This window comes from Myiozetetes cayanensis, unplaced genomic scaffold, assembly GCF_022539395.1.
Source record: "Myiozetetes cayanensis isolate MyiCay16 unplaced genomic scaffold, myiCay2020 scf1, whole genome shotgun sequence".
NCBI classification, from domain to species: domain Eukaryota; kingdom Metazoa; phylum Chordata; class Aves; order Passeriformes; family Tyrannidae; genus Myiozetetes; species Myiozetetes cayanensis.
This window is the reverse complement of record NW_026086604.1, coordinates 78483024-78627202: the sequence shown is the minus strand read 5'-3', so window position 1 is coordinate 78627202 and position 144179 is coordinate 78483024. Positions and strand designations below refer to the sequence as shown.

The window sequence follows — 144179 nt, the reverse complement described above, 5'->3', positions numbered from 1 at the left end:
TCCCAGACAGACCCTTGCAATAGATGCTTGCCACAGATCTCCAGGTACAATAAAAACAATTAACAACTACTCACTGATCCTGAACATCAAATCTATTATTTAGCCATCTAGTTCTCTACTGATTCAAAACAAAAATCCCAACTTTGATAGAAGAGGATTTGGGAAACAGGTTGCTTTTCAGCTATCCATGGGTGGAGACCATTCTATGCTGTTTACCTTGACTTTAGTAAAGCTTTCAAAGCTATATCATGCTCTGCATTTAGGGAATTTTGAAGTTAACTAATTAGAAATTCAACCTTTTCAAGCAATACTTCTTAATCTCTTTGAAAACAAAACTTCAAAGCATGGTGGTACTGTATGTACTTCGGTGGCACCTCAGTTTAGGAGCAAATATCTCATCAGAGAATGTCAAGATTCTTATTTAAAATGCAGCAATGAGTAAGAACAGTGTTTGTAGCAGTTACTAAATTTCCTATAATTTTTTGATTTCAAATACTTGAAGTTTAGTGACTTTAAGTGACAAAACCTTATTCACTCTCTTTTTGCCTATGCGTTGAGTTATGATGCAATTTTTAAGATTGGAACACCCTGCAATTCTTCAAATGTATAATCTACACTGTACAGAGGAAAACAGAGAGGGTTTTTTATAGTGACTTTCATTTACCTGTTCTCCAAGATGGGGATTTTTTTCCTGTCCTCTTTAAACTCATTCAAAATATATCTTACGTACTAAAAATGTGCAAATCAGTGGATTCATTAAAAGGGTCCATTTGTGTAGTAATATCACATATGAGCTGTCTGGACTCTATCTGGTTTTAGTCTTCCCTGCTTAGCAATATTATTTCACCTCTCATGTTACAGGGCTTGATCACATTTGTCTCACAAACTTCTCTTATCTTTTCACAGTTTCCCTTGGCTTATGATGATCTTTTTTTCCCTGGCAACTTATGTCATTGCCCATTCAGCTCATACCTGGTCTCTTTTTTTTGATCCGTATTCCATTATTCAGTCACAACCGTAGTGTGTTTGAAAACTTTTATGGATGGTTACAATACTTTCTTCCATTTCTCACAAGCCTGCACTCAACATCATTTATTTTTATCTCCTCATGTTTTTTTATGGCAACATATTTCAATTTTGTCCTTACTCTTCTATGATTGGTCTTTTTTCATTCGTTTGCTCCAGTGCTGGTGCATTCAGCTACAGGAAATATAGTTTTCCTGGCATCACTGACAGCCTATGTCCCAGCAGACACACAATACTGAGACACAGGAGCCAAGGAGAACAGACGTGTATATTGAAACTGTTGGTTGTGGTAATACCTCAGATATATTTCCTCCACCTCTTAAAGAAAATATTATGCCCCTGAAGGAAGAAGGTGATCCAGAAACCATAGACAACTGGTCAACAGAAGGCCAGACTATTTATCAAATGGTTAAAGTGGGACAGGTTAATTGTGTTTCAGAACTGCTTTCTTATCTGGACTGGTTTTACAGGAATATCTAAATGACTACTCTGATAACATTTACCTGAGAGATGAGTCTCCCCTGGAAGGTAACTCTTAGTTCTGGAGAAATGTTTGCATGACTATATTAGTGTGAAGTTATGCTGCTCTTAACCCTGGGAAGACATGGCATAATCAAACCTTACTTTGTTTCTTACACTTTGAGAAGATTTATTTAGAAGATGTGAGTCAGCTTAAATATTTTACATGGTGACATACTGATAGCAACATATGCCACTGTGACCGTAAAGATTGTTTATTAACATATTTTTTTCATTCAAGTATTAGCAAGACTAACCTGCTGGTTGCAGCATGTTTAGAGTATAGTATTATGAGTACCTGTGAGCTTGAAACACTGGTAATATCTAATATCCTCTTCAACCTTGAAGCAAGTAGTTTTATGAACATTGAATCAAATTCATATCATAGAATATGCTGAGTTGGTAGTGACCCACCAGGATCATTGAGTCCAACCCCTGGCCCTGCACGGAACATCCCAAGAATCATACCATGTGTCTGAAAACGTTGTCCAAATGCCCCTTGAACTCAGAGAGGCTTGGTGCTGTCACCACTTCCCTGAGGAGCCTGGGAAGTGCCTAGCCACCCTCTGCATAAAAACCATTTTCCTGATACCCAACCTAAACTTCCCCTGACTCAGCTTCATACCATTTCCTTGAGTGCTGTCACTTGTCAGGAGAGTGAAGAGATTGGTACCTGCCTCTTCTCTTCACCTCCTGAGGATGTTGAAGACTGCAGTGAGGTCTCCCTTCAGTTTCTTCTTTTCCAGGTTGAACAGACCGAGTGACCTCAGTCACTCCTCATACAGCCTCCCCTCCAGACTCTTCACCATCCTCGTGGTCCTCTTTTGGATGCTCTCTAATAGTTTAATGTGGTTTTTTTATATTGTCATCCCCAATGTTAGATCACTTTAGTCTCTGAGTTGCAAGCCCCGGTTGAAGCTTTTTCTGTCACCGAGGTGAGCAGAAACATTAATTCTAACAGATGTCAAAAATATTTATAAAACATTGAATCTTTGGCTATATCAGCTGAACTGTCTCTCTACTTAATTTCCTCAAGGATTCACACATCCAAAATTTTTTTCCTTCAAAGATATGATCTGGTGCTCCACTCATTTTGTGACACTTAATTACAAAATAATTTAAAGTTTCCTAAATGCTTATGCTTATAGTTTTTTTCCTTCCGACTTGAATTCATGACATTAAGAACAACAATATTTTAGAAGCAAAAGAAAACAAACAAAAGAACAAAAGAACCTTATCTCTTAAAAATTAATTTTAATTTTTTTAATTTATTTGGGATCTTGTTTGTTTGTTACATGAGGTCTGTGTACTGGATCTGCTTGGAACAGAAAACTTTCTTCAGGATCTCTAATGGTCCTGTGTTTTAGATGTGTGGAAAACAGTGTTGATAACATACCTGTGTTTTAATTATTGCAAAACAGTATTTGCACAGCATCAAGACCTTCTCTGTTTATCACTAGCCTCCCCTAGGAAGTAGGTTGTGGATCAGAAAGAGTTTAGGAGGAGAAACAGCTGGAACAGTGAACCAAAACTGATCAGAGTGTTATACCATACCATATAATATCATGCTCACTAATAAAATTTTGGGGAGAGGGGGAGATTCAAGGTAGCTATTACTCAGAGACTGGTTGGCATCAGTCAGCCAGTAAGAGGTGGTTTGTAGTTCTGTTTGCATCACTTTCTGAGTTTTGGATTTTTTTTTTTTTAATTCGCTTATTAAAATGTTTTTATCTCAGCCCATGAGTTTTTCTTACATTTGCCCTTCAATTCTTTCCCCCATCATTCTGGGAGTCGGGAGTGAACAATGGTCTGGTAGGTGCTTAGTTGCTAGCTGGGATCAATCCCCCACACTCTGGGACCCAACAAGTTCTGTTTCTGTAAGATAAGATGTATACGCAAAACAGAAGATGTTATCATTCCACATCCAGATATTTTTAGATGCAGTTAGCTTGACTTGTTCAGGATAATTTTGAATGTAGCTTATTTTTCAGATATAGTATTTTTTTTTTGTAGTCATAGAGAATATTTTTGTGTTATTCCTAATGTATCTACGTATCTATGTTGTCACAAAAATTGTAGTCTTGATCTCCCACGTACCATAGCATTTCCTGTGAACAGGAATTACAATTCAATATCTTGTAGCCTTTTTAAAAGTACTCCATCTATAGAAAATGAGCCAATATATCTAAGTCTTTATTATGAACTTCTTTTAAACTTCTGGAGAATGGAATTAATATTCAAAGATAAGACTAGACTTGAAGCAAGAGATGTTTTATAGCTTTAGGGTCATTTGAAATGGAAATGAGAAATATTTATTTTCTAGCCAGAGAAGGGTGTCTCATGAGGACATATGTATTTATAAGTGTTCTTAACTTTAGAGTTTTGAAATGTCATGAAAGTAATGGCTCTCATAAGCTTCCCACTGGTGGAGAAAATAAGCCTTTTTTTATGTATTCACATGGGATCTAGCTGTTAGGTAGAGTTGAAGTCAGGAACAATTTTCCACAGCTAATTTTTAATCTTGATTTGAGTTCAAATTCTCTCTCAGAAGTTTCACATCCCTGAGCACAGTGCCATACTGAAATTAGTGACAAGTCACATCACAGAGCTTTCAAAATGAGGCTTAAAAAAATCTCGCAGAACAGTCAAAACACTTTTTGAATGTTTTCCAAGGCTATTGATTACACAAAAGGTGACAGACCCTTCAGATCAACTAAATTTTGTAAGATATTTTGGCCTTTGCTGCAACAATAAAAACAGAAGTTACATGTTAATCTTGCCCATCTTTCTTACCAATGGAATACCCATTTGATCTAAATGTAGGCTGGTTTATTTCTCTGTAAACTTAATATTCCAATAAATCATATTTGTCTCCAGACTAGGTTCGTCCCTGTTTTAATTTTTATTTACTTGGCTGATTTTTGGTGTAATTTGCACAAATTTTGGCAATTCGGTGACTCATCCTGTCTACTTAGCACCATAGTTCAGAGATGTTTCATAGGAAGAGGAATTTTCTTCAAACTCATACTTTAACATTTAACAACCTCAGATATGAAAGAATACATTTGATTGTTTATCATGAAAATATGTAGCCTTATTAATTGAACAATAACTGAGATTCCACTCACAATTTGTTTTCCTTTATTCAGAGATCTTGTTGATACCACTTAACAGAGAAATAATGTTTGTCTAAATGAGAAGTATTACAGAATAAACCACTGTTTTTATCAGCACCAGACTTTTAGTGTGATATTCAAAAGCCTTGCCTTGTGAAAGAGGACATTTTCATAATAACAAAAACAGGGTAAAGGAGGCATCTTATGCTGAAGGGACTATAACAGAAGCTTCACCTGGTAGTAGGTGTTATAAGTTTCAGAAAGGACTGGTCCTCCTGAAGATAGCCAGAGAAGTGCCTGAAAATAGTCCTCAGTGGCATCTAAAATTCAAAAGATGAAATGGTGCAGCAGTAACAAGCCAGTGCACAGGAAAAGTTCCCAATAATGAAAAGAAATGCATACTGCAATGGAGTGATACAACCTGTGCAACGTAGTGTCACATGTTAGGGCTGTTCTTCGCTTCTTATTCCAGGAACTAAAATCCCTGGGGTTTTGATTCTGAACGGGCTGGCTATCATGAAGGTCCACAAAGGCTATTGGTGACTATAGTCACCAAGTTTCTGCAGAAAAAGAATCTTTTGTTTGTGTTGACAGTGTATAATTGATCATGGTACTTAACTGTCACAGGTCTGAAACAACATCACAGGAGGCTGTGCCTAACTGGTATAAAGTACTTAAAAACTTGTATACCACAGAGCTCGCATTCCAGTCATAAAAAAAAAAAGAATATGAGAAGAATAAGGTAAAAATTATGGATAAGTGCTGCTCTTGCAGTCAGTAATTTTGAAACATTAAGAGCCTAAATACTGTCAAATTTCCTGGGGAAATTTTTGACAAAGGGTTTTGACAAGTGACAATGAAATACACGTACTAAAGTTAGAGGACTAGCATTACAAATAATATTGAAGCTGTTTATTTCAATGTTTAGGAAAATAACAATGGGGTAGAGAATATTGAATACTGGTAGAGAATAAAGAATGGTAAGTAGAGTGACAAATTGCGATAGATGCCCTTAAAAGTAATGCTTTTTTAGACAAGATATAGCAAGGTAAGTCAGAGGAAGAAGTTGAATACAAGGAAGTATTTCATCATGGCTAGGCTTTGCAAATGAAGATTTGAGAAGGGCTCTACCCACCCTTGCTATAAGCATGCTGGTGGCTATAAAAGCCAATGCAAGATAGACAAGTCCAGTTGCAGAAGGCACAGCAGAAAGACTCCCCAGGTGATACCGACGAGACGCGATTTTTTCTGCATTGTCTTTTCTCCTTGAGCGTGATCCTGCGTGTGTTCTCAAAAGCAGCAGAAGCGTTATGGATGCTGTGTCTCCAGGCCTCCCTGGGTAGACCAATGGTGGTGATCAATATGGCCAAGGCTGAGGGATTGTTTCACACAGTCCTTGTATCTCCTCTTCGGGGCTCCTCTCTTGCGGCAGCCAGTGGCAAGTTCCCCATGTAGCACGATCTTAGGGAGGCGGTAGTCCTGCATCCTGGAGACGTGCCCTGCCCAGCGCAGCTGTGTTCTCAGCAGCATGGCCTCAATGCTCGTGACTGCTGCCTGTTCAAGGACAGATGTGTTGGTCACATAATCCATCCAGTGGATGTTTAGGATTGTACGGAGGTAGCACTGATGGAAGCATTCTAATAGACGCAAGTGGTGGCGGTAAATGACCCATGATTCAGATCCAAGGAAGTATTTATGGCTTTGATAAATAAACTTTGTAGCAGGATTTTGTATGAATCCCAGAAAAAAACATTATTTGTTTATTTATCAAGTCTAGGTGGTATAATGTTGCAGTACCTGAGACAGGACCTCAGCTTTCAGCTATCAAAGGATATGTCTTAGAGATAACATATGGAAAAAAATTGAAAGATTAGTAACTTTCTGAATTAACGATGATACTCAGAGGGAACTGAATGTCATTTAGGATGATGATGTCAACAGGAAAACAGAATATTCTTGGTAAATAAGAGAAGTTCAGGGTAACCTTCTGGATAAAAAGGAATGTGAGAAGAAAACCTTCAAAATATAATGCATCCACTGATTTTAATGGTGGAAGAGCAAATTAAGTATAGATGGTTATAAGAAGAGCAAAACGGAATTGTCATGAGAGAGATCAGGGGAAGAAAGAGGATGAGACAGAAGAAAATTAAAGTATTAGAGGGAAAAAAAGATGGGTAGAAATGGATGGATGAATCAGGTGCTAGCATTGCAGCAAGAGATAAATGCATAAGCTCATAAACAAACAAACCAAAAAAAGGGGGGAAAAAACCCCATGAAACGTGACTCATCTAATGAATTAACATTTTTTAAGTGAAAATCTTTCCCGAAACACCTTCCAATTAATTCTATACAAATACTTTACAAATAAACCCCTATTCACCTCTATTCAGTTTTGAAGTCTTATAAAATTTTCCACCTCATGATCTTTGAAATTGTGTGATGGGCATTGCTGCCCGTTAAATCACTTTCCACAGTAAGAAAACACTTCTTTTACGACTCTGTCTGCATGGGCAACCAAACCCTTACTTTTAAGATCGTTTTAATAGAGTGACATTGCTGCTGAACAGAGGTAAAGTGAAAATGCTGGAGGGCAAAGTGCAGGTACAACAGGACTTTAATTACGTTTCTCACCAAGGTATACTTCAGCTTTCACTGAATTGAAGAGAAGACTGCTACTGCTTATGGAGGAATTGAATCAAAAATGCATGACAAGAAAGTTCCATGAGATTTCTTTGTCTTTTCCTCTTTTTAATAGAGAGGGCAAAATCATAATTTTTCTTTTAAGGTTCTATTAAGGTTTGAACTTATTTTCACATATTTTATGAAGAAAAAATAAAATGAAAAATTAATTGTTTTGTTTTCTTTGCTTTGTCAATTTTTTCCTTCCTAGACTAAAAAAAAGCAAAAGGAAAACAGTTTAGAAGAGTCTTCAGAAAAGTGATACTTAGATGCCATTTTTAAAAAATGTTTCCCTCTCCTGTATATATTTCTCTTTCTCCAGCAAGTATTTTTATATTGCCTGATAAGAAATTGGTTTAAATAGTTGAAGTACTTTCCTTACATGCAAAAAAACATGCATGCTTTAACCTCTCTGCCCTCCTTTTGGGTTAAGGTAAATGACAATTCCTCTATTCTCTGTCTTTTACTGTTTCCTGAAACAGCCTCTGTAGGTAATCAGATATAAATGAGAGCAAGCTTCTCAATAAAATAGTGTTAATCAAAGAAGGAACAGTTACTTGGTAATGTCAGAACTGGTGGTCAGAAAATTTGCCATTTAGGTAGATATACTTGGACTACTCCTTTTTGTCAAGCCATGATGATCAAGAATTATATCAAATGCTATCTTTCAATATTATTTCCTTATGACCTTTTTTCAGGCAGAAATGCCCTCTGGGCTTATAACTAGATCAATGGAAACTGATTTCTAAACAAACATATCCATAAATAAAATATATGAGTACTGAAGATGCGCGTGGTCCAAAGCAATTAATATGAGGATTTTTGGAAATCATCAAGATAAACTATTTAAATTGAACTTTCTTGCTTATTCTTTAACTATATAAGCACATTCTCCTTGCAAGCTACAGATACCACTATAGAAGAGAAGTCAGTTGGAAAAGCAAGTAGCCAATTTGCTGCAGTCACTTCTTTTAGCTCAAAAGTAGAAAAAAAAAATCACAAAGCTACTAAATATGGGGAGACCCATACTCTGTAGGATGAACTGAACATAATTGCAGAAGCCTAGGTTTCTCAAATAAAACAAACTAAAAATCCTTGATTTCTCTCCATCAGGTTTTCTATTGTCTCCATCATTCTTTCTATAGTTCGCAATAAATTTTTTTTTACAAAACCTCCACTACTTTCTTTAAATAGTTTTCAAATTAGAATAAGCTATAATGTGAAGAATTGTTGTATCTTTATTGTAACCCTGCTTGCCTTGCATGCAGTTGCTATGTGGCTTCACTACAGGGTTGAACTATTGTGAGGACAAGACAAGGTAGCTTGTAATTTTCACGTGGATAAACATGTCAAAGTCTTCACCTTAAAGAGTTTAACTTGCACTAGTGACTCATATTCAAGCAACGAGAACCTTTCCTTTCACTGATTTATTTTTCTTATATCCTGATTCCTTTGAACTAAAAAAGGAATGCAAAACTGTTTATTTTAGTTACATGAAAGTCAGATTAGTTTTTAGATAAGAGCTTTAGCCCCATCTGAAAGAGAAGTATTTCTGTGTCACCCATTTCTTGACATTTATTATACTTCCAACCTATGTTTATCTCCTTCTTTCAAAAAAATTGGTGTCATTTACTGTCACCTAAATAATTGGCTTTGCTTAAATAACAGCCAAAAATTAGCTGAAAATACTACTATAAAACAAGGGACAGGTTGTCAGTTTTGTCCCTTAGTCACAGTTGAATTTGAAGAGCACTCAAGTTGAAGAAGAAATGAGGAGGACAAGGGAAACGTAGGTTAAGATAGTAACAATTACAATGCAGCCTGGGATTACCAAGTAATTTCTAAGCAAGCAAGAAATTTTTTCCCCCTACTATATATAAAATAATTTGGCATGGAGTAGTAATTTTTAAAGCCTTTTTGTTATGTGACAGTAAAGTCTTAAACCCTGGCAGTACAGATAATAATAATGCCCCATAGTTATTTAAATAAATAGGATTCCTTCTCTAATCATCTTGACCTGAGACAATTAATAGCTGTAAACCTTTCTAATTGCTTCCTAGAATGGGATTACTTTCACCTGACTGAGTAAACTGACATTTTAAATTCCTTTTTACACTATAACAGGATGTGTTCTGTTCAATGCTGCATTTCTAATGTCCCAGTGTCTGGAAGAAGGATATTTTGAATTTCATTCAAAATATCGAGACAGGTGTTTAAGAAGATATCCCAAACTCAAAGAAAACACAACAAAAGCTAGCATTTAACTTTCAATAAGGAAAAAGAGGCAAGGAAACATGTCAAGTTCTGCAATCCTTAATAAACAATACCATAATAGCTACTTAAACTTGCATCAAATACATCTACCTGGTATGCAAACCTTGTCCCAAGGTAATTTTATTTCTTTAGAGTTATATTTTGTATGAAAAAGTCACAGGCTGACTGCAGGGATTGTCTCTGCTGAATGAAAATGCATTGCACATATTCTAAACAATGCAACTCAATTATAATAATGAAACTGCCCTTGAAATTTAGAATTTGGTCTGGTTACTCAAATATGCAAAGATAATAATTTTTACTACTAAATTCATACTGAAGAAGGGATGGATCTTACTGAAGATTTTGAAATATAAGGTGGAGAAAAAAACTAAGGATATCAGTTTGGCAAGGATACACACAACTTTGTACAAGTGAGTCATCTCACAAAGTCAAAGGAACAGTTTATCTTAGAAGCCTAACATTTGAGATTAAAAATGTTAGTCATGTGTAATTTAACCAGCTTTTGTCTTACAGTTCCTCATCCAAAAAATTATTTCTGAAGGAGCTTTTGTAGAAGCTGTAACTTCTTCCATTGAAATCCATCAGCTACATGACTGACTGCAGAGAAAGAAACAGAAGGAATGAAAAGACATACCTTAGGGAAAAAAAAAAAAGGTTCACTTCAGATGAAAAAAGGGGTATACTTAATATATTCCTGAATCCAGAGAGTGTGTACTGTGGCAACATGTGATCCACATATTCAAAGAGTGTTAAAATGAGTTTAAAGCACTGATCAGTAATCTGGGATTCACATGAAAGAAACACCAATATATCCTTAAAAATTAAACATTATTACAGTAGAGAGAGGTGAAAGCTTGGCTCCGTAGCAATCATTATATGATTTATTATGAACTCCAACAAATGTAGAATTCCAATCAGAGAGTCTAAATGTCCTTCATAAGATTTTCATAATTAAAAGTGATCTTAAAAAAAATTAAATTCATTATTACTTTAAAATATATAATCAAGGCCACTAAACACATTTTTTAAAAATTATACAATATTAAATACAATTAGGAGTAATGAAAAAGTTTGTCAGGTCCCTTCTTGAGATATTCATTACAGTTTTTCCTCTCTAGCATTATAGTAATAAGTTTTTACAGTTTAGAGTCAAATTAAATATTTTAACATCAGTTTTTATTTTTTTATTATAAATCTTAGCACTACATTTTCTGAATATGTAGTACTTGGTCTTATGATAATTATGTTAGCATAATCATTTCTTCTCTGGAAGTATAAATATGCACTTCTAACTTTTCCAAATTTCTTTAAGAACCTCCCATTAAAAATAATTTAATCATAGACAAATACAGATCAAAAGCATTCTGGAAGAAAACGTAGTTATAAAATATTTATGACAATTTATGGATTTGTATTATGGAACTTTAAACTAAACTGAATATTAAAAAAAAAAAAAAAAAAAAAAAAAACCAACCAACCAAAAAAAAAAAAAAAAAACCAACAAAAAAACCACACAAAAACCCAGCTACTTTTGCTTTACTTGTATTATGTGGATCTTTTGTTTAATTTAGAATAATGGGAAAATTGAAGGCATGCTGTCCAAATTGAAATGTCTCTACATCAGATTTAGATTTCCAAGTATATCTGTTAGTTCAAGGCTGAAAATTCTATTGTACTGCACTAGAAATACTCACAAGGTTTTTCTTCAAACAATGTAGATTGCACATTTTTGCTTTCACAAGGTGATTTACATTGTAACCAGAGGTAGCAGGGGAAAACCTCCTTCTGTTATCTAAAATTTGGGGTGTCAAATCCAATTTATGTTGAATGCAAAGAGAATTTCTTCTACAGACACAGTCAGTTTTGTGTGTTCAGCAATGCCAACCTAGTCATGAGCAACTGAATTGTGAAGTGGATGGAATTTTCCATGAAGAAAACATCAGCTGATTTGCAAATTGATACAGGGCAGCTGGGATAGTGAAATGGTTGCTGAAGGCAGTGTCACAGATGCTCAAGAGGTTCAGAAGAGTAAAAATGGTTTGCCAGTGAGATGGGAACATACATGCATCTAGTGGATTAATCAGAGCTCTATTGCCAGTAGAGACCCATATTCTTATTCCACGATTCATCTGTCAAAGACACTGGTAAACAGTGGCTTGTGGGTATGTCACACCAGAGGGAAGAGCATCATCACTGCAAAGGCATCATGGCACTTGATAGTGTGTTAGGGAACATAACATCTTCATAAAAAGATATTTCTATATTTTTACACTTGTGAAGAGGTTAACCATTGATTTGTTTAGCTCACATAACCCAAACTTTTGAACACTGTGAGGGTAAATGGTTCATATTAGTTTTGCATGACATAAAAAATTTACTTCGAATCAAAAGTAATTTCCACAGAATGTATATGCTTTCTGGGTTTTTATTTTAGTTTTCATTTAAAGAAATTAGAAATGAAGGAAACAAAAAGGAGTTTCAGAAAAATAGCAGAAATTTTATGTTAAATCATTTTCAAATTTGAATTTAAAGGAAAATGATTTTTGTTTGGCTTGTCACTTAAATTTACCATCAAAATAAAAAAAATACATTTTTTTTTCATGGTGTTGTTTTTCACTCAAAAAAGTACTTATTTGAATATCTTTATGGTAGAAAAGCATAGTATAAGTTCTCCAACCTAAATTAAATAAACTCCCATACTTTTACTCATGATTTGGAAACCCCACTGTCTAATGCATATGCTTTACATGCAGCTCTTGTGGACTTGTGTAACTGATGCACGACACATACCATTCAGACAAGCAGTTCACCACACAACAGTAGTTTGACTGTGTCTGGAAGGACTTGCAACTACTATACACATACTGTACTTCTGATCTATTCATAAAGAATAAGACTGAAGCATCCAAGCAAGCTGTAGCAGACATGACTACACCAGCTGGCATCAGGATGCCAAGAAGCCATGGACAAGGGACTAAACATCTTGAATTTTGCGTATTTTCAATGGCCTGAAACACAAACAATCATTGATACATGGTTGTCTGTATGCAATTGTCCTGATGTAACCATAAAATAAAACATGCATCAACTTAATTTATTTCAGAAAGCGAAACCTGTCAAAGAGGTATGAGGAAGGATTTAGTGCAGGAATGTGACCACAGATGGAAAGGAGTAGGGCGCAACACTGGTATTTCAAGGAATCTGGAGCTGTTCTGCATATTGCACTCACAGTGCACATCAAAGCATTAGAGAAAGTTTCCAACTTTGGGGAGTTCATTTATTTTTCACCTTATAATCCATGGTGATGCTACAAGGTGGTAATGTGCTTAGGTGATAAAGCATTAACTGGTGAGTATTCAAGAAAGAACTGAGTGTTGAGTTCCCTCTTTAAAGTTTAATGTGTAGGCATCAAGTTTTCCCTAGTTCATAAATAAATTAACGGTTCTTGAATTAACTGCTTTTTTTGCCCAGTGTGAAAATTGGCCTCTTCTGGCAGGTCTCTGCTCATTCTGTTTGCTGTATTTGCATTGTGATCTTGTTGAGTTATTTGGTTTCCTTCCTTTCTTTAAACAGGTTTGCATCCTTGAGTGGTGTTCTCCTGAAAGCCAAATAGCCAAATCATGTAGTATACATCACCATATATCCTCAGACAGCTCCCCAGATGCTGTTTCAATCATGCCACCTAATTTACTGAAGTATTAGAAGACTGAAAAAACATCACAGGAAAACAACCAATCCCCTCATACACACATCCTAAACCCTCTGAAATTTCTCACTGAGAGATCTGAAAGCATGATGTGCTTACTCACCACACAGAACATTGCTCAATCTATCTTCACTAGCATCCATTATTTTCTCTTTTGAATCTCATGCTGAGTTAAAGGCTCCTTTGTGTGTAAAAAGGCAATAATTAATAACATATTTGTATGTGAGAAGAGAGTTTTATTATTATCTTAAACAAGCAATTAGATGGAAAGTAATGATAATGACACACTGACAACACTAGTACGCATAAAAAGAAGGAGTTAATCTTTCAGTGTCAAAGAAAAACCTGTTATTTTAATACCTTGTCCAGTACACTTAAACAATATCACTATCATGATGTGTAGTTTATGTTCAATTTTAAGCATATTCTAATAGTTCATATTCATTTAGTATGAACATACTTATTCTTTTTCCATGCTACTTTGAAAAATATTCTATAATATCATGCCATACATCAATTTCAAAATGTTGAAAGGATAACTTAATTTATAGCCTGAAGCTATACAAACTTGATCTTATCAGTACAGCTGTCAAGAAATAATTTACCTGTCCTTTGAGAATTTTGACCTATCAAAATTTTTCCATTTAAAATGAGACCGGAAAAGTCAAAATCCCTAAAACAAAATAGCGAGGCCTGACTAATCCTTCAGTCCATATCCAGCTTAATCACACATATTGTGCTTTGCATGGGAAACAACAGCAAAAAAATCACACCACTGACTGGTTGCTTTAAAATGCCTCTTTTTTTTTTTTTTTTTTTTTTAACTTTGGTAATTTTCATTTAAACCATTAACCCCCAAAATTAGATACATTAGTTAGCACAGTTAGACTCTGGTCTATTTATAAGATCCCCAAATCTACACAGAAAAGAGCCATGGAAAACTGATTTTTCCTCAATAAAGCCATGGAAAACTGATTGTTCCTCAATAAGTTTATGACAATTATGGATCTGTCTGTGTGCTTAAAGGTAACTGTTAAACTTGAGAAACATAACACACATGCACACAAGACCTAAAATCAGAAAATTAGTAATTCTTGTTTAATTATTAAAAATCTGCAGTGACTCTACAGTTTTTTGAAGCCCAACTCATATCTTTGGATTTGTACTTCTAAAAATAAACTCATTATGAAAATGATGGGAGAAGTAATACTATATATTCAGCACATGATTAGCAAACACTAATCATGGTAATACTAAATCCTAAACAAACATTTTTTAAGTGTGTTTTATACAAACAAACTCCTGTTATTTTCTAAAAATTGTGGACATCTGTTGGTAGTTATTTGCGTGTTTACACTGTGCTTATTATTTACACTTTGTGCATTAAAAGTCTGATTATTAAAAATGAATTAGTGAAATCAAATCTTCTGGCAACAGAGGAACACAACAGAATGAAATGGAAACTGTCAGAATAAAGCAAATCTGCCCTGAAGCCCTATTAATCTGAGGCTTTATAATTGCCTGCTGCTTGTGCTAAGATGTCAACAACTGAAGTGTTGTAGGTTTGGGATATTTTTAATCTCTAAATGCAACAACCATCAGTCAGAAGAGAAATTACGTTTGACTAAATGAGTGTGGCTCTCCTTTGGGGTAAAGGGAATGTGTCAGAATTATCACACAGTGAGGCTGGCATAGCGTCTGGGCTAGATTAATTTATCTTGGAGGTCTTTAATGTCTCCAGAACAGTAGTTCACACAGACCACATGCTTTTTCTGACACGTTGAGCGACTTCCCAGGAGACCTTGTTTTGCTCCACAGTACCATAAACAGTTTTAGGCAGTTTGACACAGACTGAATTTCAGCAGTGGTCTGATTTCCCTAGGATTTATATTCTCCTTAATGCCAACAACAGTATTTATCCTTGGGGAAAGTTGCATATAGATAGATTTTTTTTTTTTCATTTTTCATTAGGATTATGAATGAAACTGTGGTTACAACCAATAATAATACATAGTTTAAAACTAATCAGTGACATGTAGAATATTATCAAATTCTTTTCTTACTCTCACTGCATCCCTCACTTGAAAGGGGAGTAAATTCAATTTAATCTTTTAAGAAGCTTGGCAGAAGGTATATAAACTGAAAGACAACAAGACAAATAATTTAGAACTTATAAAAGAGAAAGGAGTCTTGAAAACAATCCCAGAGGGTAGTTTTGAAAGAATAAAACTTACACTAGAGAAAATCTAGCAGCCACTGGTAAGCTAGTCCCTGCATTGATTCTGGCCACAGGTCTGAGGAATAAAAGATCATTGCATCTTCCCTGACATGAAGGACCCTTTGCATTAGGTTTGCAACTTAGAGAGAATTAATTTTGCAATACAAGCTCTTCAGAGTCATGCATAGGAAATTCTTTTAATTCAGACCCCCCTTTTTAACAGTACTCCAAAGCGTTTTGTACATGTAAAATACATATTTGCAAGCTAAAGAGCAGCAGAGTGGTGGTGCTTAGGGCTTAGGCACTGGAGAAAAGTGTGAAGGTCCCCTTAAACCTTATCAGATGGAGAAGGAAAAGAGCAGTGCAGTAACAAGAGAGCAAATGTTGAGGCAGGATCACACCAAGGATCTGGTTTGAAGGGACCAACAAAAGGGTGGTTGCTCTTTTTAATCTTTCCAGCAGAGCCCATATCGGTGCCTGAGAAGAATTGTGAGTGGTGATATGGTAAGATCAGATCAGTGTTTCCTATTTGTTATCTATTTGATCAGCTATGAGGGCCTCTAATATGCAGATTTCCTTATTACAGTGCCATCAGCTCTCTGCTTGACTTGACTTGAGAGGATAGAAGAGAATTCACTGTATTAACACCATATACACTAAAGAGATAAGTTTATCCTCAAAGCAATTCAGTAATTTTTATGCATATAATGAAGACAGTTTCTTGGTAGCAACTAGACAAAATTGTCATTGAAGGTTTAAAATTTGAGTAATAATAAATCTGACACAAGTCTTAATATTTTAACTTGCCGCTACATATTTCTACAATCGAAATTACAGGCTCAATACTCAAAAATAACTGAGGTTATTGGAAATGGTTGTAATCTTATTAAAAAGAGATATAAACTATTTGCTAACAAAACTGAGAAAAAGTGTTACTGGCAAAATAATTATTGCAACACATTACTTGGGGCTTGTATTGCTTATTCCCATACTTTAACTCTTTAAAGAATGGTGGTTTGCTTTGGTTTGTGTTGTTTAATTTTTTACTTTTATTTTTCTTACTGCTACAGCTCATGTAGCTTTAAGTTTCCTTCTTTATTTGTTCCAAAACAAAATTTTAAAAGTGGTTTGCACAACAACTAAGATCAGAAACAGTAACACTTACTTTTTTCAACTCATCGTTTCAGAGTAATGTCTTTGGACATGTTCTGCTTTAATTCCAGTAACTGGCTTCACGAGTTTTGATCTTCAATAGTGCAAATTCTTCTGACCACTCTTTTAATTAAATAATAAATAATTTTCTTAAGACAGAGGACTTCAAAAAGAAAGAAATGGGAAACTGGCAGGATATGAATATATTCATGTGAATGCTGTGATTTGCAACTGGACAAAATGTGCAAGCAGATGGAGCTCTGTTATCATACTTTAGCTTCCTGAACAATGTGTGTAAGAGTCATTTGGCCACTGAATGCAGTGGTTAGAGCTGAGAAATACTGAATGTCTCCTGACAAGATGGAAGACAGTTCAACATTACCAAAGGTATGCTACATTTTTGCAGATGGTAGTCTAATGGCGTATTACCTTTAGAGGAAAAAATCCTCATCTAGGCACAGGTGGTACCTTGAACTGTACTGGAGAAAGATACACTTGTCCCCTCTCCCATCCTCAAACAACAGCAACAACAACAAAAACAAACTAGTAAACAAAAATTAGGAAAAAAGCACAATAAAAACCTCAACACCACCACCACCAAAACAAACAAACCCACCCTAAACAACCTCCCAAAAAATCCCACAAACAAACAGAAAAATCCAAAACATATCCATGTCAAAAACTGCTGCTGCTCAGTACATTGCTGAAGTTCTTACTATTGTGTCAGAGAGCAGAATCTGCATATTCTCTACCCACTAACCATGGCAATATGGTGACAATTAAATTTTCACAGGTTCCACTAAAGTGGTTTGAAATCAGCATTAACAGGAGAAGACCCAGCACACAGAGGGAAATGTCCTAAGGTACTTTATGACTGAGAAGAGTAGTCTCAGCCTGTTCCAGTGCTTGACAACCATTTCCATGATTGAGTTTAATATCTAGTCTAAACTTTCACTCCATAATGTAAAATTAGTATCTTACCACATACTTTCAAAAAACTTAGCATAATATGTTGTCAAGTTCTTCAAAAGCCCTCTATTCTCCACAAAAATAGAAATAAGTAATAGCAAAGACTGAGTGTCACGACATAGTGCTGGGGACCCAAACACAATTTATAAAACCAGCTACACCTAAACCATCTGTAGTCTGTCTGATAAAGTAACCCGAATATTTTGCTGTTTGGGGGGACTCAGAAACAAAGTACTCTAATACTCCATTTCATCCTAAGAGGATGCCTATTCATTCTGGGACAATATTTTGAATCTTGAGTTGTTCTGTACCTCTTAGAATAATGCATTTTGAGCGCTGTATATTGTTTTTCATAACATGCAAATATATTTTGAACTTTGAATAAATTCTGAATCTGAATAATTTCTGGATGCTTTATTAGAAAAGAAGATAACCAGATGATCGGGCCTCACATTTAGATGCATTTATCTAATGCATTTTCCTCTCATCCGTCTCTTCTTTTTATTCTTATTGTGAGCTATGGTGCCTTCTGGTTTTGTTTTCTCCCCCCATCTCCACACATAATTTAACGCGCTTAGAAAATAGTAGAAAACAGTTACTGATTTGAGGTCATGTAAAGGCAATAGGTAAATAAAAAATATAGCATTTTCATGTTAACCGCAATACGTTCAAGTGTTGCTGTGTGCATACTTACAGAATATGGTTATAGGGTTTCCATTAACCTCCTGGTGATATCCAGGATTTTAATATAACCTAGACAGTATTCCCTCTGATAGTTGTAAATAACTTACACAGCCCCCACAAGGGGCTCTCCTTTGAAAATTATGCTGCTGTGACTAGAGTAATATTTATCAAAAATGCATGTATTTTAGAGAAAACTGATTACATGAGACTTGAAGCCACATAATTTTTCTCATTAAGATAATTCACATTAAAACAATCACAGTTTTATAAAAATAAAGGCCAGGAAAACAAGCGCTGTGTAGTTTATAATCCCAATAAACAGGGTATAGGGTTTTCATAATAAAAGAGTTGGTATATAATCATCAGAGCACAATATTAGTTCTCTTTCTTCTCTCCTCCTATAAGAGAGTATTACTGCTATTAGAGTTGACTGAGACAGAATTTTTTAAAGTATTTGAGAGTGGTTTTTTTATTTTCAAACCAAAATTAAAGGCAAAAAAGCTAATAATTGAAAGAAAAAACAAGAGGAATAAACATGATATTGTTGTTGTTTGCCTGTTTTTCTACTTTAAAATATTTTAATTAGAAAAATCTGAATCATATTCTAAGTCATGCACAACTAGTAGGATCTATGAATCATTAAATGTAACTGGTGTGACCAGGTCAAACCATTTGATAGCATTGCTTAATCTCACAGTATTGCTGTGTGATCTAGATAGATACCTTCTTATAATTCAGCAGTATGACAAAGCCAAGCTCTGAGATAACAGTGACCGTCATATTTTTTAACAAATAATAACATGCCAAAATCTTCTTTCTTGCATTCTTTTTTGGTTGCCCTTTCATTCTTTCCTTCCAATCATTATGACTAGGAACATACTTAAATAAGAAGTTGGGGGAAAATATGAATCTTGAATAATTGGCATAATGAATTATAGACATTTCAGAACTCTGCAACTGGAGGACAGGATTCATCTCACCTATCAGGAGCTGTTGGAAGTTAAGCAACCAGCTGAGTTCCTCAGCAGGGTTCCCTCCATAGACAGCAGAGAGAAAGAAAAAAAAAATCCAGATGAGGTTGCTTAGCAACTTCAATTTTCTTCAAATATCTTAGACAGATATCTTAAAATGGGATGAATCTTCCTCTGGAGACCTCTTTCTCCTTACAATCATATACATGAAATAACTTGAAGTGGCTGCCTAACTTCTAGACCAGTAAAAGAGATGAAATTAATTCCATCTCAAGATCCAATTACAGCACAATTAGAGATTCTGGTTGTGCTCCAAGGACTGTAGTGGAAGGAAACTTGAATATTGCCACACAGAAGGTAGAGAAGTTCATCCAAATAACACGACGTAAAAAGAATAGATATTTCCCAAATTGGTGGAGTACAACGAAGGCACGTGCTGAGAAAATTATGCATTTATGCATTGTTTTACATCCATAAGCAGAGAGCAACATGGGAGAGGTCTGGGAATATTCTGCACCAACAGGGCTAGGATGGCTGTTAATAGACTTATTTATGCATGCACATTTATACCAGTTTAAAAAGAGTGAGAGCTAATTCATTCAGTTTTGGGTTCATGCTTTACCTTTTTTATATCAAGGAGCAAAACATCATCTGACAGAGCTTTGTTTAATTTAAAAAAAAAAAGATGATATTTCTGCTACTTCCTTTATTCTGAATCAGCTTCATCTCCAATATTAGAGGAAAACCACTCTCCTCCCAAGATTTTTTCAAAAACTCTTCACAACTGTCGTATGTCACACACTGTAAGCAAAGAATTCAGTCATCAAGCTTATGAAGAAATGACAGCTGAATGGTTAGCAGTTTACCTTGTTTAATTTTAGAATGCACATACAAAACTCCTAAGGACTCTAGCTGTGGAATTAAGAATGGAAATTTCACATGGAGTTAAGGTACTTTCTAGCTGTTCCTTAGCAAATCACAAATACCACAGTATTTACTCTTATTTTCAGAAATTTTCATTGTATCTGTAGTTAGCAGGTGACATTTACACTGCAGAGTACTTTACTTGTGTTTCTCCTGAGCCACAAGTATTTCTGTTGTGCCCTGAATTTTTGTGTGTATGTGTATAAACCTGAATGAGAGTGGGAGCAGTCTCAGATCAATGTGTCTGATCTAAGATAAGTGCTTTGCTGTGGCCCACTAAATTCATGTTTCTATAACATGAGTAAGGGTGAGTAATGCCTGCCCATGGAAGTGGCACAGTTTCTAAAAGGTATTATATGTTTTGTTTATCTGCTTATTTTCTCTAGAAGGTACTTAAACACTATTGTAGATTTGGTCTTCTGCTCTTTAAGCAGTATACGTAGAGGTTCACCCTGTGTTGGAACATATGCTGTGTTGGACTAGCCAGGAGTCTTGCATATTTTTATTGATATTTAAGAAGCCCTATTTTATTAATGTTTGGAGGTCAGGATGATTTTTGAGTTTGAGTAAAAAGTGGATTCAGGTTATCCAGATCAAATTATTGCCTTATTTCTTGTACCAATAGAATATGTAAGTTCATTATTTCACCACTGCAAATTAAGCTAATTTTCTTCACAAATGCATCTTGTAAAAGTGTATTGATATTACAATTATTTGGATAGTTACTGCAGAGAGGTCAGTAAGGTTTCCATTCAATGTGATTTTTCAAATTTCTGGGAAATGGGAGGCTTTATCCCCAAGCAAAATAGTTTCAAAACATTTGCAGACTAAGATGCAAATGAAAGCTATTAGGATTAGGTCAATCAAAACAATGCATTTAAATAATTTTATAAAGTTGCATTTCATGTAGGAATCATATGTTCATAATTTTGTCCGCAAAAGAATTGATAAAGGAAAAAAACAAGAAGCAACCAACATTTGTCAATACTTTCAGTGAACCAGTATTTTCAAGAAAAAATCTGTGTTAAAGATTGTTAGCAGTTCTAGAAAATCATGCAAAAAATGTTTATATAAGAATAAAAAATAAAGTTCTAAGGAAGTCAGTTAATAAAACAGTTGTGACTTGAAACTCAACTTGGCACGCACACTTTCATGCAGATGACTTTATACTTTCTCTTCAAGTGTCAGTACTATCCATCCAATATTTGTCGTTAGATACTGCACTTTACTTTTTGTGTATGCAATAAATCATACTTCTATGACCATTTTGATAAATTGATTGAAAATCTGAACACTTCAATTTTTATACATAGTAACATTGATTACTATGTACTTTCAAAATCTTAACAAGCTTTGAACTGATTAAAGGCATGAAAATCATTAAGGCCTTGCTGCTGTAAAATCTGGTTTGATGTTTTAAAACTTCAGTTCAGCAGAACCTAACCCAGATTTATCTTATTGTAATATTTCAAAACAGTATATCTGCAGACTGATGAAAGAAAGCAAGATAACAGTGATAAATACCATTGATTTATGGATGACAAAAAAATAATTAAAAATAAATCAATAAATTTGAAACTACTAGGGTTTTCTAAAAATGTGTTTCTACATATTTAACCCATAAAATCAAGTTAAATATGATACTGAATTCAAATTTTGAATCTTGACTTACAAAGATAGATAAGCTTTCTTATTGAAATAAATGGAGAATAGGTACATGTATGTAAATACGCATATGCATGTGTGTGTATGCATATAACTCCAATCAATTTACACCAACTATCTAAATAAATAACCGGGTTTTTACCAAACCAGGAAAAATTTAAATTTAGGGATTTAATTTACTTTAAAAATGCTGTATACAGACTAAGCTATGAAACAGATTATTAAATATATCCTTAACTAAATATTTTACTACTGTATTTCTCAAACCAGATAGACAAATAAGTCTGGAGATGTTTGCCTAACTCAATGGTCTGTGTTACACTGGATTGCTTTATGAGTGTGTTTTAGCTTTGCTTTATTTTAAACAGCTCAAAGTTTAGCAATGTCTAATTGTTCTTATCACATTTTGGTCATGATATATGTTCCTTCCCATATACATGTTTTCCCTCCTCTCATGTCTTTTTCTGGGAACTTGGAGCCATATAAAGAAATATAATTCTCCTTCAAACAAGACAGAGTGGTTGTTTCTTGCACAATTGTATCAAGGGAAGAGGTTCAGAAGTGGGAAAGAAATACGAGATTTCTTATTCTCTCTCTTATGACCTATCCTCTGTATAGGATATACATAGGCTGGGGCCAGCCAAAATTTAGTGCTTGCCAGGTTTGATTTAGCAATTCTTGGGAGGAAAGGGTTAAACCAGAAGAATGGCAAGGAGGATGGTAGATTCACTCAAATGACCTTGCAGCTGGGCTTACCAAGGCCTGGACAACAACAGTGTGGGAAACCCCCTATATTACGCCTACTTCTGTTTATCCTCTCTGTCTGTTCTGAGAAGTAGAATTTCTGTGTAGAGATAACGTAGGTGTTTTGAGAAACTTGGAGGCACTCTCACGGATATTCTTGAGCTTCCTGTTTTGGGAGAAAGAAGATCAAAGCTCAGAGATCATGAAAAAACACAGAGAAGATGACAGCATAGTGGTGAACTACACGTGTGGGCCCTTGATAAATGGGTTCAAACAGGGGACCCACCTCCCTCCAGGATGAACTGAGCCTAACAATGTTTGTGTTCCTGCATGTGCGTCTGTGCCCAGGTCTTGCTTCGTGATCCTCCAGTTAGTGAGATAATGAAATAAATTTACTTTATGCATTTCAGCAGTGGATTTGTGGTTGTTCTGGTTGCCTGCCTGTGGCTACTCACACAATGATGGTCCAACAATCTTTCAAAGTTATGCACTTTATCATATTCTTTGACAAATGGATCATATAAAGTCTTTCATATAAAGAGAGAAGAAAGCTAAGAGAAAAGCTGCAAAAGAAGCTAATGGCAATCTTTTGAAATGATTGACTAAGTGAAAATACAGATGTGTTTCAGATTAGTTTTTCAACTAGTGATAATTATTTGATCCAGTTTCTTTATGTATCAGAATCTGATACATAAAGATGGCTCTGATGAAAATGAGCAGAGTTGAAGTTACCCAGCTGTTAGCTTTGTTCATGTGTATCTCAGGGAGCTTTTCTTATTTATATGTTTCTTGATTGTTCCATTCTGTTCAGCACTGTTCTTTTTTGGCATCACACAGGGTCTCTTATTTAAGACAGATTAAATACATATTTAAGATTTCTAACAATGGAAAAAACTCATATTGAAGTGGTATAATGAAGAGAAGTTGTTACTACTAAACCCCAGACTAAAATTTCCTTACAGACCCTAGGAAATTTGTGGGAACATAGATTTGTGAAAATTCAGGTCTGCCTTGGCTTGTCAGAAGCATGGGAAAAAATCACATAAGATATCAGTTCCACTGGAAGATTTCTAGATATCATCTGTTGAATACATATAGGTAGAAAAACCTAGGGATAAAAATAGATTATTCCTTTCCCTTTCTGAAGTTTTATTTGCTTTTAGTTTTGCTTAAACATGTTAAGTGCAAACATGTCAGGAAAAGAAAAACCGATGGGAAACAGTGATTGAACTCAGAATGATTTAACATGGCAGCCAGCCCAACTCTGTGCACTGCTGAGTGATCTTAGCCTCTGTGAAACACGGAAATGTTTGGAATTTCAACGAAGAGTGGGTATGTAATCACTGCTTCCCATGGATGCTAGCAGACAAATCTTTATGAATGTAAAAAAAGAAAGATGAATAAGGTTGAAAAGAGAAGAGACCCGATTCCAAAAGAGACTTCATTAAATATAAAACTGAAATATAGCCTGTCTTGCAATAAAAGCAATCCTGCCTTATCCTTTTGGTGCACTTTCTGCTTTTCCATATCTTTCCACTGCCCACTCTTTCTCAGAAGGAGCATTTTGTATTCCTCCCCTATATGGAGTAGCCTTCTGCGTGTTAGAGCACAGGCTTAGATTTCCACCCATCTCTCCCTGTTTGCTGTCACACCTACGCTTTTTCCTTTTTTGGCCTACTTTTGATGTCTATTCCATTTACAGTGTATGTTACAAAACTTTTAACCCCCATCATGCAACACTGTTTGCATTAGAAATGTTTTGGCTTTGTTTTTTGGGTTTTTTTGTGAATGTACGTAATTTTAATTTCTTTCCCTATAGTAGTCACTGTGCCATATTTACAATAAAATGAAAAGTACATGTTAGAGAGCAGGCATTACACTGTCTAATATAAATAAAGTTGCTTATTTTACTACAAATTTGTAGATGGCATTAACAAAAATGGGGCCACTCCCATTTACCTGAATGTCCTAAGACTGTTATGAACAGATCTATGACAGTCTTTAATCAGGGCTCCATTCCTCAGATACCACCGAATAAGCTCAAGAAAGTATTGTGAAAAGATACTTTGTCCACCTCTCATGTTTCTGGTATTCCTCTGTACCTGGATAATTTCCTATTATTGATTAGAGTAGCCGCAACGTTCCCAAAAAGAAGCCAAAAGAGTGAAAAAAGCCAATACAATGAAAAAGTAGAGCCATTACTCATGCCTTCTTATCATCCAGACATCTTCCTATTAAGAAAATATCTTCTTAGGATCCACAAGATTTAAGGCTACACTGGGGCCTTAGGACATCAGAGATATACACTTGTCTGTAACTTTTCCTTTTGCTCTCCCATGTAAATACTGAGACAAAAATTATGCAAAGTATTTTTTTTCAGTAGTTTCCACTGCTAAAGTGGACCAACTTTGGGATGAAACTATGAATGAAAACTTTACTTTTTGTGTTTTACCTGAAGTACATTAATTGATTTTGTTCTGGGTCTAGATTTTGTTTTCTGATTTTAGAAATATCAGACCAAATTCTGCAGTCCGTTATGGATATACAAATATTGTTTTCATGGATGTGTAGCATTCACAGAGAAGATCTAGTTCATTCAGAGTCAAATTTAACTGCCACTTAAATCAATGGAAAGGCTCTGACTTATATCTATGTGAACTGTATTAATCCCTTAATAATTTCAGATGGGATCTAATGGTGAATTGGTTCTCGCTAAGAACCGTATAGGGTGAATATGAGTCTGTTGAGCTCATAAATGTTACTATTAAAGCAATAATAACAGCCTAAAAAAAAAAAAATAATTTATTTAGGTTTCCCACTTGTCTATTTGATGTAAACCTTCCTTTTGTCACAGTACAGTTTCTCTGCCAGAATAAACTGGTATCTTCTTTCACTCCAGCTACTGAAAGCACAGCCCTAATAACATTTCAAAACTACAAAGTAGCCTCATGATTCATCTAAGAGGAAATTTTGGTACTAAATTAATCCTGCTACAAGACCAGAGAACTACACTTTGAAACATTTCATGTTATTCTATGGTGCCCACAATGGACTTTTGATGAAAACTATCTTCAGGGTTTGTCAGCACAGAAAGTGACATCAGTTTGTTCCTAAAAATCCCATTTCAAATTTTTATCTTATCTTGTTGAATGAAATAGTCATTAGTAGCTGGAAACCCACAAAAAATGAACAAAGAGATGCATATATATACACATAAGTATATAAAAATCCAGAATTTACAATACTTATAATACAGTTCTCTCGTTTAGTAAGACATGTTATGCTTCACTTGAAAATACTAGTTCAAGCAAACCACAATATTCTGTGATATCAAACATCTGGTGTCATAGTACAGAGCAGTGATTACTTGTACCCAAACAGGCTGCACTAGAAAGCAGGAAACTCATTACTGTTGCTAGTAAAACTGTGTATTTCAGACAATGACTTGAACAATATTAGTCACAATTCCCAAAACACCTCTTGTAACTTTGTATTATGTCCACTTTCAGGTACAGTGACAAGCCCATCATTATCAATATCCGTAAGTGACGCTACAGCTGTAAACATATTGAGTGCAGGGAGAAATCTCACATACTTTGCTTTCTTTCACCTTAAAATCATTTGTCACTGTAGTAGTGTTACAGGATAATTTTGGATTCTCCAATGTGTATTGCACACAAATGGCACTGTATTGCTAGTATAGATATTAAAGAAAATTTTTCTTCACATAATTCACAGGTTATGGGTATGCCTTTACCCCTATTATTAAAACAGACCAAACTCAGGTGGTAGCATGAGTCTCTGTATTTAAGCCTCAGTTAATAAGAGGATTCTTAACAAAGCCCTCCTCTCTAAACCCTCCCACTGCATTCAGTTACAAATCACTGTTTGGCTGGCAAAGCCGTCGCCCCGTCCCCCCCAGCCCCAAACCCTCTCACGCTGAGCACTGCGGCTCTATCAGCAGCAACATCTCTGTTAGGGGCAGCAACACCTCTCCCTGTGAGGGACGGTTCTTATTAATCAGGGGCACTGAATGGAAACCAATCAGATAGAGAGTCCCTTTTGCTTCTGCTCGCTGACTGCCTGACTTAAAAGTGATGCTGGGAGAGAGGGAGCCCTAGAGAGATGCAAGTGCATTCAGCGCTGGAGATACGGTAAAATGCAGAAGGGAGGAAGCAGGTAGAGAAGCAGCACTGAACGGACAAAGCTAGGCTCACAGTGACAGACTGGGTGAGTAGATTAACTTTCTTTAGCACGGGAATTCCTGACAGCAAAAGAGCAGATACTTTCTTTAGAAGTGCCTTAAGGATGTCTTACAGGCACTTTTTAGGTGAGGGGCGTGGGGTATGGAAGGGCAGTATCAGCGGAACACTTTGGGGATATTTCTCTTATACAACTCAGAAACAAAAACACACTAAATTGCTGAAATCTAAACATCTGTTGCTGTATATATGACAACTGATATGCACATTAGGAAACTAGCAATTCATATGCTTTTTGGCAATACTATTTGATATTACTCAGTTTTTACTGCCATATGACAGTAACAATATAACCTAACTTTTGTGCAGGATGCTTTTTCACCTGTCCAGATAGAAGCTATCATCTTTTTCTTTCTTTCACATTTGTTTTTCTGGTAAACATCTAATAAAAACAAACCCAGCTAAGAAGGATGAAAAAATAGAGATCTTTACTACTGCTAAGAATGACTGCTTTAATTTGTTTTTCTTTAGTGGGAGTAGCAAAATTAGTGGGGGTTTTTTATATGTGTTAAGGGGAGAAGTGGCAACTCAGGGTTCAGAAATACTGAGAACTGAGGGACATGTACCTTTAGATATCCATAACGGTAAGTCAAAGTCAGTAGGCTTAAAGTGCAAGGATGCATTCCAGAAGCGCTTCCAAACAACCTTGTCAGCCCAATATATATAATCAGAGATTCACACAAGAAAGCAAAACAGAAAATATAAAAGGTCACACTGACCACTTGATTCTGAAGTAACCAGCAGAAAACAATTACCCAATGAATGACATTTTGCCTTTTCTTCTCACATGCAAGAAACACACTGTCATATCCATTGAATTTCACTCTATAAGCTTCAAAGGCAGAATGATTCATATGAATTAAAAGGAAATTTATATCCTTTGCTGTTGTAAGGCAATGTGCATACAGTGGCTACTTACCTTGTCATACAGTTAAGTCACAGGTCAGAAAATAGAATGATATTTTCTTAAGATAATTTCCATTTTTAGTAGACAAATTTACAGCCAATGTGCAAGTCTTACCCTTATTAAAGTCAGTGATAAAACTTGTATTTTACTGAAATCACAGCAAGATTATGTTTCATTGCTGAATGCTACACTAGCTACTTATGGTAAGGGTAAATACGGATAAAAACATAAGTATAATACTTGCAATAGTTTCAGTGATGCAATCAAAAGGTTTGTTTAATAAATAATATTGGTTGTAGTGATAGGAATTGCTAATGACAGATATTTAAAAATTGTTGTTTCCAAGTCATTCTTCCTATTTGAAATGTTAATTTCTATTCCAAAAATTGAGAGGAATTATTAAATATTTATAAGCCTTGTGTTATAATTTTTCTATGACTTTTAAGAACTCTATTTTAAGAACTATGTTAGATTAAAAAAAAAGGCATTTTACTATCTGTATGTCAATTTGACAGGTAAAATACATTGCCCTGTCATTTGTACTTCACTACGTAATAACGTAAATTCAAGACAGAATGAAATATGTTTATAACTAAGGTGATTTTCTAGTAAAAAACATAAAACTTTTACAAAGTCACATTATACAGTCAAATATCTATGAAAGAAATAATTCTTGTTTTGTTTTGTTTTTTTTAAGTTAGATAAACAAGATTAATTTTAAACGGAGAAATGTAACTGTATTATTATTACTAATATATACGAATCTGGTACCTAAAATTGTTGACAAGTCTTTTTAAACTTGATGGAGTGATTTCAGCAATCAAAGCTTTTTCATGTTTATCTTGTGAATATAGTAGAATATTTCATTTCAGAAGTTGTCTTACAGCCATTATTGTGGAAAATTATGTTTTATATGCAACCAGTACATCTCACCTAAACATGAAAAGCAGTTTGGTGATGCAGTTTGTAGAGAAAATGTGGAGAAAAACAGCTCTGCCATATGTTTTCAACAGCTCCACAGCAAAAATGCTTCAAGCTTTCAGCATTTTCAGGCTTTTCAGCAGAAGTGACCATTCTGAAAAGACTGTCCTTCCCACCAGACAGAAGCCCATGTGCAGGGATCTGTGTTCTACCCTCACCTAGCTGTTGCTTCACAAGGATGTTGATCTCAGCAGTGGTTGCATGGTACTGGCAGAGACGCCCTCTCATCATGGGATCAGCCAATAAGGATGATTTCATTCCCCAAATTATCCACCAGAAAAAAATGTAATAAATCCACTAGTTTAAATGTCATCACTCACAATGCTGCAGAAAGAACTGTGCAACTTAGTTCTGCCACTCACTTATGCCCTGGCATCAGGACATGGTTTCTGAATCTGTACAATATGGGTTGCAAGGAATCTACTGGCAGAAACGTTTGAAAAGTAGAGACAGAAAGTAACAGGACAGATAATTTCCTCTGAAGACAAGTTTGTTTGGGAGACAAAACAAGGTAGACTAATGTCTCCTGTTGAATGATGATAACAGGACACATATGAAGGAACATCCATTACCTCAGAATTTTCATTTATTGTAGGATGGCATAAACACACAGATTCTTGCAACTGTTTTCTGAGAGAAACAGAAGCACAGAACTGTTCTCCTTTTATTCCTTCTTTCCCATTTTTTCCCAATTTTGCAAACTGTTCTACAGTCACAGGAAGACCTTACTGAAAATCAGAATTCAGTCATGACCACGGATTAAAAATTCTCCCAATTTCTGCACAAATCTTATGCTTATAAGAAAACTGGAGTATACAGACTGGGATATAAGAAATAAGACACTATAGATACATAATGTTACGTGTTTCTTCTATGAAGTCAGAGCTATTTAACTGCAGAAGGCAATTGGAGCAAAAGCCTAGATAAAAATGCATCTCCCACTCATATCAGAATGTCTTCTGAATTTCTAAGGCTTGCAGCAGGTGTTACATGCAAATGTTATCTGCAGAAGCACTAATATTTGAACATGAATAGAGATGCCTGAGTGAAAGCTAACTGCATTCCACATGTCAGTGGAAGGGTTTATGAAAAGTCATTTGTAGGAATAAATCCAAAATTTTGCTAAAAGGGATGGGAGGAGAGGGAAAACAAAGCAAAGGGAAATGAACAAAAATAATTTTTATAACAGCAGTCATCATTATTTTAATAACTTTCTCCTTTTGTCTTTTAAACACATACAAAATTGCTGAATGGCAAAAGGCGAGTTATTTTCCTGACTTTCAGTGACTGATCATGATAAAAATACCCCAGTGGCATCGAGGACTACTTGCCAAGCATGACTGAACAGGAGAGGCATATCTTAAGCAGATCATACTATGTGTTTGCAGTGCAAAATCCCAGCAAAACTGAGCCTTGGATACTTCTAGGAAAATGTTGTTACTAACTTCAGGAAAACTGAAAACCACTGAATGTATACTGCATCTCAAAAGAAAGCTCTAAAATGAGTTAGTTTTGGAAAGAAAATATTTTTTAATGCATAGTGTGTATAGTTATTATAGAAAATATAGGAAATTAAGTATGCTAATTATAATCTCTGTTCCTCAATCTCAGAAAGATAACAAAAGGACATGAATGGCACTGTCTTCATCCCATACACAGATATTATTGCACGGAGAGTTGACTTGGTCTCAGTTATGGAGTAGCTCTGTGTCAGAATCAGGGATAGAATAGGGCCTCCATTTCCACAGTCCTTCAGTTTCTCTGTATGAATACATCAATATTCACATGTGCCTTGAACACTTAAATTTGATACCGGAAACAACCACGAATGTTTCTCTGGAAATATATTTCTGCCACTGCAAAACGGAATGCTTAAAGTGATGACCAATGTATTCCATTGATAGTAAAATGCAAAATTCTATGATTAAATTTCGCAATTTTTAATAGTAAGAATAATAGCAACATGAAGACAACATCATTTTAGATCCTGTTTCCCTATCTCATACAAATGTAGCTTTCATATTAGTTAACTCCTGATATGAAAATGCAAATGTTAGAGAGGTTTATGTCAGTAAAAATTTTCTATGTGCTGGACAATATCTAAGTTTCTTTGTCCTCACAAACCCTATTTGAGGGAAATAATCCCCAACTTCATGGAAATTCTTCCTGGAAGGATATTACAGTTTTAGGCCATGCATGTTGATACTTAGAGATTCCATTTTCCAAAAAACATTAACAGCATTTTCCCATTGTATATGAGTACATTGAGAAAGAGCTCCTAAACCATTTGGCGAAATTCAAAACATAGTCTTTGTAAATTACACTCAAGAAAAGACTCTGTGTAATAGAGAAAACTAGGAATAATGTTTTTATGTTTGGGGGTGGAAACAGTAGGCCTTTCCATCCTTTTAGACAAACTACACAACAACTTTCATAGGGAGCTTGTCTCAATTTACATTTTTTAATAGTTCAGTTGAAGTCAATTAATAATGCATACAAGCCTATTGGCAATACATACAAGAATAATTAGGTTTAGCCATTACTTTCAAAAAATTATGACCTATTATATTGATAATCAGTAGGATAGAATTTGACATTTATATTTTGGCACCTCTTAAAAAAGAATTCAATAAAACATCAAGTTGTAAAAGAGTGTTCAATAAAGGAAATTTAAAAAATATAATGATCTAACAACCTCAGCTAAAGATCTTACCAAAGTAATTGTTCTTTATTTCCTCTGTATTCCATCATTCCATATTTGCTCCTAAGGAGATGATGAAGAGGTAAAGTGAAAATGCTGTGTGTTGGGGATAAAGGAGAAATTTATCCCATTACTTCTGTTTGAAAGAACAAGTAGTTAACAGTAGAAATTAAAATTAGCATTTTGAAATCCAGCAGTTATAAGTTCTCTATGATTGAAAAGTATCAGTAAACTATTCATATTTGATTATAACAAATAAAAATAGCCCCAGTTTATGAACAGAACTTTTATGTATTTTATATATACATATGTATTTATACTTATATGTATATACATACATGTTTAGAGACGTAAACCCAAGCATAACCTATGCAAATTCTAAGAAGAATGATAAAATATTTTACAATAAGAATATATTAAAATGTGTTTGTTTAAGTTTGCAATGCTGTTTTCTGATTGATTTTACCTGCTTATTTTGTTGTTTATCACAATACTTTTACATGGTTTGAATTATTCTTTTTTTTTTTTTTTTTAATAATAATAGATTTAAATATCAAACTTTGCAGTAAGAAGATACTGCAAAAAAGTTCTTTCTTCTGATTTTTAAGACATAGATACCGGTTGTGGGTAATCTCCTGGAACTCATTTTGCCTGTGTAGTAAAAGAAAAAAACCCAGGAAAACATACTTATTTCGAAAGGAAATTCTTGTAGTAGTTTAAACTATTCGTCAGGAGAGCTATCTGTACTTGTGCCACATTCCGGAACCCATATTCAGGATGACTAACATTTTGCAATAAGACTAGTCCCACTGAAGCCAGTGAAATTGCTTCTGTGCATTTCCCTTACCCAGAGTAAAAATGAGTGCTGAATCTGTGTTCTTATAATGATTCCATCTGATGAAAATTTCCATTTCCCTCAGAGTAAACATAAAATTATTATGTTACAAAAAATATTTTCCCATTTCCTGAAAGATTTGCAATAATCCTTACATTTGCTTCCCAAATGTAAAAGGTAATTTCACTTTTAATGAGAATTCAGACTTGCTAAAGAAATGGAAATATACTTAAAAATAATGTAGACTCTTCATTCCTTTCTCTTAATAGCATTCCATGGATTACCAGAAATTAAACCATATATTGCTCTTAGTGGTTTTGAATTTTTGTTATACATGACTTCTGTCCTTACCAGAAAGACAGTTTTCTGGATTGTATTTATACCTTTTCTAGGGGTAAGATAATAAGTAAAACTCCTTGTATCCTAAATAAAATTAATGGATCTCTTCAATTTCCTTCATGGCGATAGAACTACTTTATCTGTAACACTGAAGATATTGTTCTTTGCTTAGCAGTAGTAGTACTAGCAGTAGTAGTAGTAGTACTAGCAGTAGTAGTGGTAGTATTAGCATCAAGGCTGAGAACTCATGTATCACTTGAAGTAATGATTTCATAATGTTTTAAAAGCATTTGTCACATTTTGATAAAATCCAAGCTTCTTGTGTGCCTGCACTTCCAGTTATTGTCCTTCGAAATCTACCTGTGATGGTAAACCATCCCTGCAGCAAACAAAAGGACTTTCAAATCAGAAAAGTATCTAATGTATTTAATGTACTTCTAACATTTTAAGGCAATTAAAGATAAGAAACTCTCAAAGATGTTGGTACAGTTGCTCTCAGCTACAAGTGGCCAAAACAACCTACTGGTTGAGAACCTTTCCCTGGAGCTTTCATTAGGAAAGGAGGAAATAACAGCTGTGAAGTCAAAAGGGGGAGTAAATTAGGAAGTGGCTAGACTGTATCACTGATTGATAATTTTGTCCAAAAAAAAAAAAGGAAATTAAAATTAAAATACAAGATGTTCATCCATACTGAAAGGTTAAATTTAATAGATAATGCTTTAGGAATATACCTAGTGTTGCACATTCAGAAATGTAACTCTTAGCACTGCTGGAATGAAAGATTTATCATTTCTGACAATGGTACTCATTATAATAATTTATTTACCATTTGAATTTGTACCCATGCAACTGATATTTACATTTCAGAGCAAACTTTCATAACAGATTCATACATTGTAGATCCACAAAAAATGAACTTTTCAAATACATAAAGGCCCCCATAATTTTTTTTCTGTCCCAAATGTGTTGAGACTCTAGTTCATACCACTCCCAAAACTAGAAGCCTACAGGTTGAATAGATTTTTAACTACTTTAAGGATTATTTTTGCAAAGCACTTATTTGATTAAATAGTGAACTGCACTGTTTTACACAGACATAGGCCCATAGTTACCTTGATTACTCAAGACATACACTCAGTAACGTCTAGTAATATACAAATGATGATTTCAAATAAATAGGAAAGATTTCCTCAAAAATTGCATATGACAACAAATGATTCCTATAGATTGTGTATGGATCTGTGTGCGTAACACACTAGGACTAGTATATATCCATAGTTTGAGTTTTGATTCGAACTAAAATGTATCTTAAGTATTAACCATAACCAGTACAGGATTAAAGTTCCTGGCATCATGACAAAAAGTGGATCTCAATTTCTACTTGAAAAGTATTTCACTACTTTTTAAATGGCAGATGAACTACATAAACTTAGGAGAAAGTGATACTTTTTTAAAAGTGCAGATAGTTAGAAACAGTAGCACTGTATGTCACTGAGAACTTTCGTAAGGTCTATGTGTGGTGGTCCCAAACAATACAAAGTCATACTTTGCATTTACATGCATTGAGTAACCCAGTGTAGTACATGCTGAGAGCTATTAGAAAAAACCTTGCCAATCTGGTACAAAGCATCACTAGTTCTCAAAAGGAAGGGAGGAAGGAAGGAAAGGTTCCTCTCCAAGAAGAGTAGATTAACAAAGCTGAAGGAGCTTAAAGATTTATATAAACAAGGATAAGATTCTGGTTTATTTGAGATAATTTAAGACACAATAGTGTGGGTAGCTACAATAAAAATAGGACCAAAATGAATACTGTAGTTTATCTATACCCTTTCTGTGCAAATAGCATCAGAATCAATAATTTGTACAGACTGAGAGCTGAAATCTGGAAAAAAAATGCTTTAAGGGACATAAATAGGGGGACATTGCAGTAGAATGGAAAATAAATGAGTCACATTAATTTTCTGCTTCCTCCACCTCTAGTTAATTGGCATTAATTAAATTTCATGCTAGGCAGCCTGTGAGTTTAGTAGGTAATTAAAAAAACCCTGAAATTTCATTGCTTGTGGTGAAAACATACATGTATTAGTGTATACATGCATCTATATCAGTATCTGTGTCACTACTGATATAATTTTAGAGGTAGAGATGACATAAAGAGATTTAGAGATCCAGGTACATCCATACATGTATCTACATATATCTATGTAAATATAGCTCTACCTTTATATATATATATATCTATATTCATATAGATTTTTAAATTTTTGTTTTCTTTTTTATTTGCACAGCATCTGTGTCATGAAAGTATACATGTACTTGCACTGTAAGGTCTCCAGTGGTATACTCAGTTCTAGACAGCAACAGGTAAGGTAAGATACCTACATGCTCTGAGTTGAGAAGGATTCTGCAGATCATTTCAAGTTCCTATTCACATAAAACCCAGGGTGGTAAATACCAGAGGAAAACACAGCAAAACATCTGTTCGGTCTACATTATCAATCCAGAATCATAGAACGGTTTGGGTTGGAAGGGAGATTTAAAGGACATCTAGTTCAACCCCTCTGTCATGGGCAGGGACACCTTGCACTAGATCAGGTTGCTCTAAGCCTCATCCAACCTGGTCTTTTTTGTATACTTTCAGTAACAGAACTTCCACAACTTCTCTGGGCAACCTGTTCCAGTGTTTCAATACCTTTGCTGTAAAATACTTCTTCCTTATGTCCAACCTAAACCTTTCCCTGTTTCAGTTTAAAGTCACTGTGTCACCACTGTATCTACCAGTGCCCCCAAGTCCTTCTCAGTGGAGTTGCTCTCAATCTTTTCATCCCACAGTCTTTAGTAATATTGAGAATTGCCCAAACCAAGCTGCAGGACCTTGGAATTGGTCTTGTTGAACTTCATGAGATTGACTCAGGCACACTCCTCAAGTCTGTCAAGTTCCCTCTGGACTGTGTCCCTTCCCTCAAGTATATCAACTACACCACTCATCTTGGTCTCATCTGAAAACTTTCTGAGTGTGCACTTAAACTCACTGTATATATAGTTAATAAAGACATAAAATAGTATTGGTCCCATTAGAGAACCTGGAGGAACACCACTCATTACTAGTTTCCACTTGAACATTGAGACACTGACATTAAAGTTTTGGATGAGGCCATTCAACCAATTCCTTATCCATCTAACAGTCCAACCATCCAGTCTGTATGCCTCCAATTTAGCAGCAGGACTATTGTGGGGGCCCCAAAGGCTTTACAGAAACCCAGGTACATGACCTCTGTAGGTCCTTGTCCGCTGACACGGTCAGTCCATCATTGAAGGCCACGAGATTAGTCAGGTAGGATTCACCTTTAGTAAAACCATGTCAGTTGTCCCTAATTACCTCTTTGTCTTCCTTATGCTTTAACAGGAGGATCTGTTTCATAATCATACCAGACACAGAGGTGAAGCTGACTGGCCAGTTATTCCCAGGGTCTTCCAGCAAATCAGTACCATTTTATTCTTTCAAGATTTTAGGAAAAAATTCCACTTCATTCAATAAATTTCTTATTCCTACTTCACTTAATTGGTCCTGAAGTTTAACTTTATCCTGATAACTAACAGGTCAAATGATGTGAGTATCTACTTTAAACAGAAATTTTCAACCCAGTGACCAGTATCAAGTATCTGAAGGACAGGAAGGACAAGGAAGATAAAGACATGTTCTTTGGAGTTTTAGCAGGGAGCCCCTGGTGGTCTAGTGGTAAGGGCGCGGCGCTATCACCACCGAGACCCGGGTTCGATTCCCGGTCAGGGCCACTCCCGGGCAGGTGGGGCTCGTTAGCCCTTAAAGGCAACCCACCTACGTCCTAAGGACCTCACTGCCACCGTCCAAGCTCGCTTGGCCCCGGCAGATGAACCTTAGGATTAAAGGGTGGGCTCAGTTCCGCGCACACTGTGTCTCACCTAAAAAATCCAATGCGCAGGCTGGAAGGTGTAAAGACCTTCCCTGGATCTTCACTCGTGAAGACTGGCCATTAGAGTAGTCGTTAATTCTAGGGCACACTGAATGAAGCATGAAATTTTCAGCATTACCACAGAGCATCCAAGATTTTTTTATATTATTTATAAAAAAGACAAATGAAGATTTCAAGATTTAAATATAAAGGTAGTCATAGAACTAAGTCACCACCTTAATTTACAAGCAATTGCTTTCTCAGGTGTGGTTGGCCAACAGCAGCACCAATCCCATTCAAAACATGAAGAACTGTAGTTTGCCCTGAAATATAATGGTGTTCATATCTGATGGCAGCATGTATTGTAGGTTTGTTGTTGTTGTTGTTGAAGACATGGAATGTTACCATATGATATGTTAAACAGTTGTAACTAGAAATTGATTTACCTTAATACTTTTCCAGTAATATTCATTAATGGTAGGAATGGATGCTAAAACTTACAGGTTATCTCACTGAGAATTTAATGAGTATTTGTCAATGTTCACTTGTTTTATTGACTACAGTAAGTAGTACAAAAGTACATGCAAAAGAAATTTAAACACATTGCAAAAAACTCAATATTTAAATGCAAAAACTTACATATCCTTTATTTTGGTGATATATATTTTTATACATTTATGGGGATAAATAAGTGTAATTAAAAGGTTGCAGTTGAAGTCATGAGAGTCATGTACATTATAATTTCATAAAGTGAATCTGGTAGTGAGTGGGAGTACCACAACATCCCAGTAGAAACTTAATTTACATGAAGCCACTTACCAAAATTATTATCTAAAAGAATGGCAGCAGTATCATAACATTTCCAACATTTATCTCTTTTCATACTCTATACAACTGCCTTGGATCTAACATCACTGCCTTCTGGAGCAATGAGCCTGACTGTTTCTGCTGTGTTTTGAGCCAGAGACTACTGAATTTTGTGGGGGCAGAGAGACTTGCTGATTTGAAGAGAGGAAAGTAGAGGGTTCAGAGGTATCCCTGAGTGATCGTCAACCTTAGGGAAGCAAGGAAAAAGAGGATGGCAGCCTCCACCATAGTGTGATGCGTCAGCAAAAAAGTCCTTTCCCCTTGTTCTGGAGGCCAAACTTGTGCAACAAGTATAGGAAAAGATTCTTCTTCTTACTCAAAATCTCACTGATCTGTTGTCCAAAAGACTTAATGTTACCAATATGTTTGTCTCAACACTTTATTGATATGAAAACAATGACATACTGAGAAGGTTAAGATTATGAATAATTACTGTCTGTACTCCATCATTAAGAGAACTCAGGACAGGCCAAGAATTGGGCTAAAGCATAGGATCCAACCTGGCCTAACCCAACCTACACCACTGGACATCCAGAGCTTGTCATTCTATTAGGACAGCCATTGTTCAGGTGAGTTATATACTCTTCTCTCATATTTATGTCCCCTGATAGTCACTGCCAGGCAAAACTTATAACAATTAAGTAATATAAATATTAATATTTCTGCATTCCACCAACATGGAAAATACTACCTATTAGTTAAGTGAAAGTCAACTTATCCTTTGTAAATTAAGGATACTGAACCCAGTTCTCACAGAACATCACAACACTACCTAGATCACTAGGGATACACTGGTTTAAATGAGTGTTTCTTACCATATGAGACTGTAAATTTTTGGGAACTCATTTCTAGGTGATTTACACAAAAATATATAGGCAGATTACAAGTAACTTCAAATTTGTTAAACAGAATCTCACCTTCTTGATGGAAAATATTTATAGTGTCTGTAATCTGTAGTAATCTGAAAGGAAGCAATTTTGAACAATATGTGTCTACTGCATTTTCGACAGATGAGAGGTTTATAAAAAAAAATATGTGGCCTAAGTAGCCTTGTTTGTGTTCATAGACTGAAAAGACTGGAGGCAAACAAAGGTAGAGATTGTGAAAGAATAGGAATTGGAAAATTTTTTATTCATACTTTGTTTTGATTCTGATATCAATAAGAAATCTGAAGGACAAGAGAATAATCAAGAAGGCACAGACAGTGCAGTTTTAAAAAAAAGAGATGTTTTAACCATTATAGTTTTAATATGAAGCAATTAACAAGTTCAGAAGCTTTCATAGATATAAGCCTGCATTTTTTAAGTTCAAGTTTTGCCTTTGACTTTACCTGAGATAAGAAAAAACAAATAATTTTACTTCTGAATTTGAATCCTGTCAATTTTCTGGTACAATAGGATAGTGTAAACAGTCATAGTTTATAGTTCAGTAAGAAAAACACACTAATTCCAATAACACGCTTTTTCCTTGAGCACAGAATAAAAAACTGAAATCTTGAAAAAGAAATACTAGAACACAAGAAAATTATACAAATAATATTATCACATCATATACAGTGTCTTTGTAAAGATATGATTCTATCTCACTCATCTGAAAGAAGATCATTGTTATGTTGAGATCAAGTAAATTAGTATTCCCATCATGCCCCTCAGAAATTACCAATTACCAGTCAGCAATTACAACACAGTATTTCCAAGTGTTCTATGACAGCAGTTAAGTATAAACTTCAGGTAAACAACAGAAATACACTTGGTTCTGATGTAAACTCATGGTGGTACAGCTGAATATTCCCATGGACATCAATAGCATTTAGATACAATCTTTATAATGGAAGGAAATATTGTCACAGTCATTAACAGGCCAAGCAGAGGACTGGAGAGCTGCAGAGGGACAGAAAATGCACACTTGAGTACCAGCTTGTTCAGGAATGCCTGAAGTGCCTGACCCTCACCAGGGTCTGCAGGCTGGGCAGTACCAACAGGGTGAAAATGGTCACCGGTTATGCAGTAAGGGTTGATGTTAAATTATTAGATATTTTTCTTTCCAGTCTCTTCAAATCCTTCCTGCTGCACAGGGGTTGGTATGTGAGCAGAATCCATGTTAATTTGTATAATGTGCATGTGTATATAAAGTGAGGAGATAGCATTACATGACAAAACCAATTATAATACAATATGTGAACAAAATTATTTGAATAATTATTTTCTTAAAATGCATTCTGTTCTGTGCAGAAGTCATCAGTATTCAAACAAATAAGTGGAAAAAAATCCACGTTCCTTTTAAGGTAAATGTCAGAGGAAACAGTATTGCAAAATGCCAACAGATTGTGATTACTGATACATCAGAGGATAAAGTTAGAGGAAAATACAGACAGAGTGAAGAAACTTCTTTCTGCATAGGCTGGGAGAAAAAGTATAGCTTGTTCAGCTACCAAAATGAGATTGAAATATAATTTCAATATAACTTAAAATGAGATAAATAGAAAATTGTGAACATATTGCTTATAGAAACAATAAATTCTTTTATTAGGTAAAGTAAATATTTATACATGGTTACTGCTAATAAGAACAATAGATAAACACACAGTACAGATTTATAAATTATATATAAGGATAAAAATCTTTGGTTTAAAAAATCAAAATTAAATATATACATGTAATGTTGAAGAAGCCATGATTTTAGAAGGCATTTAATGAAGAAAATTTCATTAAAATCAATGAGAGAGAAAGTGGAAAAAAAAAATGCAGCAGAAACCTAACTGCAAGCCACTGCAGTCAGCAGAATATTTTTACTGACTTACATGACTTGGAAGAAAGTTCTATGTCCTCCAAATGCTAAACCAGGGAAAAATATAAACAATATTATGCATACCTAAGCAGAGAGAATGCAGTGCATGTAGGAAAGGGAAAAAACCACAAAACATCCCTACAAAGATTAATTGCATATTGAAATAATGTCGTGTGTAAGTGATGAAGCAAAAAAGAATGGAAATTAGGAGTGCCTTACCACACTTATGCTTTGAATGAATGCCAAAATAAAGACATACTGAAATAAACACATCATAAAAATGCAGAATACATTGGCTTTCAGAAAGAAAATGTAAAATTATAATTTTATGTGCCATAGAAAAATCACTAGAAATTGGGAATTCCAACTATGAAGTAACTACCTAAATTCTTAGTAAGGTCACTTTTTTGTGTAGGTGAAGATATGACCTGCAATAAAAACAGACAGTAATTAATTAATCATAGTTCATTATATGACAGAGGACTTACCTGATTAAAACAAGACAATAAATTGAAATTATGAACGTTTTTGACTTTGTTATGGAGTATTCAAAGTAAGTCTGATGACACATAAAAAAACTTCATTGAATATAATTACAGAAAACACAAACATATTTTCAAATGCCAACAGGGAAAACAGAAAGTAAAAATATGACTAGAATAAGCACTTTTATTTTTAATTACATTTACAAAGATTATATCCAAATGATGAAAGTTTCACATGTAGCATATTTTTCAATGAATTGTCTTTTATAATTTCAAAACACACAAGCTGGTGTCAAATGTATTTTCTTATGTATTCATCAAAACAAAAAGGGGCAGTTAAAGATCAGGAAAGTTCAACCTCAAGTTCATAGTGTAAATGAACTCCTCTTTTTTTGTAAATTTTGAGTTCAAATGTATTGCTGGAGGAAATTATTGGGAGGCCAAGTCACGAGCTGTTACAACAAGGTGCATCATAGGCTGGATTGACCATAGGTCATAAAGAGATATAAGCAAAAACTATCTAAAGAATTTCAGACTGGAGAAGAAACTGCCTAGATGCTTTTTTTCAGCTAAACTATTTTAAGGTGGAATGCTTATTCAATTATGCTTTGTTTAGTTGTTTGCTTTGCTTAAGAAAATCTGCAGTCCTTCTTGTCTACTTTGCAATGGAGTCAGTCTTAAAGCTTATCATAACCCAAATAACAAAGAAGTTTTCCTAAATCTTATCTATATATTTTATTGTGGTAGAAACTGTTAGGTGACTTCAGATACCACTGCAATAAATTCTGATTTATGTGAATGATGCTTATTCCCAGACGTGTATCTTTAATGTTCCACAAAAAGTAGCAGAGACTCTTAAAATACACAGAGAAAATAAAGGTATTAAGTATATTTCCAATGAGAAAAAAAATCTCAAAATAAATGAAACCATACATCCAGTGTAACATATCTGTTACAGAATTTCTGAACATTTATAAAACTAGTTTAATTTCTGGGCCTGCTGATACTTAGCAAATCTGAAAAAGTCAGATCTATGTTTCTTGAGCTGTATAACTGGAAAAAGTGATTCTAATGGACAGGCAAACTTTATCTAACAAATAGATGCTATGGATAGAATTTAACTTTATCCACTTCTCTGCAGAATACTTATTCTTTTATCCTGCAGCTTTGTTGTTCTCAAGTGTTTGTAACCTCTCTCCTTTTTCCTCATCTGCTTGATACACTTGCTCTTTCCCTTCTTATTTACTCAGCATTCATTACACCAAAAAAAAAAAAAAAGGCATATTAGTTCAGATGACATAACATATTCAGGCTATGAAGTTTAGTTTTACTTAAGAATAAGAAGGAAAATACTAGAAGAAATCACATTTTATACAAGGAGGAGCATTTTCACATTTATGCTTTCAACCACAGACTTTGTATTTTGTAGCAGTTATTAATATAATAAATAATAAGTCCCATGGGGACCATAGCGACACCAACGTGGTGTGTAACAAGAGAGAGAGAGATCTTTATTCAAGGAGTTCCAGCTTATATAGCAGCTTCAAATGCTGCCACGTCACACAGGTAACTTCTTAAGCCAATCCCATACAAGCATTCAACAGAGCATGTGTAACAGAGTACTTAGAACTACAACTCCCAGGATGCTTTGCAGCACCTGGTGTAACCAGACCCCACAATTCCCCCATTTTTATTAATAAGAAGATACAAACAGTGTGAATTCAAAAAATAGTGCAATTCTTAACAAAATGTTTTTCACTTGACATAGTAAACTTATTTCTTGTTTAAACCTTATATTCTTAAGAGTTCTATATAATAACAAAACTTTATTAATTAAAAACCTTATTTACCTAAGAGGTCTATGCAATAACAAAACTTTATTCATTAAAAACCTTATTTACCTAAGGGTTTTTTGTAATTGGGTAGAACAAAAACTTTTATCAATCTGAGGGTTTATATATAATTGGGGAAAACTTACTTTATTAAAACACAAGGAAAAGGTTAAAGGAGGAACATCATGTTCTGAGTTCTTTTTCAATGAGATTTGGCAGAGGTAGTGTATGTTGTGTTTGTTTCATATATAAGGTGCAGTATGATTCACATACTTTCATACATTCACACAATCTCTTTCACTCATTTGGGTGGCCACCCCAATCATTTTTCATTCATGCATACATGTAATCTTTGGTTTCATATTCTAGCTATACAACTTAAACTTTTATGTAGTGTTTGGTCAGAATGAAAATTGTTTGACTCAGGATTTACTTAATTACATGCATATTCTCTGTCTACTCCCCTTCTTTTGTTGTGAATATGGAAAGTTAATGAATTTAAAGGTATAAGAGTGGTAAGTAGTGTGTATATTTCTGAGTGTGTACTTAGAGAAATTAATAGGTAGGTTACTATTATAATATGTTAATTAATAACAATAGAAATTCTTAAAGATGCTAATTACTACTTAAACGAAATAGTTATAAACTTAAACTTATTTAGATATATCTAAGAAATTAATAATTTTAAACAATACTCAGTAAATGTGACTATTAGTAATTTAAACAAAGCTACAGGGAAATTAGAAACTTAAAAATGTATTAATAAGGCAATGTTGAATATTTCTCTATTATTAGTGTAACTAGAAAATTAGTTAACTAAATTATTTTAGATAAAAACATTTGTAATAATTTCTAAAGGCTTATATGTAAAACATGTAAAAATAGTCAGTAATATAGTGTCTGTATAGTTTTGGCTCCGGCCTGGGTCTTTGTCCGGGCCGCCGCCCCTCTCACGGGAGTGGGGAGGCGGTGTCGTCACTGTTGAGGATCCCGGAGGAACCGGAGTGGCTGCGGCCATGGCCCGGCCCGTTTACGGTGGGGGCCATGTCGCTGCTCATCGCCGCCGGGCCTCGGCTCGGCTCAGTCTGGCGCCGCGTTGCGCCGCATGTGCGGCTGTCCCGGGCCGCGCTGCTGCGGCCGCGTGGTCCGCTTCAGGAGAGCGGCGGCACGGGCGGGCTGGCTCGTGTAGTGGGACGCGGCCGTCAGCTCTAGGAACGGCCCGGCCCGGCCGCCGGCACGGGTTACCCGCGCTGCAGGTGCAGGCGGGCGGCGAAGGCCTCACAGCTCCGCGCCGCCGACACGTGTTCGCCGAAGCTGCCGAGCCGCCCTCGGCGCATTTACAAACTTGCACCACAGTACCGGTGCAAGCCTGCTCGGCCGCCCGGGATGGCCGCGGGGCCGCCCCGCAGCTTCTCCTCAGGCACGGCGGTCGCTTCCCCGGGCCGGGGTTCCACGCGGAGCTACGCCGGGAGCTCTACGCGGGTCGGGGGCACGGCGCGAGTTGCTGCCAGTTGCGGCGGGGTTTCCGCGCTCGGGTCACCGCCTCCCGTTCGGCCGCGCCTCGGCCGGCCCTTGGCCCGCTTGCGGGCTCTGGGCAGAGGCGCCCCGCGGCGGCGCCGCTCCGGCCGCCCGGCTCCCTCCACGCTGTGCGCCGGGCCCGCCGCTCCGGTGGTGCCGCCGCCGCTGCCATCTGGGTTTGCGCAGGAACCGCCGCCGCAGCCTGGTCGACACCAGCCGGTACCGCGAGATGAAGTCGCCGTCGCTGCCGAGCCCCGTCCCGGAGCCGCCCGGCTCGGGGGGGCCGGAGTCGCCGCCCGCCGCCAGCAGTCCTGCGGAGCCTGGCGCAGCTCCGTCCCCGGCCTGACTCACTGCGGTTGCTGAGTGTCCCGACAGCCCCGCGCTCTGTGCCCGCCGCCGGCCTCGCCGTTCGCAATGTCGAGCGGCTATCATGTATCTCTTTTAAACATCGCGCCGCTGTTGCTGGTAGGCACAGCAGCTGTTGCTTAGCTACCGGCTCCCAGCACGGAGCATGTTCCGTGCACGCCTCCAGCAGAGGCAGTCCGCAACATGGCCACGAGACAGGAAGAGAAGGCATCACCTCCTGCTCCCGGCATGGGTAAGATGGTGCCGCCCACGCTCCGGCGTGGTCTCCACGTGTCTGCAAGTTTGCCATGGCTTGGGGATTCAAAGTTTGTTCCCTTTTACCAGTCACATAATCCGCGACACGCGCCTTCTTCCCGGAATTCACACATCCGCGAAAATTCAGTACAAAAAGGTATATTCTAAGGCTTTTCTTCCGTGTTCTCGGACCCCCTCCTCCTTTCCACACTGCAGTAGCACGTGGAGTTCCATGCTTTACAATGTTTGGGGGAGGGGAAGATTCAAAGTTTCTCTCTGTGGACGAGTTCTCTTGCGAGGGTTTTAAAGTGTCCACCTTTTTTACTTCTGCTTTTTCTCTGTTTCTCCACCCCTCTTTCCAAGCAATTTCACTAAGAATTGTAAATATCAACAGTCCTAAAATAGTTATTTTCATTAATTTTAAAAGTCCAGCTATTTTATGTTTGTTAACTTGTCTCCAAAGTTTTTTCAATATTAAGCTTAAGGCTTTTGCAATATTCTGCGGTTCACGTGAATTAAAAGTTTTCATTTTTCTCTTTTCTTTTTCTCCCGCCCTCTCACCTGGGACGTAGATTTTTCTTCTCGAGAGCGTCCTCTCCAAACGTAGGCAATTTCCTACCGAATTCAGGCCTTTTTTCGAGCTCAATCGCGGTTTCTCCCGCCTACGCCCATCAGAGTTTCCTTTCCTCTGGTACCTGGTGTTTCTTTCTTTTTCACGGCGGACGTCCCTCAGCGTTAAATATAGGCTGGTACCTGACGTCTGGTCCGTATTTCTTCCTGATTCAGGATAAGGCTTAGGTCCCTGTTCCGGGCGCCATATGTAGCAGTTATTAATATAATAACTAATAAGTCCCATGGGGACCACAGAGACACCAACGTGGTGGGTAAGAAGAGAGCGAGAGATCTTTATTCAAGGAGTTCCAGCTTATATAGCAGCTTCAAATGCTGCCACGTCACACAGTATTTGGACTTGCATCTCTAGGATTTTAACTTGGTCTGTCTTTTCTCAGTGACCAAACAGGTCTGTAATATCAATAATTATGTTTCTTTCTGCCAATTACATTGCTACAAAACAATGAGATATAGTCACAGATAAACCATCAAGAGAGCTTTTTCTCTATAAATCAATGCAAAAATCAAACCTATATTTTAGTTAGAAAAATATTGCAAAGCAATTAAGCAACTGTCAATATATCTCTGATGCTAAGAATATCAGAAATCCTTCCTCACCTAGGCTTCCTGGGCTCTGCTGGAAGCCCAGTATGGCACACAGAGCTCTCAGGAAGAAGAAAAGAGAATTCTGTAAAGAAATTATGAAAGTAAAGCCCAGATTATTAGTCACTATGTGCTTTTCTATTCTGTTTTTTTGGATATATTGTTGTCCACTGACCTTTCAGATGTGAAGGTAATCCAGTTCATTTTTTCCAAAATATAGGTAGTGCATTTATGAGTACTGTGTTCCTCCAAGCAAAGGTTTAATAACTGGATGTCTCACCAGTATTAAGAGTAATATTTTATGTCAATCTCACTTATTACAGAGATAAACATAGTATGTTTAGAAAATACCTTAGGCACTTTCCTTTGACAATTGTATATATATATTCTAGTTCAAAATATGGGAAATAAGTAAAAGAACACTAAACTCTTCTCGGAATTGATAGAATGAATGTAGTGGAATCAAGTGGATGAAAGAGTGTTTTGTTAAGGCATATTTGGCTTTAGTGTAACCATTTCACTCAGCTCCAGCATGATCATTAGCATGCATTATCTAGTTCTGGGTTATATTGCTTATCAATGAAAAAAACAAAACAAAACAAAACAACAAAAACAAACCTACAAAAAGCCACTTCAAAGCAAGCATCAGATTTAAGAAAAAAGGAATAAAAGTGTTTATGCAGTTTCACTGTCTCAAAAAGTGGAAAGATATAGTATAATGTTATGGCTCCCTCTTTTGGATAGCACATATCTAGTATTCAGTAATAAGAAAACTCACTATGTCCTGAATACCAAAAAAAAATAACACAAGACTCTCTACTGTTCCCCCAGACCCTGTGTAACAGTGATTAATGCAATCAACATAAACAAGCTTTTTGTCAGTTTCTTGCAAAATGCAATAATATTGCAGGTCTCTACTTTACATAAAAATAGACATGTATTTCCAAGACAGCACCGTGCTTAGAATATTTTTGAAATACATTAAACATTAGTCTATCAAGTATCTATAAAAACTGGAACCTGAAATTCTCTGATGGATTGCTCTTTAGTTTAGCAGTGCTGTTGATACAAAACAAAGAACAATAAACGGAAGACTAATGAAAGCACTTAATCTAACTTACCTTCTGGATAAGTGACCAGAAAGGAACAAATTTTATTCCTACAGTAGTATTACTTCATTTATAACTGTAAATGAAAAATAAAATGAATGGTCATTTGCTTAAAATTTTCGGCATAAATTAGTTGAAAACTCACAGATTTTTATGCATTGATTTGGGGACATTTTTGAACATAACTTTGAAGAATAAAAAGATGTATAGCATTTTTAGAATTAAAAATAAATCTGTAAAATGAAAAGTGTTTTATTAGATGGGAAAGTGAGGAAAGAGTTAAACTGTTAAAAGATGTCAATTAACACTAGCTAGTGACTCCTGAGAGTGCCTAAAGTCCTATGGTTTAAGATTTTTCCTAATGTAAAATTAGTAATCAATGCTAGATTTATAGATATTGTTATATTTAATTCTGAATTTGGATTTTGCTTTCCCAAGTATTGGAAGCATACCATCATTCTTCTACATTAGTATGTAAGCATAATTCCATGTTACATAATAGGTTCAATTTTCTCCATGTATCCATGTATGTTGCTGTGAAACAAGTAGAAATAAAATTATGGGAAAAAAATACCCATGAAAAATTCAGTAACACTATTCAATGACTTCAGCTGTGTCAGCTATAAGTCAGTTTATTTCACTCAAAACCTCTTCCTATTGCTTTCTTATTATCTTTAGGTAAAATATTGGTATTGGAGAGACATATATAAATTAATTGATTTATAGGTTTTGTTTAGCACTTTTGAATTCTAAAAATAGCCATTCCTGAACATTCATTAAGATGCTGAGCTATACAATTATAAAATGAGCTGGATTTATATTAATCTACCTTCAAATTGTGATATCATGATGCTCATTTTTATTACACCATTGCAGCATGCTTTCCCTTCACAGCACCCCGACTGCAATAAGAAACATTTGACATCATTATTAGTCAGCCTATTTATTAATAACAGTTACTATAACATGTTTATTGTGTAATCAACACTGTAGCAATGAGATTTAGATGAAGGTACATCTCTTCCATGAAGAACTGCCTGTGGACAGTGCATATAATGGCAGTTTTTCAGAATTAGGAAAAAAGGGCTATTTAGCATGACTTATTTGAAGGTAGAAATTAAGCTGCTTCACTAAGTGATACTTTGTACTCCCAGCCATACTACTAAAACATGACAAAAAAATTTGGCTGTAATAATGATTGAAGAATCACGAAGGTAAAAAGAGGGAGGATATTGACTTACAGAAAGCATAAGTTTGTTTCATGTAAAATATCTATTCCTATTCAAACCAAGAAAAGATTGAAAAAAAGTGCCTAGCATACACATCCCTATGTTTAAACTAGCTATGCAAATTCCTTTTTTCCGGTTACGTGCTTAAGTTAATTTGTTTTCTATGAAGTGACATATTTTTTACTTGTCTTAGTAGTATGAAACCCATACAAAGTTATGTCTACTCATATACCCTTTTCCCCTCTTTTTTTTTTTTTTTAATCCAAGAAGGAAGGGAGAAAATCACAGGCATTTGAGTTTATTCAATAAAGTTATGAAGTAATTTCAGATAAAGCTAGACAAAACATAAAGCAGAAATAGAGCAGAAAACATAAAACAAATGTTTTGCTATATCAACTTTTTTCAACCATATTTTTAATATTTTTTCAGTCTGAAATTGGAACCATATACATGTTTTCATGCAGTTATATTTTTTGCTTCTTACTGACTTTTAACAAAAAGGACAAGAAAAATGTAGGGGGCAATTCTGGGATGTTATTTGAAAAGTGCTCTCTGTGTTCTGAATTAATCCAAATAAATCACAATAAAATCTTCATGTTCTGGGAATTCATGGTAAGATATAGATTATTAAACTCTCAAATCTGGTTCAGCTTTTACTGAAGGAAACATTCCACATGCCATTTTAAAGCTAACTGGTATTTTAAGACAAATAAACTAGTTATTTTTTTCTCTGGTAGCTAGAAACAAAGGAATAAAATAACCAAAGACATAGCAAAACAGTTGGTATCAGCAATAACAACTGCAGTGTCATCAGAGCACAATTAAATTATTAAATGCATATGCAGATGACATATTTCTCTACCATTTGACTCAGTTCCAGCTGGGTCTGAAGTCTTCTGAAGTTGCCTATCATGGGAGCGAAAATAAACCAACATATAAAGTCTTCACTTGTGGTACAAATTTGAGGCCAAATTCGGGAAATACTACAGAAAATCTTAAAACCTCACCAGGGGAAAAGATATAATCAAAACTTCAATACAAAATTGAACATTAATGCCAAACTTTGAGCTACTGCTCAGAGTTCTTGGTGGGTTGCTCTGCAGGACTGTCAAGCACCAGAGGAAGTTTGACTGGCCACATCTGGGCTACTAGATCCTGGGAGAAAGTATAAACCCTTGGGAAAAAAATAGCAGAACAGGTCTTCACTAAGAAATCATATACACCCAACATCCAGGGTGTATACACTTTCTGTCATTTTGTCAGAGGCTGGGGAAGCAAACTGCAATGATTAAGAACTAAAAACTTGGTTTGGAAGTTCCATGAAAAACTTTAGTATCAATGCTGTGCTTGTTTCTACCTCATGTTCTGTCATTCATTTGTCACAGTTTTCAGGAAAAAAAGGAATTATTAACCCTTAAGGAATAAATGCTACATTGGTTTGTTTACTTGTTTAATAATTTTTTTGACTAGGGACTCAGCAGATATATAGTACAGTGGGATTTCAAGTTGTAGTAAATGGCAGGGACTTCATGCATACTATCAGGGATCCTAAAAATCTCAGTGTTGAAACCAATGAAATATTCATTATTTTCTCTAACCTTTCACTTAAATTTCCTTGATACTTGAGGGTTTCAAGGTATCAAAAGCAATGCAAAGTTTTAAAAAACTGTTTCAGTTCTACCAGGAATAAGTTGCAGGAACAAAGTCTGAAACCCAAATGAATGAGACTGTTAACATCACTTGTAAAGAACACGGTAACTACAGACCTAGTCAAGTCCTCTGAAAGAGTCATCAAGCATAAGGATAGCTTTGATCACTTTGATATGATCTAGTTGTGCTAGAAGGCTTTTGACAGGCCACTCACCAAAAGCTGTTAAGCATTCATGAACTAGAAGTGAAGGTCCCTGCATATATCAGTAATTGACTAAATAAAAATAATTTTTAATTAATGTTATTTTTATTTAATTTAAATAAATAATATTTAAATAATACATCAATTTAATTTATTAAATTGATTAAATTACGGAAATCAGCAGGAAGAAGTAAATAATGAGTTTTCACATTGAAATGTATGTTGCAGTGTTCTGCAGGGACCTGTACTAGGGCCAGTGCTGTACATACTCATAAATAAAATGAGAACAGATTTGAATATCAAGGTGATAAACTCTGCAAGTGACATTCAGCATGTGCTGGGATAAAGTTAATTTTCTTCACAGTGGTTAGTGTGGGGCTGTGTTTTGGATTTATGGTGAAAATAACATGGGTAATGCAGAATAGTTTTCATTATTGCTGAGCAGTGCTTGCACAGAGTCAAGGCCTTTTCTGCTCCTCACAGCATTCTGCCAGCAAGCAGGCTGTGGGTGCACAAGAAGTTGAGAGGCGACACAGCTGGAATATCTGACCTTAACTGATCCAAAGGATATTCCAGACCATATAGCACCATGCTCAGCTTATAAAGCTGGGGGAAAATTTACTTCACCTGTCAAAGTAACTTTGTAATGTATTTGTCCATAACTTTTCAGTGTTATTACATTAATTTAGCTTGTACCAACTGGCACTCTCCTGGAAAATTCCTGGGGTGATTTCTCGTAGACGGTATGGACATGGTAATGCTACTTTCGGCTGAGGAAGGGGAAAGAAGAAGAAGAGAGTTTAGCCATATGGATTTGAGGCCTACCATGCCAACTGATTTCTATCTTACAATGGTCTAGTAGTAGGTGGTTTGTCATATTTACATTTGTAATCTAGGCAATACAGTGAGCGGGCACCCAAATGATGCATGATTACATTGTTATGAAATTATGTAAAGCCACACACATTTTAAATCCCAGATTATACATTTAAAATAACAAAGTCTGGCTACTGCCATGGGGAATACTATCATAATGTTACAATAGATAATAACAGGAAAACTTAAGCCCAGGGCTCTGCAGTGGTTAAAACAAAAAAAAGCAAATGATGCCATATATCATGATGAAAGTAAGTAGAGAAAGCAATTAAGCTGTTGTTTATATATTCATAAAGCAACAAATTATGATTGCCTATCTCAAGAGATATACCAAAAAACCAGAAGAGGGTCAAAAGAGGGCTACAGGTTCAGTCAAGTCTGGCACACCTTTCACACAAGAAATGATTAAGCAGGCAGTCCCAGAACCTTCCATCTTGGAAAAGAGTCATCTGAAGGAGAAATTGGTTTAAGTCTATACATTCATCAGTGGCAAAGAGAGTGGTGAAGGAATGACTATTTATTGTGGCTTTCAACGACAGTACTAGCTGTCAAATGAAGACGTCAGTTTCAATGTTCAAAAACAAACAAAAGGTGTTGATTCTTTTCACAAGTTTGTTAAAAAATGTGTCTCCTTGCAGAACAATGTTTCTCTGAGAAGCGCACATACTCTCAAAGCAAAAGTTGAGAAAGTCATGGCAAAGAGAATCTATTGGGGACTATTAGATACCTAATATTTGGAGACTGAGAAAACATACTGAAGAAAAAACATTATAGGTTTCTCCATGTTTATGCACTATCATGGATGTCTGTTTGTTAAAGACATCCTCATTTTGTACTATCAGGATGCTAACAGAATAAGCAATACTTTTATTACACTTATTTTGATTTTATTCATGTTTTACATTTATCTTTTATTAATCAAGTCACATAACATACAAGTGAACAATTCTTGTCTGTTGGAGAAATATTTTTAGTTTTTTCAGACCCACAAATAAGGAAAAGTCATTGTACTTTATATTTCTGAAATCCATATTATTCTTGCAAGTGATAGAATTATGATTTGTAGGTATTTTAAGCTGTTTATTATGGAAATAAAGGATGAAGCTTCAGTTGCATTAGACTCCTTTTGGATTACCTTACATAAACATAAATAAAAAAACCTATATTAAGGTTATGCACTATATATGTGCACAAATTCTTGTGCTTGCAATAGTCCTGCTCAGCTCTGAGAATGAGACTTTTCTTGATTTTGTGATCCCATTGGACACAGCAGAAGGGCATAAAGGAGGTTGAACTCTAATAAATGACAGCATTCAGCAGAAGCTCAATTCCTTCAGGAAGGAAGCAGCAACAATGAGCTACAATTACCTTCTGAATTTGCTAACTATCTTTAATTGGTCAGCAATTCAGTTTTTCCAGTCCAGAGAAGTGAATGTATACTCCCTTGTAGGCAGTAATTAAGTCCTTCTCCATAGGAACAAGATTTCTGATGACTCAGATATACATGAGCAAAAAAAAAAAAAAAAAAAGATGACAGAGATTAAAGTTTTTTTTAAATCCTTGCAATATTAGCTTGAAGATATCTTTATTCTGGGAAATTCTGACTTGTAATAAACTCTTGGGCCATTATAAAAGCTGTAGGCTCAGGAAGTTTAGCAAGCTCTTATCCTACTCCATGCCATGCTTAGGAAATATGTAGGGATAGGACCCATATGATGTAGACTCTCAGAATGCCTAGTTAGCTGCTGGTTGTGTGACCAGAGTAGATTGCTGCATAATGAAGCAATAAGAAAGAGGTATTTGGCAAAAGTATGTAGTCCCAGTTATCAGAACTGGTAAGTCCTGTCATTAACAGTGCTGCCATAGGTGAATCTTATCTGCTTCATGCAGAGAGACTAATGAGAATTGATGTGTCTAGAAAAGCGGGACCTACGCCTCCAGATATGGTTTGGGTTTGTATCTGGAAGATAGAAGGCTATGCTGTTTACGAAGAATAAAACACACAACTAAACAAACAAACAAACAAACAAACAAAGGAAATCCCACAAAAATAAATGCCTTAATTTTGACACCTGCAGGGTATCATTATCAAAGTACAGACAATCTGTTTATGAATGACAGAAAATGAGACAATCTTAAAGGGGAAGTAAAGAGGAGAATTTTGCTTTGATGACAGCATTTATTTTTCTTCATGTGTCTGAAGGCTATTCTTTAAAACCATGAGTGTGATGAATGTGTTGCATTTGTAAATAAGGTGTGGCATAAAAACTTATAATGCAGCTTCATTATATGATAAGAGTGAAATGTGTTCCCTGTAGAGAAAAATCAATACTAAAGATCAAAGGAATATCTTCAAAAGGCCTTGCTTTAACGGTTTACAAGTGCTATATTTCCTAGCTCCTCTCATGCTGACATAAAGCAGATCCTGTAAAAATGTTCATTATTGGAGAAAAAGAGTAATCTTTCTATTTTTCAATGCAAAATTGTACATTTCACATTTGTAATCTAGTGACCTGCTGCCTCAGAAGTAGATATTTTAAAATGCTCTTTTTAGCTTCATTGAATGCCGTTGCTAAGAATTGAAAGACCCTTATATAGAATGAGTTGCAAGTGCTTCAGGCTTCTTTCACTAGCTGATAGGAGAGTGGTTGGAGGACAAACAGTCCAGAAACAGTTTCATCTGCTCCTCCCTCAGAAGATACCTGCTCCAGAGAAGGGCAAATGGTATTTTCACTGCCCAGAGACAGTTGCTTTAAATCACAGCTGTGTCTCTTCACAGTTCTGCCATCAGGGATTGTTCAAATATGAATCAGTTCATTCTCTTGCCAGATCCACCCACCTTTGGGACTGGCGTTACCCATTGCGAGTGCTGTAGAGAGGGTGACTGAGCCAACGATGAGGTGAATTTGAACCTGTATTTCCAATGTACATATCCAAGAGACTGGTAAAGCTCTGAAATAACTCTCTTTTGTCACAGCAAGGTAAATATTTCTTATAATGCACCTACAAACTGTATATTCATTTGCCTTAAGACTTTAATTCAACAGGCATTCCAATACAAATTGCTATTATTTCACACTCCCTAAAACTTTATTTATATTAGTGTGACTCCTTGCGTGATGTAGCTAAGGAGACCTGCCCTGGTGTCCAAGACATTAAAAATTGCATTCAACTGTGTCCTAGCAAAATTTTCAGTTGAGCTTATCTCTACTGTATGTAGTGCTGAACAGATAAGCAACCCAGTGCCAAAAAGCATTTCTGAAAATCTATTCTGAAAGGTTTGCAGTACTGGCTGCTGAGTAGAAAAGTGTTTCTTTATTAGTGTGTCCCCTACTTCTGCACTTGAATGAGATCTGATCACTTGTACTCAAAGAATGGGTGTTCATCAGTCAAAAAACTGTTCCTTAAGTTTTGGGGATCCCTTAAAAACTAATTCATCTCTCATAGAAATAAATGAAAACATCTTTCTTGATTACCTCAGGTTCAGTCTATATGTACATTGGTTGTTTCTTTTTAATCCTTTCAATCTCAGCCCCAAACCCATGGGTTCTCTATCCATGAAGGGGAGAGAGGGAAGAAAAAAACTTTAGGAAGAAGATATATTCATATTTGTAGAATGACTGCGCTCAGAGGATATGAGTGCTGCAGTATGTGTATGCATACCTGGGTTATCTTTAGTGAAGGAAGTGATAAAAGTGAACCTACAGTGGCATAGATCCAGTCTTAACCTAAGTCTTGGCATTATCAGTGGCAGTGTGCTGTTTATAGCACAGGCTTTTGTTGCTACAGCTTCATCATTCTTAGTGTTCAGTCTAGGCAGATTAAAGCTACATGCAGATATTTTGTTTTCAAAAGAAAGACAGACAAAGTCAATGAGACTTCTTCCATTCATGCAGGCTACACAAGATTTATACTTGATATATCCTGTTAAAATACATATTTTAATTTTACAGATTCTTTGGATCATCTTAAACATGAGTTACATCTTTCTTATTTAGAGATTAAAGTGCAATATGAAGTGCTGCTGCTGCAGTTAACTCTGCTATTTTTAGCTAACCAGAAGCACCACATCCTTTTTCTTTTAGAACAGAATTCTACTTCACTGTTAACAAGTGAAACAAACTAATGTAGGATACATCATCAAGTTGCCGAAGGTTAGCTTTTTTTCATGTCATGCTTGTGAGTGACTGTGCAGTACTAATTAAGAACATTGCCATGGCAATTGCTATAGAAACATTTAAATTGGCATTATCAGTAACAAATCCCTGCTATTGATCCCAGCAAGGCTTATTTCACACTACACCTGAAGAATTTAAATAGAATATTTTGCATTCAAAAGGACTTTAAAAGATAATTTTTTTCCAGTTGTTGCTGTGCTCAGGAGGATAATGTTTTTCATACAGAGATAATTCATTTACCTGGAACAGTTGCAGGATTCTGATATCACTCCTTGCTGCAAGGAAACACTGCAATGGTTCTAGACTACCACCATGTATCCCTCAAACCATACAAAAGAAAAAATACTTATTACCTCCACTCAGATCCACTAATTTGCAAAATAGGGAAGAAGTGTAAGTTCTCCAAAATTTTTGGCATTAAAATGTTTAACACATGAATACCTCAACCTGAAGAGAATTTTCTAATATAACTAGTAAGAAAAACATTTTCCACTGTTTTACAAGAATAATAAGTTGACATTATACTGATTAAATGATGGAAGAGAAACAAAGCAGGAGAGAGTACATATAGAATATTGATTGACTGCTTAGAAAAAAAGTACTCTCCCTGTTTTCAGACTAAAGACCTTTGCTCCTCTTAGAAGAAATCAATTTAGATGATTATCATAATGTTCAGCAGACCCTATTAGATCCAGACAAATAACTCTCTCTTTACACCTAGTAGCTCCAATTATTGTAAAACAACAACTACTACAACAACAACAACAAAACTAGGGGAAAATGGGCTGTAACTTTTTCTTTGTTTGTTTGTTTTTGTTTTATTCTTCTTGACATTAAAGATTCTTTCCTTTCCGTACTTGTGAATTTCTTCTGTTAATTATCAAGGAAATCAGTAGAGGGCAGCGCTACACAGAAAACCACAGGTTTTCAGCAATCTCGGTTTAACTTCTGCCCTGGTTGGGACAAACTATTGGAACCTTGATTCCTCCGAGAAAAGAACTCTGTGAAAAATTGGTATTTGCACAGAGATAATTTCTTACAACGGGGTCAGAGTATCTGTGTACGGTGCACTGGGTTCCTTTGAACAGCTGGTCTTACTTTTCCAGACTACACCAGAATCCTTTGTTTCAGTATTAAACTTCACCTTCTGAGTCTACCAAATGCAACTCCTGGTCCACTTGAACAGTTGACTATGACATAAATTGTATAAGCCAATGACCACCTTGAAGAATTTCTTTGAGTACGAAGAAAAGAGTATAAACATCATACGGCAAATAGTGTTTGGACAGAAAGGAATTAGTGAAATTTCAGCGAATTAAAAATGTGTTCTTTTGCAAAATAGAAGTGAAGCATTTGAAATTTTATTTACATTTGAAATTATCATGAAACTGAACATGCAATCATACATCTCTAAATGGGCAAATGAAAATATATTGATGTCACCTCTATCTGCATCTGTTTCCAAAAAAGACTAAAACCACAACAGACTAAATTATCTGAGTGTTAGGCTTGTCTAAGTTTTGAAATGAGGACATTTTGAAGAAAAAATTTAAACTGTTTGGCATTTTACATAACTTGTCTTTGACAGAAGTCTTTTAAGGCTTACAGGTTTTGTAAAACATATCTTTAGGATCTTTAGTAGTTTCATGGTTTCATTATTTATTAAAATTTTGCCAGATAAATGTGTCATTTTCATGACTTTTTGTCTATTTAATGGTTTGTTATGATTCAATCCAAAAAAGCTGATGCGTTTTAAGAAACTAAAGAAATAAGTCGGTCAGGACCTTAGATATATAAAAACGTAATATTTATCAGAATAGTTGAGTAATAAAACATAATTTGTATAAAAGCAAAAGTAATCAAATACAAAATTTAATCAGCATGAACATTTGAACCTTATCATTCAGAATGTTGAGAAGACGAACCCTTGAACTACAGTCCAACAAAAAGTGTTGTGATGCAGCTATGAAAGAGCACTATTTGAGGGCACATCAAGCAAGACTGTCTCCAGAAGATATAAGAGATTTTATAAGAGTTACAGAGCATGCCGGTTTTTTTGAAGGTGTTTCTCTTCAGATCAGAATCACACTCTAAAGCCAAAGTCACAGACGCCCCAGCCTTTATACATATTGTGTGTGACCAAGCCCAGCATTTTCCTTCATTGGGCAAACCTGATAGTCTGCCTTTTGAATACAGTATTTCCAACACGTCTACTTCCATTTTGCACCTTAAGTGGGATCTAATTTACAAAGCATGAAGAGTCTCTGCAATCTGCCTCAGATGTTGCAGTGGGATGAATTTGAAGTACATATGATAATCTCTTATGCTCTACATTGATAAATAGTTTTATTCAGTGATAAAAGTTGCTTCAGTCTATATTATACAGGGAATTCAAATCATCAGACTTAAACATGGATAAAGGATTGGCTGAGGGTTTTTTTCTTTTGATCTGTATCCAGTTAATTTCAATCACAAGGCAAGATCATCATTTACTCAAATGTTTTCCAGTTAATGTCAAAATTTACTGGTATTAAATTAGCCACAGGAGAGTTGCACTTTGTCCCTCTGCCTGCAACAGGAACATACTGAGCATTGCAAGGGAGAAAACAAGAATCCAAAGAAAATACATCCACAAATGTATGCCAAGATCTATGTAAATTCATGATTTTATGCAAATAGAGTTAATTTACTTTGTACTTTGATTCTTCAGTTAAAATAAAAAGCAAAAGAAAACGAGTTTTCCTGAGCTATATACATGATCTTCTGCATAAATCTGACACCTATTGAATTGTTTTCTTTTTGTTTTGGAACATGATCTTAGAGAGTGATAAATATTCCAAACCTTCACTTCTTTCTCAGTTAAAACTCTGTTTGAAGTTACTAAAACGCTGAGACTTTGATCCTCCTTCAAGATTGCTAGTTAAGATCCTGAGTCCATACAGGATATAATCATTTTAAGAAAACTTCACACGGGGCCACAGTTCTATTAATTTAATCATTAAGGCCTTTGGAGTACAATTCACTGAATGTTTTCCATGAAACAGTTTTGTTTCTCAACAGACTAATAATTTTCACAAAAAGTATCTTATTTCCAAAATAATTTTTTGTACGAAAAGAAACTCTCTTCCACCAAGAAATAACACAACAAACAGCAGAGTGAAGGTAGCTGTCAGTAATACTGGGTTGCAGAAGAAAGAAGGATATATTTATATGTTTTCTTTTTTTAATTTAAAGATTTCATTATTCTAAAATTTCTGAGTGTTGTGACCTTATGCTACAAACACTGTTCATGGACTAGGAATCTCAAAGAAAATGCACTTTTGCTGCTGAATTATTTTCCTAATATTTCTATAATATACGATGACAGCTCAGCAAAAGATATCCTAATGCAAAAACAGACTTAACATGAAAAAGTTCATGGAAAAGACTGGGACATCAGACACCTAAGCTGTACTGCCAGATAAAGAGTAAAAGTTTAATTTGGTTTGATTAAATATTGCTTACAAACTTCCACACAAATCATCAGAGCCATTTTCAGAAAAACTACAGTTACAGTATGGCCCTATATCATGAAAATTCCAATTCATTCTTTCAGGATTCAGGGAAAATTAAATACATTACAAATGGAGAATTGTGTTCCAAATGTAGAGGTTTTTTAACCACAGAAGGATTCCTATTAATCCACACTTATCTAAAAATTAATGTTCTTTCTTGTTTAAAGAACCTGTTAAAGGCATTAGTAATATTTTATAAATTTCATTTATGAGTTCCTTTCTGCAGAAATAGAAGAAGATACTCTGGACAATTAGGGGTTAATAAAGGGGAAGAATGGGTTGTATTAATCATGAAGCAACAGATAATTAAGATTTCAGACAATTCTGAACAGATATTAAGGGAGGATAGCATCAGAATGAGCTGGGAGTGATTAGGTTGGAAAGTTTCTTATTATTTGGGTTGTTTCTTTGAGTCAGGACACTGCTGGTAGCCAAAATTTTCAGATCAGATATTTTACTCAGATTGTGTCTTAAATCAATGTCGATATACCGTGTGGGAGAGCGAACTAGAAAAAGATGAAAAAGACATTAAAGAATTTGACCTAAAACTCTCTGAATAATTTTTATGATTATTCGTCACTCACATGAGGTATTGTTGTGATCACCAGATTGTGTTCCTGTTTCCTCAGGGGAAAAAAAGTTATTGCAACTTACCCAAATACTTTTCTCCATCCCCTAGGTTCTACTTACAAGAGGAATATAATATTTGAAAAAAAATTTTCTGGTGAATTATTAGAGGAGTGGAGGCTAACAGCATCTCTGTAAATGATGAGGACTGACTCCTTCCTGACAGTTTTGCTTTGGAGCTGTATGTTTCATGTGATTCACATGATGCCATCCCAAAAAAGGACTAACAAGCACTCGCACAGTGAAAGGATAACAGGATTGTCAGAGAATGATGGAAAAACACTGCACCGCACCAAGCGTGGTTGGATGTGGAATCAATTTTTCTTGCTGGAGGAGTACACAGGTCCAGATACTCAATACGTGGGCAAGGTAAGCCTTGTGTTTAAAGGATTCTTTAAAGGTGATGCATCTGACACCCTCGATAATTTCACTTCTTCTTCACAGCTGCTCTGCTTTTTGTACAGCAGTGGTCCCAATTTCTCATTAAGTCCAAGCACAGCACAGACCCCCTGGGGTTTCCATGATTGTTAGAAGTTGTGAGAGAAGTGAAGTAGTTCAGTGAAAAGAAAATGGGAAACTGTTCAGACTAAAATGTTCCAATTTCTTTCTACATATGCCTATGCAAGTTTTATCACTTTTTCAACTGTTAAACGTAAATATTAGATAAGGGAATAGAAAAGTTATGCCTTCATTCATCTATCTTGAGGCATTTGTCAGTATACTGGGCTGTGTACTTCTTCGAGTGAAATCTAGAATTCTATTAATAATAAAATTGCTGTCTATCCACAATTCCAAGTATGAAGGAAGTGTTGTAGGAGAAAAAATCTGCTTTTCATCACTTCTGAATAAACTGATATATTTAGTTAATGACTTGAAGGACTTTACATTCTTTGAGATCTATCTACATCTGCTATTGCCAACAATGGCACCTCTGAAATACAGTTGTCTGCAGTCCTACTTTTTTTGAGAACACATGATTGAAAGATATTTAGTCCTTTGTGGAGTCTCATCATCCACAGATTTCTCATCCATAATAGTTTTTATGAATTACCTAATATTATTATTTTTATGTAATGAATTTTTATCCTAATCTTGCCTTTAGAGTATAGGAGAGAACTTTTCTGCTTGTGACTTTAATCAATTTATGCAATTTATCCATAGGGATTTCTTTACAGCATTTGTTGTTTTCCCTCCGTAGAGTCAGTTTAAGAACCATCTGTTCTTAGGATGAGAGAACATGAAGGTGCACTATCCTTTCAGTCTTTCAAGTGTGTCCTCTACTTTGTTATATCTGCATCCCATTAGTCCCACTTGTAAAACTGTTGCAATGAGTAAAGCATATAAATACTAAAAACAGCATGTTTTTTGATATCTTTGAACTTAGCAGCATGGTAAGTTTCAAGAAAACAACCAAATCATAAACAATCATATGCTGCTGGCACACAATCATTCAGAAGTATAATTCAACTGGGGGCAGATTTAATCACAATCTTAATATGTTCCATCTAGTATGCACTATAAGTATCCCAAAGCATCTTATAAACCCCAACTTTTGAAGAAGATTTAATAATATATATTCATTATAATCTCTGCTACTAAAGTCAAGAAAAATTAGTGGTGTCTCCTCTGTCTCCTCCTTTTGTCTTTACTTTCCTCTTTCAGACCTCAAGTTTTAACTTGTATTTGAATAAATACAAGGAAACAATGATGTATTAAAACAGAAAGGAAAAAAAGTAAGGACAGAAAATATCAAAGGAATGAAAAAAAGTCTGATCAATATTTCAAAAAATACAAAATAGAAAACTTGTTTGATTTATAAATTAATAAAGTATCTCTACTTACATTACATTTTTCAGTTAGTACATTTTTTCAACAAATATTTGGTTTAGTTTCAAGCAGCTATATCTCAGGTAGATGTATTTCCTAAATAAAATTGAAACAGGCAAACAAATAAAAAAAGTTTAGAAAGTGCCATAACAAGTTCCTGTATTAGATACATGTGTAACTTCACTGCAAACACCAATAAAGAGACATAGTTTTACTTGTTTAAAAATAATTTATTTTCTGAAGGCTTCCAACATAAACCTTATTGAAAAATTGCTGGACGTAAAATTTATTTTTGTCAAAAAATAGTAAAACCCAAAGTTTTCAATAAAATTGCATTGCTGCTTTTTAAAAGAAGGCTGGAGGCCAGGGAAGAAATAAGAAAATTATGGAAGACAACTGTTGCATCTTCCAAACACAATAGAATTCTTTTGTTTCAAAGGAAGGACAGCAGTTCATTTCTGATAACCTAAATACATTTTTAATTGAAGTTTCAAAAATAGTGACGAGATCTAATCACATCATGCATAACCCAAGTATAAACAGTTTAAATACAAAAAAACTTGAATGTTACATTGCAGTAATAGGCCTAAGCTAGAATTCTGCTGTCAAATTTGAACATCATATTTCACAAAATAAAGAATTATTTCTGAAAACAACTGCAATGATCAGAGACTTCAAAGACATGAATAACAAGTGTGAGCTGGCATTGTTTGGTACAGATGGAGCAGCTGTCATGAGATCTGACAGCTTCTGTTTCTTCAACCACATGAAAGACTGCTAAAAAAACAATCTGAAGTTCTTGTCATGCTCAGGGTAAGAAGTTGGGTTCATATTGTCACAAGATTGATTTACATTCACCATCACGAAAAAGTTTTTGATAGTAAATACAGTCAATACAGAGAAGTACTAGGTAAAGAATGCTCAGAGAAGCAGAATTATCTTCACACTGGAGGTTTTCATGACAAACTAAAAAAAACACATACCAGAAAGATGACATTGATCCTACCTGGAGGCAGGAGGATGGATATCTCTTTTGAGCCCCATCTGTTTTCCTCTCAAGAATTCTGTGTGTGCTTTTCAAGTCTAATTGTTAAATTAGCTGGACTGGTTGTGAGGAAAAAAAAACAAAACCAAAAACATAAACTAAAAAATAAATCCAAAGAGATAAGAAATAAGTAAATCATCAAACCGTTTATTGCAAACTTCTCCCTTTCTCCTTTTCCTTACTTTTTCCATTTCCTTGTCGCTTCTCCTCCCCTATCCTCTTCTGGGACAGGACATCCAGTATGCAATGACTTTCAGTTTTAAAAAAACAAAGCTGCCTTTATAGATGTTTTGCACTTAATGGAAAAAGGAGAATTTGCAAGATAATTTTTTAAAATTTAGCAACGCGAACTGAAAACTTCTTCCGTGGCATAAATGCATCTAAAAAATTACTGAGCTATTTTTAAAACCAAAACCAATGCAAGACAATTCAACAAAGGCAAAACGACAATAATTCTGCAATTCTTTTCCCATTTTCCTCTCTCGCTCCATGCTTCTTTTTGGAAAAAAATTATGCTCACCCAACACCCAGTGTAGCAAAGGTTGTTGTTTGGAGTTGAGTTTATAGTTCATTACAATGCTTGTTTTTGGGCTTAATCACAGCTTCCCTTCCCTGGGGATCTCCTGAGTGTGCTCTAAGCACAACAGAGTGTGGGACAGGAAAACAGTAATGGAGGTCAGGGGCCTGCACAGTGGAAGCCCCCCAGTGGAGTTTGCTGGGGTTGAGGGTGTTGACAAACTAATAAAATATGAGACTTGAAGTAAAACCACCTGATTTAAAGACACAGTGAACATGGAAAATGGATTCCTCTGCTGTCTCCAATGGTAATTTCCAGCTGCCACTTAAAATATAATTTTCATGTTAATAAAAAGCAGCTTTTCTGAGTTTAACAGGCTCTTGTTCTTGTCAAGCTCCTTATGTGAAAAGGCCTAAAAGGTCTGCCTCCAAGACCTGGTTGGCTCAGGAACTTACCTCTATAGGTAATTGTTATTCTTAGAATAGCCCTATCTTTTTGCAACTTCATGGGCTGATATTTCTCAGCCTTGCAGCTTTAAGCCTGGAAAGAGAAGATTAGACTTCTGGCAATCTACAGACTTATCATTATCTGTTATCAGTCAATCATTTATTGTGCATGAAAAGGTGAGAGGGTGAGGAAAATGTATTTCACAAGATATTTTTCATTATCTTGTTTATTTATTCCATTGATTACACTAGGGGAGCGATTCTGAAGAGGGGAAGTGTTTTGACTACATTGTGGTTTACCGATACTTGCCAGCCTATTGATAAAAACAGTGCAAAACCCATCAGAACAAAACAATATATGACTACTTAAAAAGATAATTTGAGTGCGAAGAGGATGGTATTGTGCAATGTCTTGTCTGTCAAACATGGGTTTATGAATAGTCACCTTGATGACAAATAGGGAAGGTGTCAACCAACAACTGCCAAGAAGAACAAGTATTTTCTTTCTGTATGTGCCCAATACATCAAATTCTGTCTATTGCAGGATTCATCATACGTTTCAGTCTTCTGAAAACTGAAAAAAAAATGTTAGTCTAGTCCATGTAATTAGTCAATTTATCACTGTGCTGGGCATCAATCAAAAGAGGAATTTGTGATCACTCATCAATTAGAGAAATACATAATTATGGACATATCATTGCTGTATGTATTGCTGTAGCAGCACAAACACACTGGGGTAACTTCTGCTCACTCCTACATCAATCTAAGGTCAAGGAACTGATGAAATATCTCTTTTCTGTTTTTACACAGCAGAATTTAATAAAAATAATGAGAAAGCATTACAGCCTTCATGAACATTTTAAAAGTTACCAATTCCTCCCTGTCTTGCTTCACATTTTAGGGAAGTATGCCCATTTCAAATGGAAGACCACTATACTATTTTTGTCAAACTGTGATTGTGAAGAAATGACAACCAGGTTGATAATATTAAATGAGTTTTTTAACTGAAGAGAAATTTCTGTTATATATTCTCCATTTCTGTAGAAGGAAGCTAAGGAAAAATTCTCCCTTGTTTTAGTTGTAAAACTCTTAACAAAATCTCAAAGAAGTTTTTGGAATGGATAATTCCAAAAACAACTACAGGTGTAAATTGGAATGGGTAATTCCAAAAACAGCTACAGGTGTAAATTTTTAGCCTAGATCTTCCCATAAAAATAATAATTGGTATAATAAATACTTGATAATGTTGAAAATAATTATTAATAAAATTTGGTTAAATGTTTGCTTTATATAAATTTTGCTTTATTTTTTTCATCTGTAAAATGTAATTACCAACACTTCTCTAATACTTTTTCTCTTAACATATCTATGTATAAAGTGTTCCCACACAATATTGCAAAAAAAGCTCTGAAATATAATGAAAACAGCCATGAAGTATTGGGTTGAACAGTATATCAGGAAAAACTATGAAAAGGAGGAAAATACAGAATGAAATATTTAATATCTGCTTACTTGGTGAACAGTGCTTGAATGTTTGAATTTGTGATACAAATGACAGCTTTAACTTTGCCTATTGTGTAACAATAACAAAGACAGAAATACTAAGTGGGATACTGTTATACTTCTATTCCAATATTAATAAAATGCATTTACTTAACTTAAAATCTGTGATTATTGTCAACACCTGTAGCCATTTTTGCCCCTTGAACTTTCAGCTGTTGCTACATATTTCTGGTTAAGAGTTTAAACAAATTAAGTTTCCAAATATTGAGAATAAATATGGTTCTTATAAAAACGTTCTGGTTTACAACTTCTACGCATCTTAAGTGGAATTAACACTAATATATCAAACCGATGAAAACGTTTCAAGTACTGATGCAACTTTTTAAAAATGGTGCTTTTCTGATAGTTCAGTCTTACAGGGATTGTGGAAGTAAACATATTTTTCTTTTTAATAAGTATTTGTGATGAATAAACACTGTCAAATACCAGGAGGTAACAGAGCATTAAATCTTCATATATAACTGGGTCAGGTAGCTGAGTGATAGGACCAAATTAACAAATGAAAAATAAAATATTGAAACTGTTTGCTTACCTTGTCTCTCTAGCACTATTGCATTTGCATTTAAAATGGTGAGACTAAAGTTCCACAATAATTTTTTTTTTAAATTGAAAAAATATTGTAGATTCTGTGTAAAACAAGTGACTAAAAGAAATAATAATGTATATTTACCTTTAATTTTAAACCTATGTTATATATAAACAAGTGGTGAGGGCAATAAAATGAATTTAAAGAGAAATTTAGCATGGGAGTAAGTATTTCTGTTTATCTTGTCATTGAAGTAAATGGAAGCAGGTTTGCTACAGAAAAGTAAAATCAATTATTAAAAAAGGGGGTTTTTAACTATCTTTCCAAGTTTCACTGAACATTCAAATACATTAATCTCTGTAAAGGCTAGCAATTATGAAGTCAAAGAGGTAACAGTCTGATTGTCACCCATTCCATATGAAAAATTTAGAATCACATACAGAAAGATGTGAAGGGCAAAATGTGAATCTATAGCAGAAAAAATTCTTTAGTCCTTCAAAAGTACTGATGGAAGCAGGAATCAATCTGTTTTCATCTTAATAGTGATACTGCAGTTAATTTTCTTTGTATTTCAGGTGCCAAAATCTCATCTAACTTCAAAGTGTGTAAAAGAAAAAGAAATAACAAAACCCACCCCAGAGTTTAAAGCCATTCTATGTTCCTAAAACTATGATAAAATGTGTGTGTATATCTATATATAGCACCGTTTTATCTTCAGGATAAAGAAAGGATTTATGTTGATCCCTTTGATGAGGATAAAAGTGAACAGAATAAGCAAAATGTTATAATAATGATGTAAGGATTATTTTTAACAATTTCCACTTCCATAAGTATCATTCAATAAAATATATCAAAGTATTTTCCATTATATGAACAATACCTATTGTGAGACCGACAATTCCATAATATCTGTTATTCTGAGGAGAAAACTGCAGCAAAATTGCTGAAACAGTGATTTGAGGTCAGAGAGTGAGTCAATGACAGCAGTTAGATGCAGAACTGAATAGCCACTGTATAGGGAGAAATTTAGCATCATGGCAAGGCTTATGTATTTGCAGAGGTCCAGACAAGAAAGGACAGTTCTTATCAAGAGTAAAAATCAGTTGGGAAAAAAAGAAAAAAAAAAGGAAAACGAAAAAAAGAGCACTCCTGATAACTTATTTTGAATATTAACAAAATCTCAAATTCTATCTTAAAACCAATCTCCAAATGATTAACAAGTCCATGGTCAATATTTCACTCCAGATGAAGTCATAGGATAATTAGTAAAATAATCAGGTTTTATTTTATGCGCTATGTTCTTTTCTAAAGTACAAAGTAATTTTTTAGACAAAAAAAGATTTAAGCAAAGAATGGAGATTATCAGCATTGAAGACTCTACTTCCCAAAAAAACCTTTTTTTTCATAAATTTAATAGAAAATTAGCATCAATATTTTCAGATTTTTTTTCTGGTGTAACTATGTGCAAAAGCTTTGACTATCCTTGCTGTTAAACTAACAATAATTCACTTTTCCTTTATGCACCTCCTGGTGGGCTTCTGTTTTATTAATATTTGCATTATGAATTTAAAAAAAAAAGCCTTTTAAATACCTTCTGAATTGTTTAATGTCTCCATATTAATATCACTTCATATGATCAGCTTGCAGATTCAGCTATTATATTAAACATTCTTTAGATAAAGCAACCTGTTCACCCGCAGGGAGGGCTTTATACTTGGTTAGGGCCCCATGCTTTGATTCATCTAGGCAATACTCTTTCATGGAGTTTTTATCTGAAGCCTCAGGCAGTCTTATCCTGGCTCTTCTCTAAGCCAAAATCTTCATAGTCTTCATGTTTATTCAGGCAGGTACAATCAGCTTTTGGTTTACGCAGAATCCAAAGCCCATCTCAGGCCCCCTCTAAATGGAGTTACACTTATCAGTTTCTGTTTTGCCATTAAAGTTATTAAGTAGGTTTGTTAACTATTCCAGCCATCACCTTCTCTTTACCCCCAATTACAGTTATGACCTTCCAAAGATGGTATTTTGAAACAAGACTTAAAGGAACCATACAAGTAAGCAATGAAAATTTCAGTAAATACAAAATCAGGGACAAATAAGAAAAAGAAAAAAAATGTTCCTCTAAATATTCCTTTCCTAAATACTGGTTTTCATCATGTTCTTCTTGAAAAAATAGCGTCACTTAGAAAACTACATTATCACAAGACAAATTCAAGGCTTGGTTCTAGTTAAGTCCTGTCCTGGTTACAAACCTTTTTCTTTGATACACCAACCTTTGAGAATCTGCTTCCCAGATTTTACCAAGAGCTGGGCATGTGCCTATATGCCTTGGAGCAGGCATGGGGCAGGAGAATTGCACTCAGGCTGATGAAGGCATGACATGGATACCTCTACTGTGTACTTTCACTGAGTACTCTTCAGCTGGTATGGCAGTTTACATTTGCAATAGTCAGCAGGGTAGAGAAACAGTATAATACTTTAATACCAGTCTGTGTGTGGGTTTTTGTTTGTTTGGGTTTTTTTTATTGTTGTTGTTTGTTTGTTTGTGGGTTGTGTTTTTTTTTTCTTGGTTAACTTTGCAAATAAATGAGCAGTAGCAGAGGAGCTTAGTGATGCTTTGAGTCAGGCAGTGACCTTACCTACCTTCTGTCACTGTTCATTTGAAAATTCAGTTTTAGATAAACATTTAAGATCTAAAGTGTCACCTCTTAACAACAGCATTCTGAAATGAATATTGAGGAATGAACAAATTTCTTTTTGTGAGGTGTGTACAGTGTCCACAAAATATTTAGTTTACCAGTTTGCAATGCAGGATCATATGAAAAATACATCATTTTAAAGTGAAGCTTTGTGATAGAGATAATTGTGAATCAATAATTCAACATAATATTTTTTAGGTTTGAAATGCATTCATGTAAAAGCAAATATGGTTTAGAGGTAGTAAATAACTTAAAATCTTTTGAGTGTTTCTGGAAATTACAGAAAGTTGAACAGCTTAGGAAAAATGCATATTCTGGGATCTGCTTCCTTTGAGTCAGCAGGACAACAGTCTGGTTTTGTTTGTTTGGTGCTGCAAACCTGGAAGTCTGTTTACATATTTAAAGCCAAAAAAGACACTGATCATATTAGCTTATATCTTAACATCTTACCATTCCATTATATTGTATGAATTTTTAAAAATCATGCAGTTCTGATCTATAGATATTTGCCTACATATATATATATATATATATATACACATATATATGTGTATATATATAAAATTATGACTAGAAGTGCTAAACTACTCCTGTTATTGATGTGTCCTTCAGGTCACTGTGGATGACCCATCCTTAGAAACAGTATGACATTCAGGATATTCAGTCAATGCAGTACTTGTCTAACGTTAGGGCAATGGGTAACTATATAAGTTCAAGGACATCAGGTTCATAAAACAAAACAAAACACATCACAAACCCACACACGGGTCTATTCTAATCTGAAAGTTCTAGATGATGGGGCCAGGGAGGCAGGGACTATAAAATAATTAAAAATTATAATAGCCATACTGAGTACTCTCTCAAACCAACATCTCCTATTGCTTCTGAGATAAAGCACTTGGCTAGAAGAACCATTGGTCTCCCCTATTGAAGTATTCCTTGTAAGCTTATTAGTGTAGAGCTGAGCTCAGATCAATTAGTTTTGAAGAAGGAAAGGGATAATCCTTATCCATATGAAAAATTCATGTTGCTTCCATGGCCAGAGATTTTATTCCTGTCTATCTCTGTGCACATCTTTTGGAACTACAATGCATTTTGAGTGCCTCTAAAACAGCAAGAGATATCGCACACACAGACAGATTTCACTCAGGAGCTTCTGGTGAGAGAAATCCATGAAAAAGATATCCTTTGTTATTGTGAAGCCTTTAAAATAATGACGGATTTAACACCTGTTCCAGGGATTGATTAAAGTGACAGTGCTTGATGTTATGATGTGATAATTTCTGACCTGTAGATAAAATTGATAACTACAGACACTTCCTGTAAATCTGTATCTCGTGTTATGGAACAGACAAATGACAGTGTATGGCTGAAAACCTGTAACCCAGACACTGATTTGGAAAGCAAAGAGAGAAAAAATTTTATGTGCTCTGAAATCCAGTTCTTCGTACAGAAGTAAGAATGCAACCACTTTTACAGATTTGACTACAACTTAGCATTTAAGGCAAAGGAGATACAGAAGGTATGCAGAGAAAGGAGATGCTAGAGAATACAGCTCTGGTTTCCAGGACTTTCCCCTTACGTATCAGGGGGAAGGGGATATATATGGAATTTCCTCATATTGTCCTTGTATCATCAGAACCAAAGGACTACTAAGAATTCTGCTGAACCCTTCCTGAATAGAAACCAGATTTACGCTTACCTACTAAGTCAAAATCAGCACCTGCAGCTAATGTGAGCAGTGTTTTTCACAGTAGCATTCTCTAGAGAATTTCTAACAATAGACAGCTGAACACAAGAACCAGATGCTGGAAAACAGAAGATAAGAAAAGTAAATGTCATTTGCCTTGTTTAATATACAGTCACTTAGGTTACCATCACACACAGAGTTTGGCTGTTTAATTAAGAAGTTTGTGCTGATGTCACGAATTAAGTCAGGTAAATACATTGCCATTTAGCACATACGTAAAACTTTTGATTAAACACATATAAATAGAAAATTCAAGCAGTGCTTATACTGCGACTTCAATCTACACTAAAGAACTACTGCAGCTATTAAGATAACTTCAGAGCTTTTAATTAGTTAAAATGCTAATGAAGGAGAATATTGGCTGAGCTGCTGTTGATGATGTATCCTAGCTGCTGTGAATCTCACAAAGCTCTGAAATCACACAATAGGAGCACTGGTCAATATTCTTCCTGTCATTAGCCCTCAATGAGATATTTTAGGTTTGATTGGGATGCTACAAACCCTCATTTCAAGTACAACACTTTTATTTTTTTATAAGAATGAAACTATTATGTTTTAGGTAATATTCATCCATCCTCTTTTCACAAATACAATCTCTTTCCCACCTTTATATACATAACCTTCCTTACTTGAAGTAAACTTAGAGGGATAATTACAGTCAAAATTCCTGGGGTCAAATCAATTTGTACTTTAATACATATCGGGATGACTTGGAAAACTCAATTTCTTTGTGTTCCACAGCTTCAGAATAAATAGCATAGTATAATCACAATATATGGATAGAAATTTGATGTAAATAGACAAATGACTGTAGAAGAAACATATGCATGTTTTGCAGTACTTAGCATGTTTTTTTCCCTCAGGCCAGGAGCTTTAGCTAAAAACTGTGATTAAAAGATGTTTGAGGAATCCTAAAAATAAAGAAATTTTCTTTATTTTCCACTAGTTTCAGAAAGGGTCACTTTGGACACTTAAGAATAGCTTATGCTTCCCTGTTCCTTCTCATTGCTTACTATTTATACTTATTGCTTCCACATTTAAAAAGATATAAGCATACTTGAAAGAAGCATACTAAATCTGACAATTCATGACACTTTGTCAGGTTGAGAGTTCATGCCATGTACAGTCTATTGTTGTTTCTCTATACATTTTCCAGAGTCAGTAGGTCTGGATATATTACAGACAAAACTCAACATTTTGTAGCTGTCAAGTTATTAATGTAATGCTTCATTATGTTAATTTCATGAAAAAGACTTTCAAATTGAAGTTCAATTGAAATTGAATTCAAGCCATTTCTATATAGCTTGAAACCCTTGTCTTAAGCTACAAAGAAAGAAATGCTATGAAAGGTAAACTCAAGGAAAAGACTTTGTAGCCAAGGTGAAGTTATGACTGTCCATGACGTGTCAGATGGAACTAAACAATCTTTAAGATCTCTGACAATCTATAATTCTATGTGAAAGCACCTTAGCTGCACCAGGAACTAAGAGAGAGGAAGGAGAGAAGGGAGAAGGAATATTTTCCATCTGGAGCATGAATTCCACATGAAATAAAAAAAGAGCAGAGATGTGTTCGGACAGCTGAATTATGGTTTATCAAAACTTTATATAGAAATACATTTGGTATAATAAGACACTACCAATGTAACTCTGTTCAATTTTCGGTTTCACAGGGAGGAAAAATCTTTGTCTTTTATAGCTTCCAGTTTTCTTCTGCCAACTTTTGCAAATCTCAAACCAAAATAACTATCACCATTTACACTTCACATTTTACTGCTATTCCTCTCTCAACTGGGAGAAAACAACCTCAGCAAGTAAACCTTAATATACTCCTTTAAGAAAGGCCTTTGAATTATACATGCTGAAACAAAACCCTATTCCAGTCAAAATCATTGAACAGAATGCAATAGGCCACTGTTCCAAACATCTGGAATCCATATGCAGGTATTCACAAACTCACCATTAACATTTTCAAAGTTTTGTGTAAATACAAATACAATCTAAATTTACTGGTGGGAGTGGGAAGAAGTAACAGAAAAGACTACTGTAGAGCAGATTCCTTAGAAACTGCATCACGCAGATGCAATAGAAAAGAAGAATTATACCCTTTAGATTATCATAGCAAATTACAGAACTTATGAAAATATATTCACACTGTGAGGACATTAAAATTGTTTAATGCAATTTGTAGGAATTTTGTTCAAAGAACTTTTTACTTCTACTTATGCATATCACTAAATAGCACTAAATATCACTAAATACAGATGAACACCCAAGCACAGTATTGCACAATACACAAGGCAATGTCTTTGACAGTGAACACAAGAAGAAAGGTAACACACAGTAACTGTATCTAACCTGTGGTATCCAAAACTGCTTCCCCATGCCAAGAAAAGACCCAGTTTTGCATCTTTCTCTCATTCCTCCCTCTCACAGTCTGAGAAGAGCAAATAAAAATAGATGAGACAGATAGGAACCTCCAAATACTCTCCCGTGTGACCAGGATACTACAGTGTTTGGAGTTTCAGGTGTTTGGGCCTGGAAGTGGGCATACTTGTGAATTCACTTGTCCTCCAGATCATATTTCAATCACCTGCCCATCTATCTGGTAAATTTATGACACATCTGAAAAAAAACCCATACAATACTTCTGACTTTAAAGCTCTGTATTTGCACCTTTTGGTCCTTCAATGTACATCCACATTCTAACTGTGATTGCTGCTCAGTGCAATCCTGATTGTTTGATGCACCCTTGGACAGTTTCACTTGTGTTCTGGTAGTAGTTTCACCACAACAGTGTGGAAATCAGCATGGTTTTCATCTCCCAATAAAATATACAGATACACCAATTTAGTGCCGCTAAAAAGAGTTCATTTGACCACAACAACCCCCCAGCATATTTTCTTCACTTTGAAAGTAAGGAAAAAAAAATTCACACTTACTAGAAGGTATTTACAGGAAAATAGAACACGGGATATCAGGATTCCTCTGCTGTAGACAACTGTGTGGGTGGAGGCAGTGAAGGTAAGAGATCTGAAGCAAAAAACCTTTTTCTGTACCATGATACAGAGGCACGATGTAAACCACTGAAGTTGAAAGCATTAGAAAAGTGCCTACCACAACATAAACATGGGTGTACCCTCTCCTGATGTATGTCTTTACTTTCCCCTCCCTCCTCTCTGCTAGAGATAATTTTTTTTCTGATTTTAGACAACTGAATAAATGTTTTCACTGTATTTATGCATAACAACCTCACTAGTGATAAGTAGCTCTTCTTGCTCTTTTTTCCCCCTTTTCTTCTGTAACAATAGTTGTACAGAAATAATATTGCAAATAAAATGAAAACTAAATGTTGTCAGGCAATTTCTTGCTTCTAAATGCAGAAAAAGCATTCATATCACTATATAATTTGGTAGCTATGTCCATTGATTCTCCCCTCTTCCATTGATTATATGTCTACCTAACTCAAAAAGACTTACTATTAACCAGAAAGAACTGAGAAAGATCAGCTGCAGAGTTTACAGGAAATTTAGTAATTTAAAATTGAATTGATAAGAAACAGTCAGGTACTCTTAGAGATGGACCTTTAAGAACTCTTTTCTAAGGCAACATTTTTTTCTTTTTTTTTTCCTCTATATTTTGTTTTGCCATTCCATACTAATTCCTGAACTTGATAATTTATAAAGTATATTTTTGCTCTCAAGAATGATGATATCTTCTCTATGGTGTATACTAATAATAGTTTTGAGAGAAGTCATGAATTATACTCAGACAGAATGCATAGTCAAATGAAATACTTCCTGAAACCAAGAAGTTATGTGCTATAACCATCTTTTGTTGACAAATATTGAGTGCATAAGGGTAAAGTGTAAGCTAAAGGAGAAAGGTATTTGATTTAAGGAAAATACTATTATGCTAAAGAACTCAGAGATAATCTACTGGCTTGATTACTCATTTATTTATTGGAAATTACAGTAACAGTGACCCATGTAAATTTATGTGAAGATTTTTGAGAACATCAAGATTTCAATTATCACATCACATAAAAATTCAGTTTCACAAAACTGGATAGACTGGCTAATTTGAGATGAACATTTTTCCTATGTAAATAAAGAAAAAAAGATTGAGAGAGCATTTATAAGTATTCCCAGATTTATCAGACATACATTGTTACAGAATTACCTAATCATCACTCCCATAAGCGTTATCAATGTCTTTATCTCTGATGATCCACAGGAAAAGTTGTGTTGAAAATTGTTTAGCCAGCCACACAGAAGACTGCAGAAAGACAAATATGTGAAAAAGAATAAAGAATAAAGAAATCAAGATATTCAGAAGTGCATCTGGATTATGTCTTCCTTCCAACATGTTTCAAATTAATTCATGGGGATGGCATTTGTTATCAGAGTGGTCACTATGTACTCAATATATTTGTAATGTGTAATCCAATATATTATCCACTTTTGTTTGAGTTTGCTTGGCTTTTTCTTTGTCAGTTTGATTTGAGGTATTTTGTTGTGTGTTTTTTTTTTCTTTATCATTTATTAAAGTGTTTCATGCTTCTCTGACCTGCAGAATGAACAATTTATGATATGAGAAAGGAAATATTTGACAAGTTCATTTTCCTACCCATGTAGGATTTTTGCTTGGTAACCAACCCCACTCTAAATAGAGGGAAAAAAGTCATGTAGAGTAAACCAAAACAAAATATTTCAACTTTCTGTGATCTTTCTAATAATAAATTGGAAATAAGAGGTGGAACTCTTCATTCTTAGGAAATCACTATCTATTCACAATTTTATCATTCTTAAAAATTCTGTTTATCACTTCATAGAAACATGAGATAAGTAGGAAGCCTAAAATACACATCACATTTTGAGTTAGCTGACATCTTTATAGTTAGTTTGAAAAGATAGATGAAATAAATTAACCCAATATCCAGGAGCCTATGAGAAGCTGGGTAAAGGAATGCCATTGGACAGATGTAATTTCTTTGTCAGAACCACTTGTTAGCATAAAAAAGATCACTGCTCCCACTACTTGCTTATTGTTGTCCCTTTCAAGGTGTTGTTGACCCTGGAATAGAAACAAAGTTGGTCACCTGAGCAGTCAAAATGAGATTGGCAAGCTAACAGTATTTACATTCACAGCCTAATGCTCATCTGCATCTGTATTCTTTTACTATATAAGACCTCTTTTTAGCAGATCACCAGCTCTGTGCTAACTGCAAATTAATCTATATTCTCTGAAAGATTCTTTAGGCAGCAGAACTGCCTGGGAAAAATATCTAGCAGGTTTTCAAAAATGAGCTACATTACTACTACACTTTACCACATTAAAATATAATTCCAGATATAATTTCCAATAAAATGCATGTTATATAATTATTATTTCTGATAAAATTCCATGTATACTGTATGTGTTTATTTAAATGAAGAATTTAGCTCTCTGTTCTAAATGAAGACAAATTTAAAAATCTCATACTATTTCCTACCCAATTCTCTTACTTTTCAGTTCAGAACTGTGTAATATTTTCCTTCAGTAATGAATGTACAACTACTTAACTTTTGAGAACTTATATAATGTAAGCATGTACATGACTAATGCTAATACTATAAACAGTTTAATAAATTACTGATTAGTCAGTGGTGATTCATAGTGTGAAAATCAAGAAGTGCTTCCTTATATTAGGTGTTAAGAAAGGATGTTATTTTCTCAGAGGCTTCAACTTCCCTAAACCTTATATTAAATTATTTCTCTTCTTGTTATCCATGAGATTGATCCCTCATGGTGTCCCCAGGCACAGTTCTTACTCTGGCTGAACCCCTGGTTGGCTGGTTGACCATGTTAAGGAGGCACGTAACAACAAAGGCATTGTAACAAATATTTGGACATTTTAAAGACTCAAAAAAGCTGACTCATCTTCATGAGAAAGCTGAGCTCAGGTGCTAGTCATCACTCCTGAAGATCTAATTCTTATTTGGCATATTTTAAAAATCTTCAAACTCAAGAAAAAAGATAAAATCATGGTTCGATCACAGAGTGAAGAATATCTCAATAAGAAGGAATATGCACTGTTTCTGAGGAACAGGAAATTGTCCTGTGCAACGCAAGACAAAGTCATCTGACAGAAAGAAATATGCCATATTTTGTATTTGAAGTCTACCTTTTTTTGCTAAAACGAATATGAATATAAGAATCAAATATTTTTCATTAACTTTGAAACTGATTACTTGATGCTGTGTATTCTGTGTCAAGATTCCCATAAAGTTTTGAAGTTTATTTTCTCTGTATTATCTGTAGAACTGCAAGTTGACAGGAACTTTTTTTTTTTGAGTGCTAAAGGCATGTTGTACATAAGTGATTCAATCCACTGTTTGCAATCCTTAATAATTTTCACAGCTATTTATTACACATATACTCTGATCATATTAAGTGTTAAAACTGGATTGTCATCTCATCCAGTCTTACCTCTGGAAGCCCAAAACAATAACCACATAATATTTGATGACTAGTGTTACGCTACATTGTTAAAATAAAAAATTAAAGTGAAGAATTTGAGCAAAATCCATTTCAATCATCCTTCATGCAGCTAGAGTAATAAAAAATTTGCAATGACTCATGAGGTAAACACTGGCAAGAAGGCAGAAACAAAACAAGATGTGGCAAAAGTAACTTACTGCTGTAGTGACTATTTAGAATACCTTTAATGATACTGTATTTTCTGATACTGATTACTTGTATTTTCTCAGGTTGATGATATACTACATTTATCTACTCAGAGAAGTAAAAAAATGCTGGAATAACATTCTGTCCACATTTGATAAACACTCAGGCCAGTGATCTGTGGCCAGATGTGACTATAAGCATATATCTAATGAAAACATCATGCAGAAGCTCATAAAAAGGGACTATGTGTCCCTGCAAATGAAATTAGAAGAATAGACTTCTGAAGAAGAGGATTATGTGAGAATTTCTAGTGCCTGGGTCAGCTTCAGTGACTTGTTTTGCCTTTGGTTTTAGGCACTTTTTCATAATGGTGTTATATGAAAAATAACCAGTGCCTTTAAGCTCACAGTGACAGTGTTTTGAACCCTTAACAAGAGGTGGAGTAGGAAAAAGACTGTTAAACCTGTCTTTATCCTTTGAAAATTTACCTCCTAGTGTTCTTGAAAATTATTTCTTCTGTGTGGGGAGGACTAGATGGAAGGAAGTAATTAACTGAGGTAAGATGTTCCTAAAGGAAAAAAAGAAAATGAAAGGAAGACAACTAGAAACATAAATTACTTAAATCAGAACATTTACAGGTAATGTGTGGAAGTTCAGAAGCTCTAATCCTTAAAATCCATTTCTTCTATGTTGTTTCAAGTTAACTGCTTGCCTTATCAGCAACCAGTAAATGGCAAGGCAAGGATTATTTACCTGGGAGTTTTACACCCCCTGTCATCTTCAAAAAGGTGAGTTCTGGTCATTTCTGGTCAGTTCAGACTGTTCAAAGAAATATAATTTTTTGTTTTAAGTTGGTAATTTTAAGTACTATTCCAATATATTCTACATCCTCCTGTGTCCTAATGAGTTTGATAAAAGCTACTTTTTGTGTATGACTGAGTCTAAAATTTTCAATTTTTCCAACAGTGAAACAGAAGATAACCACTACTGACCCCAATTATAGTCAAGACTTATTCATATATCCTGAATTATTTGGTCTGTAATAACAATACATATATTTATAGAATTCTTCTTTTCTACCTCTCTGAAGCTACACACTGACCAAGATAAAGGAGATGGAAATTTAAAATACATATTAACAGGAGATGGGGCTGGCAGTCTGTTCATTATAGATGAAAATACAGGAGATATTCATGCTGCAAAGAAATTGGACAGAGAAGAAAAATCCCTGTATGTGCTTCGTGCCAAGGCTATAGACAGAAAAACTGGAAGACAAGTGGAACCAGAGTCTGAATTTATCATTAAAATCCATGATATCAATGACAATGAACCAAAATTCACCAAGGACATGTACACCGCCAGTATTCCGGAGATGTCTGGAGTTGGTAGGTAAAAACTTATCCTTATGTAAAATACAAATGGGTTTGAGCTGATTTGGAATTTATAAGTAATTTTATTTGGTACACTTACTATTAGCTTCTCTGAATATCCATGGAACAATTTCTGTTGCCAGTAATGTATCATAAATAATTGGTTTCTGCTTTTATTCATTTGTTTTATCTTCATCCATTTTTTAATCCTTTTTCCATGCTATAAGCTCTTTGCTCTTGTAAGACCAGCAGAATCATCAAGGAATGTAGCATATACAGTTGTCTCATCAGTTAGTGCATAGTTTTTTTGCAGCTGAGAATATCACTTACATAAAATGTGTCACCTTTGTATTTTAAACTATAAGCTTTGAAAAATTTCTGTACCTTTAGATACAAACAACTTTAAGCATGTAAGTATGTAAATCAATTAATATATCAAAATGATGCAAAATGTCCTACAAACGTGGGGTTTTTTTCTCTTTGGTATCAATATTGATTGTAGTGGTGTTTGTTCTTTTTTAATATGGACTTGTCTTTTTGGTCATGACTTTTTTCGATACCATATGAACTCTGTACCCAAAGAATGAACTGGTTTTGTCTCAAAAATATTTGTCTTCATGAGTAAAAACTTACAACTATTTACAATTGCTACACTGAAAAGTGAAAGTGTGGAGTTACATTAGAAGTTATGTGAGAAATATATCATAAAAGGAAAATAACTCTCTGAGTTTGTTTAAATATATAAAACAATAGATAATATTCACCAGCACACATTCATCAGAAGTTGTCATGATTTCCACTCTCTTGCAGCAGACACAGTGTCTTTGAAAAGATGAGTAAGCATAAAATACATAGGCTAAGGGAAGCAACTACAGAAAAATTCTCAAGAGTTATTTATTTGTCATGAATTATTGTAATGGTTTTGCAAAACTAGTCCAGGATGATGACACTGCTAAGAGAGACAATGAAATACCCGTTGACTCTTGTGATTAATATGCATATTTGCAAAATAATTTCCAGAAGCTAATAACTATCTCTGAGAGCAGTATAGTAAAACAGAACAGGAATTTATTGCATAATTGTGACATTATAAAATATTACTTTATAAAAACAAAGTATTGTATATTTAGAAAATATTCTATAATAATAAAATATTATTTTATAATAATGAGAAGGGAACACCTACACTACTATGTGTAATGAGAAGAGTACAAGTATGCTTGTAGTTTTCATGTATCTTTTAAAGATATATGGAAAACAAAGAAATCCTTTCCATTCAGAGTTTTCTCTGCTGATAATCACTGAAAGAAAAATTTTGTCAGTACATCTGAAAATATATATTTGAAATATATTTGTAAGGAAGGAACTCTCTGAGAAGAGGTCGGACAAAAAAAATGATGGTCATGTTTAACCTTATCACTTAGTTCAAGTTCATTAGAGTAAATGGAGACACATGAATAAAAGAGAACCAAATAAAATCCAGTGCTTTGGCACTGCCTGAGAAGTCTTAAATCTATGAAATGTCTATATCTGATGACGAGGATGACAGTATAAGTACCATGATGTACTTTAAGCTGAGAAAATGTCCACAAAAGACCCAAGTTAAGATAACTTATACTGTGAAGAAGAGTTTGTATCCTTTTCCTTGGGAAAAAGGATACAAACAACAAAAAATGACTTTTGGTTTCCAATATGAAGGCAAAAATAGAGATCTGAGTTACTCTTTCCTTGACATTTCCATTTAGGGATATAAAAACTACACTGGAATGGGAAGTTTTAGTGTGTGAATTTGAATGAGTAACAGTAGTTTTATAAATTTTTTAAGTGGAAGAGAATAAGAACCCAAATCCAGACTAGTCCATTCTAGAAACAGATACTCTGTGTTGCTGAAGTCAGTCATAAGAATGCTAATTCAAGAGTCAGGATACACATACAGGTAAATAAGGATTATGTACATATATATTCCTTCTTGGTGTGTCTTTATTCTGTTCCTCCACATAAGGAAGTGAATGCCATAACTGGAGAAAACAACTTAAATATAAGCCTAAAATCTAATTTTTTTAAGGCAGACAGGCCAAACTTTTAGTTTGTTTGGTACTGTAGAATTTAAAATTGAATTTGAGGTTGTAGAGTTGTGGTAATAAAGTCAGAGAGTGATAAAATAGTAGAATATCCTGAGCTGAAAGGGACTCTCAAGGACATTGAAGTTCAGATCCTGGCCCTGCATGAGACAGCCCCAAGAATGGCAACATGCTCCCAGGAGCACTGTCCAAACATTTCTTGAACTCTGTCAGGCTTGGTACTGTGACCACTTCTCTGGGGAGCCTGTTCCAGTGCCCAGTGATCCTTTGGGTGAAGAACCTTTTCCTAATATCCAACCTAAACCTCCCTTGGCACAGTTTCAGGCCATTCCCTGAGGTCCTACCACTGTCACCACAGAGAAGAGATCAGTGTCTGTCCCTCCTCTTCCCCTCACAAGGAAGTTACAACTGCAATGAGGTCTTCCCTCAATCTCTCTTCCACTCTGAACAGACCAAGCGATCTCAACCACTCCTCATACAGCTTCCCCTCAAGGTCCTTCACCATCTTCATAACCCTCCTTTCTATGCTTTGGACACCTCTCTTATGGTGCCCAAAGATGCTAATTTCTGTCTTTCTAATTTTTTTCTTATATTTGACACACAAAACTGCACACTACTTGAGGTGAGGCAACAGAGTACAGCAGGACAACCACCTCCTTTGACTGACTGGCAGTGCTGTGCTTGATGTACCTTAGGACATGGTTTGGTTCTCCTGGTTGCCAAGTCATGAAGTAAGAATGAAGTGAAAAATTATTGATTAAGCAATGCATATTAGGGCTATTGCTGCTGTAAAAGTAAGTGCAACTGAAAGAAAAGGACAGAAATAACAGTGACAAAGAAAGAAAGAAAGAAAGAAAGAAAGAAAGAAAGAAAGAAAGAAAGAAAGAAAGAAAGAAAGAAAGAAAGAAAAAGAAATTATTATATATGTTATACACTCTTTAAGAAATAGATATACTCATTATAAACAAGTAAAAAATCTGTGGGAAAATACCAGTTTATTCCAATTCTTTACATCTTCCCAATTTTCTGTCACAAAATGCAATTTTTTTCTTGACTGTTATATTTATTATTTTTGCCAAGTCCAACAAATACGACAGCTGATATTTATGAAAGCTCAGGAAAATGTCACTAAGATTGATAAATTGAAGAGGAATCATCACTAGTAATGTTTCCAGCTGCGTGTATATCTGTTATTCAAATTACATATCATACTATGTATTTCTCAGTGTGTTACTGACTGTTTCTTGGAATAACTATGTCTAGAGCACACAAGGGAAAATGGTAAGTCAACACCTCTGACAGAATGTGTGATTTTCAGTACCAATGAGCAAATCTCAGTCATATTTAGTTAATTTGGTAGTAAGAAGAGTGAAAGCATTACATGGATTTTCAGCGCAACTTATTCAAGCCTGGGGAAAATATGAACGCTTATTTGTGCACTAGTTTGTGCAGCCATCAAGCTATAAATAAATTACCCTTGCTATGCCTAAATGATATCTAGTCCATCATTTACCTAAAACGATGTGTAGTGAAGTTAGTACTGGAAACAATCAAAGCCACTGAAGTGAGCTGACTGCAGTGGCATTTCAGATAAATGTTATGGAAATGATCACAGTAAATGTTCACAGTGATATTAACTTATAAAGTTAAATGAGGAAGTAAGTTTAAAAGATTCTAAAACTCAATAACATGGAATTTCTCATTAAAAACATCTGCTGTACTGAAGAACTGGAGGGTAATAACTGCTGTAGCTATATTTTTGAAGAATAGTGATGTTGACTGGAAGAATCCTGAGATTTATGTCAGACTTTGTAAAATAATTCAATAAAAAATAATTCCAAAAACTGAGAAAAAAAAGTCTAGAAAGACCCATAAAGGTTAATGAAAACATAGCATAGAAAGTAAATTTACAAAAGACATTCAACATTTTAAACTGATGGAATGCTAAAATTGTAAGGAGCAATCTTGATCACAATGAAGAAAAAGGTGGATTTGAAGCATGATCTGTTCTGATTTGTCTATCAAAACCCCTGAAAACTTCAGAGAAGCAAAATACATATTATGCATCAAAAGAAAAATCTTTTATTTTCCTCTTCATGTAGAAGGAAAAGTACAATCTTGATCACACTTAAAATCTACTAATTTCATCTTCAAGGCTTACATGAATGTAAGGTATGGTCCATGTATTTTTCCAAGTGAAACATGATTACTAAAAAAAAAAAAAAATCAAAACTAACATCATACTTCATTTTGAAAACCACTTATTAAGAAATTTTTAAAAAGGGAGGTTAACAATGCAGTGTCCTGTAGAGTTCCATCCCTTTTGACACTAGGATCAATATTGCATCCTCTGTATCTTCTTTGTTAATTTTTATTTCATTAAGCATCTTTATCATGTATCTGATGAGTACTTCACAACATATTTTTAATTTTACATTGATCTTATTAACAGAGGGGACCATGCCTAATTTAACTTAACAGTCATTTCTTCAAACTTAACTTCTTCTTTCTAGATTTTATGGATATAATCAAAGACATCTAACATAGTTCAGGATTTTTACATGACAAGATTTATATAAGTATAGAGGAGCTTATTTTAAATGGTTAAATTTAGAACATATAACTTTTCCATTATACTACTTTTACTGAAAATAGAATACAACAGGTTTTCTTTAGCTGATCAATGAGGTTTGATACAAGAATGTTATATATGAAATATAAATATGACCATTTTCAACTCAGGCATACAGTATTATAGCGTGATTAAACATGTCTTGTATTTATCAACTACTCAAAATATATAGATATGAAAGACATACACATGAAGAAAAAGAGTGATGAAAATGCAGTAAAACACACAGGGTAAAATGCATTAACATTACCATTTTTATTACTGTGCTATTGCCTGTGAATGCAGTAGTATATACAGAAACAACAATTATACAATTATTCTCTTAGAAGTTCCATTATCATTGTTCATTTTTTCTATAGTATCTCTTGGGAATCTATAATCATCACAACTACTACAGCATTTAAGTAAGACTGAACTCCATTCTGATTATTTTTAGTTACATCATGTTTTCAGCATCACATAACATCTTTCTCAAGAACAGTTTGTTACTTTGCATAGGAAGATGTTATAAGAACAAGTAGGCCTTACAGTAAAAAAAAAAAAAAAAAAAACCTGAACCAAATGCAGTAACCATCACATTTTCTATTTTTGAATTTGCTTATGTCAGTAACCATTAATCTGCAGATGTGTATAAACAACTAAAGGGAGGCATCTCTCATCTCTCATGTTTCAGAAGGAAATAATTATATTTTATCCTCTGCATATTTTCTCTGGTTTCAGATGTTTATAAAAAGAAGCTATGAATGATGGTCTTGACTTTGACACAAGCTTATGAAAACCACTTTGCTAACTTGCAAAATTTCAAAATGCTAATTGTTAATCTGCACTCTATTTTGAAATGAATTATTGAGTCAACTTTAAGATAAAGATACATTTCAAATAAATATTTTATTTGAAAGGTTCATATTCTACATTCTATCACTAAAATAAAAAATTAGAATTCTTTTTAGTCAAAATAAGCATCACTGCATAAATCCTGCAGCTAGAATAGTTCTTATATTTGTTTTTGTATTTGCCACTAGAATTAAAAAATTTCAAAATTTCTAAAACTGTTAGAATCTGCATATTATTAACTTTTTCATGAGAAGATTTTTTGTTTGTTTTGTTTGTTTATTGTTTTCTTACAAGAAAAAAATCCCTTTCAAAAAATAAAAATGCCCAGTAACACTTTCTTAAACCATCAAGTGAAAAAGTCAAAAAACTCTTTTTGTTAAATAGTTAAAAATATACATATTTCTAGGATGTTTTCCAAGAACTTTGGAATATTCAGGGTTTTTCCTTTCAGTTTTGGGCATGCATTCTGTTAAGGACATTTATAGAATTTTTATTTACAATAGGCTTGCACTACATTTTTATTAGGAAAATGTATAGAAGGATTTTAAATTTAGTATGAGGCAGAACTCTTTCATAGTGGTAGCAAGGGGTGGTTTAAGACTTCAGATGTCCAGTGAATAAAAGAAATCCATTGGAACACCAAAGGAATCTTGTTTAGATCATGTGTATTTTTACCATAAATTATTCTATCATTTGTCTATATATTTATCTATGTATATAATACGAATAGTATTTTCTTAGCAAAAAGGATGTCTACACTACAAGGAACTTACTACATCTCTGATACTTTAAAGAAGTTATTTTGAATTTGTGCAACTCTGTTGATTTCAAGGTGGATGTTACATAAGTGATAAAATCTCCCTGCATGGTCTTCATTTCATGATCAATGAATATACTCTCTGTAAAATTCAAATATCCATTTACAACTACTATTACTTTTTGTTAGTGACTGAAGGCAAAATAAACACCTAAAATATAATATAAGCAATCACAAAAAAATGAATATGTATATATTGTGCATATCATAATATCCCAGAATGATTTGGGTTGGAAGGGACCATAAAGATCACCTAGTTCTCCTTTCCCTGCCACGGACAGGGGAGAAAGAATATTTACAAAGGAATCTAATGATGTGACAAGGGGAATGGTTTTAAACTGAAAAAGTGTAGGTTTAGACTAGATATTAGGAAGAAATTCTTTACTGTGAGGGTGGTGAGGAATTGGAACAAGTTGACCAGAAAAGTTGGAACAGTCCCTGTGAGTGTTCAAGGCCAGGATGGATGGAGCTCTGAGCAACCTGCTCTAGTGGAAGGTACCCCTGTCCATGGCAGCAATTAGGTCACCCTGTAGCTATGTTTTCTTCAGGCTGAACAATTCCAATTTTATTAACCTTTCCTCAGGAAGAGGTTCTCCATCCTGTTAATCATCTTGGTAACTCACCTCTCAATTTGCTCCAACAGGTTGATGTCCTTTGTGTGCTGGGGGTCCCAGAGCTGGTTGTAGCACTGCAGGTGGGGTCTCACCAGAACAGAGTAGAGGGACGGAATAACTTCCTTCGCCCTGGTGACCACACTGCTTTTTAATGCAGCCCAGGACACTTTGAGCTTTCTGGGCTGCAAGTAAACGTTGCAGGTTCATGTCCAGCCTCTCATCCACCAGCACCCCCAAGTCCTTCTTGGCTGCTTTTGATCTCTTCATCCCCCAGACTGTATTGATAGTGAGGGTTGCCCTGACCCAGACGCAACACCTTGCACTTGGAATGTTAATACTCATGAGATTCCCATGACCTCACTTCTCAAGTTTGTCCACATCCCTCTGGATGGTATCCAGTCCTTTAGGTGTGTTAAGTGCAACACTCAGCTTGGTGTCACCTGCAAGTGTGCTGAGGGTAACCTCAATCCCTTCGTGTATGTCATCAGTGAAGAAATTAAATAACACTTGTCCCAATACAGACCCCTGAGGAGCACCACTTGTCACTGATTGGAACTCTGAGACATTCACCAATGCCTTCTGGATGTGACCACCCAATGAATTCCTTATCCACCAAACAGTCCACTCATCAAATCCATCTTTCATCAGTTTCAAGAGAAGGATGTTGTGGAGGACCACGTCAAAGGTTTTACAGAAGTCCTGATAGATAACATCTGTCACCCTTCCCTTGTCTGCTGATGCAGTCTCTCCATCATGGAAGCCTATTTGGTCAGGCAGGACTTGCCCTTAGTGGATTCATGTTATCTGTCTTGAATCATCTCCCCGTCCTTCATGTGCCTTAGCATAGCTTCTAGAAGGATCTGTTCCATCATCTTCCCATGCACAGACATGAAGCTGACAGATCAGTAGTTCCCAGGGTCTTCCTTCCTACCCTTTTTTAAGATGAGTGCAATGTTTCCCCTTTTCCAGTCAGAAGACTGAGGCAAAAAGTTGTTGCGTACCTCAGCCTTGACCTTATCCATTGTTACCGGTTAACCAGTGTTATTTATCAGCAGGGGTTCCCTTTCTTTGACCTTCTTTTTTCTGGTTAACATACCTGTAGAAACCCTACTTGTTATTCTTTTTGTCCCTTGACAAGTTCAGTTCCAGCTTCATCTTGGACTTCCACACCCTATCCCTGCACAACTGTATTTCATCATTATCCTCTTCCCAGGTTACCTATCTTTGTTTCTACTGTATGTGCATTTGCTTCTTTCCCTTTAGTTTGACCAGCGGTTTGCTACTCAGTCATGTTTCTCACTTACCTCCATTGCTTGATCCTTGCTCCTGGGAATTGCTAGCTCTTGTGCTCTATGGAAGATTTCCGTAGAGATCTACCATCTCTGTTTCACTCCCTTATCTCTGAGGGCAGTCTTTCACAGGATCCTACTGACTATCTTCCTGAAGAGCTTCAAATATACTTTTCTAAAGTTCAAGGGCCCTCCTTATCTGACCGACATCCCTCAGGACTGCAAACTCTACCAATACATGATCACTGCAGCCTAGGCTGCCTCTGATTTTTATGTATCCAATTAGCTCACTTTTCTTGGTGTTCAACAGAACCCATAACACATCCTTTCTGGTAGTCTTGTCTATTATCTGGCTCAAAAAGTTATCCTTCACACATTCGAGGCGTCTCCTGAATTGCCTGTAGCCTACCATGCTAATTTCCCAGTAAACGTTGGGGTGGTTGAAGTCCCCTGGAAGGACGAAAGCCTGTAAGTGCAATGGCTCCTGTAGCTGGAGCAAGCAGACTTCATCAAGAGGCTCCCTTGGTCAGGTCGCCTGTAGTAGATATGAGCTACAAGGTTCCCTTTGTTGCCTTGGTCTCCAATTCTTCCCTACAGGCTTTCAACTGCTCATGGTTGTTCTTCTGAAACAACTCTTCATCCTCAATCCACTTCTTGGTGGATTACACCTCCTCCTTTACTTCTTCCCCTGTCTCTTCTGTGCAGCCTGTAACCATCAATAGTTGCACTCTAATAATGGGATTTATCCCACCAAGTTTCAGTAATAACAACTAGGTTTTAGTAGCATGGTGGTTTTCGACTCCTCCTGTTTCTTGCCCATGATGCCTGCACTGCTGTAAAAGAACCTCGACTGGGCTGTCAAGGATGTTGCCTTCCTAGAGGAACACCCTTGAATTCCTTTGAGATATTTCACTGGTATTTCCCTGTTGGTTTCTGTTTACCTCCAGATGCCTCATCTCCATAGGACTGCAAGTATGTTCCAGTGTAGCTGGTACATTTCCGAGTCACCCTTGCTAGCACCCTGTTTGTTTAACCTTTGCATCTTATCCCACAGCTTGCCAGGGGCAAACCTGATATATGTGAAGGTAAAGAGGAAACTTAAGTAAATAAATCATGTTTATAAAATTTCTGATAAGTCATCAGAAATACCATCTTTTCTTTGAAGTTTATCCAGAATGTATTAATGTCAGACTTGAAAAAATTGAGACACACTGCAAATTCAGAAAAGTGAGCAATATAAGTTTTAACAAGATTGAATGTAGTGCTTCTGAAGAATTCAAATAATTCACAAATTTAAGATTTACAGAACATTTTAATATTGCAGATAAGATATCAAGCTAGAGACAGAAGGAGTGGCTCTCTTTTTCTCCTTTTGGTCTCTCTGCTCCCAGGTGTTCTGTCTTATGCCTTTTCCACTGTCTCTGTGAACTCGAAAGAATAAAGTTTAATTAGCTAAACCATAATAAAAGTGCGTTGTTCAAGGTCAGTATTCCTTTTCTGCTACTCTTGTTCCCTGGTTCAGATCACATGAGGTTAAATGCCAGAGCTGGTGCTTGGGAAGTGGTAGGAGTGTGCAGGTAAAAGCAGGAGAGACTCTTTCATCCAGCAGTATCAAATTTCAGCTAAAGGATCACTTGACATATCTATCTTTCTTCAGCTCCAAATCCCTCTAATTTAAACAGGATTCCTCACTTTCTTTCCCATGTCTTTGAGGGGAGGCGTTTTTGTTTATTTGTTTGGTTTGGTTTTTTCTTTTGTTTTGTTTTTTTTTGGAAGCGAGGTGGGGGGAAGTTTGGTTTCCTATTAAAACACCACAATTCTGAGACAGCACAATGGGAAAACCAAATCATTTACTCACCCCTTGTGACTATAAGCTCACACATGGTGCTATAAGAAATTGGGGTTTTGTAGAAGCGCTGTCAGCAAGTAAAATTAGCTACTGCTTGCTGTTAACACAGGAAAGCATAAATCATTTTCATATTTCTGTCCTGTGAGAACTAAGCCACTGTCAACTCACTGTCAGTGTGTGACCTACTGTGAGCATCCTTAGACCTCCACCTGCTGACCCTTCCTGATGTTCTGGTCTAAAATATTCCTCACAGGAAGAAATAAGATGTCAGCAGTTCAAATGCAGCAATTAGTAAGCAGGTTGGTTGACTTCTAAAGCACTGTATGGGACTTCAGGATTTGTCAGCTGCTTGGTCTACACTTTGGAGATGCATCTTCAAGATAACCATGAACTTTCAACTTCCCACCAATTAGTAGAAGACTAGAAAAGTTCTACTTCATAAATATGTCTTATTGTGTTCAGCTGCTACAGCAATGGACATTGCAGTGCCTTGGAGTGTCAGTTTTCTTGCCAGGTGGAATTTTCAGGCCTGGGCTGTGTTAAATATGGCTCCCCTTTTTATCACTCTGAAATGATTCAGTGCTATACTGTTTGCCTGGCTACTTTATTGCAACAAATTTATAATTTTCATTATCTGTGTACATTGAAAACAAAACAAAATGGGAAAAAACCAAAACCACACACACCAAAAAAACTCCCAACAACAAAATAAGCAGAGACCTGCACCTCTCTAAATTAGAGCCTGGAATTAGCATTAAATGTTCCTGTCCCATACTTATACTAAATATTTTTTGGTGTATCAATTTTTCTTAATTTTATTTCATTCTGAATTAAAATATTTTTTCAATAAAATTTTCAATAAAAATTTTTCAATAAATTTTTTCAATAAATAAAATTATTTATTTCATTCTAAAATAAAATCATAATCTCTGAACAGAAGCATAATGTACCTGGATTCTTTACATCAGCACTTTTGCTTATACTGCAGTGCAATACACTGGGATACATTTTGCATCCTTAGAGATGCTGTCCCTCTGATACAAGGATATTGTCCCTCAGATGAAATCCTTTCATCTTTCATGGCTTCACATCTGAAAACCAAAAATCTTACTGAAGTTCTGAAACTGTTAAGGAACAGCCATGTTGCTTCAGCCAATTTGTATTCCTCTTGATATGAACATAGGCACTTCTATACATCCTTTGATATACATGTTACAATTCACAGCCATGTACAACCTGTTTTCAGAGCCATGGTATTTTAAATAGAGTTCTTATGCATGATGCCAGTTTACAGGTAGCTAATTTATTCCCTTGTGAGCCTTTGCAGTTACTAACCACCAAATAATTTTCCCTGTTTTAAGACAAAGTATATGAGTTGCAGTGAGCCCTTCTCACATTTATGGGACCGTATGGAAGCCTGCAGCAATTGAACTGCTGGTACTAAGGACTAGCATTAATTAACAGTATTAATATTAATATCTCTGTCTTTATCAGAAGAAACATGTCAAATAGAGGCATATATGTGTTATATCCTTCATTAAAATAAAACATGGTAGACATTAAATTAAACGGGTTAGTAGTGGAGAGGAGCTAATCTGTTGTCTGAGGAAAGATTTTTGCCTTAAAAGTGCTAATGTCACTATTTATATCATGTTGATTCACAGGGTTCTTTCCTGACACCATGTAATTAAGTCCTTTGTGCAGTTTTGGCTGTCTGAAAAAATTCTTGCTCTTCATTTAAATGATTTTTGAGAATGGGATTTCTCAATGTTGATTCTGTAGTTGGCTGGGAAGGCTGTTCACACAGACTTAAGTCAAAAATTGTAATTAACTAGATATAAGATAAATCTGTTTGAGAATTGTTTATATGTAACCATAAAAGAGATTTACAAACTACATTGAGAAGTATAATTTCTTTTTTTTTACTTTGTTAAATTAAAGTACATTTAGGATGCTCACTTTGTCTAATCTACTGAACACAGAATATTTTCAGTTGTCTATAAAAGGAAAAACAGTTTTCTGAATGCTTGAATATACATTTTAGTTGCTAACATTATGCAACTAAGTGTAAAATTTAAAGGATTTACATTTGTATTTTCTTTTTAATACTAGTAACACATACATGCATCTATTTTAAAAGTAAAACACAAAGGTAGGGTTGTTTCTGTGGGTCTTGGTTTGGTTTGGTTTGGTTTGGTTTGGTTTTGCATACCACATTTCTCTATAACTTCTAAGTATCTCCAAAATGTGTAAATAAGATACAATGGATCATATTTTGGTGCAAGATAAAACATATTTTTCCTAATACAATATAAATCAAAGTAATTATTGATTAAACACACAGAGTAAAATGTACAGAAATATTCTTTGACATAATTTTCAGTCTTCCAATGAGGTAGTAGCCCCATCAAACAGATCAGGCTGTCACAAAACAAAGGTCCAGACTCAAATCTTTGTTTATCCTGTATACCTCTTTTTGTGAGCTATTCCTTTCCATCCTAATCCTCAGTTTTAGTAGAGTCACCAAGAAATTAAATCTTTATCTCACGTGAATCTTAATTATTAGAACCATTTCTACTACAAATTATTTAGCTGCAGAATACCAGCAGCCTAAGGGTAGGAAGCTCAGAAAAAGAACATTACCTGTCCCCAAGAAGTCAACTATTTGCCTTAACAGATATGATAAAATAGTTCTTTACAGAAATGGAAGGACTATGAAATGTCTGTGCATGATGGATACAGTATTAATAAATAGGTAAATTTATCACTTAAAATGTACTCATATATATACAAAGAAATATGTGTATATATATAACATAAATATGACATTTTTAAAATTAAATTATTAAAAATTTATTACAATTTTTTAGCAACATAGATGATGAATTATAGAAATGGCAGTTACTGCATGTGTGTCTTCTTAGTCCAATTAATAATCAGCTTTAATTCTGTTATACAACAGTATTTTTCTTTTTGCCAATCATATAGTCATTTTGGAAATTTTCTGTGCTACACACACCCTTCACAGAGTCAAGAAAATGAAGGGAAAAAAAGCCTTATCCTGGACTAGCTTCTCTATATCCTGCCTATTTTAAAACTATCTTGCAAAATGCACATCTGCTAGTTTTTACAATGGCAGCAATCCTGATGTTCACATTTACTTTATTACCTACTATCTCACCAAGGGTCTGAGAAGAGTTTCCAGAATAGCTTTTTCATACAACCTCATAGATGTGTGACACTGTGAAATTAAGATCAAGCACATTTAAGATCTCCACAAGTATTAGTTTTATTCCTTATAGAAGTTGTTTGTATCTTCATATTTAAAATATATTGCTCACACTTACTTGACAAAAATGAAAAATGCCCCAACAAACCAGAACAAAACAACCTAACTTAATGTCCTTTGAAGTAGGTAGACATACATGAATATCTTACATTTAACTACCAATAAACCCCAGATTCTCATCAAAGCTTCCTGTCAGAAAGTCAACATAATAACAGTTATTTCATTCAGCTCCAAGGCAAATGATAAATAGCCTGTGATAAATAAGGCTATGTACACACTATACTGGAGATGTAAACAAAAAATTGAAAGGTTTATTTCCTCATAAAATCAAAATATGTGACAGTTGCAAAAAAAAAAAAATAAAACCCAACACCTAGAGGAGAGACACCTCTTTAGCAAACAGTGGTGGTTAAGAGAGAGGAAAGGAAAAAAATAATCTTATATTTCATGGTCTAGAAGACTAATACTTACTGAATTCATGACTACAATTTTAAAAGACACCTTGACAATTGCGAACATGTGTCTACCTGAGGAAAATAAACAAACTGTTTAAATGCATATGTCAAATTAATTTTCACAGAGACCTAATCAACCTAGTGTCTAAACCTTTTGAAATTGGCTCAGGTATTTTTAAGAGTGTTTCCCAACCAAGTAATTTGTAATCAACACCTTTAATTTTTCTCAACCAGAAGTTTTCAAATCTATATGTCCAAATGAGATTGTCTTCATGATGTGCATTATTTACTGTGACTGTTATCTTGCAGTTAATAGCACTTGTAATTGATTTGCAAACATTGTGGAAACAGTCTTTAGCAGGACACTTCTTCCTGTGAATCATTTGACAGATTATTCTCAAGACCTTAAACACTTTTGAAGGTAAACGAAATGTCTAGAAATAATAATAGAAAAGTCCCATGACTGACCTTAGTTAATATTCTATCTCCATAGATTTACCTACACCCACACATATATATAATTACATCTGTATTTATTGTATATACCCATACAAGCTCTAGAAGTGTTTTGCTTTTGTCTAAAAATGGTACTTTAACTGATGTAATTTTAAAAAGCAAATAACTGAGATAACCGGAGAATTTGTTTCATTTTCTCTACTTTAAACTCCATGTCTCTTCAAAGTTATAGGCCTTTTTTGTTATTTTCACACACTGACATCACAGTCTCTAAACATGACAGAAATAAGAGATTTTAATGAATCACACGTAATAGAATAATGCACATTTGGGGTTGCTATATTAACTTCATTAACTACATTTTTATAGAAAATGACTAATTTCCACAGCTGTATTGGTGTTTAAAGAGACAAACTTTATCACTATCAAAGCAGGATTTCCCACAGATGGCAAAGATGATCCCAAGTAAAATAAATATAGGATCAACCTGTAATGTTAAAAATAATTATTTACATTTTCAAGGTCATAATAGAGATTCACATGTGATTCTAAAATACATCTGTTTGCAGAGCTGGCAAGAGGTAGAAGCTCCCTAAAGGTTTCTATTAATTCATATTACAGACAAATTTTGAAGATGTAAATGAGAGTAAGATTCTAGTTCCCATTCATAAATAGAAATCCAAGAGCTAATAAATAGATGCAGAAGCTGAGTTCGGAAAAGGAGAAAATGAAAATGAAGTAAAGAAAGTTAACTTCTTCCTTCTCAAAAAAAAAAAAAAAAAATTCATAAAGTTGTAAGTGTCGCATTGTAAAATAAAGAACAGTATAGGGATCTAGATTGGGATCTCGAAGTTTGAAAATTATTTCTTTTAAGCTTTCTATTTTTTTTTTTTTTAAGTAAGAACTTTACAAATTGTATGGAGGACCACAAGTAACTTCTTTAGAGATAAGGGCAAAGCAGAAATTGTGCTATGTGAACAAAGGGAGCTAATAATAAATAACATTCCTATGATTAATAATTTATTTTCTAAATTTAAAATTATAAATAGAACTAAAGCTTTCTCTGGAACTGTTGGCTAGGGATAGAGATTTTTAACTAACAGATAATCATACTGCAACCTTTATGAACTACTGCTTCTTCTAATAGGATCAACCAGGACAAGATCTTTCTATGTTTATCATAAAAGCAGCTGGAAGTTTTTTCTCTCTGTTGGAGTATTCCAGAAATTAAGGTGGGCAAAGGGTGAAAAATACCAGCTCTCATCTTATAAAAGAAAGAAAGTAGTGGAATTGTGATTGACCTGTCATGGAGAACAGTTGTCAGGTCCCACAGCTGGCCTATTTCCACTTAACTCTGTAAAAGCATTGTGGTCAGATTAGGAGTAACAAAGGAGTAACTGCCATGTTATAGAATTACTTGTTGTTCCTTCAACGTGTTGATTTCATTAGACACTATTTCTAGCTGGAACAACCCTACCATATGCACAGTAGCTCCAGGCCCAGAAAAATATTAATGGTGATGTTCACTATTATTTTGAATAGAAATTTTGAGGATTATTCAGTGGTTACTTTAATTTTGGGGTTTAGTTAATTTTTAAACGGGGACTGTAGACACTTGTTCTGCTTAAAATAAGTGTGTTTTCTAATTGTAAGTAGGTACAGAATATTGAACAAAATGAAGAAGACTTCTAAGCTGTAATGCATTTATTATGGACGGAAGATCACTTTATACTGTACCTCTTTATTCACTAGAAAATGCAATGTAAAAGTTAATCTGCATTAACACATAAAAGAGTCTGACTACTCCTTTTCCTGTTTCATATCTGACATTTGATTGCACAGTATTACTGTTCCAGAAGGGACTTTATGAGGAGGAGGAAAAGGAGCTTCAGAAAAGAATAAACTTAGAGTTGTTCATCCACCAGTCCTTCAAAATATTCCTTTTTTTTTTTTTTTTTTTTTTTTTTACTGTTTCCCACTAGTTAGTGCATACATAATGCCTTCCAAATTCTCATGCAGGGTATGTGATGAACTTCACAGTTACAATTACTGCCAAAGGAAACCAAAGTTACTGTATCAAGGTATTGAACAGCAGGAGGCCGAGGGCTAGAGCCTTTGTTCAGTTTCAGCCGTTCTTTTCTAGTTCAATATTTGACATGTCTTTATGGTGGTATATGTATTGTATTCACTGGCAAATGTAGTATTTCAGGCAGATTGTAGACAGAGTAGTTTATTCACGCTGCACCTTTCTATGTAGTAAGATAATCATTAGCAGGTAGTTACTTCTTTAATGCAAGTTTTGATAACACAGTTTAAAATAGGGCTTCTTTTTGTCATAGAAAGGGAAACATCAAACAAAACCCAAAACCTTCAAAATGCAGTACACACAAGAAACCATGGGCATTGTTTCCTCAAAATGTTTACAAAATACAAGGGACTGTTCCTGAAGTAAAGCTGCATAAAAATAGCATCTTGTATTTCTGAAACGGGTGGTAAGATCCATTTGCTTTTACCGCTTGTCTTTCTTACATCTCTTGCAATTTACTTTTGGTCAAATTAGCAGTGATTGTTTGCCTACACCATAGTGGTGCAAAGTTTGTGATTCCTGCATGGTAGATCAGTGAGCATTGAAAACCAAGGTGCTGTACCCATTTACAGTAGGTGGTGTATCAGCTGACTTTTCAATCAGACATTTTCTGAGACAATATACACAAAAACAAGACAGCATGTTTCCAAGTGAACCTAAGTTTCACCTCATATTTATGCAGTGGACTATTAAAAATAAAAATTAATAATTTCTTGCCTGTCTTTTTTATGCCACTTTTTTGCATCCTTCCCCCCCACCCCTTTGCAGATGTTTCTTCTCAATATATATGGCTGAACTACATCCTAAATTCTTTTCTGATTTTCTATTGTTGTGTTGTTGGGGTTTTTTTGAGTCTGATTCCTCAGATTCTTTATTTGTTCTAAGTTGGCTTCTTCTTTTTTTTTCTTTGTCCAATAATGGCCATTTACTCCTTTTCTAGTGTTAGATCATTTATCTATTTACCTGTTGACACTTGTTCCTTTTCTGCTTTTGCTCTTTCCTTTCCTTTGCTTTATGAAATCTTTCATGTTACCAACCTCCTGTCCTTTTCTACATCAAAGGAAGAGCAGTCTAGTGAAATCTCCACTAAATTGTGGTCAGTGTACAAAAGAGCAAAGTTCACTTTGCAGTGAAGTTGAAATTCTTTCAACTTTCTAGGTAGATTTGTTTTACAATCAAAATATGAGAGTTGTAGCCTTGTTTAGCCCTGCCTTTTGTATAAAAAGTAGCCAGAAGTGAAGTCATCCAATTGATATGGTAATGAGATTCCTGGTTAGTCCAATGTGTTCCTTAACTTTTTAGGCTTGGGTGGTGCCATCTAGCTCTTATTATATAATTTGTTCAGTTCATTGCCTAAGCATAGCCTACTATCTCGAGAGAACAACCTGCCCACAAAGAAAAAAATAGTTTAACATCTCTCAAAGTTCCTGTAGCTAACTTAAAATTTTACTCATGTCTTCAGCAGAGGCATCTCCACAGTATACCTGTATAATCATTGGAGCCTTGTTGTCTGAGCAAGCTACCTGAACACTCATTTTCTTTAGGCTTCTAGCCATACAAAATTCCTTATTCCAGAGGTTTTCCAGAGCTCATCCAAATCCTTTTTTACTCTTCTAAAATCTTCCCTCTGTAAATAAACTTGACGAATAGCAGATTGTCACTGCACTTGAAAACAGGAATCAAGCACAAGAGCTTCTCCTTTAGGGAGATAAAGTCCTTCCTGCCTCTTCACTTGCCCCAGCTGGTCTTCTATTTCTGAAAATGAAACAGACTTTCTGCACATACACAGACAAAAGTTTTCTGTAAAAATCAGAACTTTTCAATAATTGCCAATTTTGACAGAAGTTGACTTGAAAAAAAAAAGAATAGAAATGAAGCTGTCTCATAATGTAAAAAAACCATACTGTTTCAGCATTTTCAGACTTTTTAATTTTAAAATTCTTTTTGAATGCTTTATATTAGAAGGGTAAAGTCTAAACCTTCTCATTTTTTCTTAAAATTGGAATTTTTAATTGTTCTGAAATTCTAGTTCTATAAAAGTGCCAGAATCAAAATGCATTTTGAAGTTACAGGATTGCTTTTTGTAAAAGGAGTTGACATGGTTCTGAATGATATTTAAATCACTGTCATTTTTTGATCCAACATTCATGGTGGAATCTTGAAACATACATTCCTAAAAACATAATCTGCTCATTTTCTTCACCCAAGATTGAGAATACTCTTCAAAATGAAGGTTACAGAACAAGTTATCAGTAAAAATAGCATTTTCCAATAGATGCATTTATATTCTTCTGACTGGCAGAAGCAGTTGTAATTCATGTCAACCAAAGGAGCCAAGTAGGAACAAGAGCTGCATGCTGAACAGCATGACTTCACATGAAAATGGAGCAAAATGTGTTCCTCTCATCTAGTGGAAGACCTCTTTTGCACTACAGCAATACTCTTCAGGCTATTTACTTCAGTGTTGCGATGCACTCTGGTGTCATGCTGGGAGACCTAATTATACCAGTGGGACTCTTTCAAACACAGCACAAAGGATAGAAAGCATTTTAAACATAATTCATAAAAGCATTCTTATTTCAAATGTTGCCAAATTTTTCAAATTTATGTCTCACTCCTCATGAGTTCTAGTAGTCTGTGTTAGCAACATTCAGTCCTGACATTTGAATTACATTGTCCTAGATATAGAGTGATGCTCTCTCTAACTCGTTTTTCCTTTTTGGACTCTGCATTCTAACATGAATATACATGAACACACATGAACACATATGAACAGACAAACACACACACCCCAACACTACTTTCACAGATTTAGCATAGATTTATCTTCTCTCGGGTTAACTTCACAATTATCCTTCTGCATTTTTCTGCCCTTACATTGGGACCCCATACATCACAGATATGTTATCAAAGTGCTTAAGCTTCCAGACTCAAAACAAAGAAAGGGTGGGGGAAGAATGTTGATGCTATAGCACTCATGAAGCTTGGTAAATCCAACACATACAGCAAACTACTATTTTTTGTCCATTGTGTGCAGATAGAAAATCTGAGATACAAAGCCAGTAAAATGATCAGTAAGCTCTGTTAAAGAAGCACTGAGAATTCACCAAAAATAAATAAGAAAAAGAAAAAGAAAAAGAAAAAGAAAAAGAAAAAGAAAAAGAAAAAGAAAAAGAAAAAGAAAAAGAAAAAGAAAAAGAAAAAAAGAAAAAGAAAAAGAAAAAGAAAAAGAAAAAGAAAAAGAAAAAGAAAAAGAAAAAGAAAAAGAAAAAGAAAAAGAAAAAGAAAAAGAAAAAGAAAAAGAAAAAGAAAAAGAAAAAGAAAAAGAAAAAGAAAAAGAAAAGAAGGAAAGAAAAATGGAAAAAGAAAAAAAAGAAAGAAAAATGGAAAGGAAAAAAGTACACACCACTTAAGAACTCTGAGATTTATTTATCATCCTGAGATGGAATAGGCTGGCTGGTTTGAGTTGGGTTGAAGTGGAGTTATCACTGCTTAGACTGCTACTGTAGTCATTCTCACATTTTCTCGGTGATCTTTCACACCAATTTGCTCCTGTGGTGTATTTGATCTTGACTGGCTGCCAGAAGCCCACCCAGCTATCTCTCACTCCCTCTACTCAAAAAAAACCAGGGAGAGAAAAGAAGATGGAAAAGCTTATGGGTTGAAATACAGACTGAGTGATTGCTTATCAGTTACCGTCAAGGCCAAAACAGACTTCACCTGGGAAAATTAATTTAATTTATTGCCCACTAAAAATAGTTGGTAAGAAAAAAGATAAACACTAATATACCTTCCTTCACCCCCAGTTCTTCACAGGTTCCAATTCCTCCCTTCATTCCTACTGTATTCATCAATACTGGTGGTAAGAGGTTGCTTGTGAGGTAATTTAGACTATAAATGAACAAATGAATAAGTAGATAATTCTGTGGGTACCATTCAAGTGGGGTAAGAAAAAGACATACTTTAATTAAAAAGTTCCAAGCTGGTTTTGCCTCCTTACCAATTATTTTATAATTAGTGTTGAGTTCCATTATTTCACTGCCTTTTTTTTTCACTCCTATTTCAAATCCAAAAAAAAGTAAGAGAAGTTTCTTTCCTCATGAAAGAACCTTTCACAAGTACTGTCTATCATTTGTGAGTATCCTCTTTACGACACAGCAGACTGTTGCCGGAGAAGAAAGTTAACTGCAGGCTGACATTGAATTTTCTGAGGATATACTTTTGTTAATCATTTTTCACAGTTGTACTATTAGTTTACTAGAAAGAAGGAGCTTTGTAACACTATTTTTTCATCACCTCAAAAGTTTCTGTAGGGTTACATGTCCTGTAGTCTCCTCAACAACCATAATTATATGGCACTTGAGCCTCAGGAAACAAAGATAGACATTCCAATGAGACAAAGACAGAAATTTCCCAAATACTGCCCTGAGCTCTGTAATATACCTGTCCTAAAACAACAAGACCAAAACCAAGCAAACAAAAAACCCCTCTAAGAAACAACAACAAAACAAACAAACAAACAAAAACAAACAAACAAACACCTCAAATTCAGAGATTCAACAACTTTTTTCATCAAAACAGTACATTAGGAAAAGAAAGAAAGAACATTAATGAACACTTGTTATAACCATACCCAAACTTCTGTGTCAGTTTCATGTCAGTGTCTACATCAGGAGGCCATACCAATAACTTTTCCTGGTGCAGGTATTTTGGTTGGTTTTCTTTTTTGGTTTTTTTTGGGGGAGGGAACAGGGTGGAAGGGTGGGATGGATCTATACATTTCTCTTGATTTTTAACTTCTAAATGCTATAATGACACACAGTACAAACACTTGAGCCTACTGATTACCTTTATGGGGTTTTTCAGTCTAGCAAGGGATATTGACTCTTCTTTCCTTGTTAGTCTTGAGGGGATTTAACTTACTCACTTTTCTGAAAATAGATAAGACTAATGGAACTTTACTATTCTCAAAAAACTGTCTTCATTTTTTGTCCAGATGAACAGTTCTGCTAAACAGTTAGTGATAAAAATGTCCTTAAATATTAATTTCTTTGGGATTTTCTGTGTAGCTAGGCTTGGCACACAGATGACCTCTAACTGTTTAACCAGGCAAAAAAGTAATCCACATAGCTGATGGCAAAAATCCTCTGTAGAGTTTGATGGTTTGTGACAGATCATTTTTACAACTTTGTTCTGCTGGTTTGTTGCAGAGAAAGAAGTATCCCTCCCCTCTTGACATGCTTTTCAGATAATCTGAAATAGTGGAAATTGTTGCTGTTATATAGGTAAAATTATTATTTGTAAAGCTGTATTATGTACTATGAAAAAATAGTTGCATCTAATAGGATCTCATATTAGTATGTTCTCACAAATCTGTTTTGATTACTCTGGATTTCTACTTTTCCCCATCACTGGTATATGCTGAAAAGCTACAGTAGAGGTGATTCACTTCAATTCCATTAGTCCCGCGTAAATAAAGTGTCTTCTAAATTTATAAGTCAAGTTGCAAGTTATTTGCGTAAACTTCAATCTAGAGAGGTTGAAGATCTAAAAAAAAGGAAAAGGGAATGATATTCACTTCAGTGAACAGTGCTCACTAGACCTTTTTCTTTCAAGGAAAGTGAGATACATAAAAAACACCCAGCCAAAATAGGGTAAAGAACATCTACTCAGTCAGCCTTCTTCCCCTGGCAAGGAGTGAAGGACCTTTACACTTCTAGCTATTGGACTGCCCGCATTTATCTAGACATTTGTCAGCTCTAGATTTTGTTAGCAAAATGTGTTCTGATGTCTTGAAAAGTGCTAAGAAATAAAAGCTTGTGAAGAACAACTTTGTCCTTTTATATGTCTTATAAAAAAGGCTTTACAGAAACTTTCATTTGCTTTTAATCTATAAACTGTACCAAATATATTGATTCACAGTGTTCTTAATCCCATATAGTGTATAGTGTCTTCATTATGGACAGGACATGGGTAAGCTATTGTCACACAAAATAAGTGAATGCTGAAAAACATTAATTATCATTTAATGACATTTATTTTCTGAGTAAATGGATAACTTTGACAAAGAGACAAAAAAAGAAAGAAACAAACAAAACTCCACAAATTCAATTTCTCATTACAAAATAAAGTTATTTTTTAAGAGCATCTTAAAAATCAGTTAGGACGAGACAAAATTTTATATTCAGTCTGATTTCAGATATTTGGAATTTGTCATCTAGGTAGAAAATGTGTATGGAAAAATTTGCTTTATGTTTATTTATTGATTAAGGCAAAACAGTGAACAGTTTCAGCTGAGGTCATATTATTACCAGAGAACAATGCTCAAATCTGTTTGATCACCAAAAAACCTAATGCCATGTTAGGTTTCAAAGATGTGTCAGTCCCTATGTTTACTCATGTTTAATTGAATCATGAGTCTTAAGTGATAATGGTTTTAGGTTTAGTCACAAGGAAGATGAGATTTGATTTTATTTTACTGTGTCTTCGGTAGGGTAACTCTGGATTTGTCCACTGGGTATTGTTTGATTTCTTACTGAATTCAATACTTCCACAACTGTATGTGGTTTACAAGAAGTAGACGCCTTCTTAAAATCTGCTGATTCCTTGTTTGGTACCCATTTAGGTACATCTGTTATTCAGGTGACAGCCACAGATGCTGATGATGCCAACTATGGAAACAGTGCCAAAGTGGTATACAGCATCCTCCAGGGACAACCATATTTCTCAGTGGATCCAGAAACAGGTTAGCAACTCATTCAGTCTTATTTTTTACAATAACAGAGACAGGATGCAAGGATCAAGGCACTTTTTGCTTCCATTTCAATACCGGAACAGGTGTATGGTATCATATGACTTGACACAAAGCTGATACCATTAAATGAAAACTGGAATCACAATAAAAGTGCATCTTTTTTGTTAAAATGAAATTATTGCAGAGCAACTGTTTTAACTGGTATGAGTAAGGTTCCAAAAGATGGCTGTTAACTGTGAAAGGTCAAAAAGAACCATCAAAATGAGTCACAAGCCTATTTTATACCAATTTGTGAGAATTTCATGTGTTTGTCTTTAAGAAAAAGGAAATAGGAGATGAACAAATTCACACTATAGGGTGAAAAAAAAATCTCATAAGTAATTATTTGTTAAAGTTTGACATAGACTTCTGACCACTGACAATTTTTAACTGAAGATGCTTCTTGAAACTGTATTCAAATTCCAAGAGTTATTAGAATTGAAGCAAGAATCATTAACACTTTCAAGTTGTAAAGCATGAATAAAAGCATTTTTTACTGTTATGCAGAAAATTGTATAAGAAACAAACATAAATTAAAATAAAGTGTGAACTTTGGATATCTTTAATTCAAAATTAAGATTCAAAAAAGAAACATTCAAGCACAACCTCTCCTCCAGAAGAGTCCTAAGGGACTCAAGACTCAGCAGGAATTGCATTAGCTTGTTCCTGCATGTTATCAAAATTTTTCTAGTTTGAGAACTGAGAGTTTAGGAGTAACTTTGCCCAGAAACCCTGAAGTTCCTAATCCATTAAGCGTGCTCAGAAGATGTCTAACTTCTTTTTGAAACAGTTTCTTTTTTTAAAACACGGTAAGGGCATAGTATGAAAAAGATAATGAGCCACAAGGCTACAGTTCTAAAAGGGAGCAAAACAACTTTGCCTTGGATGAAAGTGTTTGGCTTTTTCCCACATTTTTCAATTTCTTTCCTTTTTCTCTTTCCTCCAGTCCCTTACTCAAACACCTTTAACAAGCATGAGCAGGGAAACAGGACCAGTACCACATGGACAATAACTGATGGTAGCAGGTGGTTAGGCAGGCAGTGATTTTGTGGGACACCTGGGCTCTCATCTTTGGTTCAGGGATCATCTTTCATTTTAAACCAATTTGCTGTTTAATGTTACATATACTAACAAGGCTAGGTATGGTAATCAGAACCTGGCAACCCTGGATCAGACGTAAATACCATAACCACTAAACTACAAAGGGTTTTTTTCTCTCTTTCTAGAAGTAGAATTTTTCCACAGTTGGTTTTTGTTTGGTTAGGTTTATTTGGGTTTTTTGGTTGGTTGTTTTTTTTTCTTTTGTATACTATCTAACAGCCTATAATGAGAGCCTTCTTCTGAGAAAGGAAGGGTAGGGATGTGAATCTTCCAAGCAAAAAAGGACATTATATTTACATTTTTCCACTTCACAAAGAAAAGTCTCATCTCTCTAGCCCTGCAAAGCCACCATCCTTCTAAATAAAAGTAAGAAAAAAAATAATAATAAAAAAACTCTGCTTGGTTTTCTAAAAGAAAATATGTATACCCACTTTAATGAAAAGGTCTTTTGGTTTTCTCACCTGAGAACCCTAGTTTTTTGTGTGCCATACAAGAGCCTGATGTTTTTAAATCACATTTATGATATTTTTTGAAACTGAACACTCAAAAACCGATTTTCTGACTCTAATTTTACAGTCTTCTCCAGTTTTTCTGTTAGCTATAGCCCTAGCTGACTTATAGTGTCCATCACTGAGCATTACAGTCTATGATCTACTACAGCCCAGAATAATGAACACAAGGTATGTTAGAGTTAGCCTAGTGTTATAATATCAAAACCTCACCAGAGCTGGACATAACACAATGTATTAAAATAATAACTGGGGTTAGTAACTGAAAAATTTCATTAATTCAATGGATATATTTATATTTTTGTCCTTGAAAGAATAATTAAATTGATTTAACACATCAAAAACAATGAAAAATGTCTCTGTTAAATTTATTTATCTTTCTACTTAAGATCACAATAAACCAGTTATAGATTGAAAGGTATATTGCTGTATACCTTGCTGTGATTGCTGTGGTTTATCGTCTGCATAGTATGTCTTACAAGAATCCATTTAAAAATTCTGAGATCAAAGTGGGTGGTTCTTCTCCTTCACCGCTCTGTCTCTCCTTTCTCTTACTTCTTCAAGGCATAATCAAGACTGCTTTACCGGACATGAGCAGAGAAAACAGGGAACAGTATCAAGTGGTCATCCAGGCCAAAGACATGGGAGGCCAGATGGGAGGACTATCAGGGACCACCACCGTGAATATCACACTGACTGATGTCAACGACAATCCGCCTCGCTTCCCCCAGAGTATGGAGCATCTAATAGTTCTGTTTTCCAAACAGTCTCTCTGAAATCACCTGGTTTGCTTTGCCCATCTGGAAACTTTTTCTTTTTTTTCTCATTATTTTGGTAGTGTAAACACTGCCCCAATGCTCTGTCTGTTTACATTACAGCATTATTAGGGCAAATGGGAATCTCTGCCTACATTTTTTTAATAGCAAATTATTTCTTCGTATGACATACTTGCTTCTCACTCTTACTCTGCTTATAGGAATATAAGATGTAACAATAACTTAGGCTAACTGCAGGGACTTGAAAGCCTTTCAGAGGAATTTAATTACAAAATAAAGGGTTAAGTTTTGGGAGATACTTTTAGTTCCACATGTTTAGACAAGCAAATAGGTCAGCGAATTTTCTAATGTTCTTTCTTGCCCAGACAGAGTTGATCAGGTGGTATGCTGTGCTGGCAGTCTAAGCATTTGCTTTAGGTACTTGTAATTTCTGTTCAGTTCTTGATGTTGAGTGGTTTGACATGATAAAGTTGGGCTTTTTTTAAATACATCTGTAGAAAAAAAAATGGCAAATAACAGAAAGCTGCACAATACAAAAAGCTTTGCAGTAACACACTACAGATCTTTTCATTCTAGGCCACTGGTTTAAATTCAGTCTCAAATTGTTATAGTCAGTGTCTGATAACTGTTTGATAGGCTGCACGTAGAAGAAATTTACAACCTCATTTCAGTGCCTGCTGCAAAAATGTCCACATCATTATAAAATTTGAATTGCTCGTTCACACTGATGAGGGACCTGGATCTCTTTTAGATTTACTAAGGACTGAACAAACAGAGTTGATTTAGAAAATATTCCCCCAGACTTGAAGAAACTTGAAAAGCACTTCAGTACCATGGCAATAACTACACCCAGAGCAGTACAAACAGGTCAACCCAAAGCAGATTTTACAAAAATAATGAAAAATTCTGACAAGATGGAAGACTGAATTACAAATAACTATTTTAATCTCTATCCATGATAACTGATAGCTTTAAAAAAAGAGGGGAGAGGAAGTACTGCAACCCTCATAAAGCACAAGATAATTTGAATTCACATTCAGAGTTCACTTACTGAGAATTAACTTCACATGACAAACTCAAACAGCAATTTTTAGCCAAATTACCTGTTTGACTTTATGAGGGGATACTTTTTAAACATGTACAGGATGAAAGAGCCTGTTATATTTGTCAAATAGGAATTCTTGAACATAAATTATTATTTAGTATAGTAGATTGCATTGTAAGCCTTGCTGCTGAATAAAATAAAATAAAGAATGAAGAATGTATAGAACTGCAAAATAAATTAAGGTTTCCAGTCTCCTCAGCATGTATTCCTTATGATTCTCTTCTTTCAAAATTAACTAAAGGCTCAAGTCTATAGAAATTCTTATGATTATTTCAATAATCTCTGAGTTCGGTATTTTATAGAGAAATTTACACAGTTTGATGGTTCATACAATATTCTCTGTACCACACCACTTTGAACATCACTGAAACACATTGGATGGCATATAGAAGGCCTACTGTGGAATCTGTTCAGTGGTGCAATTTTAATTTTGCTGATGACCCTTCCCTGTCATTTTCTTTCTCCTCAGCAGGGTGGTTTTCAGCACTTCCTAGGATATCAAACATAGAGAAACATCTAAAGGATTTGAGTTCTTCTTAGATAGTTATGAAGCAGGGTACACCTTCAAAGAACTATGTAGTTCTGGAAGTTTGCTTCTTACAAAAACATTTGTCTTCCATTTTCTCTTATGTGAGGCAACAATAAGTGAAAAATGTTGCCAGAACAGAGGGTGAATGGCAATTGCAAGCAGTACCAGTTAATATCAAGGTATTTAAGAACTAAATTTTATTTCTTAGAGGGACAGGAGAAAGTAAAATGGCACAAGTACTCATTGTTCATACTGCATTAAGAAGAAACAGATTTTCTGTTTTGTTTTGTTTCCTGAAAGAAGTCCTGGACAGTTAGAAGGCACAGACTTCAATGGAATTTAAGTGGTACCATAATGAAAATCTTACACATTTTGAATTCTATTGTGCTCTAAACCAAATATCCACCTCACTTGCCAAAAATATGTGACATTCACACAGGAACACAAAAATGAGGAATGCTTGCAAATGAAAAAGCACTAAAGAGAGTTATTTGTCTGGAAGGAGTAATAAGTAACATGATTAAATCTGTTCTTATGGTATTTCTGGCTCACCTGTCAAACCCTAGAATTTGTCAAGAGTTCAAGCCTTCAAACTCTTGGTTTAGCTGCCAGGAATCCTACCTTTTTTCCCATTTTCAGGTTGGTTTAAGGAAACAAATATATTTTGGTCTCTGCAGATCGTAGCCAAACAGGCTAATCTGAGTTTTTACTTACAACCTTGAATTCACAACAGCTTGGCATCAAGCATTAGATTCCATTTTGTTACATGTTTATATTAATATAAAGTATTTGCAGTGATTCTCTTCTGTGCTTTGTACAGCTGGGAACCGAAACTCATCCAGCACTCAGATGTTTGGTGTTTCCTTGTATTAAATGAAACACTGAGGACCCTTTAGGAGTCTTCAAAGACAGTAAAGGGCTTGTAAATATAGGAAATAGGGTAGTTGCAAGAATGATAGTTGACCGTACTTCACTACAAGTCAATATAATTTATAGAGGTTCTTATTGGACCCTTTGAATAAGGATTGTACATTTCATCAGGTGCTAGTTTTGACGGACTTCTTAAGGTGTTTCTCCAATGCTACGACCTCACTCAGTAAATTAATATGAATTTACAAGGAAAAAACAGATCAAAAGAAACAAAAAAGATCAAAATTCTGGCATCTCATGCAAAATCTGAACATATCAAATTTATTTTTTTTACATTTTCCTGGTAGCAAATAACTGAAAATACTGATTTTGAAATTTTTTTTTGTCTTGCTACTGATGAAAAGTCTTCAATATCTTGTTCTGACTGGTCAAGATTAATCCTGATTAATGCTTCTGCAACAGCATGTCTTTATAATTTGATTTTTATTACAAATATTGTCAGAAAAATGCACATAAATTCACTTTCCATACACAGGGGGAAGATTAAAATGTCTTTGTAATCAGATTTCTTTTAGAAAACCCTGATTATAAAAACATTAAATGAAACCAACCATTGAAAGAGCAGAAAAAGTATATGCAGAGTAAATGACGGAAAATCTGAATGTATCTGCATTTCAATTAACTATAGCAATTAACATGAACATGTATCCAAATGCTCTTTACCATGACTCTTTAGTAGGTATTGCCAATAACGGATGAATTAATTACTTTCACACAGAACACCTACCTGAATACATATTTTAAAAGAATAAAAAAAGATCTTTATTTTATTTATGTTTATGTATTGTGAAAACAAAACTAAATTCCCTCCTATATCTGAATATATCTAGCAACATTTCTAGAAAACTAAGTGAATATATTTATATACATATAATTTTAAATAATCAAGATGAGAACTGGTCCCTTATTGTTTAGCTCCTCTGTACCTCACAGCTGAAGGAAAAAAAATAAACAACAAAAAATAAAAGCACAGTACTAAATGACCTTGAAGAATAACTTGAAATTTTTTTAATAGTTTGCCAGTCAATTCTGAACCCTATTTTAATATTTAATATGATGACTAACAGCACTTTTCTAAAGAGTTTTGAAACTTCAAGTTAAAAAAATACATGTGAAATTGGAGGGGTTTTTTATTCAAAAGAAAAAGTTTCTCAAAACAATAAATGCTTGAATTTGCTCTTCCAGGAACCTACCAATTTAGTTCTCCTGAATCTGCACCACCTGGGACTCCTCTTGGCAGAATTAAAGCCAATGACCCTGACGTGGGAGAAAATGCAGAGATTGAGTATAGCATCTCCAGTGGGGATGGATCAGACATGTTTGATATCGTCACTGACAAGGACACACAGGAAGGGATTATAACTGTCAAAAAGGTTTATTTTTTCTTCCCTCTCTTTTATATGTACTTAGCTCTCCAAGTGTTACAGTTATTTTTCTTTTTCCAGGGAAAGGGAGGGTAGATCTCACAAGGGGTCAGGCTGCCAAGGAGCTGTTGTATTAGTTTTGTTCTTCTTTCTTCAGCAGATATCTGTTATTTTCAAGTCTCAAGGGAAATTTACTGGCATGTCACTTCACATAAAGCAATATTTCAGTGGCTGCTGTCTGTTCAATATATACAGCCTCACACAGAGTACTTTCAGATTAGGGCTGTGAAAAGCTGGAGGGGTTCAGTCCATAGTGGGATTTGTCAGCTGATTGCTGTGGTAAGACTCACCAGGTTGGGAGGCTCAAACCTGAAGTCTGATGAACTTACATGTCCAAGGATAAACTCTCCCTCTCTAATTTGTCCAACAGCCTCCAGTACCTAAAATTTGTCTCAGTTTACTAAGTCCAACCATTGTGAAACTTTGGTTGTTACATATTATGCCAAAGAAAATCCAAAGAGCAAAGGCACTGGTAGGAACTTAATTCAAAATACCATCTCTGACATATTTATTAGTTGCTTTTCAAAATTCAACCTGTTAAGCTCTGAACATTCTTTTCAGTTCTATTGTTATTGAATATATCAGTAAAAATCAATTGATTTCTATATATATAGTGTAGATGTATAAACATATTTGGAAACGTATATTTATGTATGTACATATGTCTACATATGAGTGTCTGTATACGTATGCATATATGGATATGCATAATGTGTCACAATGGAAACCAGATTTCACAGTTTTTCTTTTCACTGTGGAATTTGGAGTTCAGGCATGAGTCTGGGTGGCTCCTAATGCCAAACAGGAGGGTATATGGATGGTAAGGGTAGATAGTAATTGGAGAGGAGTGAAAAAAAGGTAAATACGACACAGCATTTAGTAAAGGAGAAAATTGCTCTTGTTTCTTCCAATGAGATGAGACAAATAAGACTTTAAACAACTCTTACTTGCAGACTGAGTGAAATGTTCCTGTTTCTTTCTTTGTATTTTTATATAAGTTGAACCCTTCTGGTTTTTTAGGAACCTAAACAAGTAGTAGGCAGAGGGATCATATTTGCCTTAATCTCCTATAACAATCCTTATTTTTCTAATGCCTAGAGAAAGATCTACTATACTTAGTCTTCCCTAGGATGTATTAAAATTTAGAGCTTTTGCTTCAAAAAATGTTTCTATTTATAATTCAGCATTATAAAACTCACATTTTTTGTAAAGTGAAATAATTTTCTTTATTATTTGATCCTCAGCATCTGGATTTTGAAAACAAGGTGCTATATACCTTAAGAGTGGAAGCAACCAATGCTCATCCTGATCCTCGTTTTCTTCAAATGGGGCCATTCAAAGACACAGCTTTGGTCAAAATTTCTGTTGAAGACATTGATGAACCTCCAGTCTTCAGCAGACCCTGGTATTTAATAGAGGTAGATGAAGATGCCAGGGAAGGAAGCATTATTGGGCAAGTTGTAGCCCAAGATCCAGATACAGCAAAGAATGCAATAAAGTAAGCCATTATACAATATAAAATGCTTTAGATGTCGGCCAAGTCTCATGCACAGAGAGTGATGAGAATGAAATGTATTTGAAGGCTGAGTAATTAAGTACAGAGCCCCTGGTGGTCTAGTGGTAAGGGCACGGCGCTGTCACCGCTGAGACCTGGGTTCGATTCCCGGTCAGGGCCACTCCCGGGCAGGTGGGGCTCGTTAGCCCTTAAAGGCAACCCACCTACGTCCTAAGGACCTCGCTGCCACCGTCCAAGCTCGCTTGGCCCCGGCAGATGAACCTTAGGATTAAAGGGTGGGCTCAGTTCCGCGCACACTGTGTCTCACCTAAAAAATCCAATGCGCAGGCTGGAAGGTGGAAAGACCTTCCCCGGATCTTCGCTCGCGAAGACTGGCCATTATTATCTAATTAAGTACAGGTGGGCTCTTGAAAAGTGTCAAACAGAGAGATCTATGGCAGCTTGTGAAGCCAAACACAATTAGTGCACTTAGCAGTATAGACAATGATTTTGAAGAACAGCATATAGATACTAGGTAAAAAGAAAGAAGAGATCAGCATTTAAATGCTGCCATGTTCTAGTGCTTTCACCAAACTGTTCATAAAGTTATGTTTTATACCATGTAAAAACTCAAAATTATGTATTTCTATGATCCTTGATGCTTGATAGCACTCAGCTTTCTGTACATAAAGTTGTCTACCATGTTCTATAGCTTAACTATTTAATGATCACGGTATACTGAATAAGAAGCAATTGCAAGAAAATCATAACAAGTAGAGGTGAGAGTTCAGCACTGTGAAATATTTGTAATTGCTACCCATCTGCTATTATTATCTGCAGTGAAAAGACAGCACTTAAATTTGTGTATTTATCATGCAAGTGATTATGAAACCTGATCTTTGCATTTCTGAGCAAGCCTTTTATGTCCTGCAGCAGAACACTTTGAGGTAGGAAGTGTGAGAGGAGGAAGAGAATAAAACATTTTTAAGTAAACTATGTATAAAATATCAATTTAATCTTATAGTAACTTGTAACTAGTAAGCTAATTAAAAAAGCACCTGTAAAATAAGTTTTTCTTTGCTGGGTAAGAACAAAGCAAAAACAAGTATCATAAAACAAGATTTTAAGACATTTCATCTAAAACAGCTACTAATATGAAGATTTTTATGGTGAGTTTGGTGGTCCTTGTAACACCCCAAAAATATTATTTTAAAAATTGATTATATCTGCAATGTGTGTCCTTTGGTGACAGAGTTCTCTAAGAGACAATTAATTTGCATAAAATCTTATCTAAAATTGTCTACTTTTAGTTGTTATTCCAGAATTCACTTTTTGAGCTGAAATGCAAGTTCCAATATTGATCTACAAACTGCCCACGTAACAACTTGCTCTTCTTCCTGCTCACTAGTCTTAGAAACTTGTTTCTCAGTATTTGTAACATGCAGGAAGTTACAGGAAAGGTTAGGTTAATTATTAAGAAAACATTTTTGATTAACTACAGCTAAAATTAGAAAACTTCCACATCTAAACTGGAGACTGGAAAAGGAAAAAGTAATGCTCAGTTCTACTGTATCTTGACAGATATGCTGTGGATCGACACACTGACCTTGACAGAATATTCAACATCTATTCTGGAAATGGATCCTTGTTCATCTCAAAGCCACTTGACCGAGAGGAAACTCCCTGGCACAACATCACTGTCATAGCAACTGAAATCAGTAAGCTGAAGATAACTTATCTCAGAGCAATATTAGAATTGAGAAAAGAATTAAATTTTACAGTATCTATGACTTACTGTTTCATTAGTTTTGCTGTTATTCAGATATTAACAATATACAGAGCACCTTTATATGCATGTCTAAAACTTCAATTTATTATTTTAAGATTGGTTTTGCCCATTTTTGAAAAGATAATTTGGAATCCTCATGCTCAACAAAACCATGTACTATATACATGTATATATGACAAGTTAACAGGTTCTCTGAGAATTCACAGAAAATAATTTGGTGCAGGTGTGATGCACTGGCTCTGACCCAAGCTAAGTCTTTGGGAAAATCATTGGGAAAAAAAAAAAAATTGTCCACGACATACAAATAACACATTGTCAGAAAGAACACTGTAAGTGGGAAGAAGTTGTGCTTTGCCTCAACTGCTTTAACTTATTTCAGAAAATGTCTTTGTTTGAAGACAAGGAAAATTCTTTCCCTTCACATCTGAAACAAACCCTGGGCCATAGTCTTTCACCTGGATTCCTTACAATTCTGCTAAGCACTCATGGATATGGATGTCTCTTGCCTACTTTTTTTTCCAGGCAACAGTCATCAAAGGAGAAACAGAGATGCTAATTTTAGTGAACAACTTTTCTCCCTTACTTCATTCTCTCTATAGATTCCCCAGGAGTCAGTGTGCTTAACAACCTGGGATTTTGGTAATATGGAGAGATGAATCATATCCCCATTTTCAGAATGACTGATACCTTTTCCTCGTAAATGTTTTTCAGTATTTGGTCAAACATGTTCTTCATTTTTGTTACGTGTAGTGTGAGAATCTTTTCTGGCAATAGCTTGAGCTTGGAGGTCAAGTTTGTGAAGAGTGGTTGATCACATCTTACATATCTCCTTTTATTGCTTTGTTTACGTTTTGGGGAGAAAAGACAATTTTGTTTTGTTCAGGGTTTTTTGTGGTTTTGTGTGTGTGTTTGTGTTGTTAACTGACACTGTTTTACTGTTTTACTGATTTGAAAAAGTAAATGTTCTTGACAGCTCGACCTCATGAAACAACTTTTGCAACAAATCATTTGTTGTACTGATGTATGGAATACAAAGCAATAAGAACTCAGTCACCTGTTTTTAATGTGAATCAATTTAAGTATACTTTATATTATTTCAAAATATACATACTATAATAAATTGTTTCAGATATACATAGAGCTTTCATATAAATTGAATGTACATCAGTAGAAAATGAAATATAATAAAAATGAATATTTTTAATATCTTTTGAGGAAAAAAGTATTGGATTATTTTCACAGACAGACCTCGTTGTATTGTAATATAAATAATTTTCTTTTTCCAGATAATCCTAAACAAAGTAGCCAGATACCTGTCTTCATCCGGATTTTAGACATAAATGATCATGCACCAGAGTTTGCCAACTACTATGAAACATTTGTTTGTGAAAATGCAAAAGCAGGACAGGTAAACTAATACTTATATTACCAAAGAACTTTCAACGAAACTATTCTGAAATGCCATGATGGACACTTCAACATATGTTAATTTGAGCAGCTGCAAACTAAACCACCTTCTTTATTTCCTGTCTTATATAGAAAGTACCAGCTGATTCAAAAAAGGAGGAGGTAAAAGATGAAGGATAATTCCCTAGTATAATAACACAGGATTTAATAAAAAATGATAGCATAAGGTGGTTCTCTATTTCTAGTATCAGAAAATATTTTAGGAAAAGGTTGCTCTTAATGCTACAAAACTCTTACACTGTTTTATAATTCAATTTCTTTCTGGATTTTTATCAAAGCCTCAGGTAATATAGCCACACCTTCAAGTACACAAAACAGGAAATCTTTATTATGCCTCAGTAAAGAAGACATGAAGAATAAACTTTTGCAAAAATAAAAGGCAATGCACCTGCTTCCACTGTAAGTTAAAACCTAGTTTGATATTGAGGTGAATGTGGTCAAAGCTCATGTGTATCTCTTTATAAACAATCTCAGCAATTCTGTAAAACTCTAGAAAGACAATTAAAAAAATTGAAGATAAAGTGATTATTTGGATTTGAGAAAGTAAACAGATCAACAGAAATCAGAGCCAGTATATTACAGAAATCTCTTAATATTACTTATGTTACAACAACATCTGTTTATGGTAATGCCAGTCAGTCTTTCAGTTTTAAATCCTGTGAAGAAAGATATGTTATTATGACCTCAATATTATCTTTCAAGAATGAAAGATCATGCATGAGCCTCTTGTCTAGGCTGATTCAGTTTTCACTGGAAGAAAAATCTTGAGATCGAATGTGTTCCTACTGCAGCAAAGAAAGTCCAGGATGGAACCCTAAGCTCAGTTTATGTCTATCCTCATGTCTCACTAGTTTTATGCTGTCATCATCCAAGCAAAGCTGGCTGACTTCACTGATATTATGTGTATAATATTTTTGGTTTAGAGCACAGTGACCATACAACATTCTTTACAACTTTACAAATGTGGTGGATTTGGATACACATCAGGAAGCATAGCATGTTCATGTTTTACCTTGGTTGCTGCCCACTATTGTATTTAACATAGTTTCAGAGGCTCTACTGAAAGTAGCATAGGTGATAACTGAGATGAGTTTAGAATTTCAGGTACTGAAGACCTCTGTGCAGAGAAAGAACATGTAATTTACCACTTGCAATTCAAATGATGTTTTATGAACAGTTTAACAGATAGAAAATGGGGGGAAAAAAGGAGAAAAAGAGGATACAGTAGATTTTTGTAGACTGCATTCAATTCTATTTATTATAGTTAGAATGACAGAGGATACTTGGATTAAAATCACTTGGCTTTGTTGGTACTTGACCATTATTTTCATTATTTTTTTAAGAAAGTTTTACTGGTTTTCATGCAAGTGAAATAAATAGATGAATATACATATCAAAGGCAGCGATGAATTAAATTTAAAAAGTGGAAGGAATTATAATATCAGAAAAATGAGAAAAGAGCACTTTTCAAAAAACCTGACGTTTATGATCATAACATTCTGTCTTAACCAGTAACTTAAATTGTCACTGCAAAAATACATTTTCAGAATGTATAAAAAAAAAAAAAACAACTAAATTTTTGGCTATTCTAACAATATAGTTTTGGTTTATGACTTATAAGCTGTTTTTCCACATGAAATACATTCAGATAACTCTATCCATTAATTTCAAGTGGATATCTTAGAACCTAAATTCCATCTGTGCATCAGTACTGTTGTAGAAGATGAAACTGAAGCAAAAAAATCTTAAAATCTCAGTATAATAACTGATAGAAAAGTGAGTCATGTATTTTAGCTGCATAATTAAAAAAAAAAAAAATATTCCAAAGCTTACAAATGAAGATTTTATTGAAATTATTCTTGTGCAATGTTATCAACCAGCAAACATAGGTTTTGTCATATATTTGAAGAAGTTCTACTTAGGCATACTGCCCATCAGTTTCCTTAAGCCAATTTCCATCTAGTCTGGCATACTTAATGAAATATCCATTAATGTATGAAATTTCATTTACCTTTCTGGTAAGTTCTGTGCTTTCCTAAGATCAGAGATGACAGAGACCCATTAGATAGGCATACTGTTGTTCAGACCTCCCATACATCTAGTTTACCAATGTAATTTCAGGAATTGTTTTCCCTCACTGGAAAATCCTGCAGAACTACTGGAAAGATGATATCCACCAAGTGTAGCTACAGAAAAATGACAGAGATGGATTATTCTTCTATTTGTTAATAGTTCTTTTCCTCAGGACAGGCACCTGAATACATTTATGGACATTTACAGATAGTTCCCTTAGTGTTTCAGAAAATATTCTACCTTTAGTACATGAGATTACTTTTATTTTGGTGCTTAAAAATAACAAGTATAGAGACACAAACTTGAATATTTTGGCCAAGGATGCTAAGTTCCAAATTGCCTGTATTGCTTGTGTCTCTCAGTCCCGTATAATAAAAGAAAGATACAGAATCTTTCCCCTTATCTTGGAGATAACCTAAATCAGCTGTCTTATTAGAATCATTACTGCTTCCTGACATCACAGCACTGCTTCTACATCTCATGCACATAGCAGGAGAGACAGACTGAGAACGTAAATATAATCAGTTCATTTCTAAATTTATTTTTTTTAACCACACATTTTTTATTATTATTAATCACGCTGCTCTCTAAATCTCAGGTGCATCAGGAAGCAGTCAGAATGATCAAACATTGCTCTCTGCTAGCAAGTGACATTACTCGTTTTCAACATCAGCAGATATTAGAGGCTGCACTCATTGTGTTTTTCAGGTAGCCTTAGGAGGGTCAGAGGAAAGAAAATCCTACAGAGTCTCTCCTCCTCTTTTGCCTCCCAACAACAATGATATGACTGGGGAGAAACATTATTACTAAAGGTTCATAAAAAATTGTGTTCACTAGGCTGGAACACATTTGTCACCATGTGAATCTCATTCCACTGGCTAGCACACAGGCTAAAGAAAAGTATGAAGCAGCCTTCCTCTCATTCAATTTAGAAATCCCTAATCCTTTAATGGCATGCTGGAGCCCCAGGGACTGTTGTAGGGAAGGCTCTGGTAAAAGCTCTCTCATGCCCTTGTCACAGGAATTAATTGGGTCTTTTTAGTTGGATTAGAGGATGAGTCCTCTCCGTGGAAACCAGGAAGATTTATTTGAAAAGGAAAGTGATTGAACTGAACAGTTTGTTTTTAAAAGTAAGCACTGGCTAATTTTAACACCCATCCATAACAATATTTAGGAAAATAAACTGTGTCACTTTTTTTTTGTTTTTCCTTCCCCATTGGTGTTATATTCTTTCCTACCATTTAGGGGCTCTCAGACGTTATAATGGAGAAAATTTGTTTCCTCCTTCAGAGAGCTAGCTGATTTTTCATTTCATTACACTTCATACCCTCCCTCTCTTCTAAAGACAGAGCAGACTTCTGAAGATCGAGCAGAGTTTACTTTTCCTCATGTGGGCATTGCTAATTATCAGTCTTGACTTGTTTATACATTGTAGCCGCTTCTCTAGGTAGACACCTATTGGCTTGAGTTTGTAAGAGACCCATGATAACAATCTGTCTGTCTTTTGAAATAAGAACTGAAGTTCAAGAGAGAGTTTTCCAACTTCTGATAAGCATTCAGTCCTGCTTTAAAACTGCCAACAAATTTCTGGCACAGAGCCAAGGTCTGAAAACTAAACTGCTTTGCATTACTAAACCTGAAGCTTTGTTAACTGACAGCCATGTATTCTAGTTTGTGCACATGTGATGGAGGCTGTTTTATGCAGCTAGCAGTTTACTGGTTACATCCTAGAATTGTGTTTATTCATGTGTGATCACTCAAGCCACATAATGACAAGATGGACATCCAATGACAACTGGATTGATTTTGAAACACTACTATGAATCATAACACTGCTTCACTCCTAGAGAAATGTAGCCACTTCAAAACATTCTACATAATCTTCATTGCACACATTTATACTGAGCTGTTTGATTACTAACTGTTACATTCAGGATTAGTTAGGGATTGGCCCTACTAGATCATACAGGCAGAAAAAGGCGCAAGAGAAGGAAAGGACAGGAGAAACACAAAGCTGTTCTTCCACTGTTTCCAACATTTGCACATTACTATGTTCTCATGATTGTCCAAAACATGATCTCATAACATTTTTTCCCATAGTTTATTGCAGACAAGCTAATGAGATCTTTTCCAATTCCTAGAGAAATACTTGCAGCAGAAAAGATTGCTTTCAAGAATGACAAAGCCAGTGCAGTGAGGTCTTGAATTTGTTCTGTTCTCTCCTATACCTCTTCTGAAAAATGTTAGACAAAAATAAATGTTAAAATTTCCCATACATTTCTTCCTTAAATGCCTAGTAATATTTTTAAGTCTAGTCTCTGAAACAGCTGAAAGTAGATAAACAACATTAGAGAATTTGTCTATTATACCAGATTTAACTAAGAGCATTATATAACAAGAATGAAAGCCCAAACGACTCAAGTGGATTGAAGGCTTACACTCTGCAACTCTATAACTGCACATAGAAACAGCAAAATTCAGCAGCTGTTACTGTATCTCTAGTTTAACAATGTCTGTCTCCGGTGGTCTTACTTTGTGACTGGAAGTACAATTTTTATGTTATACGGTAATGATATTACTTTAAAACTTCAGAACAGCACTGTCTACAACACTGACCATCTTTACATTATTTTTCACTGTCTTATAGTGCATTTCAAAAGAAGGAATTTAAAAAACAAAACAAAAAAGGCTTAAATACCAGATAGTAACCACAAACGTTGCTTTTCTGAAAAGGAGTAGCAGCGGATTTAATTGTGGACATTCTATTTTGCTCAGGTTTTGTTTTATTAATAGAAATGTTTCACCTGAAAATACATCATATCTGTCCACCCATGGACTTTATCTTGTTCGTCTTTCTTCAATGAACTTTTCAAGATTCTTTACAAAGCATGTGGTTGCATGCTTAAAGTGTATACCCTAGGCCCAATGTGCAACTAACATTTATTTGCATGACATGCTAAGCCAACACAGGCTCAAAAGCCCATCTAAAATGTGACTAGCTGGTGCTGACCTCTGTACTGTTAAAGACACACTACTACCTTAACATTTGCTAATGGTTCCTACATTCCTTTTAAAGGCATTCCCAAGGCTTAGCTCATGACCCAAGTCTTCTATTTGCACAGCCTCAGGAGCACTAAAAGCGTGCTCTGGTGTGCAAAGTGAACCTTCCTGTTTCAGAATTCCCCGACCTAGCTTTCACTTGCTTTTTCTCTTTTAAACAACTTGAAGAAAACTGGAGAGCAGCCTTTGTCTAAGGATGTATCAAGTACAGTTAAGAAATTTGTTACTAGGCAGTTTATTCAGCCCCAATCACTTTTTCAGACATGAATATGAGTAACTATAAACTAGACTGACTGTCATAACATTGACTGTGATGTAAGTCATGGCCTTAAAACCACAGCATCCAGGAGAAAAAAATCCAAACAGTATGAGACAGTATTTTCCATATTTGGGAAAAAAAAAAAAAAAAAGCAGCCAGTGGGAAATAGATCCAAACCTTTTAACAAAATCTTTTCTTCATCATGAAAGAAATAAACAGAATCATGGAACCATAGAATCATATAATGGTTTTTATTGGAAAGGACCTTGAAGATCATCTAGCTTCAACCCCCTTGGCTATGGTCAGGAATGTCACCACTAGACTGATTGGGTTGCTCAGGGCCCCATCCAATTCACACTTCCAGGGGTGGACTATTCCCATTGTCTCTGGGCAACCTGTTTTAGTGCCTCACTATTCTTTGAGTAAAGAATTCTTTTCCAATGTCTAATCTAAATCTCTCTCTTTTTTAGTTTAAAACCATTCCCCTTGTCCTACCACTGTCTACCTGTGTAGAGAAGTCAATCTCCCTCTTTTTAGTAAGCTCCCTTTAGGTACTGGAGAACCACAATAATTTCACTCCAGAGCCTTATCTTCTCCAGGCTGAACAATTCCACTATCTCAGCCTGTCTTCATAGGAGAGGTGTTCCAGTCCCCTGACCATCTTTGTTTCCCTCCTTTGGACTCTCTCCAATAGGCCCACATCTCTCTTTTGCTGAGGACACCAGAATAGATGCAGTTCTCCAAGTGGAGTCTCTCAAGGGCATAGTAGAGCAGTAGAATCAACTCCCTCAATCTGCTGACCATACTACTTTTGATGCAGCCCAGGATACACTTGGTCTTCCGTGTTGTGAGTGCAACTTGCTGGGTCATATCCAGCTTTTTTCCCATCAGAACCCTCAAGTCTTTCTCTACAGGTCTGCTCTCAATGAGTTCTTCTTCTAGTCTGTACTCATATCTGGGATTACCCTAGCCCAGGTGAAGGACTTGGGCTCATTGAACTTCATGAGATTCTTGTAGGTCCACTTCTCAAGCTTTCTGGGTACCTCTGTATGGGATCTCTTCCTTCTACTGTATCACCTGCACTACTCAGCTTCATGACATGTGCAAACTTGCTGAGGATGCACTCTACCTCGCTGTCTATGTCATGATAAAGATATTAAAGAACATCTGTCCCAAGACACTGGTCTTTGTCAGAGCACCCGTAAAAATCATGGCTAAAGAACACTAGTCCCAAGATTTTTGAGAAATGTTTCCAGTGAGAATAATTCCTCATTCACAGCGCATTTTACATTGTCAAACTGCTACCAATGCCTTGTTCTGAATGTAAAGAGAAAACTTTATGTCAATGTTTGTGTTTAAATTTTCATTACCCTCAAAGCAAAGGGACCTCTAAAAACTTGAATTCACCTGATAAGATCCACTCAAGAGTATGCAACTCTTTCTTAAAACATGTGGGAGTGCACATGCACATGCATAGGCAACCTTCAAAATAGTGACAATAATGCTGTATTTTCTAAAGTGTGCTCATTTGCATAGGAAAGTATGAAAGAAAGAAAAGAATGGGAATGCTTTTTATCTTCTCTAAGCCTGATATGCTTGAAATATATTCCAGTAAAAGTAATTTTATTGAAATAAGTCTTCCATTGTAAATCTTACAGCATTAGAGAGATCTTTCTCTGAAACTTTGGTGAAGAGTGATCATAATTCAATGTCCATAACTGCATCTAAATGGTAGAATATACTTCTAACATGAATTTACAAAATGTAGACAAAACTAAATTTATTCATATAAATGTGATACTTAAAAATAGCCAGATCTGTTTCATTTCTGCAGTGGTTATCATTGACATCATTCTCTGATATTTACAACTGCATAACTGAAAAAAATTTCCTTAATTAGATAACATTTCTAATTTCCTTTTACCTATTCATTATTTGACACAATTCACCTGCAATCATCCTTTCTCATTGTTCTTTTATTCTCACATCTTTTCTGGTGGAAGAACAGCTGGTTCTCAATTTATGAAGTCAATAGTTGGAGCAGGTAATGAGGTTGGGGTTTTTTTCTTCTTCTTCTGCCTCACCCTCAACAATAATTTTTCATTGTAATTAGGTTCTTCTATGCCTCATGCAATTGTGCTTCTCCGTATGAATTGCACATGAAGAGAATCAAATCTGGATCTTACAAATACCCCACTGATTACATCTCAAAAAGCCCCAAGATACTCAATTGCAATTTTGGTAGTTATTACATGAGGATATTTTCTCTTAGGTTTTTCAGCAAGTAATTGCACAAATATTGTCACTTATTCTAATTCTCTCTCCCCTCTGGTTTTTTTTTGCTTGTTTGGTTGGTTTTTTTAACACTATTATTTAACTTTGTAAAACTAAAATTAAGTCCAATCCTGGTCTTTTTTTCTCTACTAACTGTCTAAGAGGTAGATTACAGCAAAGATCAAAACAATGGGACATAGGAAAAATGTTGACATAAATAGAGAATCAGAAACATACTGAACAGGATACTTAGCTATAAGTGAGAATTTGAATAGTCTTGGGAAAAAATAACAATCTAAAGAACAATGATCATTAAGTGCTCTAAAAGTGAAGAGATCTTAATATGTACTTATTATTCCAATTGCACTTAGAAAAACTGCAAAATCCTGCTTTCAGTATAGTCATATGCTTTTGTACAAGGCTGATGCTCAAAAATTACCTTTCAAGTTCCTCAATATGCCTCCAAAAAAAAAAAAAAAAATTGTCATGTGTTTTTTAGAAGGAGTTGCTAGGAAGTGAACAAGCTAAACTCAGACTTCTCTACTGTTTTCTTATTACATTTATTTTAATGGCACCTTAATATTATTACCTGTAACAAAAATATCCCAAAGTTAACTAAAAAAATGGGTTGAATACCCATGATGCAGTACTATACCCTAGCAGCAGCATGTTTCTCTGAATGTTACAGTAATAAAAACACTTCAGTATATTTTGTAGCCCTATGTTTGCCTAAAACAGTGTTCCATTTTGTGAGATACTAAATACTTTCCAAAATTTAACTCTATCCTCAAGTCCTACTCAAACTGATGTTCAGAGAAAGTACATAAGTAAAAGTAATTCCTTATCTGACTTGTGCAAAACTAAAGATTGTATCAGTGCTCCTTGTAAACTACTGTATATGTCATGCTGCACCTTCTGTGGAAATAAAAGAAAAACAAACCACGAAGTCTTTGATAAAAAGTGGTTTCAATGTCTGTGGGATTTCAAGACAACCTGCACAATGGAAACACCTGAAAACTCAAGACAGTCATTATCTCCCTTGTAGCTTTGAAAGAAACAAACTCATTCTGCCTTTAAGTTTAGCTGCCATAGGAATGTACCTCTACTGAGTTAAAGCATTCTCAGTTGAGACTTACTCATGGTCTTTTGCCACCAAGTTTTGTCATCTTGTTATTGAATTCAAACATGTCCTTGCAAGCCAAGGTGGACTAGGGACTATTCTTTAATATGATACCCATCAGGAAGGGCAAAGGACAGAACAGTCATTTATAGAGCTTACTGGCATTACTGTGACTCATGCAATGTGGCATTTTAACTGTTGAAAGTTCCTTTGTAAACCATAGCTATTCCCAGGCAGCTTCTTCTTCCTCAGTTCTGGAGCTGTTTCCCTTAGTCTCTATCTATCAGTCCAGATAGACAGAGAAAGCAGAAAACAGAAAAGAGGAAGTATGCTAGTGCATATGTATCCCTATTACACATGAGTAGAGTACACATATTTGCACATTTTTATGCTACAGGAAAGCTTGTTCAATCCAGAGGTACTGCTGAAGCCTCTTTTTTTTAGTCCCTTCTGCTCTCACTGTAGTCTGGTACTGTTATCATTCATTCCCAGCTGGGTCTGAGTGGCCTTGTTAGGGTAGCTATTAAGTTCCACAGTCAGAGCTTTCAATTTAGGAGGAAGTAAAACATCTGCTTTTATTACCTCAGGAGAATCAAGCATCCTGCCAGTGCAGTACTCCAATTTATCGCCAGGAGCAGATGAGGTGGATTGAGAATCAGACCCAGTTAACAACTGGTTTACACACTATCGTTGCTACATGAGGTCGTAGGAGGTTTACGGCTTATACAGAAGGGTAATTGTTTGTGTATCACTGCAAGATACTAAGTACAAATCAAAGGACAGGGCTGTTTTGCAGTGAGGACTGGATCCTTTTTCATCCTTCGTTATGTATTTAACAATGTATTTATCATAACCTCTACTGGTTTATGTAGGATACATTAGGCTTAGGACATCAGTTTGTGTCTTCAGATAAAGATTCACTGGATTATTACTGGTCATGAAAAGCAGATGTTTGAAACACATGATTTCTAAAATAGCATGAAATACTCTTTTCTTTATAGCTGATACAGACTGTGAGTGCAATTGACAAAGATCAGCCTCCTCGAGGACACAAATTTTTCTTTGAGTTGGTACCAGAATTTGCTGTTCACCCTAACTTCTCCATTGTAGACAACAAAGGTAACTGCTGACTGTATCCGCCCACCCCCCCCAAATATCACATAAAACCTAATCCAGAAACATTTATTGATTCTACTTTTCCATTCTAGATAACACAGCAGGAATTATGACTAGAAGAAATGGATACAGCCGTAGTAAGATGAGTACCTATCTCCTGCCAATCATAATATTTGACAACGACTACCCGATCCAGAGCAGCACGGGCACGCTGACGATTCGCGTGTGTGCCTGCGACAGCCGGGGGAACATGCAGTCCTGCAGTGCTGAGGCCTTGCTCCTCCCTGCCGGCCTCAGCACAGGGGCACTGATTGCCATTCTCCTCTGCATCATCATCCTGCTAGGCAAGTACCTGTGATGAGATCTATACTTGACTAGGCAAAGGTCTAGTCACTTCTAGAATCCTGATATTCTTAAATCCATTATTCACATGGCCCACAGAACAATATTTCATGTCTGATATGGTCTCATTTCTTTTTCCATATATATTTTTTTTTTCAACTATTGTCTATGAGGGAAAAGGAACTGGGAGAGGGGGAGAGGGAGGTACTATGGGCTGTTTGTCATCATCACTATTCAGAAGAACACGTGAGAGGAATGAGACTGTGCTATTTAGATTGAATAGATTTGAAAATACAGGTCAGTTGTAGATACCATGCTTATTTGAATAATCTTTATACTATAATCAGATCTTCATTGAGATCCAGAACTTTCAAATCATATTCCTGAATCTGAGTGCTAAGTTTTGCAGTGATTAAATGATATCAATTATACTAGCTATTTAATGGTGAGTGATTTGTATTCTTTTCTGCTCAGGAAATATTTAGCTCAAAAACACAGAATAGAAATGTCTGATTGCTTGCAAGTGATAGGAAGAACAGCTGACTAAATAAAGTGTGAGTGCAGAAGTTAGATGGGTGTTTGGAGGGTGGAAGCATTAGAAAAATACATTGATATATGAGAAAATTAGAATAAATGCTACTCATAACTTGGTGTTAAGAACATAAAAATTGCGACTTGCGTGTTTTGCTTACCAGAGAAGTGCCTCCTTAAAAGTGCCATCATCTCAACTTTCCAGTAAAAGCCTGCAGAAAACCTCTTTCCACCTGCCCTAGCAAATACAACTAGCCAAGGGTGCAATGAGAAGCTACAAGTATTGGTTTATGTAATTATAAGGAGAGAACTTTTTTTCTCCCCAATTTCTAGACTGAATTCAAGGTACCTCCAGTAAATATTCAGACAATCACAGAGGTTATTAGGAGAGGGGCAAAATCTAGGAATTATATCTGTTATGTTGAGAACGAAGGATACTCAAGCTCTGACAAACTGATTTTCCGTGTTGCTTAGATTCAAGCACGGTAGCTGGCCTGGTTCAGCATTAGCCAGCTTGGTCTCTCCAGGACATTGCCCAGGCATAGTCTGAGCAGCAGAACTTGCAGGGAACCCCTACCAGCATACAGTTATGTCTCAATTCTGCCAGGCCTAGCTGTTCACCTTACAAAGTTCCTAACATGCTCCAACATAGAGTATGAAAATACGGAGCATGAAAGACATATCCTTACTCACTCACAGTGAAAATATTACTCTGATCAGCTGCAATCCTTTTAGCACAGAAAGAATAAACTAAAATAAAAGATCCAAATGTGCCTTAGGACCACATGAGACTCAGAACAGGATCAGGGGCCATTGTCGTGTAGAACATATATGATCATGTCTTGTCTCTAGCCCCAGGCTTAGAGGCCCTACTCTACTTAGCGCTACAGCCATATCTGAAACCAAAGAAACATATGGCTATAGAGCATCTAAACAGAATTTTTAGTCTACAGCTAGTGGGATACTCAGCACCTTATTTAATTTTTTCACGAGGTGTAGTGTATTAGAATAGTAGACTGGTAACAACAGGCCCAACATAGGAGAAACATAGTAAGTATCAGGCTGTGAAAGACACTTCTTCATAATTACCTTTTGGTGATCTGCCTTGTCTCATATATGGAGTTCTTAAATTTACTTAAGTACGTTCTTAAATTTACTTTCTTGCCTAGCATTATGAAAGCTTTGAAAAAAATGGCTACTGTACAGATAGAAAGAAAAAAAAGCTCACAAAATAAAACAGAACAGAACAAAACAGCCTTTATATTCACAACATTATACAATGGCATGTGGAAGATATCTATTCCCCTCTCCCTACCTGCAACATGTCCAATCTTACCCTTTATTCTTCAGTACTCAAATCAGAGTGAAAACTTAACTCCTAAGACTCAATAAAAGCATTCAACACTGTTGTAATGTATGGTTTAGCAACAACTGTTGTGCCTCATTGACAGATGGTCTTTCTGACCTCTCCTATTTATTCCAACTACTGCAGCTAGGGTCAGATTTTAAAATACATTCGAGCATTGAATTCCTCCTGAAATCAATAGCATTTAGGCACTACAATATATTTACAAATCTTCATTTTTTTTCATCTGCTTTTGTAGAGGTTCATTTTTGTGTCAATCCTCACCTCTTCAGAAGAAAGAGTCATTCAAGAAGCACTTCTTATTAAACTAGGAGGATCATGTTTTTCAAAAGAAACACTTAGTAGTAAAGAATGGCTTTCAGTTCTTGCAGTCACTGAAGCCAAAAATGGTTTTGTCAATAATATTGATAGCTGAAGGTCTTCAGGTTCTTATTTTCAGAAGGACGTGTAGATCTCATATTTAAAAGTGAATTAGGTACTTAGGAATACCTAAATCACTAGCTTTCAAGTGTGTGAACTACTTTTGCCAGGAGATTCAACTACATTTGATGAAATCACCCTTAGTGACTACCAGAAATGTGGTACTTCACAAAACTAAAATCAAAGTTAAACTTCCATAGGATCATATATTGTAAGGCATTGTCTGCTTTTTAACTTCAACTTAATTGCATATGTATTTAAAATGGATAATATTTTGATCACTCTCCGATAGGTTTTCAAAAAGCATATTTTTTCACTGCTATAAAATCATTAATACTTTTTCTTATTATCTTCAACCTGGAGATAGCTTTTATCAATATTTTCCTGCTAAGAATCCCATTCCAGCCTTAAAACTTTTCTGGTTCGACAGATGATGTAAAGTATTTGCTCATTTATTTAGTGGCTAACTACACATTTCTTCATTCATCTTTTGTTTCCCTGTAGTATTAATTGTCTTGTTTACGGCTCTCAAGAGACAGAGAAAGAAAGAACCCTTGATCATCTCGAAGGATGATGTTCGGGACAACATTGTGACCTACAATGATGAAGGAGGTGGGGAAGAAGACACTCAGGCTTTTGACATTGGCACACTGAGAAATCCAGAAGCGAGGGAGGAAAGTAAGATGAGAAGAGATGTTATCCCAGAAACAATATTTCAGATAAGGCGGACTGCACCTCTTTGGGAAAACATTGATGTACAAGATTTTATTCATAGAAGGTTAAAGGAAAATGATTTAGACCCAGCTGCCCCTCCTTATGACTCACTAGCAACATATGCTTATGAAGGAAATGATTCCATAGCAAATTCACTCAGTTCCCTGGAATCACTTACCACTGAAGGCAACCAAGACTATGAGTACCTCAGTGACTGGGGACCTCGGTTTAAAAAACTGGCAGATATGTATGGTGGAGAGGATAGTGATCGAGACTGAGAAAATAATCTGTGACCTGGTCAGTGTTAGTGGAATTCATGTCTATGTTACTAGATAAAGTGGCCTACTCTCTCTTACTTGGGAATAAAAAATTTACAAAAAATAGGTGTTGTCTTAGTAAGGGTTTGCTTAATCAATAAGTCAACGTGAATGAATATGAATGATTTAGATTTTTAAAAATCTGTAATTCACCCTCTCTGCCTAGAAGCCTCAGATGAAAGGGTTTTATTTGGAATGAAAAAAAAAAAAAAAAGGCTTTTTGTGCCTTTAATAATGACATGTAAACTCCATTTTTTTAAATTGCTTTGCATTACCTTTCCTACTATATTGGACAGTGTGCACATGCATTGTAACATAATCTCAAAAATATACTTCAAAAAGATTAATATTATTGCCATATTTTGAGTTAAAGAATTTCTGTGTGTTGATTCATCCCAATATTTTTATATATGTATATTTATATTTTTGTATTTTTATTAAATAAATTAGTATTTATAAAAACACTACTTACTCACGTACTTTGTTAATCATGAAGAACTGTCCAATCTTTCTGAACAAAGGAAACTGTGTGTTGTGCAATACATCATTTTTGAATGCATCTTCTCATATTGGATTAGTGGCTGAAATGTACTGTGCAAGAACGATATGAACAGAGTGTTCTGTAATAGGAATGCAGTGTAGGAAAAGAAAAGCTATTTTGAAAAAATAATTATAAATAAACACACTCTGACTTACGATGTCTATTACTACATGACACAATAATATAGTTTCATGGTGAAACTCACTCCCACTTCTTATATAAACAACTGACCAGTGAGCAGACTTAACAGGCATATGTCTGAGGATTTAAGGAACTATAAAAGTTTAGTCTGGTATATATGAAAACAATTTTAAAATATATATTTTTAAAAATGAATATTTAAGCAAACATCAATAATGAAAGGAAGACTTTTGTATTCTAATCTTATTAGAATAATAGAGAAAATTAGAAGTCTTTGAGAAAATTAGACAAATCAGACATGTTACTAATAGTTTCTTTTAAATAAAAGTGAGCCAAGCAATAAAACCAAAGTCCAACTAATATTTTATTAAAGATATTAATCTTCTATCCCTTCAAAGAAGTGCATACATTTGCATATTTCCTAAAGGCTTAATGGCAGTCAAGTATATATTTGTGTTTAAAATATATTTGCTGGATCAGCTTTTATGCAACACACATTCTTTTTCACTACACAGGATAAGAGGAATTTAAATATATCATGTGATCTAACTGAGGTTTGCAGGGTTTATCCACATTTGTTTAATAAAAAAGAAAAATAAAAACCCTCAAAGATATGGAAAAAAAACCAAAACAGAATATGCCAACAATGTATGATGTGCGCTATCCATAGAATTTGCATTTTTAGTATCAACTTTAGGGAAAAGCAATTTCATACAGATGTCTAAAATAATAATGTTGTAAGGTTTTCTCTATGTTACTTAGCTATTTTTCAAGTCCTTTCAAAATGAAACTTAAGAAACATATTGACAATGCAATATGGACTACTCAGGCACTCATCTCTTATCAGAAAGATTATAGAGAGGCTCCAGTAAAGACCCTTCAGCCAGACATAGGAACACACTCCTTTCTACTATTTTGACCCTCAGATTATTTATCCAAAATATTTTTTTATTACTATTTATTTTATCCTTTTACTAGACTCTTCTGTCAGCCTCAAGACGTCTCACTTCAAGTTTTCTCACACTGAACTGCTTTTTATGGGGAGCAGAATGTGTGTGTTTATAATTGTTGTTTCGAACAAACACCTGAACATCTTGCTGTGAGCTGTGTGTCAGGTCTGCAACATTGTGTTCCAAACAAAATACTCTGGTGACACAGAAAGGTCAAAATAATATGCAGCCATGTGTCAGCTATGTACATGGATGTGATGCAGTGGCAAGACATCAGTGTATAACTTGATGACATAAGAATGCATATATCTGGTTTTTGTCATTTGGAGGTGAAAGCAAAAGATCTATGGAGTGTATATTCTCAACATTGTTGCTGGCAAAGTAAAGTACACAGGAATCCATTAGTCTTTGAATTCAATTCTCATAACTATAAGGTACTGCTTTAAGATGGGATAGAAAAAAAGAAAACAACCAAAAACCTGCAAACGAACAATGAAATAGCTATGTCTCTGAAGAGAAATGACTGGGGATGAGAGAAGGAAGGGAGAGTGTGGTGAAACCCAAATGAAACCAAAACAGAAATAGAATAGAGAATACAAACTTCTTTGACATATAGAAATTATACACCAAACAACATCTTACAAAGTAGACTGGACTAAGACGAGTGTTTCAGAGATCTTGTAATTGTCATCAGAAGTCTGAATATCACACAATGAAGTAAAATGGCAGGAGAGAGGAAAATGAAAATACATCTGTACTCAAGTAAGGACAGATACAGACATGGTGTATGTCCATGGAGTTGACTAAGTTTTTAAGATATCAGGACCCGGTGTAAGACACATCAAAGAGTGTGCCAGTTGAATTTCAAAGAGGCTTTTAGTGAAGGCACGATGAAAGAAACAGGGTGTGAGAAATTCTTCTTTCTTCAATACATATAAAATTAGTTAAGAAATTATATTTTCCATGAAGAAGTAATCTTATTTCTGTATTCTGGGATTTTGGTTTGGTTTTCTTCAATGACAGAGAAAAAAAGAACTATTGTAGAAGTCACCTCAGTAAATGCTCTAGTAGAGACGTGTCCTCAGTATCATTATGTCATGGTACCACTGTTGTACTTTGGGAAGAGCAGAAAGTTCAGAAAATCAACAAATAAAAGTACCTCCTCTGCCTTTTCTTACTCTAAATTTTCTCATCCCATGAGTCATTGTCACTAAAGTAAAGAGAGGGATCATTAGCCTTTGTCTTCAGCAAGACAATAAGAGTTTCTCACGCTTTCCTATTAAGAAAATTAGTTGTGACTCTAAGAACTCTGTATTCCTTAAAGCAACGTGTATTTAAAAGATGACCTACATGGATTTAGAGCTCACAGAATTTTGCATAGCTGACATAGTAAAACAAGTAATTTCTCAAAATTGCTAAAGATTTCAAGCATTCTTACAATGAATAAAAATAATTGATACTTTATCAGCTGACATGTCTAACTGGTAGTTCTTTGGGCTTGTTCACTCAAATGGACTACATAAACTATTTTTTTTAATTGTAATTACCTTTTTCTTATTTTAATAGATCTTCTTTTATTCTTGTGTTTGAAACAACACAGTAAACAGCACATCACAGATGAGAAATTTGTATTCACAATGGAAATTACTGTGAACAGGCAAAGGGCCAGGTAGAGGAAATAACAGGATATTGCATAGTATTGACAGATCCAGAAATCTACATTTTCAGAATTTAAAGGTGGGAGACAAACTTCAGATCACTCTTTGATTAACCTCTATTTTCAGTTTATAAGTTCAAACTGATGTAGTTATGTACATAATTTTTTTGATAATTTAAAAATATTTTTGTAAAACAAATACCAACGTAGTTCATAATTCAATGAACAAACAGGAATTTTAATGAGGAAGGAAAGGAGATTGGATACTAAACACATATCTGAACAACTCAGTTTGAGGTCCCGTTACTAGTAAGTCATCTCTTTTTTAACCATCAGTGAAACAATGGATATATGATTTCTCTAAGTCCTAAAGGCAGCATCACACCTAGATCTTGCTGCTACGTTGTACTTGGATTCCCACAGATGCAGAGAACGAAAAGGTTATGAGAAACCTCTTAGAATTTGGTGGCTATTTTTGGTTTTGCCTGTCTATATTTGGAGGATCTGGGTGCGATCCAGCATGGATACTACTACCCTCATGTTATGGAAGGAGCTAACTGACATAGAAAATATCTTTTTGAGTTATCCAGTACAAAATGGTACTGATGAAGTTATTAGCTTCCTTTGGCATTTTAAGATGAGTCACAACTTACAAAAAGTCCAATAAAAAAGAACAGTATTCCGCCGAATCAGGCAAAAAATATTGGTCCAATAATGGGCAGAAGTGTTAAATAACACAGTAGGATATACCATACTGGTTAAGCATCAGGAAGCAAAGAGAGAGACAGGAAGTCAGAACTTCTTCCAAGGATGCTTCTGCAGATGTTCCTCCCTCTGTGAGAGAACAGAGGCACAGAAGTGCTGGGCATTTCATGTTTATATACTTTATCCTCTGTGAAATCAACAGTGCTTAGCAAAATTCTGGATCCATGGGATTGCCTAAAACCTCAGACATGTCTCACTGGGGAGTTCAAGGCCATAGGGCCTTAGAAGAGGATCAACAGAAAGGAGAAAAGTAGGAGGTTTATGGTGTTAATCTCACCAAGGATGTACTTTTCTGCCACTCAGATCTGTTGTGGTTCACTGCAAAGGAGAAGAAGTAGTTGGAAACACTTAGAATTTACAAACCTAACTCAGGATCTTTTGCAGAAAAATTACTTGTGACTCCTAAGGCCTAAGAAAAATTTAGTAACTTCTGAGGAAATACTGTTATATTTAGTGATAATTCTGAATTGATTTAAATAGATTTTGAATGGGCTCTCTCCACAGTTAATAACAAATAAACTGAGGAAAAGGTGTAAAAATGTACACAGAAAAATTTTAACTGAATGCTCTAAAAAAAAAAAAAAAAAAAATCCAAAACCCCAAAACAAAGCCTAAGAGAAATCCATTCCACCTTGATGGAGATCTTCTCTGTAATGTTTATGTATTTGCTATTTCTTTTCACTTAAACTGAATTTTTGTACCATCCTCAAGCTTATTCTGGTAAATAGTCTTATCAGTAAAAAATCATCCTGGAAACAACTTCCTACAGAAGGTTACATCTTTCAATGAAATAGACAGACTCCTCATTATGCCAGGTTAAACATTCTAAGTGCAACCACCACCGCACATAAACATTCTCAACATTTTTAGTCCTTTCATTAAATGGGTGTTTTCAGAACAGAATAGTCACACACAGAACAAAAAAAATTATGAAACTTTCCCTTAGTGCTTTTCTTATGCATTGGTGACAACAGACATGAATGCCTTTTGTTCCAACTGAAAGTTGTATTTTAAAGTTATATTTATACTCCATTCCTCACTCGTGCTAAGCAGACAGATAGCACACATAAGTATTCAGGTCATTGCATACTGGAATGTTGTTACACTTTGTGTTTTGTGATTTAATTTTTAGAAAAACTTGAGCAGTTCCAGAAACAAAAGCAAACACAGAAAAAACAATCAACAAACCAAAAAACAAACAAACAAATGAAAGCAGATGAATTCTAGAAGAATTTTCAGGAACATGACATGGATATTATTTGTATGCATCTGTTTTTTTAATGTTATATGTATGAGTGACGGAATATGTATGCATATATTAAAGAAATCCCCACTTTATTATCTATAGGGTTAACCAACAGCAACCTTTAGGTAACACACTTATTCAAACAGATGTCTATCTAAAAGGAAAAAAAACCACGGAAGAACACAAAACACACTCAGCTTGTGTAAACCAAAGGATATAAAACAATCTGATTTTGTAGATTTTTTTATATTCTAGCATCCTGTTGTTAGAAGGCATATTTTACACTTCAATTCAGTGTCAGTTCACGAATCAAAAAGGAAGAGATCTATTTAAAAATCACTTCCAAATTTGGGATTTTGCATGTTCATTAAAATCTCATGGAAATGAAATACAGAAAAAGAGTGTTGTGAATATCAATGTTCCTGTGTTCCAAAGAAATCATGCTGACGTTATTTCTGCAGGGGAAGTCAGTGCTTTTGCTTGGAATCAGCCTACTGGCTGTCACCGGGCACCATGCAGCAGAGGAAATCCAGGAACACATACTTCTTTCCTTTTACTCCCTGTTCCTCCACCACCCCCATTCAAAGCAAAACACTCCGCAGCACCTTTCGCCCACTCCAGCAAAATTCATTAGAATACTTTTTAGCAAATTTCGATCACCAGTAAATGCTGAAGAAGTGACAGTGTCTTGTCACAACTTCAATGTCTTTTTCTTGTGCTCTGTTTTAACAGGAAATATGTTTTCATAAAAGTCCTGTATCTTAAAGTATGAGCATATTCCTGATTTGTTCATTTTATCATGGAATTTGACATAGCTTCTGTCATAACACCTATTAATACCTTTATCAAACTTGGAATGAACTCTGTAATTTTAAAAGCATTTGCTTTTAGAGTCAGTGTGCCAAGCATTTCTCCCATCACTTCTCACAGGGGAATGACAGGCTGTACAAAGTAAGCCTGCACAAACACAGGTTTTGATTTTTGGTGGGAGTTAAATGATAATAACATTGCTCACTGCTTGTAGTTCCTGTCCTTCAATTTGCCTTTTGAGTTACTGGTAGACATTTAGACATTTAGGCTATTCTTGGAGCAACACAGGACCCCAAAACCTGTCCGGGATCCTTGCAGCCTTTCTTTTGCTACACCAGCCAGAGGTAGAAGGACCCTCCCAGACACTACATCACATAAGTATATACTGGCACTTACTAATGGAAGAAGAAGTGAAAGCTATAGTTTCACAAGTAAAAACGGTGAAAAGGAAATTAGGGCTGGGATTTTTGTCACTTGAGAATTGCTCTTGTGGCTGTCAGGAAGCAGGCTGCTAGTTGCTAGGGGCAACGATAATAATACTTACTCCTTATATAATGCTTTTTATCCCTAGTTTTTAAAGCGTTTTTACAAAGAAGGTCAATGTCATTATCTCAATTTTACAGGTAGGAAGACCACTTATTTGTGCACCAGTTTCCCCCAGGACACCCAGCAGGACAACAGTGAAGACTGAAGCAGAGAACTACTCTTCTTTCCACAGACCACACTGCCTTGAGGACAGTTAACCATTTAGGAGACATTAATTTATGTCTCTTCACTGCCTAAAATGATCAGAAATTTTGCTTTTAATCAGCTTTTGCTGCCCTGCAAGTATCAGACATCTGCAAGGAGGAAAACCTTCCATGTGACAGAATGAGTCAAAGATCGTTTCCAAACTAAGGTTGTGTTTTGGACAGGTATGTGTTTTGGAAACAGATTCAAGGTAGTTTCAAGAGGACAAGTTGAGTTATTTTCCTGGGCTTGCTTCCTGCAGGAAGTGAATGAAAGAGGCTATTAATTCCAGGTACAAAGGGAAAAGGATAGACAAAGAAGTGTGCAGTAAGCTCTAAAAGCTACAGAACTGTGCTGAGATTTGACAAAGAAGCAGCTTTAACCTAAAAGTTAATTGTTCATTTAAAACAGATGAGAGTGGTATAGAAGGGGTGGACAGTGGAAGAATATCAGGTTGTAGTACCCAACAGCAGCTTATCTCCACTACCTCAGAACTGATTGTTTTTTATTTCTAAGGACTCCTTCCATGCCTTTCCATTTGATTTCTTGATGAGACATTATCTTTTGATTGCTGAAATAAAAAACCAAATTTTCCCCCAGCAATTCCAGATTTGTAATTTAATGACAAATCTCCAGGAACAAACCTGAGCAGCCCTCAACAGAATGCAGAGAGAAAACAAGACATGAAGAGGCTTTTCAACTCCATCCCCTGTGTAAATGAAGGGCTTTGTTTCGACTAACACTCAAATTAGGATACAGAATGGACACCAGGCAGCACGGCAACATCCAACAGGATCCAGAGTGAGAGCCAAAGAGAGTAAACAGTTTCCCCACCTGCTAACACATATGCTACCATCTGCAGCTTACTGACCAAGGGGGAAGTTTGATCTTTTCCAAAGCAATGGCAGTGTGTTTTTTTCTGTGCCATGGCTGAGTGCCTTCAGCCATCCTGTACAATAGTGCCAGAATATTTGTTGTCACTGATGTTCAGCCAACCCTGCACGGTTTTACAGCCAGCTTTTGCACAGCACTACCAGTAAGGGCCAGATTTCACTCACTGCATTTTTCATCCAAAGTCGGTGATGTGTTGCTGTACTCACCAACACCAAAGTCATAGCAAAGTATTTTGAACACTATAATATTTCAGAGGTAAAAAAATCCTCGTGTTAATGGTCTTCCTCTTGATTTTATGAGAAGCCCTTAAAAACTTAATGAAAGTGAGTTTTGCTTTACATTTTTCATACAAACACAGACTTATAATAGTGATGTAATCTGATGTAATTCACACATGCATTTTAGTGACATAAAGGAGATCTCTTTCAATGTTTTAAGCCAGATTGTTGCAGGTATATTAAAAGCTTGATTCTAAAAACCCTACAAAGCAGGTTTAAATAAATTTTAAAAGGTTAGAAAGTATTGTATATTATATATATAATCTGCAGAAAGACAGTGTACAGAATTTTAAATAATCTTACCAAAATTGTGAATTTATATTATCTTAGTTTAAGTAGAGGAAAAAAAAGGGTGATATATTTCCACCTAGCAAATAGAGGCTTTCACATAAAAAAGATTTATACACTTGCAATAGAATGATATTCTGAGGAAAGTGGTAGTATCTTTTATCCAAGTATGTTAGATGCTTTAATAAAGTCAAACAAGATTTTAGGCTTATGAATCCCTTCTCATCAGGATTGACAAAGACTAGAAAAATTTTCAGTGCCACTCTGAAATATAAAAATCCAAATGTCAAATTAATTTTTAAATTGTTTATTAACAAAAGTTCTCCTTTATAAATTTAAAATTTGTTGTACTTTTGTATGGCAACATTTGCAAGGTAGATGTGCGGATGTGCCCTATGGTTAAATTTAGGGACATTTGCTAATTAATACAATTTTTTCCCTTCATTTTTGTCATATGTACATAAATACTGCAAATCAGTTAATGAGAAAACATTCTTGTAATCTCATTTTTCAACCAGTAGGGCAACACACTGCCTGGATTTGTAGCATATGACTGTCAACATACCCATAGAGGCAGATGAGCAGAATCTCTAAGTAGCTAGTTCAAAATCATTAGATAAAGCAGTTACAACAAAGTAGTGCACCATTCTTAGCATAATACACATATATTCTAAATAGATTTTATTATGTAATTAAATAGAAATTTATCCTGTGGCTTTGTAATATATGGAGTTTTTTAAAAATTATTGCATACTACCTCAGAAAAGTCAGTAGGTCACAGCAGTCAAATGCTAGATTTTAAGAAAATTCCTGCCATGTCATGGTTGTCCTGCCAAAGATGGGAACTCTGACCTGTCAGGGTGTAGCTTTGGATAGTAAAAATCAAGAATAAGAACATGACATTTGACTCTAAACATTCACAGTTCCAAAGTGAGTTACATTTCTGATTTGATAAAGGTCTCATCCGAGTCTTACATCCCAATAATGCTCAGATGTAGAGTACTTTTACATGCAACTCTCGCAAGTTGCAACATTATCATGGAATCAGACCTGAATGCTTTTTTAAAATTCCTTCAGTTCTATTTAGTGATGGTATTATTATAAATGTCCTGGTCAAGGCCACTACAGACATGGATAAACAGACCAATGAAAATGAAAGTTCACTGTTTCAGTGGCTTCCAGCTTTGAGAGGAACACTGTAAAACGATTATCACATTATACTTAGGAGCTACAGATTTAAGTTTCCATTCCCCAAATAGCAAATTATTTGGACTTGGATAGCCATCTGTCTCAATGCACCATATCCTTTCCTTATAGAGTATGATGTAACTGAATGATGCTGTGTTGTATAATGTTGCTGTAATAGAGAGTACACTACACAAAAGTATAAATCTAGGAGTATAAAATCTACATAATTCTTAAATCACTGAACATGTGTGCCTATCAGTAGGCCTGAACAACACTGTTCTACTACATTCAAGAACAAATCCATTTTTCCCTGAGTTTCTTTTTCTCCATTGTCTTCTCTCCACCTTTTACAATTAACATCAGGATTTTTACCTGCAGCCTCCAAGTATATATAGGAATTTTTTTGCTGTTTTATAATATCTACTGTATCCATATACATCAGTGTAGTTCTGCCTTCTGATTCTGTAGTATTATTTTCCTCCCTGAGTAAAACTACAAAAGCAAATGTGGGTGTGGTTCTGCTCTTCAGAATATTGTTGCTCCTGTTGATTTGTTAGTAATTTTTTGTTCATGCAAGAATCGACAACTGCAGACTGAGAAAACTAGTGTTCTTTCTTCTTTCTCCTGATACACAAAGAGATTTGTCCAGCAGTCCAGGTCTTTCAGATTGCTTAAGGTATTGGAACACTTTTATTTTTCCTCTGTGTTGTATCAGTAAATGCTAGGAAGCAACGTCTAGAAACAAAAGAGGAGACTTTGGCTCAATTCATCTTGTCCTGTTCTGGACCATTTTAATAGCTGCTCATAGAACTATCATCCATGAAGTTTTCAAAGATCTTCTTTTATGCTTTAAATAGTTTCAATTCAATTATTGACTAAGCTTGCACTTGCTTTAAATCTGTTACATAATTTTCTCAAAAAACCTATGAGATCAAGTTTTAATTTTTTTCAATTACTTTTCTAAAGTTATTTCACTATCTTTTCATGCATAAATAGGTTTGAGTAACTAATTAAAGAAAACCAAAAAAACCCAATTCAACTGGAGATTAAATAGAATTGGCACTTACCACAGTTTAGAAGGATATAATTTCATTTGCAATTAATTAATGTTTTTTCAGTTTTGTAAAAAAAACTAAGTATGTTCATTAGATGCTATAAAGCCTTTTTCTGGCATTTATTTACTTAAAATTAATGAAAAACTTTTTTTTACTTTCATACAATATTCATGTTTAGAGAAAGAGTGAGATAAAAGAGGACTATTTGTATACAAGTTCTTAACAAATTATTATGGATCACAGATTTCAAATTACACTTTGGGAAACATCAAAATATATCATAGAAGAAAGACACATATCAGAATGATAGAATGAAAAAGGATAGATGTGTGAGAAGATGAAAGATAATCAAAATTTGGGAGCAAAAAGAAAAATCAAATATTTTAGTCACATTTTAAAGACAAGAGTCACAGAATACAAACAGACTGATCAAGGCACTGGCAGTGGACTGTCAGAAATGTGGTTAGTGACCAAGAATAGAAACTGGCTAACCAACAGTGGGGTTATGTGTCTGCGTTATGTTATTGGGTTTAGTAGCGAAGAGAAGAAAAAGGCTAAATTTGTGAACTGTTTTTTTTGTTGATCATCAGATGAACAGTGACAGCTTTCAAACTTTTTTCAGCCACCAATCCTACAAATACTATATTTTTTGTATTCAAAAGATGAGTAACTCCCAAACTGGACTTTTTTTTTTTTTTTTAAACTAGCTTGTTCTTATTTTAAGAACTTTGTGTAGTGTCTTCAAATTAATTTCAAGTACAATTTCTCCTTCTGAGATATTAGCTTACATATATTTTGCCATTGCTAGAAGGCAATACAGTGCTAACCTAGTAAACAGTTTGACAAAAATTGGGATTCCAAATTTTTTAACTGCCAATGTATTGAAGATCATATTTGCTCATTCTCCTAGTAGAAATATTGTTTTCATTCTTAGTTGTGCCTCAAATGTAACATGGAAGTAAGCAGGCAGTTGTGTCCATTTTCTGCTGACAAATCACCCATAGTTCTGCAATTAAAACTTACAAAGTGAAAAGCGAAACAGAAGGAAAGACAAGATTTTGTGGTATAAAAAAACTGTCAAAAGGTAAAGTTAAAAGGTTAAGAAATAACCTATGGCCTCTTCGTGAACTATAGAATGTTCAAAGTAATTTAAATAAATAAAAAAAAAAGAAAAGTGTCCTTCAAATGAAGCAGTTTTCCACAGTAGAACTGCACGTTTCAAATTTGAGAAGACCAAGGGGAAAAAGTCTAAATACCAGATGTGGTCTACAAGACACTTCTCTTCAGAGTCATAAGGTATCCAATTTAGAATTACAAATAAGGATATATAGAGAGATTATAAGGAAATTCAGTATCAAAGCACTGATATTTGTTAATGTAGAAAATTAGCTCCCCAGGAAAAATGTAGATGCACATTTACTCCTTACAATTTAAATTAACCAAGAGAAGAACAAACAATAATGTAGTAGAGAATCATTGTGCTAAGAGATAAGGGATGGATACAGAATGAAGGAGTATTTATTAAGAAAATATTATTCTTTTACATCAGTATCATCTGCATTATTAAATAATAGTACACAGATTACTTTTCTGCATGGTACTGATATGCAGGACTTGGTCTTGCAGTTTCTCTACTGATTAAGTTTTCTATATCTGCAAAATACCCCTATCAAATTGCCTTTACAGGCCAACATTCTACTTTTTTTTGGAAGAAGAGTCTCATTTCCTAGCATTGGTACATAAGCGTAAGTCCTCTGTGACATGGAAATGCAAAACTTACAATCCTGCTGTGATTTTTATGTTTGTGTTTTCAAAAAGGAATGTTTATGTTAATACAGCAGAATGCTTGAATCAGCCCAGCATGTGTCATTTATATGTTCTCTTGCACTCCTAAGGAATATTAAAAAAATATGGTGTTTCATTGGCCTTAATTTCAGCATTATACAGAAGAAACCACAAGAAAATATTAAATGTTTTGATTATGTTTAAAAAACATTAAACATGACATTCAATGTATCAACTGTTAACAGCATACATTTCTTATGCTGCTTCTCTGGATGTAATCAAAGAAAAACAAATCACCAATATGTCAGATATGGAAATTTAAATCTCAGTAGCATAAACACATTTTGTACGCTACATTCATATATAAATATTATCATTCCCATGTGGACCTTTTCTTTACTCTTTCCCATTTTTTGTATAATATAGCTCTGAAGCTATTTGCTGTACTGCCATTATCATACTGAGATATATTCAGAACAAAAGAATGTTAAAAAAAAAAAAAAAGAGGAAGAGTACTTCATTGTTTTCTGTAGGAAAAATCTATCAGGCACAGAGTTCTCTGCCTGGGTTCTGCTTTTTCTGTCCCACTTCCTCTGCCACCCAGAAGGCTACCAAAAATATCACTCACAGACAAAACTGCTAACTCTCACAACAAGAAAGGATGGGCTTCTGCATTCAGAGAAATAGAGCCAGGCCTCAGTGCCCTAAATCACTGGGGAGGATGGTGAGAAGGGTGAAAATAAAGCAGAACATGGATTAGTTCTTCATCATGGAGATTCCCACACAGAAAGGTGGAGGGAAAATGTTCACAATTTTGTGGCTGTTGGCTTATATTGAAACCTGAATATCTGAGGTTGAATCCTTGACCTCAAAGCCTATTTCAGGGTGGGGTGCTTAATACTTTCCAGCTTCAAATAAGAAAATTATCATTTGACACAAAGAACAGATCAATTTTCATCCAATTTTATTCTATCTAGAAAAAGATTTTATGAAACTAACATGTCAAATACATAAAATTAATCTAAATATTACAATGAAGTTTTACTTATTACATGTACATTTGCAATTATTCCCAGATTTTTTTCATCTGAAACTTTCAAATGTACTTTTAATTATTATTTTCTTATCTAAAGGAATATTGCAATTCTTTCTGGAACATAAACATACTACTTGATGACTCTAGTGTATTGGTTTAACAAGTTGGAAACCTATCCTATGGAAAAGATTAAAAAATTCTTATAAAACACTTGCCTTCAAGAGTTTCTTGTAACAAAGAACAGGAAAATTGCACTAAAGATCAGTATTTTTAGGTTTTTATTGACAACTCCTATCTTTTTATAATAAGTTTTAAATTATAATGAAGTAGATAAGGTTTCCTTAACACTAAACTTTGTTAATGTGGCTCTGCATATAGTTCTCTGGACAAGCAAAAAAATTAGTTGAGCAGCAATATATATTTCTCATCTTAAACCTTACTGGTACAGGTTTTTTAATATTATTTAAATAGTCTTGAGGAAAACTCAAAAGCCATCATCTGCCATAGGACATCCCTGATTTCTACAGACACTTGTGTTTAGAGAAAAAGAAACGCTGCACTGTACCCTGCATTCTTACAAACTTGCCTTTGTCAAATCCATCAATTGAACTTCTATACGACATCATGCTCAGCATATAAAGCCGAAAGAGAGAGACTTTTGTAGTGATGGTCTTTGTCTTTCCAAATAACAATTATATGTGGTGGAGCTCTGCACTCATGAGGATGGCTGAACACCTGCCTGTCCATGGGAAGCAGCGAATAAATTCCTTGTTTAGCTTTGCTTTTGTACATGGCTTTTGCTTTCTCTGTTAAACTGTCTTCATCTCAGCCCACAAGTTTTCTAACTTTTACCATTCAGATTCTCTCCCCCATCCAGAGAAGAGGTGATGTAGTGAGTGAGTGGCTGTGTGGGGCTCAACTGACAGGTGGAGTTAAACCACAACACCGAAGAAACACAAACAAAGCCTTAGACACCAACTTTGAGCTAAATTGAATGTATTTAGGTTAGTACAATAAGTTTCTGTCTTTTAACCTAGTCTCAAGTCAACACTGTTACTTTCCCTACCCTTCTGCATTATTTCTGAAATTTTTTTCAACATATGCTTCTTACCAGAATCTGTACTCAAATCTGTGATATTGTATTCCAATACAGCTTTCCAGTTGCATGAATATTTAGATAATTCTATCTAATTAATCAGTTATGCTCACAAAATTGATATATTTTTATTTATATTTTTATATTTTTATTTATATATTTTCATATGTTTTTGGTTTAATATTCAAAACTATATCAAAGGGTATTGATATGCAAATATGCACATGTCAAACATAGGCATGTATTGAATCTTTACTAAACCATAGTTAGGATTTTGTTAAAACTCAGCAATAATTATTTTTGCTACATAACTTGTTGACTCTTCTGAAATACAAAAATCAAAACAAAATGAAAAGAAAGTAGAAAATCTGCATTCTGAAGTGAAGGCAGATACTAGATTTTGTCCTTCTGCATATGCATTATGTGGACAGTGCCCTTCAAATATTTGTTGTCTATAGGTTTTGACAAACTTTCTTATTAGAAAAAATTAAAAATTAATTATCTGAGGATACTGAAGGTAACATCTCCGTGTATTGTAGATGTAAAGATGTACCTTCTGTTAGTCCTTTTTTATTCAACAAGAATTCCTTCAGCCTCCCTGGTGATTTTGTACTACTACTACTAGGATTTGTTCACTCATCAACTAAAATTACTGATCTTATATTTTCATAAATCTTACTGCCAGGAAGACTATTCTAAAAAGCCATATGACCGCTAATTATATTCCATCATAGCAAATCAATGCACCTAGATAAAAACAAAAAGCAATGTCTTGGTTTGCAACCATAGAATAAATACAGTTATGCTGAAATGATTGGATTTTTTAATTTCTTAAAAAAAAAAAAAAAGTCTCTACCTTTTATATAGCTATTTTACATTATTTGCATATTCTTTCACAAGTATGACTTTTTTTTTTTAATTTTGTGAACCCATGTCTTAGTAATAATGCTAAGAATTTGTAATAATGCTAAGAATCCTCTCCTGAAAATATTCAATAAAGCACTCCAAATTTATTATTGTAAAACAAAGTTGGGAACCTGTTAAATGTAGACAAGGAAAGAGAGTAAGACTGTATGGAAGTCCATGAGTCCAGTCCTGTCATTTTATAAGCAGAAGGTTTTTCAATACAAAGAAGTAGATCAAATTTGAAGGACCAAAATAGTTTAGATTGGTAGGATAACTAGGATTGCTATGGAGAGAATTCCAGAAGATGGGATTATCAACAATGTCAAATGCTGAAATCAGGTTGAGGACTCTTCATTAGTGGAGAATAAGAGGACATTAACTACTCCAGGGAGAGTGGTTTCTATGGAAGCCACAGCAGAACCCTTATTGAATTTGGACAAATAAATTGCCTCAGGGCAAGAAAGCACTTTTAAGATCTGTGATAAACAACAATATACTCCTGACCCCTGTAAGAAACCCAATCAAATAAATGAAACACCAAAACAAAATGAAACAAGTTCAATGTTAGAGAAATTCATGGTACCATTATGCACACAAATCACCCCTAGCATTATGAGTAAGAGTGAAAGAAGATGACAGAGAGCTTACTTCCATGTTGCTTCTCTTTCTCTTTCACCTTTCTTGTCTTGTCCAGAATCAAGAGTATATGCAATATATTATAAGTTAACAGATAAATCAAGTTTTAAAAAAATGTAAGAGTAAAAGAGGTAAGAAAGAAATGGAGTGGAGAGAAAAATGATGCAAGCTCTTTGTATCTTTCTGGGAGATGTAGATCTGGAGGAAAGGTGGGACAGAAATAAGTTACAGGAAGACAGGCTATTTAATTTGCCTTTTTCAAAGACTCGTAAACTAAATTTTGTAGTTCACAAGATTTAACTGTCAGCGATTCTGATACAAAAGATCTCACATTACTCTCTGAAACCTGTCATTTTATGTCAGTATGAAAAGCTAAAGGTCACAAAAGCCATACACATTAAATACATTAAATGTTAATTACCCATTTGTGAAGCACAAAACAAAACATAAGGAAAATAATTCCCACCTGAGATCATAATTACAGTGAAGTTACAGAATTTCTACATATAGTTTAATATTTACTTTTAAAAGTCTGGGAAAATTTCAACCTGATATGTCAAAAAATGCCCCTGGTTTCACCCTTAAGCATGTTCTTTCATGCCCTGAGCAAGAGAGTAGCATAAAGGAAATTCTGGTTTATTGGTAAAACACCATGGGAATGTTCTCAGATACTGTGAAAACTTCAATTACTTCTTGCAGTTGAGGGGCACAGTGTGTATTTACTGAGATCAATCCCAATACTAAGTTTTTTTGATTATCACTAATTTTATTATTGGCTAGAAGAAAAAAATAGTAAAAAGATGAAAGAAAACCTGCTACACTTCTGAAACCATGGATAAAAGACTTACTATGTTGTTACTTCCTCTGTTAAGTAGCACATTAAAATGGACTAACATAAATAAACACAGCAAAACAAGATCCAATTTTTTGGGTTAGTTAGTTAAATGGCAGCAACTTTACTGATATTTTGATCAAACTATGACCAGTATTGCTGACAGCTGTATAACTAGATAAGGACATAAATGTTACACTTTATTTTTAGGTGTTTTTAATGAATTAAGATGTTCTGTTCTAACATAAAGGAAAAAATGCAAATAGGAAACCAGTTTTGTATTCCACCATTTTACTGAACACAGTCAGTAGGTTCATGTTTCACAGAACTTGAAATCTAAATGTTTTTAGAAATCTATCAATATCTGGGAGCATTTTTGTCATAATCAATTCCCAGTTTTGATTGTTCCTATGAAATTAGGTCTTCTCATGTTTTGTATAAAAATTATTAATCTGGCAGAAATTTGTTGTTTATGTTTAACCAAATTAATGATTCTTCTAAACAGCAGTCATTGCTAACATATTTCTGAGAAGTGTGCTCTTTCCCATTATATATAAAAGTAGTAAATTTAGAACTCTTTTTTTTTTTTTTTTTGGCTTTTAGTAAAAGATATTTAAAAGTTATTCTCAAGCTGCTTTGAAAAAAACCCCATGAATTTACAAACATCCGTACTAGCCTTATACATATACCACATATACAAAAGATAATAATAAAAAACAATAGCAGAATTTACTTCACTTCAGAGGCAATTGCTGCTAATACAAAAACAACAGAGATCCCTAATATTTAAATGGAAACAGCTTATTATACCTTCCTTAATAAAATTTAGGCAACCTATTAATGTAAAAAAAGAAAACTATTTCATACTGCTCAATATCATATATATTTACTGTGAGGGTGGTGAGAAAATGGGCATGTTGCCCAGAGAAGTTGTGGATGTCTCATCCCTAGAAGTGTTCAAAGTCAGGTTGCATGGGGATTTGAACAACGTGGTCAAGAGGAAGATATCCCTTCTCATGGCAAGGATGTTGGAACTAGAGGAACTCTAAGGTCCCTTTCAATCAAAATCATTCTATGGTTATAGAAATTTCTTGTTGGTCTGAAAGAAAGCAAGACTCATGGGGTGCTAGAAGATACTACAAAGAAGAATGCCTGCAAAGCTGACAACTTATCCCCTACTGTATACTCGTGACAATACAATATATAATTACTATTTACATAGTAACTCCCCAAAGGACCCTCTCTACCCTCCCATTTCATATAGAGCATGCCTGGCTTCATAAAGGAAGAACTACTTCATATTTTCCTATACTGTTATTACTGAATGTTTGCCACATAAATTATCTATTGCACTCTGCAGATAAAGCACTGAACACAGAGTTTTATATTTTCTCACTATTTATTGTCTGAGAAGGATCTGGCATATCCATCAGATATTTTTATTCAAGAATTCTTCCAGAGTAGAAAACAGTTCTTTAGGCTACAGTTGACAAACAGTATACTGTGCATATTATACACTTCTCTATCTATAGCATACTAATTGCAGTCTACCTCAGATGTAGCAATCATCTTTCCAAAAGGTTTGCATAAGCACTAAAAAATAAAAGAAAGAAAATGCATTACCCTAGGATGCTGCTGTGAATTGATGTGATGTGACAGGGAGTTAGTAGATATTCTGTTTTAGTCA

The 144179-nt window shown here is 35.0% G+C and overlaps 1 protein-coding gene across 2 annotated transcripts; it reads left to right on the top strand.

The window, feature by feature from the left end:
• The first annotated feature begins 26592 nt into the window (after positions 1-26592).
• CDH9 (cadherin 9) lies at positions 26593-126090 on the top strand. Of its 2 annotated transcripts, XM_050332140.1 has the most exons (12): positions 26596-26880; positions 59389-59705; positions 77468-77762; positions 100775-100894; positions 103117-103284; positions 107078-107265; positions 108561-108814; positions 110393-110529; positions 111887-112008; positions 121855-121972; positions 122062-122313; positions 125133-126090. In XM_050332140.1, exons 2-12 carry the CDS (start codon positions 59475-59477, stop codon positions 125618-125620), a joined length of 2373 nt encoding a protein of 790 aa, XP_050188097.1. In that variant the 5' UTR covers positions 26596-26880; positions 59389-59474; the 3' UTR covers positions 125621-126090. The 2 variants fall into 2 exon arrangements, 1 of the variants encoding a protein (XP_050188097.1); XR_007630889.1 differs by lacking the exons at positions 122062-122313; positions 125133-126090 and adding an exon at positions 112346-112466 and having other exon boundaries at positions 26593-26880.
• Positions 126091-144179: the final 18089 nt, after the last annotated feature.

Bases quoted from the DNA above. Each gene is read 5' to 3' on its own strand.
- CDH9 (XM_050332140.1), top strand. From the start codon at position 59,475: ATGATGAGGACTGACTCCTTCCTGACAGTTTTGCTTTGGAGCTGTATG. The intron at 59,706-77,467 runs GTAAGCCTTGTG...ACCTCTCTGAAG, and splicing joins ATACTCAATACGTGGGCAAG to CTACACACTGACCAAGATAA. The intron at 108,815-110,392 runs GTAAGCCATTAT...GTATCTTGACAG, and splicing joins ACAGCAAAGAATGCAATAAA to ATATGCTGTGGATCGACACA.